Source organism: Fundulus heteroclitus, chromosome 22 (assembly GCF_011125445.2).
Source record: "Fundulus heteroclitus isolate FHET01 chromosome 22, MU-UCD_Fhet_4.1, whole genome shotgun sequence".
NCBI classification, from domain to species: domain Eukaryota; kingdom Metazoa; phylum Chordata; class Actinopteri; order Cyprinodontiformes; family Fundulidae; genus Fundulus; species Fundulus heteroclitus.
In genome coordinates, this window is record NC_046382.1 from 27,862,832 (window position 1) to 28,007,010 (window position 144,179).

Below are 144,179 nucleotides of genomic sequence, written 5' to 3' on the forward strand. Positions count from 1 at the left end.
TTCACTGATCCCTATGAGATAGAGACGGTGATTAACCCGAGCACCGTCCGTTTACGTCTGCCCCCTCACTCCCGAGTACACCCTACTTTTCATGTGTCCCAGATCAAGCCCGTTTTGGACAGCAACTTGTGCCCTCCTTCCGGACCCCCTCCACCCTCCCAGGACAGTCAGAACCCTCGGGTTCTCAGGGTTGTGGATGCCCATCGGCGAGGTAGGGGTCACCAATACCTCGTCGACTGGGAGGGTTGTAGCTCTGAGGAGCGCTCGTGGGTTTCCGCAGCTACTATATTGAATAAGGACTTGATTTCAGATTTTTGGGCTACTCAGCCCAGCACCTCTTCGTCTGGGCCGCCAGGAGGCGGCCGTTGAGGGGGGGGTAGTGTCAGGATTCTCTGTGCTGCTCTACTCTAACTCTATTCCTCAGGTGTGTCTGGTTGGCTGAGGAGGCGTGGCCCACACCTGCAGCTCGTTGCAGGCGGCTTCCTCTGGCTTCTTAAGCAGAGCGCTGACAGATGGAAGACGCCAGAGCCTTAACCAGTCGTGGTACGACGTGGCCTCTGTCCCTACGCTCGGACACCAGCTTGTGAGTTTTTGCTCTTCGTTTTTTGACTAATTTTTGGATCTCTGTTTGCCTCAGATTTTGTGCTTGGATGCACTCACCCGTCTTGACGTCTCGTTCCAAAGAAACAGACCAGCAGAACCGCCTGCTCAGATTTTGCTCTGGCGCTCCCCTCATACTTCCTGGATGTTACCCAGCGAGGCCTGAGTTTCCCCTCTCCCGGTTCCTGCTGGTTCTGCATTCACTCTGGTCAATCCATCTGTCAACCGTTGCCGACGAGGTTCGCTCAGGATCCCTCGCCAGTTACATCAGCCGTCCTCAGCCACCAGCCGCCTAACTCCAGCTGAGTAGAATCATAGAGTACTCCCGACGCTACTTCTTCCCGGTTAGGTCCGCCCGGCTAAATGGTAAGCAGCGCACCTCTAGCAATTCCCCTGGTTCAACTTTCAGAGTTCCTGACTTCCTCTTTCTTACAGACTCGCCAGCCTTGACGTTCTGACCCAGCCGACTCACCCGTAGTTCCGTCCATAGATCTGCCTGTTTCCTAAAATAAACATCTTAAAACTGTGCTTTGCCTCCCGATCGTATCTGCATGTGGGCTCGTCACCTGAAAACCATGACAGAAACTAGACGCAGTTAGCAAGAACACCCCAATAAAGGAGAGGTTCTGCAGGTGGTGACCACAGACCCCTTCTCAGTTCCTCTGCTTTCTGCCTGATGTTTTGGTCACTACTGAATGCTTTCACTCTAGTGGTAGCATGAGAAGGAGTCTACAACCCACACAAGTGGCTCGGGTAGTACAGCTCATCTGTTAGGGATTATGAGATTACAGAGACTGGACTGAAAAATTGGTTACCATGGAAAATACAGATAGACTACAGACTCTGGAGGCGCAGAGTCTGACATACTTAGATTGGACAGAATGGCTAATTAGGGGAAGATGTGTCAGCTAGGACACGTCTACATTACATCCTCTCCACCAATGTGATGAACGGAACACTGATATCATACCGTGCATACCCCTGGATGGGGTATGCATGGTATGTCTATGTGAGGAATATACGGGGCTCTCTCTGATATCTGGAAATCTGCCCATTGCGAAATAACCTCCACCAGGCCACAAATGTGCATATGATCAAAAACAGACTCCATGAGGGTGGTATGAGAGCCCAATGTTCACAAGTGGGAGTTATGGTTACAGCCCAACACCGTGCAGGACGTTTGGCATTTTCTAGAGACCACCAAGATTGTTAAATTCGCCACTGGCACTCTAGGTTCTTCACAGATGAAGGCAGGTTCATACTAAGCACATGTGACCGACATGACAGGGTCTGGAAATGCAGTGGAGAACGTTCTGCTTCTGGCAACATCCTACAGCATGACTGGTTTGGAAGTGGGTCAGTAATAGTGTGGGGTAGCATTTCTTTGGGGGGGCCGCACAACCCTCCATGTGCTCGCCAGAGGTAGTCTGACTGCCATTATGTACAGAGATGAGATCCTTTGACCCATTGTGAGACCATATGGGGGTGTGGTTGGCCCTGGGTTCCTCCTAATGCAAGGCTAGACCTCATGTGGATGGAGTGTGTCAGCAGTTCCTGCAAGACGAAGGTATTGATGCTATGGACTAGCCCGCCCCTTCCCCAGAACTGAATCCTATTGAGCACATCTGGTCTCACTGCATCCACCAACGCCACGTTGCACCACAAACTGTCCAAGAGTTGGTGGATGCATTAGTCTAGGTCTGGGAGGAGATCCCTCAGGAGACCATCCACCACCTCATAAGGAGCATGCCCAGGAGTTGTAGGGAGGTCATACAGGCACGTGGAGGCCACACACGTTTCTGAACCTCATTTTGACTTTTTTTAAGGACATTACATCAAAGCTGGGTCTGACTGTAGTGTCTTTTTCCAAATTAATTTTAATTATTCACTAGAACAGAGAAGGTATTTTCTCCTTCCCCTCAGCCTATATTTTCTCCACAGTGAATTTACAAATATGCGACTTACAAATTCACTTACTTTCAAATATAATTATTTGACCCACCCATGTTGTTTTAGGCACGGCTGAAATGCCATTTTTGGCTATGCCACTGGCTGTTTGTAAGGTTTTAAGCGATGAAGCAAGTCATCAATCTGGCATGGTGACATCCAAAAGTAGCTGCAGAGCATTTGTTCATCCAATGCACAAATACAGACAAAAATTGAAGACACCCATGGAAAAATGAAGAATGTGTACAGAAAAAGAGAAAGATTTATCAGAAGGGGAAATACCATAGAATTATTAATAAACAAGGCATTTACAGATAAAAATTTAATGTTCACATTAAAAAAGAAGAAAAAGATCAGTCGATTTACAGAACTATGTAAAATAATGCAATTTGGATTAATGTAAGTTGAAAGGTATAAATAGTCAATGTAAAGTTTTGGACTTGTCAGCATAAACCATCTTTCCAAAATTAAGGCTGCGTCCCTCGAAGGCCAAATATGAAGGCTGGGTATGTCACAGCGATAAACTAAAGGCTGTCCAAATTCAAAATGTCCTTCAAATGCGGCCCGCAAATTTCAGAATCAGAATCAAGTTTATTGCAAAGTAGGTTTGCACTTACAAAAAATTTGACTTGGTGTTGATGGTGCAGACAAAACAAAATAAAATAGAATAGATATATTTACAGAAGCTATTTACATAGTAGACTGTGCGTTAATGTAACGCAGAAGCTTGTAAGTCCGGGGGAGAGAGACAGTGTCCAGTGTCACGGGCGGCTCTTGGCCTTGTTCATAAGGCTGGAAGCAGATGGGAAAAAACTGTTCTGTGGCGTGAGATTGTGGTCCTGATGGACCGCAGCCTCCTGCCAGAGGGAAGTGTCTGAAATAGTCCATGCGAGGGATCAGCCACAATCTTCCCTGCACGCCTCAGAGTCCTGGAGGCGTACAGGTCCTGGAGAGATGGAAGATTGCAGCCAATCACCTTCTCTGCAGACCGGATGACATGCTGCAGTCTGCCCTTGTCCATAGCGGTGGCATCAGCGTACCAGATGGTGATGGAGGAGGTGAGGATGGACTCAATGATGGAGGAGTAGAACTGCACCATCATTGTCCTTGGCAGGTTGAATTTCTTCAGCTGGCGCTGGATGTACATCCTCTGCTGGGCTTTCTTGGTGTGGGAGTTGATGTTCAGCTCCCACTTTAGGTCCTGGGAGATGATAGTTCCCAGCAAGCGGAAAGACTCCACAGTGTCAATGGTGGAGTCACAGAGGGTGATGGGGGTAGCTGGGGCTGAGTTCTTCCTGAAGTCCACAACCATCTCCACTGTTTTTACAGCGTTGAGCTCCAGGTTGTTCTCCCTGCACCAGGTCACCAGATGGTCAGCATCCCACCTGTAGGCGGACTCGTCACCATCAGAGATGAGTCCGATGAGAGTGGTGTCGTCAGCGAACTTCAGGAGCTTGACAGACTGGTGACTGGAGGTGCAGCTGTTGGTGTACAGGGAGAAGAGAAGAGGAGAAAGAACACAGCTCTGGGGAGAACCAGTGCTGATGAGCTCTGAGTCGGAGACATGTTTTCCCAGCTTCACATGCTGCTTCCTGTCAGACAGGAAGTTTGTGATCCACCTGCAGGTGGAGTCAAGCACACTCAGCTGGGAGAGCTTCTCCTGAAGCAGAGCTGGGATGATTGGGTTGAGGGCAGAGCTAAAATCCACAAACAGGATCCTGGCATAGGTTCCTGCAGAGTCCAGGTGCTGGAGGATGTAGTGAAGGGCCAGGTTGACAGCGTCGTCTGCAGACCTGTTGGCTCTGTAGGCAAACTGTTGGGGGTCCAGGAGGAGGCCAGTGATTTCTTTAAGGTGTGAAAGCACAAGACGCTCAAAGGACTTCATAACCACAGAGGTCAGAGCGACGGGTCTAAAGTTATTAAGTCCTGTGGTCCTTGGCTTCTTGGGAACAGGGATGATAGTGGAGGATTTGAAGCAGGTTGGCATGTGACACCAGTGAGGTGTTAAAATGTCTGTAAACACTGGAGACAGCTGATCAGCACAGTGCTTCAAGATGGATGGAGAGAAAGAATCTGGTCCAGCAGCTCTCCGGGTGGCCTTCTTTTCCTCAGATTTGAAGGAAGGGACTGGTGTATCCTTTGTGGCTAATTATCCCATGATTCATTGCGGTTTGAGGAGGATTGTTTAACCAGGAACAGCAATAATGGAGAGGAGTGAAGAGCTGTGAACAAAGTTGAATAGATTATGCTTTCTGTGACAAAAATTAACTTTTATAAAGTTTTTAGGCGAGAAGTTAGGTGTGGAAACCTGAAATATCTGCTTGGTGTATTGACATATTGCTTCACTTTAAAAGTGCATGGACGCATTCGGACATCCCCGCTCCCGCACAGCCGGCTTGCCTCACTGGCTTGCAGCTGATCAGCCAGGTGGTCGAGACTCGCCATGCCGAGACAGAGCGCCTGCCTCCCGGGACATTGTTTGTTTAATTTCCCGCTGACTTTCAGCCGACTAGGCAGCCTAGACTCGCCATGCTGAGACAGAGCGTCTGTCTCCGGGGACGTTACTTTCAAAATGAGTATGTTCCTCTGCAATGAGTTAAAAGCTGGAGTAATTCAGTCAGGTGTTATCAAATGTTAATGGTTACATAATATTTTTCTCTACAAATAAAATGATACAGGCGTTGTTCAAAAATGAGGGTTAGGATCTAAGTTGTTAATCATATTACTATTTGATGGTATATGTTTATATCTATGAACATATAAATTACATTTAACTATAAATAGCTGATTGATGAATGAGAGTAAAATGAAACAACAAAACTAGATTATTTTAAACAAAACATCAGGAATATGTAAAGGTTAAAATAAGACCCATGTAGGTATTTAGTGGAGACGGTGAGATCAGCCTTTGGGCTCCATTGTTTTGTCTTCACAGCCTTGCTTAAAGCTGTCTCTGTTGCTAGGCAGCAGACATTATGCCGAGGTAAGGTCGGGGACAGCTGGTGAAGGCTAGACCATCCAAATACACAGCCAATCTCTTCCGGTCTTTGGCGAGAGAGTTTCCCTAGCCTCACCTTTTGGCGCCTGTTGGTGAGGAAGTCACTGATCTAAGAGCAGAGGGGTGCAGATGGACCCCCATTGTGAATCTTTAGGGCCAGCATGTCTGGCAGGACATGTTGAAGATGTTGATGGTTGAGATGAAGTCCACTAACATAGGTGTTGGGATGCTGCAGTGGAGTCTGAGCTGTGTGAAGTGCCAATGAGTCAGCATCCTCTGTGGAACGTTTCTCCCTCTAAGTAAACTGCAGGTTGTCTAGGCCAGCAGGGATGGCATCCTTGATGTAGTTCTAGAGGATCCTTTCTAAGCACTTCAATATCGCCACTTTCGCTCTCCTGACATTATTGCTGGCCGTTTGCACAGCATGCAACAGCAATTGCACAGTGGGGGACAAGCCAGGAATACAGCAGTACAATGGTGCTATCTAGTGATGCTTTCACTTACCTGGCTTCCAGCTTCCTCACTCACTTTTTTGCAGGCTTGGTTCTCTCTGGACTTGTCTCAATAGTGATAATTGATTGAGTCATACAACTAAACCCCTAACCTGACCACAGACCGCCACTATCAGCTTTTCTTCCATGTTGAATGAAAACAGCTTTGTCTCTGCCGCAGTCCTTCAGCCCACCTCACAGCCATATCCAGTTCCTGATTCGTTGTCGTGGCAGATCACATCCCTCACAGGTGTGGCGTTGCTCTGGCTTCGCTTTAATCAACAAAATCACACGTTTTGCGTCACTAAAATTGCCTCTGTGGCCTCGCTTAGCATTGCTTTGCAACACGTCACTTCTGTCTGGTACCTGTGCAAAGGGATATCACATATATCTGTTGCTCGGCCTGCCACTTGCGTGCTCAATATGAACACACCTTTAGGCTTCAGGAGCAAGGTGATCGCAGCTTCTGTTGTCCGATGCAGTTTGCTTTTGGCAATCCGTAGGGTCCGTAAAGCCCGGCAATTTCCCCCACTTTAAGCAGTTTAGTATTGGATTAATGCAATACACGACCCGTATCACAAAGACAAACATAAAGAGCAGAGAGCCCCTGGGCATTGCTGTCATCTGAGCCGCCACAATGATGATCTTTTTATCCTTAGTAAAAATATGGCAAATGATCAAATAATAAGATTTACTTATTGGAATAATTTGTTTATTTGCAGACTGTTACTCTAAGGTTAAAAAAGTCAACCTGAGAGTAGGTATGTATGAAGTAGTCAAGATGGAGAGAAACCCAAAGCAAAGATTTTCAAGAATTCAGGGCAGTAAGTTTTACTGGACTAATTTTTTTTTTAAATTAAGGGTTTTCCAAATCCAAATTAGTATTTTTTTTTTAAAACTGCATAAGAACGTTCTTATGCAGTTTTAATTTTGGAAAAGATGGTTTATGCTGACAAGTCCAAAACTTTACATTGACTATTTATACCTTTCAACTTACATTAATCCAAATTGCATTATTTTACATAGTTCTGTAAATCGACTGATCTTTTTCTTCTTTTCTAATGTGAACATTAAATTTTTATCTGTAAATGCCTTGTTTATTAATAATTCTATGGTATTTCCCCTTCTGATAAATCTTTCTCTTTTTCTGTACACATTCTTCATTTTTCCATGGGTGTCTTCAATTTTTGTCTGTATTTGTGCATTGGATGAACAAATGCTCTGCAGCTACTTTTGGATGTCACCATGCCAGATTGATGACTTGCTTCATCGCTTAAAACCTTACATACAGCCAGTGCCATAGCTCATCTTTAATTATGTCTGTGATCAAATCTATGTAACCTTTAAAATTCTACATACTTTACAGGTCTGTAATTTAGGTACCAGATTATTTTTGTACCTGAACAAAAATACTCTAAAATTCTAGCCAACATATTTGGACTTTATGGATTTATAAAAAAAAATGAAAAAATTCTGTAACATCAACAAATCTGGATCATCACAGATTTGAATTCAAAGGACACCTTGCTTGCACCTCATTATTCCAAAGCTTTACCACCAAGCATATATCTTAGCAGCTGTATACATAATTATTAAGGTAGACTAATCCTTCACAAAGTTACACATACAAGTCAAGCAGAAATGCTTTTGCATGCTTTGACTGAAGGCTATTTACAAAATGAAAAATCTGTTCCACCCCCTGTATGTAACATAGCTCCCTTCTGTTTGATAGTGTTGGGGCTAATAGGATTACGCAAGAAGAGGCTGGATGGGATGTAGAGGAGGGGAGAGCTTCGGGATTTACAAGCCTGACAAGAACAATTAGAATGGCATGCTCAGTTGGCTATTACTCAATACAAACAAAATTAAACCTTTGCCTTATATTGACATGATTGCAGCAATGGAGGGAATAAAGGGATAATTTTCATTTGCAACCAGAAATCAAATTAGTATCTGAAATAGTATATTGCTTGCATAACCTGAATTCATAAATGTTGTTAGACCGAAAATGTTTTTTAAAACAGTCTCTGGATTTATTTCTGTTAACTGAACCTAAAATGTATTGTACATTGTGGATAACAATTGATGCCTGACAATATTAGGGAAAAGTACATTTAAATAAAGCTTATTATTAATTAATATTGAAGGAATATATTAATATATACTGCTAGGTATAATAATGTTGACTTAAAAATGAAGTGAACGATCAGCAGATATTCAAGTAAAAACATTGCTTCAGATTATCCTTTATATACATCAAATATAATTTTCTTTATCCAACATGTTTCTATCAGTATGTACTTCCCCGAGTGTCAGAGCAGGTAGATAAATGAAAGTCTACAAACAGGATAGCACAGAAAGCAAGGTAATTAGAGCAGCTGCAGCATTTCTGTGCTGGCCTGATGGGTCACGTGCAAATGCAGCAACGAAGGGATTCCAGCAGCTCTCTCCCTCACATCTGCTAAATAAATGAACAGATCTCTGCAAAAAACACAAACTATGCTGACAACTGATCAGACTCGTAGGGAGAGCATAATGTGTGCACTGTTTGTTCTGTAGTTTGAAAGAGAACAAGAAAACTGATCACAGTGACAACTCGTGTTCTCAAAGAACTGATTAGGAATATGTGTACATATTCATTTTAATCTTACAGAAACCAGAGGAGATAGAGGTCCTAGCAGAATTGATTTTGTTTGATCCCACCCCCACATGCTCATCCAGGATTTTCTATCATTACCTGCTCCCACAAAAAAACATCTTTCAACCTTTCCTTGTTCCCTCTAAGATTATGATCACTCCCACCTTCAAATGTTTCTCTTAAAAATATGTCCCCATCATCCCACAAAGAAGATAAGGAAGTAGCCTTTTTAGACTCACTCTAATCTTCAGAAATAATATTTAAGTTACTATCATGTTCGATAAGTCACCTCTAGAAATAAGCCTTATTACAGATAAAACACAGACTTAAGAAGAAAATCCATATGGTAGGGTGGGGTTGGGGGGGGGGGGTCCATCAAGAGAGGTTGCCAAGCAACCTGCAAGACAGCGAGAACTTGTGGAATACTTACAGAATGCCTATTAAACAAATTAATTAGTGTAATCTATGGGGAAAATACACAAATTCTTTGGCATATTATAAAGTAAATGCATAGCAGAAAATGATTTGGACATGAAATCAGAAGTCAGTGTCATTCCCAATAAGTGTGTGTTTTTTAACAAACCTTTAAGATGCAGACCACAATTTGGCCTTTGGAAAGAAAAAGTATGTTTGCGAGGAATTCATAAAGCAGGGGACTCTAAAGATTGCAATGGTTTTTCATGCGCTATCCTGCTTTATTTCTGCACCTTTTTCACACTTCAGATTGCACTAAAAACATGACCATTAAAACGTCATTAAATCATTCTCATTTGTCACCTGGGATGGACTTATCATTCCCTGTAAACAAATGGTCCCCCCCATCAACAATGTCTTAGTCACGTTTTTTTCTCCTTTTAAACCTAGAGGTACAGTCCGGAACATCTCCAGTTCAGAGTGTAATATGTGTTTATTTCCTGGTTCCTTATATGAGAGTTCCCAGTTCCCAAAACAGAGCAAAGCATTTGATATTATATTTTGGCCAAAGAGTAGTGCCCTTCAAACATGGAAGCCAGTAAGTGAAGCGGAGCAGAAATAGAACACAATACAACATGATATACATATCCTGTGGAAGTAAAAATTCAGTGGTTCTCATCTCCAACAATGAAGAGTCCCACTACAGGGATTAGGTCAACAATCTCACACAGTGGTGCTCCAGGAACATGAGTAAGAACAAGGATGTAACAATAGATTACAGGATGTCCAGGAAGACTGAACAAGCTCCTCTCTGCACACAGGGGGAGGTGGTGGAACAGGTGAACAGCATTTGATTCCTAGCCATTCACATCTCCTCCAACCTCTCTGGTCTGTGAACACCTCCACCCTGGTGAAGAAGGCTAACAACGGGACTTTTTCCTCAGGACACTGAAAATGGCTGGTTATTCCACAAATAACTTCTATAGAGCCATCGTAGAAACTGTGTAATGTATCAGCATAACTGTATAGTATGGGTGCTGCACAGTGCAGGAGGGGAAGGGGATTGTGGGATGTTGTCTGCAGGATTTGGACTCAATTTATGCAGAGTGAGTCCAAAAAAGGGCCAGACGCATCTTCACTGATCCCACCCACACAGGCAATGCTATGTTTGCCCCGCTCCCATCAGGTAAACGCTTCAGAAGTATTAAATCGAAAACAAATCACTTTAGAAACAGGTTCAACACAAAAGCTGTGAAGGCTATCGCCCCGTGATGGGAGACACATTAAAAATCACCCCACTGTTACTACCCCATCATACGTTACAATCACTTTAATGTTATTGCCTATTTTCACACTATTATCTCAGAACATCTAAATGCACATTTCTGTAAATAAAGCCTCCAATCATTGCACAAAAACACCTTATTACCTCATTATCTGTTATCTGTGACTGTTAGTCTGTTAAATTCTATACAAATACTTATGATATTCTTAGGTACTGCACTTTTAGCAATTGTGTTAGTCTCTCAGCATGTATTGTCAGATTTCAGCAACCTTTGGTTCTCCTTAAGCTCTGTTATTTTTTTTTCTTTCAAAAATTGTGCACAAACGTTTCAACCAGTTTCAGAATTCTATGTTATTGTCAAAAATATGCGATATATTGTGCAAGGGTGTATAGTATTGGGTTCTTAAACCTTTAAATATCATTCTCTTCATATAGTTATCTACTAGTATCAAAGTTTTTTCAAACTATGCACAAATTAAAATATTTTAATTACCTACATTTACCTTTTGCAGTTTCATATTTTTGAGACTCAAGGTATACACTTAAGCCACTTTGATCCCCAAAGTGTTGTTATTTAAAACGTGACGTTAGGATGAAGTGCTTTCTGCAAGAAATGCAATTATAGCTGAAACACAACTCCTAACCCTGCTGCTCTGTACTGCTCAGTTAACATCAGTACATAGTCTGAGACTTGATTCTTCCAAGCTGACAAAATCGTGGCACTTTTAAGGCTTACCTGAGTACATTTGAGCAAGAATATGAGTGATTGCATTTATGCTTTTCTAAACTTGTTTCTGGGTATGAATTAAAGCACACAACATTTTCAGTCTTTCTTGTGCATGAACTTGATTCTCTTACATGTAACATATAATGCTATAAAAACAACTACATTCAAATTACACTTTTTGTATAAGTAGGGGAAAAAAAGCAGTCAATGGCTTAAAAACATGTGGCTTTATTGTTTATATAATTGGAACCCACTTGTTCCTTGTGGAATAATAGCCAATTTATTGGTGACAAGGGCTACACAGCTATAATAACCTCTGCCCAATAAAACACAGATCTTTAGCTCAGCCTTCTCCCAGTTAACCTGACTCATGCCAGACGTATGTTGCTCCGCCTAGCTCCACTCACCTACATCTGGGACATCGCCCATAGAAAGTGATTTCTCCAACCAATTTTATGGTCTGGCCAATCAGGACGCAGGGCTGAAATTTCATAGATGTGACGTAGTGGAGACGCGACCATGACGTGAGACTGTTTTGATTGCAATGGCGGCTCGTCGGGGAAGCAAGCGTTAACATTGATGCTGCTATTTCTTCCGTGTTGTCCAATCTACCTAATATTGTTTCATTAAAAGAACATCAGAGAATGGCTCTGAAGGCTTTTGTTGGTGGAAACCATGTTTTCGCCCTTCTCCCAACCGGATTTGGCAAGTTTTGTTTTCTGGGGGAAACAAAACTTGCCAGTTTATTGTTCCCGCCAACAAATATTTCAAATCACATGAATCAGCAGAGAAATCTAGATGTCTTCACTGTCTTGAATGCCAGGAACAAGTGAAACTGGCCATTCATTTTTCTTTTGACCAATAATTTGAATTGAAATCAGCTATCTTTGACCATGACTGTGAGCAAAATTAAAGAATTTGACTTTGGTTACAGTGCTCACAGTATAAAGATATTAGGTAGCAATATAAACATTATGATGTTTTTCTCATCTGCTCTGGATAACATGATGTGCTACAAAGTTAGCAGACAAGACCCTGTAGAACTCAAAGTAGCTGAACCAGACAAGCTGAACCACTACTCTCCACTGGTAGCATACACTTTGCGGGGAAGACCTCTAATCTCACCAACAGCCTTTTTCATACACACATAAGGTATTTCTTTTACTGGTTTATCTACAAGATAATGGGCACTACTTTTGACTCATGTATACAAGGACATCAGAGAAATCTTTTTGGCGGTGATGTATATCAGTTCTGCTGGAGGTTTTCATGACTGTTGAAGGGGAGTTTTCCTCTCCACTGTCGCTTCATGCTTGCTCAGTATGAGGGATTGCAAAGCCATCATCAATGAGGTCGATTGTCCACTGTGGCTCTACACTCTTTTATGAGGAGTGAACGGTGCTTGTCAAGATTTGATGCAAGCCACAGGGTTTCCTTAGATAGGAACATTTTTGATTGAATTTTACTTTGTAAAGTGCCATGAGATCAAGTGGCGCTATATAAATAAAAATGAATTTAATTCATTCTCACACACAAAAAATGTGATACATCCTAAAAGAAACTTGGCTCCTCCTCAGCTACACTCACTGTCAAAGCCTTGTTAAAAACATTTACTGTAATGTACTGGTTTAGCATTTGACACAGATAAGGTTTTAAATATTTTATTAGATCAAGCAGGTGTAGCCGATGAGAGACTTCTGGAACTGGCTCAGGAACCTCTGAAAGGGAGAGGGACATGTTAGTGGCTGTTGTTTCCACAGAGAACTGAACATGAAGTAACAAAGCCACTAACCTTGTTTGGATCCAGAAAGTTTCACGGAAATCCAACAGTGGTCCCAGAAGAAGCTCAGTGCTAGCGCTGTCGTTAAAAGCCGGTTCCCTTCTTCGGCTCGGTGTGGCAGAGGAAATCTAGACACTATCCAGTAGTCTTAATAATCTGAAGCATGGAGTGACATGCACATTTACAGCATCACATACATAAGAGAGGCTCATTAACATGTTTTGTCCTGTTTTTATTACCAAATATACAATAAATTAAATATATTATCAATTTCAACAAAGCCTAGAATAATAGAATTAAAATTATTTAACAGTATCATACAAAACAAAAATCAGTCCACAGCACTTGGTATGTAAACGTGTACTTAATTATAAGCTTGTATTAATGCCATTTACTGCATTGTCTTTTCATAGATTCGCCATGCTACTTTGTATCATCTTAAGTGACAACAACATTTACTGTGGCCCAATTGCCAGATAATGTTGAAGACATCGGCAAATTTCTGAGGACAAAGTTTGGAGTTGATGGGGAGCTTGTGGTCCAGTATCAGGATCCTGAATTTGACATGGAGCTATGTAATCTAACTAGCATGTCAGACCTTCCTCGAGAAAAAGTGACGCTAAAAGTGTCACTTTTAGTGACACTCAGACCTGAGTGACACTGTCTGAACATAGACTGCAAGTCAGAATGTTACCCTACACACAGCAAGCTTCTCATCATCCTGTGAATAGTCTCCCAGTGCTGGTCAAATTCTCCTATTGCTTCATCCTTTTCCTATTCCTACTTTTGCCTATGATGTGGAATTAAGACCAAGAGCGGCCAACAAGTCCTTTAACGATAATGGCAATGTATATGAACCACCAACGGATATGCAAAGAGATATTCTCGACAAGTTAGCTCAAGCCATTTTTTCCTTCAACCCATATACAACTCGGGAGGAGATTAAGGCCATGGCTCAACCACTTGTAATCAAGCATTCTTGTCTGAAAGATCCAGGATCAGCGTTTGGATGGTACTGCTGGAAATTTAGTTTAAGGTTCAAAATTTCAGACAGGAGCTTCGCCAAGCTGGGTGCCCTGAGCTTTCAGTAAATAAGCAGTCCTCTAGTTCAACAAAGTGCAACACAATCAAATCAGCCAAGAAATCAGAGGCAAATTTCTTGCCAGGATTTCCATAAGGGAAAAGTGAGAATGATCTTTAAGTGGAAAGAGTCACCTTGGTCAGTGAAATGAAAAAAAGAAAAATTTACTAGAATCTAGTTCACAATATAATGGGCAATAATTACCCTATGCGGAGGAAGGAGATTGTAAAAAGATGAGCCACTGGTCACAAACAATCAAGAAAGAAGGCCTAGCTTGTTCTTCATTCCTCAAGTGCATTAAATGGATTGTACAGCATTAAGGAATTGTTTAAAATTGTGTTGTGATGAGTTTTCTTTTTTTGTGCCTTAACCCCCTATTTTTTTATGTAAATTGAATCAGAGTTTGCTCGCCTTACACTGGTAAACCTGAAGGAAGCCTTCTTCTCTGGGCTTGACCAGTACATAGACAGGTTCCTAGATCTTTTCAAAGCTAAGAGTTGATTGCCAGAACTCGCCAAGCTTACAAGAATGCTTGATGCAAGTACACCCTAAGTTATAAATATTTTTCTTACTGGGGAAGTTATATATTTATTGACTGGAGAAATGTTTTTACTTTTCAATCTGATTTTTAGAACTCTACTCAAATGAAAAGAAATGTTGCTCTGTTGGGCCTTCCTCATTACCTCAGAGATGATGCCTTGGCCAAGACTGTGGAGGTAAATAAATCAGCACTGTCGGGCATTTTCATATTATACACACATACTGTCATGAAAAATTATTAGACCACCCTTTTTATCAGCTTCTTGTCCATTGTAATGCCTAGTACCACTTACGGGAATATCACGTGATGATCACAATTCCCGGGATACTGTATATCCCCCATATACACTTAGGCTTAAACATGTCAAATATGACATACAGTACTATGGAATCAACTCCATTTTATTTGTAGTGTTTATTATATTATTCAGGTGATATACCTTTAGTGGTACCAGGCATTAAAAGGAACAAGAAAACAAGGGAGGTGTAATCTTTTCTCCACGGATGTACAAGTAGGAGTTGTCTGCTACCACCATGTCATGGGGTGACAGTTTTGGTCGGGATTGTTAATGTGTATCTCCAGTGTAATCAGTGGGATCTTAAAAAATACTACAAGTGGTGAAGTGATTTGTGGACAATTAACACCATAAAAAAGAATTCAGGTTAACACTATTCTTATTCAAATTGCTTAATTTTTTTTAATAAATCTTGCTTTTAAAAAATAGACACACATAAACAGATGCATATGACTATGACTGGCTCAGATGGCGGTTGTGACCTTACCTGGGAGAACTGATGTCAGCTGCTGTGTGCAGTTTTATCATGCTCTGAACACAACCTGGGTGGCACAGAGTGGGCGCGCAAAACAATTTATCTACTATGAATGAGCTTAGTTTTGCAGGCTACTGAAGATGAAAGCTTTTTCTGCAAAGGGGTGACAGTTGGTCTGGTGATGGTGAAAGATGCAGAAGTGATCACTGATGTGTCTGTGGTTTTGGAGGGAGCGGTGATCCTGACTGATCTTAAGGACATCCCAAGTGTTGTTGCCATGCTCATGGGTCTGCTCTACTGTCTGAACATAGACTACCCTAAAGATCAGAAATACATCTTTGAGGTGATAGAGAAGGCGTTTATGAACATTGACGGAGGGCAGTATTCATCCCTTGTTAATGACCTGAGAAACAACTTGCGGAAAACAATGTAAAATCCCAGTTGAGTTGAGTTGGCCGGAAACAAGCGGCTGAAATGAGTTTTCTCCGTAGTGTGTCTGGGCTCTCCCTTAGAGATAGGGTGAGGAGCTCAGTCATCCGGGGAGGACTCAAAGTAGAGCCGCTGCTCCTCCACGTCGAGAGGAGCAAGTTTAGGTGGCTCGGGCATCTGGTTAGGATGCCTCCTGGACACCTCCCTGGTGAGGTGTTACGGGCACGACCCACCAGGAGGAGACCCAGAGGGAGACCCAGGACACGCTGGAGGGACTATGTTTCTCAGCTGGCCAGGGAACGCCTTGGGATTCCCCCGGAGGAGCTGGCCCAAGTGGCTGGGGAGAGGGACATCTGGGCCTCCCCACTAAAGCTGCTACCCCTGCGACCCGACCCCGGATAAGTGAAATAGGATGAATGGATGGATGGATAGAGTTGGGATCATGACCTGGATGACTGAGAATCTTCACCAACATATTGCCATGCACTTTGGGAAGGACACCATAGGAGTAGTGCATGAGTATGAGAAGTTGCTTAGGAAACTGGCAGATTACAGGAACCACCTTCGTTTCAACTTGAGATGCAAACAGCAAAGACTCATCCCCAACAGCTTAAGACTGATTTCCACCATCAAGGGACGCAGGGTAGAAGAGATTCTTTGGAATGCTCAGAGCAAGCTGCTTAGTGAGAGGATAAGACAGATCCACTCTACCATTGAAGTCCTCTCCCACAAGATCAATCAGGTGAGCCAGAAGCTGTCCACTCTTCTCCCTGAAACCTTGCAAGATTTTCCAGCAAGGGCAATGCATCCACCATGCAGCATTGCGCAAGTAATATTTAAGTGTATTTGACTGTTTAAAGCAATTAAAGCAATTTTCTCACACTTTGTCACGGTTTATCTGTTAATATGTGGTAGATGTCAATCTGGTTAATATCAGGGAGAAGAATGTGATGACAGGATAAAATGATATGTGGACTTTCATTTAAGATTTTAGTTGGCTTCTGGGCATTTTTTTAGTTATTTGAAAGGTCATTATGTATAGTTATGTGCCATCAGCGCAACCATGAACAACACTGCGGTTTTGAATGCCTATGATAAATTTGATCTATGATTAAAGTCTGATATGGAGTGCTGGTCTAAGACAAATAATTTAAGGTGCATAGCCACGTTATTGACTTTTCTATTTATACATCAGTTGCTCACTCTGGTTGCTTACAAAGTTTTGATGAAAGATTATCATGTCCTGCTGGTGTATTAGTTGTTATTTTGGTGTTTTATGCTTTGTTTTTGCTCAAAGCATTAGTAAATAAGCCTTTTGTGTTTATGTACAGTTTATTGACAGAAGTAAGTACTGCGCACGCACAGCGGGGGTTAAAGCAAGGAAGCGGCTGAAGGCTATTAGCATCTCCCAGCGAATCAATGAAGAAAGGTCCAAGATCCATTGAAAAAAGTGCAAAAAAAAAATTATTCCAAGAGGGAAAAGACTGGAATGTTGCTGGGAACACAGTATGAACATTAGTTTTCGCTGAAGCGGGTGCTAAACCTGCCAAGGCTCAGATGTGACCAGAGGGTTGATTGACATGAGTAAATGTTCTGATATAAAGGCTGTTAAAGTTTTTGTAGATTGGTTTATGTAATTAATAACAGCTGGTCTTCGATCATGCTGAGCTGCTGCTTTATTGGGAGGCATTGTAGAGGGTCAGGCTTGGCCCAACAATATTCAAAATTGATTTATAAATTAAGGAAACCGGCATTATGATAGTTCTGTGATATGGTCACTAGATGTCGTCGTGTCTTTTTATATTTGTTAATTGCACCCGAGAGTGAACATTTTTTGGCTCAAAAAGGACTATCAATACACTATCAAGATGGAGGAAAACGATGTACACAAGGTTCAGAGCCTATTGTTTTGTGGGTAAATAAGCTTCATAAATGAGGCCCCAGGTCTTGATTCACAGCTACAGATGATCTTATATTAGGTGTCAGTTTAAAGCGAATGGCCATATGGCAAACTGAATATCTTGAATATTTCAGTGTGGTTATCTAAAAAGACTTGTTCCCTTTTCTCTCCTCTAATCAAAGTAGAGCAATGTGAAAAAGTTCTCGGCACACAGATGTTATCCATCCATTATCTATCATGCAGTACGTTCATTATCCATTACATATTACTTTAAGTCAATTTCTTCCCAGATGCCAACATCCGAAACATACTGTAAATGTTCTACCTGCTGTCATGAAAAAAACTGCCTTCAGCAAGTATAAGAAGATGCACAGATGGTCTGTCCCCTTGATCTTGTTAGTCTGTGACTCCATGAAGTGACGGAAGAAACTGTGACAGCATAAATTCACAACTGGTGCATTTTTCAACAAAATCAAAGTCAATTATCTAAAAAAAGGATAGTCACACTAGATTTGGTTCTGTTGTACTGTTCTCGTTTTCATGTTAAATGGTATATAATATCCTTTTCTAAAACTAAAAAATCCTAAAATCTTTCAAGTATGAAACAAAAAGAGGGACTTCCGTGGAACCGCAAGATGGAGTAGTCACATTTTCCGAAGCTACCACATGTAACACTACTACTTTATTATTATTTCACTACGCACCAGTGAAGTTAACAGCTTTCGTGCCGTATCGAAATTGCGACCGTTTGGTGAGACAATGACCAGCAGAATGAAAAAAGAAGAGCAGAAAAAAAAGACTATGGGTGCATTGTGGCTGTGCTAACGGCGACGCCAACAGACCACAAGAAATCCCTCTCAGCTTAGTTCAATGCAGCATTCACAACGCTAGAAACAAAACTAGAGTGCTTTGAATCCACCATCACTACCTGTCACCAGCATATCTCTTAACTGGAAACTGAGTGGCCTTTCCAGGATTAGGTCCTACAATTCACAACCCTTTATGGCTGTTACACCTCTTTTGTACAATGTGCACTTTGTATCTCAGGTAGAAATATATTATCTCTATGCAAATTCTCAGTTATCCGATTCATCGAAACCGCAAATCAACTTATATTGGAGGACATCAGACTTTCACTCGGTTTTAAAAAAAATGTTTCGACACCTGTCCAGGAGTCAGCCACCAGGCTTGACAAAGACTCCTGTTTAGGTGTCAAAAGGGAAAAAAAAGTTGAGGAGCCTTAATTAATATTTTGCAAATAAGATAATATGGAATTATTGCAGTCAACTTCAACTTTAACTTAAAACTGTCAATTTCCCAGAATCTGTGTTGGCTCTGACATCAAGGTGTACTCTACCTCTTCTCTTGTGCATTGGCTGCTTCAGAACCCCACCCCCTGACCCCGAAAAGGATTAGGAGTGTACAGAAAATTGTTGAAGTTCATGAATAAAACTGATTTAATTTGGATAAGTTTTGATTATTTGCTCACTCATGAGGAAACAGCAAAACGATGTCTGATCAACCAAAGCTGCAAAGGTTTTCTGTAAATTCTTGGTTCAGACAAAATGAATCCAAATTTCAGTGGACGATATGATCTTCCTTAGATAGTTGATTTATTAAACATTGGAGCCTTTTGTGTTGGCCAAGATGAAAACCTCTCATTGCAGGACTTATGAAATATAATTGTTTTGTAAATGTGATATGAGCTGAAACATCTGACAGTTTAAAGGTGTGGCTGGAACCCTGCCAATTCAGCACTGCGGCTCAGATATCATTTCTCCCTTTGTGCGTTAATTGCAGTCAGCGTTGTTGTCACTAACTGGGAGCAAATAAAATTTGGGCAATTATTTATTAAATTATGGAAGTAACTCCTTGGAGATCACAAGTATTGCTTATTTGGTTCATAGCAGGAATGCAATAACTTAAAAATAATACATTGTCATATTATTAATGGGAAAATTTTTAGAGCAGTTGTGCATTGTGAGTGAAAACAGTCAATGAAAACAATGATGTTTGCCTGGGTTCTTATACTGGGTTTCTTATGTTCACTTAAAATTATTTGTGCACAAGTCTTCAACAAACAAAATAGCACATACTTATTTTACAACTGAAAATGGGTAGCATCTACATAGATTTTGGCTTGGAAAGCTGTATAGGTGTAATACAACTAACGGTTTGTAGCTAGTTTTCACTTATCTCAAGTTGATTATTAAAACAAATGGAAGATAAAATGTGATAGAAAATATAGCCAGCCTCCTTAGCTTTTCATTGAAGAAACTACAAATGTGTCCAATTCTACAAATGTGTCCAAAGACTATTTGGACACATACATGTATGTCCCTACTATGTTGTGTCTACATTAAAAAAAGCCTTGCTTAAGGTTCTAGGATATTTTTGCGAGACTTGGCTAAATTTGCTGTAATTAAACATTTGGAATTAAACATAGCAGAAAAAAATGTCTATAGTCCTGGAGCCAGTGGAGACTGTCAATTTGTTTGATTTAATATCAGTGACAAAAACTTACAACATGAGATCAGGAGATCTGGACACCGAGAATGGATGGAGTAGACATGGCAGGCAGAACAACGTGGAAGAAACATGCATGGAATCAGAATAACTTAGCAGCGAACAATGAGAAAACAGGAGCTCAAACACCAAGGCATGGGTGGAAAATGACAAAGGAAACAGATGAGCTTTTCATAGGAAATATGGAGCAGCTGTGGCAGAAGGAAAGGAAGTAATCTGAGGGAGCGAGACTAATTAACACAAATGGAGCTGGACTGAGATACAAACCAAGGGGAAAAGATGAATAGAGATCATTGAAAAATATGTTCGATAAGAGAAAATAAAATACAAGAATAAACTGAGAAACTAAACTCAAAGACAATAAATAATATAGAAAAACCTAAAGTAACATACATAAACAGGTAAATACTGAATACATAAACATTTTTTTTTAAAACACCTGGAGATCATTGCAAGAGATGTGCAACCATGTCATGTTATTAGACAAAGACTACTCTGTGTATAAAATGACTCATGTGGTTAAAAAAAAATTAAATAAACTTCATAAAACTTGCTGAGAATGCATCCAGGCATCTGGTAAATATCCATGCAGCAAATGCAAGTGTTACAGAGCATTAGAAATACAGTACCCTTTCCAACCATCTATTCAGTTGCTTCAACACCAATAGCGTAATGCCAAGGATATGGGTGTGCGATAATCTAGCCAAACACAACGAGCGATTTAAAAGGCTTATTAAAGGTGCCATGACATCTCCTTATAAACCATTTCATTTACTATTGTTGATATTGCTGCATGTGTAAATTTTCCATAGAATTTCATTAAAAAATACCATTGTGTTGTTTTGCCAGGTCAAAATGTCCCTCAGTAAAGGGTTGGTTGTGGTAATGATATGCAGCTCTAACAAGTTAAATTCAATCTAATTGGCTACAACCTTATTTGGAAAGCAGGTCAAACGAGCTATGCGTGCTCTGCGGCTTCTGTGGTGACTGCCTCTTGTTCAAGCCGATACAGGGAGGCTGATCTGGAGCTGCTGTCTGCTCGTTCCTCCGCCTTCCTCCTCTCAAGTCAGACATTCTAACGGGAATTACAGCTGGTGCATTAGCTGTTTGCTTGAGGGTGTGCTCTGATTGGAGAATATGAATTATGTAGAAAGACAACCTATGTAGAAAGATAACCCATTTTCTGATCTGACCACTTTTGAGCAAAGCAATAAAGCTGGTTACCCCTGCCTGAGCAGGTCTTGTGGGATTCAGTTTTTTCACTGACATGACCTCATCAGTGTACAACAGAACATATAATACCCCCAAAACCTCAGAAAAATGTAATTTGTTGTTATGGCCGCTTTAAAGCAAATTCACTGGTGGGAAACAGGAAACTGCCAGTAGCACTTACAATAACAACTGTAAAGGAGACTGGTTAGTGGATGTGGGGGTCTCAATGAGAAGTAGAGAACTCCAAATTAAAGCCACTAACCCTCTCAAAGTCCGAAAGGGAGCAATGGAACCAATCAGCTGTTCCAGGGTTTCTGATTAAATCTGGAGAATGACGGTTGAATGGGCGACGGCGTCATAACGAGCAACAATGTCTGCTTTAAGCTTAATCCTGACAGCAGTAAACTCAGTGGAGAGAATGATGGCTGAGGCTTGAGGGAATCTATAAACCAGGTTAAGGATGATGAACAATGAGCCAGACGAGGGCAGAAAGTTCTGTGGGCTGGGTTTGGGGCTTGGTCCGAGAAACAGAGAACTTGGTCGATGTTGAAAAATCAGAAGTCAAAGGAGAAATCCAACAGGGGCAAGGCTAAAAAACAGGTGGACAACCAAAAAAATGCTGGCAAACCTACTTGCTTCTTGTGATAGCTGTCGGTGAAGCCTCAGTGTATGAACCAGGTGTAGGCGGTCTAGCTGATTGCGCTGCTTCAGCAGCAGAGATCAAAGGGAATTTAGCCAATCACATCCACTGTGTGAGAATGCCAAGGAAATATGGACCAAAATCTCGGAAGAACATTTCCAACAGCTCACTAAGACTAAGAAAGTAGAGCACATCACCCCAGTTCTAAAGTCATTACACTGGCTCCCTGTATCTCAGAGAATAGACTTTAAAATACTTCCATTAGTCTATAAATCCATGAATGGTTTAACACCTAAATACATCACAGACTTATTATCAGTGTATCAATCCTCCGGACCACTCAGGTCGTCTGGCTGAAATCTACTCCACACACCTAGAACCAGAACCAAACACGGAGAAGCAGCATTTAATTCCTATGCTCCACTTATCTGGAACAAACTTCCAGAAAACTGTAAAAGTGCGGAAAGTGAGTTCCTTTAAATCAAGATTAAAAACACATTTGTTTAGGACTGCCTTCGACTGCTATAGTTAAATAGTTCTACTGAAACATCAAGTTCAACTTTTTCAGTCCAACTGTTTTTAATGTTCTATTTTTGTTTCTACATTTTATTCCTACTTGCTTTTATTCAGTTTTATTTTCCTATATTTTAGTCATATAAAGCACTTTACATTGTCTCTGTACTGAATTGTGCTATACAAATAAATTTGCCTTGCCTTGCCTAAGCAAGTCGAATGCTTGAACTGGCCGACATGGCAAGGAACTTGGCCCTATTCTTTTTAACTGTTTCAGCCAGTATTTATTTTTGCCACTTAGAGGCATTTATAGACTGTAATGAGTGTATTATAAGAATAGGGAGCAAAATCTCAATGAAATAATTCCTTGTTCCTCTTCTACTATTCAGTAATCCATCAAACTTGCTGCCCTTCCCAATGCCAGCTTAGCTGAGTTTGAATGTGATCTCAGGAGGGCCAGACACACAGTGCATATGCAAATAGATTTACAGGCAACCAATTAAAATGAAACCCCTTCAAACAATAGGGGACCGCAAAGGAGAGACCTGTCACAGCTGGACGGAAAACAGACAGAGAACAGAGACCCAAAGAGTCAGTCACAGTGTGAAGAAGTTTTAATTATAAAGTTTTAGGTCATGTTCTTGTTTAGAGCGGCGCAAGTAGGCTCGCACTCTTCCTGTCAGACAACACTCAGCACAGTTCATCTTTGGGGACCCAGGTGTTCCCCAGTATGGGTAAATTGTTCTCAAATGATGTAAAGATTGAGGATAAGAACATGTGATACATATACAGAGATTCCCTGCTTTGTGGATATGACAGGGTCAGGTTGCAGTTAAAGGGAAATGAGACACTGAAGCTACTGATGTGTGTTTACACACCATGATTAATAGTTCCCCTATAATCATCCACTGCAAACAGGGAAATTACAGGTTATGTAATGTTTACAGGTTGTGTATGACAGATTATTTTTTCTATACTTAGGTTGCTAAATGAAAACAAGTTAAATCACATTAGGGTGGGCTTCTCTGTGGGAGTTTTTTACAGAGTGTTAAGCCAATTTTCCAGACATTAATAATGATTAATGATACAATGTTATTAAAGCTATTTGTGGGATATAAATGAGGGCAGTTGGGTGGAAAGACTTTTGAAATAGAGCAGTCAATGCTTTAAAGACTTGTTATCACCTAGGAAGAACTTTATAATTCTGCCTTATAGCAGGAGAACGACTGTCATTTGTGTTCAGTGGGGTGTCCAGTCCATGATATGCACTGCAAAAACGGAACTTAAGGTAAGTAAGATTTTCATGAAATTAGTGTATTTGTCCTTAATTTGAGCAGGTAAATAAGATTATCTGCCAATTGAATGAGTGTTTTGACCCCTAAAATAATATAAGTAGATATACTGCACTTGAAATAAGATGGTGGAGATGAGTTGTTTTTATTTAAGTGCAAAAATCTTCCATTCTTCCATTCCATTGGCAGATAATCTTATTTACCTTCTCAAATCCAGGACAAATACACTAATATCAAGAACATTTTAGTTACTTTTAGTTCCCTTTTTACAGTGTCTGATCAAGAGCTCTTCTGTCACTTCTTTGAAACCCTTGTCAAAAACAATAGGCTTGTTGGGAATATTTCTACTATCTACTCAGTCATCTCCAGACTGTTCCCAAGATTTGGAGGCATTAAATTATCCAAAATGATTTGGTGTGCTAATAAAATAGAGTTCATCTCACTAGAACTAAGAGGCCAAGCCTAACGTCTGAAAAACACCCCTACACCATAATATTCTGTGTATCAAACATTGCACTTGACACACTACTGTCTGGCAAGTCCTGTTCTTCTGGCATCTGCTGCATCCAGACTCATCCATTGAATTTCCAGACAAAAAGATATTTGCCACTCTAGAGAACAACTCTTCACCCTCCTAGAGTCCAGTGGTGGCAAACTATATATATATATATATATATATATATATATATATATATATATATATATATATGCTTTTTAAACATAATGTCTATTTGTTACATTTGATATTTTGCTGGACTATCTGAAATTAATTAGTAATTCAATCATTGTACTGTAATGTAAGACTTGGATGCAGCGGCTTACCCCTGGAAACCTACACCAGGAATCCCTTTATGCACTGTTCTTCAGCTAATCTGAACGCTAAATGAAGTTTGAAGATCTGTGGCTTGAAATGCCTCTAACAGTTAAAGATATAGTGGACGTTTTTTCTGTAAATGTAGGAAAGAAACCCCCAAGTCACCTTTTGAACAACTGCACTTGTACAAGACCATCCTACCTGCTCTTCCACTCCACAGTGGGATTGTGTGAAAGAATCTTCCAAATACTTTCTGGTCTTATTTCTTTTTTCTGAGACCATCCTCTTTTTTTCTCCTAATCTTGTATGACAGTTTGCTTCTTGTGACTTACAGTCATTTCCAAAGTATACAGTGAGAGCAGTGGAGCTACAATGAATGGCTGAAACTGAAGCTCATTGGATACATAAACACTAGATGTGCACATGTGTAGCAAGAGGAAACTAGCAAGGAGCGTGTACACATATTGGTGTTACATGAGGGCGTCACAATAATTGGCATGTGGGACAACTAATAGATAATCTGATCCCCCCCAGAACTCAAAGCAGAAAGAAGATTGTCCACTATACCTTTAACCAAGAATTTTTAGTAGTGAGGAAATTTAGCATTTTTTTGTTGTTACATTAGCAGCGTCCTGTCACAGAACCACAGTGAAATTCACTAAAGGTCCAGTTCCACTGGGTCATATTAGCTGTGCAACACACATTTCCATCCAAGTGAGAGTTTCAGGCGCAGTTTTTTTTTTGTTCAGGGCCAGCCTAGGTTCCTCTGGGCCGAGTTGACACGAGAGGAGTTTTGAGTGAATTCCAGTGATTGGCCAAGGGGCGGGGCGAAATGTGAAGGTTTTTCTCTGAGGAAGTCCAGACTAACTGAAGAACAACAATATTAATATTAAGGAGCACTATGAACAGCGTGGGTCAAACTGAGATGTAATTTTATTTACAAACCATTAATCCTGCCTAAAGGAAAAAAAAGAAAAGGGACTCTGCAGCTTCATAGACCCAGACCCATACCCAGATTATCAAATCTGTGGAATTATCGAGGCTTTGTCTCATATTATACACTGAAAGCTGTTAAGTTTTTTGTCTCTGAAGTGTCATGCACCTCATGACATACAAAGCAGTGGCTTTCCCTTGAAAGTTCCCACGGCAGAGGGGCTGGAAGCTTATGAGCTAAACGGCTGAGCTCTCTCTCTCTCTCTCTCTCTCTCTCTCTCTCTCTCTCTCTCTCTCTCTCTCTCTCTCTCTCTTTCTCTCTCTCTTTCTCAATAGGAAGGAGCCGAGTCAGGCTAGCCAAAATGCGTAGGGTCAGTGGAAGGGCGCCTTAAACTCCCGTGAGAAACCCATTCTTTCACAGATGTTTGTAGGCGCAGTGTACATGAGTTTATACGCCTGTGGCCAGAGAAGTGATTGGAACATCTGAAGTCAAACATATAAATGGGCGAGCAAATACTTTATGCTTTTTAACACTTCAAGGTGTTTGCTGTTGGGACCCTGTCTCATTAACAGGACCTCACTACATAGTTGTCATATATATACATAGCAGCAAGGCCCAAGGGGACACTTTTCAACGCAATAACCACTTGAAAACTATTACACAATTATGGTTGTAATAAACAATATATTATTTCAGTAGTAGGAGGAATTTTGCTGCTTTTCTTTTTTTAAATAGAAGCAATCATTGTCATATTAAATAAATTATAAAAGTAATGAATACTCGCTCTACACAACATATTCTAATATTCTGGCTGTTGGTGACTTCAATATACATATGGACTCCTATACATGCTGACTTGTCGTTGATTTCAAACATGTATTGGACTGTCTTAATTTTCAACAGCTCGTAAATGGCCCACATATAATAAAGGGCATACTTTGGACCTGGTCATCATGGACTCGCATTCAGTTACTGATCTTGAAGTGTACAATCTCACCCTCTCAGACCTGGCAATCACCCTCAATGTCCCCTCATTACTCACTCTCACCAGACCAAAGTGATACATCACTTTCAGGAACATCAAGAACATTGACTCCACTTCCTTCAGTCAACATATTCAATCTCTCTCCCACACCTCAGAATCTTCAGTTGATAATCTTATGCATTTATATAACACCAGTCTCAGCTCCCTTTCTGACACACATGCTCCACTAACAACCAGAATGTCTGTTTTGCCTGCTCTGCACCCTGGTTCACGGATGAGCTGAGAACAATGAGAAAAGATGTCTGGCCATGTCCTGGAGCATGCTTTCAAAACATCTGGCTTGACATTGTCAAGCTGACCTACTAGGAACATTGCAGGATATATGCAAAGGCACTCTCTACAGCTAGGTCAGAACACTGCTCCACCCTTTTAAAAATAACCCAGGTAACTAAAAAGAAAACTCTTCTCTGCCATAAATCACATTCTTAAACCACAGATCTCCCTTTTCTACAGTCATACAGTAACCAATTGCAACCATTTTCTCAGCTTTTTCAATTCAAAAATAGACAACATCCATTCTTCATTTTCACCTTTCAGTAGCACCACCCTAGACATTGCGTCATGCAAACACCCTAGGCATTGCCTATCATGCAACACTTACCACAGTTCCACCTCACAACGCAAGGGGAGGTTGAGAACATAATCCATAAATCTTAACAATCCATGTGTCCCTATGATTCCATCTGCTCTACTCCAAACTCACAATCATTCCATTAGTCCTCTAATAACTACAATCATAAACCCCACCCTGGATACCAGCAATATCCCAATTACCTTCAATAACACCATCATTAAACCACATCTCAAAAACCCACCCTGGACCCTGAAACCTTTTTAATTTCAAATCTTCCATTCATTTCTAAAATTCTAGAAAAATTTGTCTCCTCCCAACTGCACAATTAATTCAAGTGCAACAGTCTACATGAAAAATCTCAATAAGATTGTCAACAGTCTCACAATGCCAAAACAGCTCTTATCAGAATCACCAATGACCTGCTGATGGCATCTGACTCTGGTTCCACATCCTTCCTCATCCTTCTCGACCTCTCTACTGCATTTGATCACCATATCCTCCTGCATTGTCTCGAGCATTATATTTCTCTTGCACTGCCCTTCACTGGTTTCACTACTACTACTACCTCACAGAACGGACCAAGTGCATGGCCCTGGGGGAGCCAAAATCCAGTCATCACACTGTCACCTGTGGCGTCCCTCAGGGCTCTGTACTCAGTCCTACCCTTTTCACCATATGCATTCTTCCCCTCGGCCATGTCGTCAGCAAGCGTGGAATTAATTTCCACTGCTATGCTGATGACACTCAACTCTACCTCCACATTACTCCCTCCTGTTTCCCCTCTGCTATCCTGACCCATCTCAGCTCTTGCCTGGAGAAGATTAAGGCATGGATCAGTCAAAACTTCCAGCAGCTAAATGGCTCAAAATCAGAAGCCATTCAAACCGCAAAAATATGACCTCAGAGTGAATACTCAACCAGAAAGAAGTTGTCTTGTCTTGCTCAGTGTGAAGTAGCAAATCAGGCATCAGGGTCTCCCTAATTTCGCCCATGAGTTTGATGGGTGAAGATGCCCGTTTAAAGGATTTCACGACACCCTGAAATAGATAAATACAGAGTGAAATAACGAAACATATATTCAGTTGAATTTATTTTATATATTTTTTTTAATGTCATAATTTATTTGAATATAATTCTTTTAATGTCATAATTTAAAAGGCTTAGTTAATCATTTAATGGCACATTTAAATATTATATTTTACATTTAATTGTTAATGATCTATTAAAAAAGAAACAGTGCATTTAATTATTCAATGGAACATTTACTAGTACATTTATTTCATTTTAAAATTTTTTATATTATTTTACATTTCATTATTTGCTGGCATGCTTATTTACTTCATGGTGCAATTAATGATACATTTAATGATATAATTGAACATTTAATGGTGCATTTATTTATTTCATTCAAGATTTCATTATTTTATGGTACATTTATTTATTTATTGGCTTATTTTCATTTATAAATTTCATGATATATTTATTTAATATTGTCCCCTTTAACCCTCCATATTTAATCATTTAAATCTGTTAATTATGATGATTTTCCACTTACAACTAATAAAAACACAGATTAGAATATTACATCAGGCCAATAGCAAAAACAAACATTTTGATATAGAAACGTGGAATTTATAAAAAAAAGTATGTTTAATACCAGTTTAGAGGTTATTTGCAAAAGGTACTTAGTAAATTATATCCACCATCAGGCGGGCACACAGTTATTTTTGTTCAATCGGGGGTCATAATACTGGAATAAACAAGGTTCAAAATGGGGGTCAAGGGAAATAGGGGATAGAAATACAAAACTTCCTGAAAATACTATACATTTTAGTTACATAAACATGAGCGGTTATGAATGTTATGGTTTTATGCAATTTATGAAAATATGTAGCTCCCATGGCAGTAAAACTGATATTCAATAGTATGGTACATAGGTATAACAGCAAGTTGGGTCAAAATGGCAATGTGTGAGTACTATTATGTACTCAATAGCTGGTATAAATATTTACTGTTATTTCTGGTTACAATGAGGATGTCTATAGCAAAAACAGTCCTTTCAGTTGTAAGGGAAATATTTCCTCTAATTCAAAAGCATCTAATGTTGTAAATTAATGGAAGGAATAATCTGGTAACCATGTAAATTTACATCCGAGACAAGGCAAGGCAAGGCAAATTTATTTGTATAGCACATTTCAGTACAAAGACTATGCAAAGTGCTTTACATGATTAAAATATAGGAAAATAAAACAGAATAAAAGCAAGTTGGAATAAAATGTAGAAACGAAATAAAATATGGGAAAATAGAAACTAAAAGCAAATATTAAAAACAGTTGGACTAGAAAGTTGAACTAATTATGTTTCAGTAAAACAGCTTATCAGTTCTCAGCTCTGATGGAGGATAGCTGCGACTGTCTCAGGGCTTGAAATCCGTTGTGTAGAACTTCTACAAAGGCGAGACGGGCATCCAGGCTAGTTAGCTTCTTATCAATGGATTCCAGGACATCGTTGTAGCTCCTATCTGAAGAAAATGTGGAAGCACACAAGATTGTTTCCTTGTGATATATACAAGATAATTGTTAATGTTTAAACCTTACTTTGTTTAATTTTTAATTATTGGCTTGTACTTACCTGGGTGGATCTAATTGAAACTACATGTATACCACCATATTTACTTATGCACAGCTCTCGAGAGATCTCAGCCGCTCATCTCCCTCTGACCTTAACTGAGCCCCCCCCCCCCCCCCCCCCACACACACACACTCACACACACACACCTTGTCCGGGGGCCGGGTATATAGGATGTGTGTGGTAGGTGCGAGTGTGTGTACTGCGTCCTTTTCTTTTTGTAGGAGTGTTTGCATGTGGGGCACTAGGGTGGGAACAAGTGAATGAAACTGTGTATGTAGTTTTCTGTTTGTTTATTTGTCAGGTTGTGTTTGTACTGCCCCCTCTCCCAGGACATCTCAAGACTCCACTAAGTGTGGAGTCCATCCCCCCGTCCTGCTCCCCTCTGCTGGCTGGCGCCTTGGCCCGCTGGTGCATTGGTGGTGCTAGGTGTCCGGGGATGGGTGCCCGGGCGGGTGCCAGCTTGCTCCTGGCGGCTGCTTCGCGAGGCCTGCGCCTCGGGGCTCGGGCAGGGCCACCGCCGGTGGATGGAGCGCCCCTGGGGCCTCGGGTCCCTGGGGCCCACGGTCGAATCTGATCCAGCATAGCTGGCTGCGGGCTCATCTTCGGGCTCATCTTCGCGGCTCCCGGGGCTTGTGGCTGTTGGTGGGTTTCCTTGGGGCAGTCTCACCTTCTCTTGGGTGGGGAAGGCGGATTTCCTGTGTTGGCCCCTCTGGAGCAGCTTTACTCTGAGGTTCCCTTTGGGCATCTGGGGTTTTGGTTCCCCTGGTGTCTGCTTCAGTGCTCTGGGGGGCAGGTCTTTGGCTCTTCACAACCATTACTGAGCATTTTTCTCATGGATAAACCTTACATGCATGGGCGCACTCTCACAAACACCTACAGGTGCTTGGATCAAGGTACTTACAGACTTACTTCCATACAGAAAACTCCTATTATTATCTTCAGCTGTCACTTTATACATGTTGTATTAATTAATGCTGTATATACTTCAGTGATGGTATCAAGGCGTTAATTGATTGTCTCTGTAATACTTTATCGGCTGGCTGTTGTTCTTTTTACATCTGTCTTTGCAGGTGAAGAAGCGGACTGAGGATGCTGTATCATTCTATCCCTTTTATCACCTCAATTTTTTTTTACCTTTTCTCCTTTCTTTTTCTCTCCTACTTCTTCTCTTCTTGTTTTAGTGTCCATATAACATGAAATATTCCCTGTATAAATTATATTAAAGCTAGTTGCATGCATAAATCAAGCGGAGCACTATGGCGAATGCGGTAAGGCTCCGCTTGTGAAAGTAAAATCTCTGTGTTTATTCTCTTGGTCTCTTTTCGGCATTAAGACAACAATTCTTATTGCCACATTGCCAGACAGGACACTATTAAAAAAAGAAAAGTTCAAATACTTTTCAAAAACAAAAATGCCAATCTGCCTTCAGTGCCACATTTAAATGAAGAGTTGCTTGAGTCAATAGGCTTTATCCTTAGGACACATTTTTACAAAGTGCCAGAGCAATTTATTCAACTGTTTCAAAGATATTACTGTCTATATGGAAGTGGTGGACCAACTGTGATATTGCTATCCTATTGGCCACCTCAGTAGCATGACTAAAATTGGCCATCTGCTGTAATGTCATAAGATACAATCAATATGTTCCACATCTTTGAAGCAGAAGTGTATGTTTAGGTAGTTCCGCTTCCTGTGGGCTCTGCACATTATTAACCTGAAAGTTTGATCCTTTTTCCAGCCATGGGAATGGGAGAAAGTCCTTGTTTATTCATGTTTGTGCCTAAATCCAGCTATTGTACTCGTTCTGATCCCAATGTGTTTGCTACATGCATTTGGAAACTCTTCATGAATAATTTAGATAAAAGATCAAAATGTGTGTTTACAGCTTTGGCTGTTTCATATGCTAATGAATAGTTCTTTTTTACCTTGAGATCATGTGTGGATCTGGGAAAGGCATTTGACAGAGCCCATTTTTCTTACCCTTGAGACTTACAAGAACTCAGTGGAAATCCAATATATTACCAGAAGGAAAGGGAGCAATGCTTGTTTCTGAAACCTAACATTTTCCCTCAATTTTTTACATGCAGCATCTGCTGTTTTGTTGTTCACACGTTAACTCCTCAGCTCCATTCCTGTATAGTATGACAACTTTAAAACCCTCTACATTGGCTCAAAGGCTAAAGTTATCCTCAGGGATCCAACTGTAATGAATGACTAAGCTGACAGTCATCGGCAAGTAGTTGTTTTTTTGTTTTTTTTGCTTAAATCTGGATACTCCCCTCACAGCCTTTGGCGGGTCAATAAAAAGCACCATAGAGAAGGGATTGTGGAAAGTGACAGAGAGAGGGAGGATTTTTTTTTACTTAACAAATCAGTGTTTTTCTACTTATTACGCACATAGAGATTAAGCTGGTGTTGGGACTGGGTGTGGTGGTTTGGCAGGTTGGATTTTAATACATGCTGTGGGAGCAGCAAGAAGTTCAGCATCAGTTTGTGAACAGGCAGAGCTGGGAGGAAAACAGACAATTAAATCAATAAGGTTGTAGTCAGCAGATGTCTGTTCCGACAGTGGTTCTCATCCTATTTTTTGAAAGAAAAACAATACATTTTAACTACTCAAGTTGCTTACGATAAATGAAGGAAAACATCTGTGTTTATTCTAAAACTTTCAATAGCATAGAGAGAACTGGAGAAGGATTGTAGCCTTAAATTAAAGGCCTTGTGTATTGTGAAACAGTCCTCAAACATGACACTTTAGCCTGCCAGTTTGTATTTTGTTAGATTCTCCCACTGAATGATTATAAGGCTGACAAGTACTTTACTGATCTGGGTAAGTATGGAAAAAGACAATAGAATAGAAATTTATTTTTTATTTCCAAAATATGTTACCCATGCCCTTGTGTGAATTTTGCATCCACCCATCCATCCATGCAACTATCCAATCATCCATCAGGCTACCAGTCATCCATTATCTATCAATCCATCCAAAAATTCATAAAAACTAAGCAGTACCCTATTACTATATAGTTTTTATGAGTGGAAATGTTTTTGCCCTAAAACCTCAGGATATTTTTAGTTTAGCTGTTCATTTTTTTTGTATTTATCTATATCTTAAACTTGCATCACCTTAAACTATGTGGATTGGACCCCTTTACAAAGGGGCAATATTCTCTGGGTAAAATTCCCAGGGTGGCGTTGCTTAGCTGTGTATTTTTTGGGGTGCAACAACTTCTAAATCACATAATATGAACCCCATTCCACCAGGGCCTGCAAGGAACTTCTTTACTAAGAAAATCCTAAAGATTAGAGGTCTGTACTTACATATCATGTGCAGAACCACAGCTGTATCCAACTAGAACTTATCTTGTAAAATGTCTCAATTCAGCCAAATAAACTACAAAAGCGTAGAAGAAATCTTTCACCAGTTATGTTCCTCCTCCTGCTGATTAAATGTTTTACCCACAGCTTTCTTTAAGAAAGTTTTGCCTGTCATACCATTTGTTTTGACTCAGATTAACACGTCCCTTCTGTCATGTGTTTTTCCCCAGATCCCTATCCTATCAGTAAGATTATTGAAAAAGCTGTGTTTGAACAATTGAACACCTTCTTAACAATGACCAGCCACTTTGATGTTTTCCAATCAGATTTCCGCGCTTACCCCAGTACAGAGACCGTCCTTGTCAAGGTGTTAAACAACATCCATATAAATGCAGCCTGGGTGTAGTAATGGACTCAGACCTGTACCTCCAAAAGCATCTAAAGACGATTACAAAGTCAGCTTTCTATCACCTGAAGAACATTTCCAGGATGTCTCAGCAGGATCTGGAAAAACGAATCCATGCACTTATCTTTAGTAGAATTGATTACGGCAATGGTGTTTTCACATGTCTGCCTAAAAAGTCGATCAGACAACTGCAGCTGATCCAGAACACTGCTGCCCGCATCCTCACCAAGACTAAGAAAGTAGAGCACATCACCCCGGTTCTAAAGTCCTTACACTGGCTCCCCGTATCTCAGAGAATAGACTTTAAAATTGTCATAGCTTGGGTTTTTGTTTTGGTTCTGTTTTGCACTTTGCTTTCTTTACCCAGTTCATCAGCCAGTAATCAGTCAGCTTAGTTCACATCACAGCCACCAGCCACTACCCTATCGGTTTGTCTGTCATTCCCCTGTTGCCAGTCATCAACATATCAGCCTCCGGATATCTGAGCCAGCCTGACCCCTGTATAACCTGTTTTTCCTGCCTGATCGGACTGTCTGCCTGTGTTACTTGACCTGTTATGTCCTCTATTGTGACAAGAAGCTGGGCAGGCAGGACTCAAACGACAACTCAGACTCAGACCCAAGATTCAGATGTTTTAATGAGGGTCCAAAGGTTGGTACACAGGGAGTTAGTCACACAGGCAGAGGTATCCAAAAACACTGGGCAGAGGCAGAGTCGAAGCACAAACAGGTTCAAAAATCACTAGAGAGTAAAAGCTCGGGGAAAAAGGGCTGTAACACTTGCTGGGAGAAGATAAGACATACTGGCAAGAGAGGAAGGGCACAGACTGCCTGGGCACAGGAGGAGATGATTGGGAGCAGGTGTGATTAATCAGGCTGCGGTAGGGCAGGCAGTAGAGGTGGGGCAAAACAAGTTGCCATGTTACAGTACCCCCCTCTTAATGGCCGGCACTGGACAGCCCAGGAAGATCAGGACGCCATCCATCCATCCATCCATCCATCCATCCATCCATCCATCCATCCATCCATCCATCCATCCATCCATCCATCCATCCATTGTCTTCCCTTTATCCGGGGTTGGGTCGCGGGGGTAGTAGCTTCAGTAGGAAGGCCCAGACGTCCCTCTCCTCAGCCACTTGGAACAGCTCCTCCGGGGGAATCCCGAGGAGCTCCCAGGCAAGCCGAGAGACATACGGCCCGTTTACACTACACTTTTTTAACCGAGCCGAGACCAGTCCGAGCTCGGTAACCGAGATAACTCTCAGTCCGAGTAGGTCTCGGACTGTTTTTTTTATCCCAGTTATCTGATAACGAAGAGCGCATGAGCAGACCGCATCATCCGCTTACAGTCAGCTGACTGTCCGCGGTTTTTCCGGCGTGTCTGGCTGTACGTCCCGATTCACACTCCATTCAGACAAATTTCAGACATTCATAAAAATACCAGCCTCCTTACCAGGCCACACTATTTCCAGAGATGATTCTGCTTAGCAGTGTGATGAACCTCAGCGTCTGTCGTTGTTTCCTGCGTCTGTAAATCCTTATTAGACGTTTGTTTGTCTTATCCACGTCCCAAAATCCGACTCTGTCTACCCATAACATCCTGAATGTTACAGGCAGCGCCATTTTGATTTGCTCGGTCCCGCCTTCAATCCCAGAGAGCAGCAGTACCGCAGATCGTCACTATGAGGCGAGGAGCAACCAAGAAACCAGGATAGCGTGGTGTGTAAACGGTCATCTCGGCTTGGTTAACTGATCCAAGCTCGGACTGGTCCCGGCTCGGCTTGGTTTAACAAGGGTAGTGTAAATGGGGCTATAGTCCCTCCAGCGTGTCCTGGGTCTCCCTCTGGGCCTCCTCCCTGTGGGACGTGCCCAGAACACCTCACCAGGTAGGCGTCCAGAAGGCATCCTTACCAGATGCCCGAGCCACCTCAACTGGCTCCTCTCGACGTTGAGGAGCAGCGGCTCTACTCTGAGTCCTCCCCGGATGACTGAGCTCCTCACCCTATCTCTAAGGGAGAGCCCAGACACACTACGGAGAAAACTCATTTTGGCCGCTTGTATCCGGGATCTCGTTCTTTCGGTCACGACCCAAAGCTCGTGACCATAGATGAGGGTAGGAACGTAGATCGACCGGTAAATCAAGAGCTTCGCCTTTTGGCTCAGCTCTCTATTCACCAAAACGGTGACGCCTGTCGATCTCCCGCTCCATCTTCCCCTCATTCATTAAGAAGACCCCAAGATACTTGAACTCCTCTACTAGTGGTAGCACATCCTCCCCAACCTGGAGGAGGCACTCTACCCTTTTCCGGTTCAAGACCATGGTCTCGGATTTGGAGGCACTGATTCTCATCCCGGCCGCTTTGCACTCGGCTGCGAACAGCTCCAATGAGAGCTGTAGATCATGCCCTGATGAAGCCAATAGGACCACGTCATCCGCGAATAGCAGAGACGCAATCCTAAGGCCACCAAAATGGATCCCCTCAATACCTTGGCTGTGCCTAGAAATTCTGTCCATGAAAGTTATGAACAGAATCGGTGAAAAAGGGCAACCTTGGCGGAGTCCAACTCTCACCGGAAACAAGTCCGACTTACTGCCGGCAATGCGGACCAGACGCTTACACTGCTCATACAGAAACCTGACAGCTCTTATTAAAGGGCCCGGTACTCCGTACTCCCAGAGTACCCTCCACAGGATCCCTCGAGGGAGACGGTAGAATGCCTTCTCCAAATCCACAAAGCACGTGTAGACTGGTTGGGCAAACTCACATGCCCCCTCCAGGATCCTGCTGAAGGTGTAGAGCTGATCCAATGTTCCACGGCCAGGACGAAAACCACACTGCTCTTCCTGAATCCAAGATTCGACTATCCGATGGACCCTCCTTTCCAGAACCCTGGAATAGACCTTACCAGGGAGGTTTAAAAGTGTGATTCCTCTGTAGTTGGAACACACCCTCCGGTCCCCCTTTCTAAATAGGGGGACCACCTACCCAGTCTGCCAATCCAGGGGAACTGCCCCCGATGTCCATGCGATGCAGCAGAGCCCCGTTAACCAACACAGCCCCGCAACATCCAGAGCCTTAAGGTACTCTGCAAATCTCATCCACCCCCGGGGCATTGCCACTGAGGAGCTTTTTAACAACCTCGGCAACCTCAGCACCAGAGATGGGAGAACCTGACCCAGAGTCCTCAGGCTCTGCTTCCACAATGGAAGACATGTTGGTGGGATTAAGGAGGTCTTGGAAGTATTCTGCCCACTGACGCACAACGTCCCAAGTCGAGATCAGCAGCACACCACCCCCACTATAAACAGTGTTGGTACTGCACTGCTTCCCCCTACTGAGACGCCGGATAGTGGACCAGAATTGCTTCGAAGCCGTACGGAAGTCTTTCTCCATGACCTCTCCGAACTCTTCCCACGCCCGAGTTTTTGCCTCTGCCACCAGCCAAGCCGCATGCCGCTTTGACTGCCGGCACACATCAGCTGCTTCCGGAGCCCCACAGGCCAATAAAGCCCAATAGGACTCCTTCTTCAGCTTGATGGCTTCCCTCACTGCCGGTGTCCACCAGCGTGTTCGAGGGTTTCCGCCGCACGCTGAGAGAGGGCTGCACCTACTCCTAAGTTAGAAGCATCCACCTGACGGTGAGGATCTGAAAGAGTGAGGACAGAGGCAGATGTAAACAGTTCTTTCAATCTTAGGAAAGATTCTTGTGCTGCTGAGGACAACTCAAACCGTATCTTGATTGATGTTAAGGCATACAAGGGAGCTGTAATGGAGCTAAAGTTGCGGATGAACTTTCTATAAAAATTGGCGAAGCCGAGTAATCTTTGCAGGTGCTCACGGCTAGATGGTGTGGGCCACTCTGTCACAGCACTAACCTTAACTGGATCCATCTTAATCTCACCTTCTGAGCTGATAAAGCCCAGGAATACAAGGCAAGGCAAATTTATTTACATAGCACATTTCAGTACAGAAACAATGCAAAGTGCTTTGCATGATTAAAATGCAAAAGGGGGGGGGGAAGCAAGTATGAACAAAATGTAGAAACAAAATAGAAGATGGAAAAATAGAAACTAAAATCAAACATTAAAAACAGTTGGACTACAAAGTTGGACTAATGATGTTTCAGTAAAACAGTTTAACTAGAACAGTCAAAGGCAATCCTGAACAAATGTGTTTTTAATCTTGATTTAAAGGAACTCAGGCTTTCGGCACTTTTACAGTTTTCTGGAAGTTTGTTCCAGATAAGTGGAGAATATGGAACTAAATGCTGCTTCTCCGTATTTGGTTATGGTTCTAGGTATGCAGAGTAGGCTGGAGCCAGACGACCTTATTGGTCTGGAAGGGTGATACACTGATAACAAGTCTGTGATGTATTTAGGTTCTAAGCCATTTAGGGATTTATAGACTAACAGAAGTATTTTAGTCTATTCTCTGAGATACAGAGAGCCAGTATAAGGACTTTAGAACTGGGGTGATGTGCTCTACTTTCTTAGTGAGGACAATAGCAGCAGTGTTCTGGATCAGCTGCAGCTATCTGATCCACTTTTTAGGCAGACCTGTGAAAACACCGTTGCAGTAATCAATTTGACTAAAAATAAATGCATGGATTAAGAAAGCATCGAACAGAGCTGCATCATTCCAGTTGGTCTCTGCAGCTAATGTGCGGAACTCAATAGCATAGTCAGAGGTGGACCTTCTGCCTTGGTGCAGACCCATGAGGGATCTTGATGCCTCTCTGCCAGGAGCAGTACGTTGAAAAATCTTAGTAAATGTTTCTGAACCGACCGATTACCTGCCAGCCGCCATGAGTAAGCCCTGATCTGACTCTGGATCACATTGGGCTTCACCAGCGACGTCACCTGCCAACAGGAGCCTTCACTCACCTCCCCAGCCTGTTTCTGGATTGTGAGAAGTGATTCATGTCCCAGATGCTGATGATTCATCCTCGACCTGCAGCAGTATGCATCACAACAAACATTTTAAACGTAACTCTGTGTCCGGTTGAATATCGGGTTTACCTGCAGTAAACATTACATTACCTCCCCCACCTGCCCGCTCTTCAGAGATGTTGGGCCGACTTCTGCAGCTGAGCGTCTTGTGCACAATGTATAGACAGAGCCAATTCAAACTTTTTTTCGTATTGTTCCCACCAAGACTACGAGAAAATAACTCTTTGTTCTTATGGCAATTTTGAGAGACACTCAAACTTGTCAGCAGTGAGCTCAGCATTGTCACAGTGCTGGCTGTCATTGGCTATTTATATTAAACAAACCAAATGTGGATTGACTAAATAGCAACCAAGCATCAGATGATTAATTTAAACCAGGGAAAAAAAATATCTCTTCCACCACACCCATCTCAATCTACCATGTGAGCATATCATAAACCTATGTCTGGCTTTCGGTTGTGACATTTTTTCAAAAACATATGTAATATATCTTCGACTCCTATTTTATTAAATTGGAAACATAGATACATTTAGTTCCTCGTTAATGCAACCTGACTAAATGATTCTTGTTTTGTGGTCCTAAAGGTTTAGATTACAGCAGGGCACATTTTAAAAGTTCCTTGTTTTTCTTTCTTAGAAATACTCACTTTTAAAGCACTGAGTATAAATTGTCATTTGAAAAGGGTTGTATAAATAAAATTGATGTGACAATTTCTGAACAAGACATATAAAAAATGTATCTTCTCACTTTGCCATTTTCTGTTTCACCATTCCTTTTATCCCATCTCGACATTTCATTTTCTCTTATGTCTCATATTCTTATTAACACTTCTACCCTGTTGGCTCTTTGTCTTCTGTAGTTCTCCTTTTATGAAGCAGTATAGCCACTCTTTTCCTTTGCTCAATTTTCCCCCTCTCTATCCTTCATCACTTCTAATAAACAACGTGTCAGATGTACTAAAGTAACAGGAGGGCAGAAGACATCCAATTAAAAACACAATGCATTATTATTTCTCAGCTCCCCCTCTCTGCCGTTTCCCAAAGCCCTTCAGATTATATAACAGCTCAGTGTCAAGGGAGCCAGCCTGTGGAGGACAAGTTGGGGGGGTGGGGGGGGGGGGGGGGGTCTTTACCGACGATACGGCTCACCAACTCCGGACTTTCCCCAGCAGCTTGCATACTACCCCTCCCTGCTCCACCTGCTCCTTCCTCCCCTTCCACCCAGCGATGAGCCCACCCCTTTCTTTGCTCCTCCACTCCCCCCCCCCCACACACACACACATACACATATATACACGCACAGAATCTTGAATGCACAGGGATTGCAGCAACAGCAGCAATGTGGGATGGAGATCTCCGCTGCGTGTATGAGTGCCTTTTCCTGGTGAGTGCAGGGACAAGAGCGGTTGAGTGTCAGTGATGCTTGAATAAGGTGTTGTTAGGGAGAATGGAGGGGGGGATTGGAGTAAAAAGGCAAGAGGAAAAGCGGGAATACATCACTGTGGTTTGGAGACAACGTCTGTCTGCTTTTTCCCCTCTCGATAACCTGATTCTTTGCTGGATGTGCGACAACTACTCCAGCTGTCACTGCACTGGCTGCCTCTCTCTCAATACTCCCCTACCCTGTGAGAACTGCTCAAGTGGCTGGACGGCATCCTGGCACATGGTGAATACATGGATGACCAACGGATCTACAGGGTATCTGAGCTTTCTTATCAATTTCACCTCTGATTTGTTTTCCAAGGTAAGATACTTACTTGTTTTCATGGTTATTGGAGTTGCACACATATTCTCATGCATTGCAGTAAGAGTTAATTGCCCTAAAATCATAACTAAATGAAAGTGTGAATAAGTAGCATTCATAACAATTCAACAGATTCCGCTTAAACTCTTTGTGTTCATTGGATTTGATTCATATTTGCATTAAATCTTATTCGAATAGAGAAGAGGGGTGTGTGCAGGAAGACATTTAATGATAAAATAAATACTAAGAAAATAAACAGATTTAGGTTTTTGTCCACTGAGCTGAGATGAGGAAAATGAGTGGTTGTGTCATTTGACATTGATTAGTACTACTCAACATGATACATGTCTTTGTAGCTGCTGATAGATGTGCAGCGCCTAAGTAGTGAGGCAAAGGCTGATTATTGCGATTGCTACACATGTGGATTGCCAGGGCTTGATAGAGAAGAATATTGATGAGAGCTCACTAATAGACTATTGTGTATTCATATGTATCAGAGGATGCACTATAGAAGCCCACATCAAGTTCTGTGAACTACATAAACCCAATTTGTTTTTCAACTCCAATATGATGGCAGCTAATTTCAGACTTATCATGGCCAATATGTTTGATCTGGAGGGCTCTAGGGTATTGCATCACATACAGGGAGGGCTGCACTTGTATTTGGTCTCAGCTGTAGCCTCTACCCAAACCTCTTTATTCTGCAGGTCATGCCTATACTACCAAATATCATGCAAAACATTCAGTTTTAATGTGTAACTGACCTTTTTATATGTTGTGCTTAGTATTTTCTTGTTAAACTTGCCTTCATCCCACTGTATATGATAACTCAAACAATTGTTCCATCCCTTATTTACCTATGACCTCCTGAAGAGTGGTGCTCCAGGGGAAGAAATCCTTTTTCATATCTACATTTTAAGCCTACTCTCCTAAAGGACTTATTTTACAGCACATGCTTCTATGGAGATATAAGCTTCTGAAATCACAGTTCCCCATAATGGACACTGCAACTTGGTAATAAATGTTTAAACCAAATAAAGTCATAAAGCAAACTTTCACAGGAGTAGCTTGTGGCTAGGATAGATACAAATAGCTCTGTGTGACAGCTGGAATAAAGATGATGTGCCTGTCTTCTCTTAAAGCTGGCTGACACTGCTTTTAACACAGCATAGAGTGAAAATGTATTATTGCAACAGGGCACAATCTAATCTCTGCACAAACCCTGCACTGGAGCAACTATACAAAATTACATTCTAATCTTTTTTTACATTTCATGTACAAGAAAAAAAGGCAATATGATGTGCTGTTTCTTGTCATCCTTTAAACGTGCTTCTGGATGTATGGTCAGTGCAATGTCACACTGTAATTAATGGAAGAGCTAAAGATTCCTTGCACAAGAACGATTAATTGCACGACAGGCTGCATATTAGATGATTTGCAAAAGTTATAATGAGGAATATGCATGCTACATTTAAATAAACAGATGTTTAAAAGCGTCTTACTAAGACAATGAACTAAAACACTCAAGACTGATCCATGTCTAGAAGCACTCAGTATGCTGTGAGAATAGCTAAAAGTGTTAGGCCACTATCGTTACTTAACCATTAATGAGGGTGACTAGACAGTGTTATCATATGTAAATATCCTCCTGATGCACTTCAGTATTTATTATGTTTATTCAGCCAGACATGGATGCAAGCTGATGCAAGCAAAGCTGCATCAATTTTCTCTGGTTCGTGATGAGGAAAAAATCATGAGTCAGCACTGTTGCAGGCCTGCTTTTGCATTGAAAATTGATCCAAGCCAACTCTAAATGTCCTCATAAACAGAGATGTTTCTACAGGATTCTGGTCAGGTCACAATAATGGATGAAGTTACTGTAGCCAAAGATGCTTTATAACCCCCCCCCCCACACACACACACACACACACACACACACACACACACACACACATAGCATGCGGTTTGAAGAACTGAGGGGCAATTGGAGCAGACAACATGGTCTGTCAGGGTACATAAGGAGATTTCAGAGGATTACTTTTGCAATTTTAGACTCAATGCATTATTCATAATCCTTTGGATAGCTGGGGCCAAATCAGGGAAGGACCTCAGGTCATTAGCAGAGATCGCTTGCTGTGAGGAGGACGAGAAAAGAAGGCATCGAAGATGAAAAAGTGACATTCTCTTACAAGTTGAAGTATTCCACGTATAATAACAATCTCTCTCTCACTCAGATCTCACTCTCTCTGTATCTGATTTCCAACAAGCAATTAAGTAGGTTTTCTTGGTTTCCTTTTTTGTTTTGTTGGATTGCTGTTTAGCTGCTTTACATGCCTTACATGACTGCTTAAGGAAATCACATGCGCTCAAAGAAGACTTCCTGCATATGTGATTACCTTTTCAGTGGTGTGAGATTGGGGTTTCTGAGTGTGAAATAGCATGATCTCATGTGAAGCGGCCTTGAACAAATTATTTTTTTTTTATCTCTGTAACCACTTCAACAAACAACTTGACAATTCAAACTGCTTAGCAAGCAACCATACTATTGGGCAAAATTCATCTGGTCCATATCACAAAACCACTGTATGTAAATTCAGAATACAGTGTACCATGTTGTTTTGGCATAATGAGAATAAGTCCTATATTTTTGCACAGTTTTTATCATGTGGCTTTAAAGTAATGCAAATATTGAAGAATAGAACTAACAGTTATTGTATTCCATTGCAAACATAATCATATTTCTTTAACTTTTGCTCATTTTGTTAAGTAAGGCTTTTACAATTGTATGTATTCATTGGAATGTCTTGCAACAGAGCAAAATAAAATTGTACATAGTTCCAAAGTTGCTCCTCTAAATCAGTGCTTTGTAAAATCACGCTTTACTGCACGCCTTTTAAGATATGTGCCCACTTACTTTACACGTCTGAAGATTTTTTTCTTCTTTTTTTGGCAGTTCTTTGTAAAATACCTCAAGCTCAGTCAGAGGGATTAGTGAGTGTAAACATCAGTTTCAAAATAATTAGTGGTTGGTAATATGAGCTACAATATAAATAAATGGATTAGATTAGGAAATTGATAGGCCATTCTAACACCTTAATATGCTTTGGTCTAAATCATTCTGTTGCAGCTTTAACTGAACGTTTAGTTAATTTGCTGGAAGGTAAACTCTGAGTAAGTCTCAAGTCTTTTACAGACTCCAACAGGTTTTCTTTGAGGAGTGCTCTGTATTTGCTCAAAACATCTGTAAACCTATCCACTTGTGTCTTCATATCCTGGACCTTGTGCTGATATATGGTGTTGATTGTGCACAAATAACAGTATTTCCTCCTAACCCTGTCTTGTCAGACCAATTTTTAAATCTTTGGGTTTAATTTTACTTAGTGCTCCACCCCTGACAGAGTTATTCTTTATGGTAGGTCATTATCAGACCATGCTGCACATTTTAAAGAATCATATTTTATTTCCTCTCTATCATAAAAACAACAGCACAGGGCAGCAATTTACTTTGTTCCACTTGACAAAATTGACGTCCTTGTTCATAGTGTTACTTCCTCATTACGTGCTGCATTAGCTAATGTAGCATTCGACATTCTTGAAAAAGAACCTCATTATTCATAGAAGGCTGGCTTTCTGGTTTATTCAGATCAGCATACTTTAAAGCACAAAGCTAGGAAATTGAAGAGAAAATGGCACTCCACACACCTAGAAGAGTCTTACTTAATCAGGAAAAATAATCCAGTGTAGTATAAAACACGTTGCCAAACAATAACAGGATGTTTTTCTACATTAATGGAGTAGAATGAGAAAAATACTTTTTTTTTCTTTTTAGTACGGCTGCCAGAGTTTTGTTCAACATTTTGCAAAACACATTTTCTTGCAATTCACAGTTATGCACTGCTTTATATTGGTCCATAACAAAAAATCTCAATAACACATATTAAAGTTTGTGGTGGTAAATTTACTAAATGTAAAAATGTTTGATGGACATGAATGGTCTTGGTATATTCAGTTTCTTGAGAGTTCAGTTTCAGCGTTAAGAGTTTGCATGGGCAGATTATATGGTGTTCTACATAACAGGAGTCCTGCATTAAGTACAACCCCCTGTTTTATGTATCCACTCCTATCTTCTTTTGTGTGTGTTTATGTCTGTATGAGAGGGAGTTTCTGAAGATACTGGCAAAGGTGACTACAAGGCCTACACACTAACACTTCACTGTGGTTTCTTCCCTCTGTCATAGTTAGAGCTGCCATATCAGAAGAAGCAGAAACACCTACACACACACACACACACACACACACACACACACACACACACACACACACGCACACACACACACAAATCCAAAAATAATGCAGTCACAAAGAACAGTTTGAACAGAGTGTGCATTCTTTTAAATTTTCCTTACTAAACAGTACTTGTGTAATTGTCCTACATAATAGAAATTAACATCATAACAATCTCTCCAACTTTTTCTAACTTTTACATTTATGTGAAATAGACAGTAAGGAAAACGTCTTTAAATGTAAATGCCCCACCAGAATAATCACATTAATATATTTACAATGTTGCTGGATGATAGAACATAATTACTTTTGGAAGAACTGTAACACCATGAGTAGCTTGCATTTGTTGGGTTACAAATGATGTATTGGGGTTTATTTATAACATAATGTCTTGTCATATGAAAATGATTAACCGGCTCTCTCAGATGTTTCCTTTCAATATCAGACATCATTTGATTTCCTCATGTTGCCTGATCTATTTCATACTAACAACTGAGTCAGAAAATGTGATTGCTGTTCCGCCATTTTCAGTCATAGATATGGAGTGACAGCAATAACATAAAAGTTTCCATAATTGTCTGATTGGGGCTTTTTTTAGCTGCTTTATCTTAGATAATGACCTACACTAATAAACTATGTGTTGATAGTTTATTAGTGTAGATCAGGTGTTCTCACACTTACTAATTAAAAGTTTAACTGTGCCCTTTAAACGTCGAAAGACGTTTAAAGGGCCAGAAGTATTTCTTAAACTTGCTTGAAATTTACAAAAAGTAAAAATGGCTTTTTACACCAAAATTATAATGTTATGTTTATGTCTAAAAAGCTACTCTAATTTTTTACTTTAATCCATACTTCTATCCCCTCTTTATCAGTCATAACAACCAGGAAAATCAAACTTATCCACAAAGCAACTGTCAGCCATCCAGCATTTTATTTTTGTGCCTAAGCCATTGGTTTAGAAACCCATACAAAATATTTAAACATATACACTACTAAATTAATTAATTAAAAAAACTCAAGAAACTCTTTGAAAACACAAATACATATCTCTATCCATTTAGATGTGGCATGGGTAATTTTTTAGGAGTAAAAGGGATGCCAGGATGGATGGTGTCCTGGGAAATCTCCCTACCAGAGCATCACTGACCTCCTAACCAGTGTAAAGTACAACCTGGTAGTATCAAATGGAACTAAGCAGGATGCCCCAGACTTGTTCTAGTGTATTTAGGTCAGGGGGATGTGGAGGCCAATCAATGGTATTATTTTTTTCCTTTTTTTCAAGGAACTACCAGCACACTCTTACCACATGAGACTGGGAATTATTGTGTGCCAAAAGGAACTCAGGAACCACTGCCCCAGCCAAGGGTCTAAAAATGGCTCTAGGGATTCCATACCTAATGGCAGGCAGGGCGCCATCATTAATCCTGTACAAGTCTGTGGGTTCCTTCGTGGATATGCCTCCCCAGACCAACACTATCCCACCACCAAATCAATCATGCTAAACAATGTTTCAGACAGCATAGCAACCCCCACAGCTTTACCAGACTCTCATGTCTGTAACAAGCTGAGAGTGAACTGGCTCAAAAAAGTTTTGCAAAAGATTTATATTCAGAAAGACGTGAGACAGCTATGTTGTTATGCACGTTGCCATTGCCAATGGCGCAGCCATATACATCACTGACTTGCACTGACTTCCACAGCCATAAAAAGCAATATTCAACTAAAACATTGCAGTTCTGTGCATTTTGATGACATCTCTAGCGAAAAGTATGCATGATATAGGTTTAATCTTCATACAGGGAAGGTTGACAATCGTTCCTTTATTAGTTCTACCAAAGGTTTCAGTGTCACCTGCTCTACCACGAGTAGACTGACTAATTATACAATCAATTTTAACAAACACAAGGTTTCCAAAGTGCTGTACAACAAAATAAAACACACTAAATATATAACACAGTTAAAACACAATAAAAGATGAAGTTGACCATAGAAAGAAAAAAGCAGTAAAACAAAATAAGAAACATGTGCAGTGCCCCACATGATAAAATTATCCATGTATACACATACAAATTAAGACTTTACATGGTATCAAAAGCCAAGGAGAAGAGGTGGGTTTTAAGAAGAGATTTAAAATGAGACAGATAAGAGGCCTATCTAATGTGCAGCAGCAATTTGTTCCAAAGTTTTGGAGCTGCAATGGCAAATGCTCGATCCCCTCTGATCTTAAGCCTAGCTTTAGGCACTGTCAGGAGGAGCTGGTCAGCTGACCTGGGTGTAGGGGTAAAGCAGCTCAGAAAGGTAGGGTGGTGTGAGGCCATTCAAGGCTTTAAAAGCAAATAAAATAGTTTTAAAATGGATGGGCAGTCAGTGGAGAGAAGCTAAAATAGGTGAAATATGCTCATACTTCCTTGTCCCAGTTAAAAGATGTGCTGCAGCATTTTGTAAAAGTTACAGGTGAACCATGGATTACCGAGTAACCCCCATATAAAGTGTGTTACAATAATCCATCCGAGTGGACACAAAGGCATGGATTACTGTCTCAAAGGGCTGTTTTTGACGGACTTGTTCTATTTTTGCAAGCTGCCTTAGCTGGAAAAAGCAAGATTTCACCACAGCTTTTATCTGGCTATCAAATTTAATATAATTTATTTATAGAGGGGAATGCAACATTTAGAGACAGGTTCTGCAATTTATTATATTTTATGACATTTCTAGCAATATTATGCATAATATTTTCATATTGTTCTTTCAGGAAATGTATATATTTCTTTAGTGGTTTTCCTAACCCTAACTCTTAACCCATTTGCTGTTTCAATGAAGGCTGCTATCAATATAGCTGAGTGTCATCAGCATTAATCCCATGCTGTCTGACAATTTTACCAATCATAAGCATATATACACTACTGTTCAAAAGTTTGGGGTCACATTGAAATGTCCTTATTTTTTAAGGAAAAGCACTGTACTTTTCAATGAAGATAACTTTAAACTAGTCTTAACTTTAAAGAAATACACTCTATACATTGCTAATGAGGTAAATGACTATTCTAGCTGCAAATGTCTGGTTTTTGATGTATAGGTGTATAGAGGCCCATTTCCAGCAACTATCATTCCAGTGTTCTAATGGTACAATGTGTTTGCTCATTGGCTCAGAAGGCTAATTGATTATTAGAAAACCCTTGTGCAATCATGTTCACACATCTGAAAACACCTTAGCTTGTTACAGAAGCTACAAAACTGACCTTCCTTTGAGCAGATTGAGTTTCTGGAGCATCATATTTGTGGGGTCAATTAAACGCTCAAAATGGCCAGAAAAAGAGGACTTTCATCTGAAACTCGACAGTCTATTCTTGTTCTTAGAAATGAAGGCTATTCCATGCGAGAAATTGCTAAGAAATTGAAGATTTCCTACAACGGTGTGTACTACTCCCTTCAGAGGACCGCACAAACAGGCTCTAACCAGAGTAGAAAAAGAAGTGGGAGACCGCGTTGCACAACTGAGCAAGAAGATAAGTACATTAGAGTCTCTAGTTTGAGAAACAGATGCCTCACAGGTCCCCAACTGGCATCTTCATTAAATAGTACCCGCAAAACACCAGCGTCAACATCTACAGTGAAGAGGCGGCTGTGGGATTCTGGGCTTCAGGGCTTCAGGGCAGAGTGGCAAAGAAAAAGCCATATCTGAGACTGGCCAATAAAAGAAAAAGATTAAGATGGGCAAAAGAACACAGACATTGGACAAAGGAAGACTGGAAAAAAGTGTTGTAGACGGATGAATCCAAGTTTGAGGTGTTTGGATCACAAAGAAAAATGCTTGTGAGACGCAGAACAAATGAAAAGATGCTGGAAGAATGCCTGACGCCATCTGTTAAGCATGGTGGAGGTAATGTGATGATCTGGAGTTGCTTTGGTGCTGGTAAGGTGGGAGATTTGTACAGGGTAAAAGGGATTCTGAATAACAAAAGGCTATCACTCCATTTTGCAACGCCATGCCATACCCAGTGGACAGTGCTTGATTGGAGCCAATTTCATCCTACAACAGGACAATGACGCTAAACACACCTCCAAATTGTGCAAGAACTATTTAGAGCAGAAGCAGGCAGCTGGTATTCTATCGGTAATGGAGTGACCAGCGCAGTCACCAGGTCTGAACCCCATTGAGCTGTTGTTGGAGCTGCTTGACCGTATGGTACGCAAGAAGTGCCCATCCAACCAATCCAACTTGTGGGAGCTGCTTCTGGAAGCGTGGGGTGCAATTTCTCCAGATTACCTCAACAAATTAACAGCTAGAATGCCAAAGGTCTGCAATGCTGTGATTGCTGCAAATGGAGGATTATTTGACGAATGCAAAGTTTGATGTAAAAAAAATCTTATTTCAAATACGAATTATTATTTCTAACCTTGTCAATGTCTTGACTCTATTTTCTATTCATTTCACAACTTATGGTGGTGAATAAGTGTGACTTGTCATGGAAAACACAAAATTGTTTGGGTGACCCCCAACTCCACAAGTGAGCCTAGAGTTTGAAGAAACTTTATTATTAACATGAACAAACTGGCATCTGTCAGACCAGCCTAATGCATGTATGTTCAAGTCTTTCTATGAGACCATAGTGATAAACTGTATCAAATGCAGCACTTAGATCTAACAGGACAAGTACAGACACAAGTCCATTATCTGAGGTCATGAGAATATCATTAGTGACCTTCACCAGAGCTGTTTCAGTGCCATGATGAGGCCTGAAGCCTGACTGAAACTCTTCAAATAGGTCATTACTTTGTAAGTGTTCACATACTTGATTAGCAACTACTTTCTCAAGAATGTTAACTAGGAAAAAAGATTAGATACAGGTCTGTGACAAAGTGGGCGAGGACACCATTTGCCTCAGTTTATATGTTTTCAGGTAACATTCTTGTTTGCTTGATTTAGCCATATCTTATTTATTCTGTTGTCTGCAAACATATACTATCCTGGGTTTGTTTAGGTTTTGTATTATTTACAGATTATTTACTATAACATCTTGGTTTAAATCAATTCACAATTCCAGATTGTATTTATTGTTCATTTAACTGGTGCATTTTATTTTTGTGAACGTACCTTACTTACCTGTGTTTTAGGAGGAAGTGTTGCCTCACTTCCTGTAATTATAGCTTCCTGTTTAGAGCTGATGGCACAGGAAGGGACAAGGTGAAGAGGGGCAAAGGAGAACTATTTAAATTTGATGCTGTCAAACTTAGGTATTGTTCTGTGTGGCTGTAATTTGATATTGTTATAGTCATACTCAAAAAGATGTTGCTAAAGCGCATTGAAAGCAACATTAGTGAGTTCAAGTGGAAACTGTTTTAGGGATACCTGTTCATGGAAAAATCAATTGAAGGCCATTTTGTCTGCCTGAAAAATCAGGGTATTTAAGCAAAGAAATATGCTGGTGAAGATTCTCAGTCATCCAGGTCATGGTCATTCCAAAGCTACCACCAAGCCACTGGTTTAGATATGTGGATGGCACATTTCTCAAAATCCAGTTAAAAGAAGTGGAAGCTTTCACAAGATACATCAACTCGGTGGACAACAACATCAAGTTTACCAGATAGGATGACAACGACAACAAGCTACCTTTGCTGGACTGTTTGGTGAGTATTGAAGGAGATGGAAACCTCAACAATGAAGTGTTTAGAAAACCCACTCACACAGACCAATATCTTCTTTTTGACTCACACCACCCATTGGAGTACAAACTTTCTGTCATCAGAACCTTACAACACCAGGCCGAGCATGTCCCTACTAAAACAGAAGGGAAGCGCAAAGAACAGCAACACATCAAAAATGCCCTCCAAACCTGTGGGTACCCTAACTGGGCTTTTGTCAAATCAGCAAGAAAATCCAAAAGACATGCTGCAGAACATAATGGTGAGAAGAATAAACACAAAAACATTGTCATCCCATATGTTGCTGGAGTCTCTGAGAAACTCAAGAGGATTTTCTCCAAAAACAAAATCCCAGTACATTTCAAACCAAACAGGACCCTCAGACAGAGGTTGGTGCATCCCATGGACAAAAGCCCCCAAACCTAAGATAAGCGGAGTGGTGTATGCAGTTCAGTGCAGTGAGGAATGTTCTGATCTTTATATTGGACAAACCAAACAACCTCCAAACAGTCGCATGGCTCAACACAGGAGGGCTACCTCTTCAGGACAAGACTCTGCTGTCCACCTACACCTTAAGGACAAAGGACACTCTTTTGAGGACCAAAGAAGACAGATGGTTTGAAAGGGGTGTGAAGGAAGCAATCTATGTTAAGAGAGAAAAAAACAACCATAAACAGAGGAGGAGGCCTTAGGTTCCAACTCTCAAAAACGCATAATACAGCAATAGGGTTAATTCCAGCCAATCATCACCTCAATCCTCACCCTCATACAGGTGATCAAAACATCGTTCCTGTAAATCAGGCCAATAACGACCCTAATGACTCTCTGTTGCGGAGGAGTGGACCAGTTTCGGTTCAATCTGTGGGCATACAATGACTTTAACGACTCCCCATTACTAAGGGGATGGGCCTGTTTTGGTTCAATTTGCATGTTATCTAAGTCATTGCAAGGCCTTCATTGGGCAGTAGTATAAAGTTTGCAACTCCACATTACTCCAGACTTTTTAAATTAAGAAAGATTCCGGGATAGGAAGCGAAACATCTTCAAACTTCGGGAAAAAGTCCAGTTGTTTTGTTTTTTACTTTTTTGGAATTAAGCAAAGAAATTTGAGATGTTCAGGAGGGAAACAAGGGATTAAGGAAAGATGACAGAAGAAGTGGGAAGAGGGTAGAACTGGAAGGTGGCTTTACAGTATTAAAAAAAGTTGGTACAATCAGGAGAACATGAAGAAATACAAAAGAGGAAACCATCATATCCAGATAACATTTTAGTCATACAGGGTTAAATAAATCCAACAGGAAATTATGATTTCTGTTTTCAAGAAGAGACAGTAAAACATGTTTTGTTATTATGTTCTAAATATTCTGTTGAGAGAAGGGAATTAGTATGTAGATAACAAGAAAATAAATTACAGTTAAATATATAACATATTTTGGACAAAATTTCTACTTCTGAATATTTTTGTTATTTAATAAATAACCTCAAGAAAACAAAATTGATAGAAAGTATATAAGATGTATTTTTTTAATTATTATTATTATTAATATTTTACTTTTTTGTGGGAGAATGTATATGTAGCATCCCGATCCACACTCCATTCCAGTAGATGGTGGTAATGCACATCAATAAGTTGATTGACAACCGCCATAAAAAAAATAATAAGAAGAAGATGTTCAGGAGGGAGAAAATAACCAGGTCAGTGTAGCTGAGTGCACTTGACATTCATTTTGGTTGTTTTAAGTTCAGTTATGATCTGTTGAGCCATGTTAACCTCTGAGTAATTTTTGGGGGAATTTTGTAAATATTTTTTACTGCCTTCTTTAGCCACTATGGCCAGGCTATCTCACAAGGTCTTTAATTTATTAAGTCATCTTGATCAAGAGATGGGTTCTTACGTAAAGGTTTAACAACAGTTACTTTAAAAGCCTGTGGTACACATCCATTCATCATGTATAAAATGGGGGCATTAATCAAGGGAAACACCTCCTTAAATAACTTGGCTGGGATTGGGTCTAACATACAAGGTTTAGATGAAATAAAAAATGTACATAGCTCAGAAAGCTTTACTGCATCTACACTGTTCAAACACCGATTAGGTTCTAAAGATTCCTCCAACACTGCCTCATTTACTGAGGACGATTTAATCAAGTTTGGAAGGATGCCAATTGTTTTATTTTAAATGGAATACATTTTATTTATGAACAATCCCATAAAGTCATTACTGCTTGCAGCTGAGAGAATGGATAGATCAACAGAGCTATGACTGGGTAAATTTGGCAAGTGTACTAAAGAGAAACCTAGGATTATTTTTATTCCCCTCTATTAATGAGGAAAAATATGCTCCTCTAGCTCTGCAAATGGTCTTTTTATACAACACTAGACCGTTTTTCCACATTAAGTAGGATTCCTCTAGAAGTGTAGAGCACAATTTTCTCTCCAATTTCTTATTGTTGTGCTTCAAAGAATGCAGCTCGACATTAAACCAGAAAGCCAGCTTCCTATGAATAATCACCATTTTTTATCCCAGGGGGCTTTGTTGTCTAATGCAAAACAAAACAAGGAAGTGACACCATCAGCAATGGCGTCAATTTGTGAATTGGAAGAAACAGCTTTGCTGCGATCTGCTAGGCATTTATGTGACACTGAGGAAATTAAAAGGGGGTCAGAATTATCTGATAAAGATCCACTATAATGAAACCTTCTTTTGGGGGTGGAGAACTCAGTTAAATTGAATTAAAAGGTTATTTAAAATGGTCAGATAGGACGGTTGTGAGGAAATATTGTTAATGCTTCACAATCAATGCCATATATCCGCACAAGGTTTATGCACATTTTGAGCAAAACCAATTGAATCTAGGATAGTTTTAAAGGCTAAATTAAAGTTATCACACTCAGTGTCAACATGAATGGTAAAATCCACCACTATAATAACCTTGTCAGTGTTTAACACTAAATCAGGTAAGAAGTCTGAGAACTAAAAACTGAGAGTAAGGGCCTGGTGGACAATACAAAACAACAAACAGAAGAGGTCCTATTGCTTTGTAGTTTGGATAAGGGAAACTGAGGGTTACATTTTCAAAAGGACTGTAGTTATTAATTGGTCTGAGACAGTTGCTACTCCTCCTCCTCTTCCCGTAGTTCTGGGAATGTGGAACTTTAAATAATTAGAGGGAGTTGACTCATTTATACTAACGTAGTCCTCTTGCAGCCAGGCTTCTGTAAGACAAAATCAATCAATCTGATCATCAGAAATCAATTCATTAACTAACAAGGAGAGACCTTATATTCAATAAACCACATTAAATTGTTTTATTTTTTGGTTCAAGTTTAGTCTTGTTGATTTTTATGAGATTTTTAGGATTTGCTCCTTTTAGATTAGATTTTATTCTGTTTAGTTTTGGTGTGAAAAACTACGGCTCTGCTTCTCGCTCTGGACCCTGGGTTGTCAGCATTTTGGAGGACTAATGAATCCGACCAGATCCGACTAGAAAGAAAAGGCTGCACCATCCAAAGTCATCCAAATTTTCCTCAGAAAATTTGTCAGTTATCATTTTAGCCCACATCGTTTTCAGGACACCACCTAGACAACCAGTGGTTGAATGATGATATCCAGCTAAACAAATAAATGGAAGGCAGGGGACCAGAGAAAATTATGTAGTCCAACATTGTTTTAGCAAACGTACACACTGAAACAACATTAACTTTAGTGACCTCTGATTGGCGTAACCAGGTGTCATTACCGCAAGAGTGAATAACAATCTTACTGTATTTACACTTATCCTTAGCCAGCAGTTTCAGGTAGGATTTGATGTCACCCATTCTGGCCGCTGGCAGGCATTGGAGTATGGTCCCTGGCGTCTCAAGTGCCACGTTTCTGACTATGGAGCTGGCAATTACCAGAGTCGGCTTCTCAGTCGGTGTGTCGCTAAGTGGGGAAAATCTGTTAGAAACACAGACGAGTTGGTGGTGAACCTGGGGCTGGAATCTAGAGCTATGGTTCCTGCATATTGTCACTCATCCGGCCTGGTTACCCGGCTGCTCGGGTGCTGCTGGAGGACCGCTACGTGAAGCTAATCTCTGTGGCTTCGCAGTAGCTAAGGGGTGGCTAGCTGCTGTTTTTTGAACAGCACAGAATCGGGTCTACAATTCTGACACCCTCGCCTCCAAAGCTACAAAAGCACCAAAAAAAAAAAAAAACAGATGGGGGGATCATTTTGTGTTTTATAAATGAACATAACAACAAGGTTATGTGGCCTGCATGCTGTCTGGTTCGAGACAGCATGCAACTTGTCCTGGGCAGTGTTGCCAACTCCTCAGTAAGGAAAGTAGCTATTGGCTGTGCTAAAAGTCGCTAGAAGTTGCTGAATGACGTCATCGCCTAATTTGCTTAATCTGCCACATGATGTGATGTGCATATTATTGACGCTGTGGGAGAAATAACGTTGTTAAAGACAAAAAGTGAGTAAAAACACTCAGAATATATATAGAGCTACTTTTTTCTGTCCATTAATGTTTATTTATTATTATTATTTATTTATTTTATTTTTATTTTTTATCCATGTTTATTTTATTACAATACTAACCCTCCTCCTTTACCCGGGTTTGAGACCGGCACAATGAACCATAAAGAGACACTATGGCGGAGTTACAAAAAAATTAAATTTTTTTTTAACGTTTTCTTTTTTCCCTTGTGGTCCACCAAGGAGTCTACAAATCACAGTAAAATACGCACATGTGGCTGTGTGAAATGCCGTTATTTATTTAGGATAAAATATTTCAAATTCAGTTACTTATGATCAACCTGCGCCGTAAATCCCGGCGCATGCGTGCTTCATTTGCAGTCTGGACGCTGAGGGTAAACATGCTGTGGCTCTGACTGCAGCGCTGAGAGGGACTCCTGCGATAGCGGGAGAACAGGGTTGGGACTGGGGAGGCGCCCCACGGCAGCACCTGCCGCTGGAGGACAAGAGTAGGAACGATACGTGCTTTCACGTGAGAGTCTCCAAAAGTCGCTAGATTTGTCGCTAGTCGCTTTTTTGAAAAAGAGTCGCTGGAAGGGTCTGAAAAGTCGCTAAATATAGCGACAAAGTCGCTGAGTTGGCAACACTGGTCCTGGGTGGGAGGGTTGAGAAATCGGCTGCTGCTGCTTGTCTTGTGACGCTCCCTGCAAATCTTCATCATCCACAAAAAGTTTGTTCTGTAACATTACCATGGCTGTTTGTCACGTCATCTACTCTTGACCTTTTCTGTTGATTTTTCTGGCCGAAATATGACAAAATACTTGTCATATGTGGACGTCCATACTGCCCCACGTTCTCATTCATTACTTGGTTAGCTAGCAGCTGCTCTTTCAGGTAGCTAGCTAGATCCAGTAGGTTAGACTATTGTTTTTAAACTTGCGCAATCTACTGTACTGTCTGGACTCGGGAGTGGGTATTAGTTTACTTCAATCGCTTTGAGCAGAAAACGTATTAATACTCTTTAAAAACAGACAACAAAAAATGTAATTAACAAATGTGAAGGACACAAGACATGTATTTATATTATTATTGCTGTCAAAAGAGACTGTTTAGCAATTGTTTAGTAACTTCAGGTCCTTTGTTTGGCAACGTAATTCAGCCTTAGTTTGTCAAATACAGAGAAAACAAATTAATAAGCATTAAGGTACGGTTTATGGGTTGGGTTTCTGCAATGTTATCAGCATGGTAAAAACTCATCTTCAGAACCAATGTCTGCTCAAAATGGTGATCTGCACCAAGTAATCTACTTTCAACAGTTATCACCGGTTATTGCACCGTAAACTGCAGAGTTGCTCTGTCTACCTTTACTACTGTCAGCTCCTATGGCAGAGGGATATTTCAGCTGGATACACCCAAAGTGTCTAGTGAAGGGAGGTCTCTTAATAACCGCTCTTTCATCACTTATTTTAGAGCCCAAATAAGCGATTTCACTTTCAGAAACGTGCCCAAAAAAAACGCAACCCATGACTCATGAAATTTACAAGTGCCTTTAGAATAAAACAAGCCCAAAGTGGCATGAAATAAACAGTCTGTGCAACAGTGAGCGCGGTTCTGTTTTGCTACAGTCTCTAGCGCTCTTGAAATTACGGAAAGCGAAGAGGATAAAAGAAACACAGTGCGGAGAGCACAGCGGGGGAAAAACATTAGGGAACGTTGTGTGTGTTTTGACGCGCAATTAACGGCGACAAAAAAATAAATGTCGGCGTTTTGGTCTAACAAAGTAAACGCGTTAATAACGCGTTAAAACTGACAGCCCTAATTTATATACATTTTTTAAAATCCATAATATTACTTATTCAGACCACAGGGTAGGGGAGGAATGTATCCCCCCCAGGGATAAAACATGAATGACCAGAGGGGGGGACGTCACAAACAGGGGTGGGGGGGGGGGTAAATCCCCCGCATGCCCCCCAGCAAATCACACCCAGCATGTACCATTATCACTAAAGGAGGCAGAGGAATAACTAAACATCAGACGCAGAGTAGGAGAGAGGGGGAGACTTAGACATAGACGGAAAAAATAATGGAAGGTCAGGTAAGGCAAGGCAAGGCAAGGCAAGGCAAGGCAAGGCAAATTTATTTATATAGCACAATTCAGTACAAGACAATACAAAGTGCTTAACATGATTAAGATATAGCAAAATAATAAAATGTAGATAGAAAATAGAATAAAAGCAAGTAGGGATAGAATGTAGTAACAAAAAAGAACATTAAAAACAGTAAAACTGTTTAACTAGAACAGTCAAAGGCAATTTTAAACAGATGTGTTTTTAATCTTGATTTAAAGGAACTCAGGCTTTCCGCACTTTTACAGTTTTCTGGAAGTTTGTTCCAGATAAGCGGAGCATAGGAACTAAATGCTGCTTCTCCATGTTTGGTTCTGGTTCTAGGTATGCAGAGTAGGCTGGAGCCAGAAGACCTGAGTGGTCTGAAGGGTTGATACACTGATAACAAGTCTGTAATGTATTTAGGTGCTAAGCCATTTAGGGATTTATAGACTAACATAAGTATTTTAAAGTCTATTCTCTGAGATACAGGGAGCCAGTGTAAGGACTTTAGAACTGGGGTTATGTGCTCTACTTTCTTAGTCTTAGTGAGGACGTGGGCAGCAGCGTTCTGGATCAGCTGCAGCTGTCTGATCCACTTTTTAGGCAGACCTGTGAAAACACTGTTGCAGTAATCAATTCGACTAAAAATAAACGCATGGATTAGTTTTTCCAGATCCTGCTGAGACATCAGTCCTTTAATTCTGGAAATGTTCTTCAGGTGATAGAAAGCCGACCTTGTAATTGTCTTTAGATGCTTTTGAAGGTTCAGGTCTGAGTCCATCACTACTCCCAGATTTCGGGCCTGATTAGTGGTTTTTAGCTGAAGCGACTGAAGCTGTGTGCTAACTTTTGATCTTTACTCTATTGGTCCAAATATTATTACTTCAGTTTTGTTTTTATTCAGTTGAAGAAAATTTTGGTACATCCACGTATTGATTTCTTCTAGGCATTTACTCAGTGCTTGAACTTGTCCATAGTCACCTGGTGACATGGTGATGTAGAGCTGTGTGTCGTCTGCATAGTTATGATAGCTGATGTTGTTATTTTTTATTATCTGAGCTAGAGGGAGCATGTAGATATTGAATAGGAGGGGACCCAGGATGGACCCTTGGGGAACCCCACATGTGATTTTTGTCATCTCTGATGTAAAGTTACCTACTGATACAAAAAAGTCCCTGTCCTTTAAGTAGGATTTAAACCAGTTGAGAGCTGTACCAGAGAGGCCGACCCAGTTTTCCAGACGTTCTAACAGAATGGAGTGATCGACAGTATCAAATGCTGCACTGAGGTCCAATAGAACCAGCACGGTGGTTCTTCCACAGTCTGTATTTATATGGATGTCATTAAACACCTTGATAAGGGCGGTCTCTGTACTGTGGTGAGCACGGAAACCTGACTGGAAAACATCAAAGTGGCTGGTCGTAGTTAATAAGGTGTTTAATTGTTGAAATACAACTTTTTCAATGATCTTACTGATAAAGGGGAGGTTTGAGATGGGCCTGTAGTTCTGGAGTAGAAGTTTGTCTAAATTGTTCTTTTTCAGCAGTGGTTTGATAATTGCTGTTTTTAGGGACTGGGGGAAAACACCTGACAGAAGGGACGCGTTTATTATCTGAGTCAAATCAGACGCTATGACAGGTAAAACTTTTTTAAAGAAAGCTGTGGGGAGAACATCAAGGCAGCTTGAGGAGGAACTTAACTGCTGAATTATCTGCTCTAAGCTTTTGGAGTTTATTTGGCTGAATTGGGACATTTGGTCAAAATCAATTCTGGTAGGAGACAACTTTGGTACTGAACTTAGTATGGATGTACAAACAGATCCTCTAATCTTTTGGATTTTTTCAGTAAAGAAGTTTGCAAATTTGTTGCAGGCCCTGGTGGAGTGGAGTTCGGAAGCCACTGACACAGGAGGATTTGTTAACCTGTCGACTGTGGCAAATAAGACACGAGCATTATTAATGTTTTTCTTAATGATCTCAGAGAAGAAAGATTCTCTTGCATTTTTCAGTTGTAAGGTGACAAAGCCATTTTAGGACTAAAGCTAGGCTATGCTAAAGCTAGGCTAATGACCTCTTACCTCACTGAGAAATGCAAACCATGTGAAACACGAGGAGTTCCCAAACATGAAGTGCAGACACAGAGAATGTGTTTTAAATGTGCTGATGTGTTAGAAACAGAGAGATGTCACAGCACAGAGATTAAAGATAAAATCAAGTCTGGAACACCAAACCCCTATATACACCGCAGCAATAAAAAACAGGAAGTGATGCAATATACCTTACCACGCGGCTATGCAAAACCATTGTTACTCAGAATCAGAGATTCTGATGAATAAAATATGATGTGCAGCATCAACTAGCGAGTGTCTAAGTGACATATTTTTTAAAGGAATAAAGCTCACATAACTTGATACATTTATAGCCATGCGGTGGCCAAGGGTTCTATTTCATATATAATGCTATCATGTCCTGTGAACCACACATCAGTCTATCGTTCATGCTGTCCTTGATGGCAAAATCTTATCATTACGTCATCCCTGGCACAAAGCAGTCTAAAGGTCATTTAAATATAGTGTCTAAAAGAAGGGACATAACAGACTGGACTTCTTGAAGAAGCCTTGGACAGTGTCTGTAGCAAAATGCTGCAGATCTTTTCTGTTGTGTTGTGTGTTATCTCTTCTGCCATTATCTGCTGGGGTAGCATCAGATGCAATTGACTTGAAGCATCAGAGTAAACACCAGAGTTTATATATGAGTGTTAAGTTAGACGTAGGGCTCTTCTGACAGGAATTAAATAAATCCGGGTCAAGTATGGGAAAAGGAGGATTTTGGCATATATCTGCTTGCACATTACTCAAAACTGTTAAAAAACTCACCTTAAAAGTCAAGGGGAAAAGGGTAGCATGAGAGTCTAGGTGTCTCGCATGCAAATGGGTCTACAATTTGGCCAAATTCAAAAACTAGACATGCACACACTCATACACACACACACACACACACACACACACACACACACACACACACACACACACACACACACACACACAACTAGACAAACGCTTCCCCCACCCATCTAAGTCATGGGAATTAGATGTGCCAACCATTTTCATGGTCACACTGTATAAAATCAAACACCAGGGACGTAGCCTGTTTCTACTTCTTAGAATTTTCAATAAACGTTTTGAAGGCAAAAACCCTAGCAGCCTCCGTTGGGGGTTGGAGCTACGAAGAAGAGTGTGGACGAAGAACATTACTGTTAATTAAAATAATGTGAGAACATTCCACTCCTCTTTATATGTTTTGAGGTGGCTCATTCACTTGTCCAGAACAAGTAATTGTAACTGCCCCTATCTTTGGTGATGTCTCTGTACTCTCATTTTTAACATCACTGCTCTCTGGCAGGGGGACTCCTGGTGGCCTGCTGGTATCTGGAAGTGTAGGAGCAGCAGGGATTTTCCGTAGATGACTGCAGTTAGCTTTGCAGTTTGTAATATCCTCCATAGGGTGTCACTACAACATATGACCTGGGGGTAGAACAGTTGCCTTGTATCATCCCTGATGTAGTCCATTGTTTCTCATTGTCCAACTTCATCAAGAAGTTGGACTCTGTCTCCAGAGTCCAGCGGTAGTAAATGGTGAACTCCATTTCTCTGATTGTAGTAGAGTGCCTGCTTTCACTTAGCTTCAGCATCTGCAGAGCGCACAATTTCCTTGTCTGGTCAGCTTGGATTCAGATTTGTGGACAGGGTAGGCAGCATGGTCCTAATCGTGCGGCCCATCAGCAGCTCTGCTTGGCTGAACCCTGTGGATGTAGTTGGAGTAGTCTTATAAACTGTGAGAGCAAGGAGTGGATTTTCCATCTGTAGGGTTCCTTTCGCTAACTGCACTGCTCTTTCTGCATGTCCGTTACTTTGAGCATAGTGTGGACCGAATATAGTTTGGACAATATTAAACTCTACAGAAAACCTCTTGAATTCCTCTTAAGTAAACTGAGGTTCATTATCACAAACAAGCTCCTCTTTAACTTCATATCTAGCAAAAGTGTCAGCTTGGTTGTCTATAACCTGCGTAGTTATGGCTGCTGTTAAGTTCAGAATCTCAAGGTAACAGGAGTAGTAATCCAGAGTTATCAAATAGGTTTGCTTGTTGTATTCACAAAAGTCTATACCTATTTTTTGCCATGGACTATCTGGTAGTACTGACAGCATGAGTAGCTCTTTATTCTGTGTGTGCATGTTTATAGTACAAAAATCACACTGTGCATTTCTTGCACTTATGTCTTTTGACAACCCTGGCCACCACACTGACTCTTAGCTCTCTCTAGACTTCACCAAGCCTTGGTGACCATCATGAATCCTTTCTAACATCTTGGATCACAAGGAGGCAAGGAGGCAGATATGACTATTCAGCTGCCCCTTACCACCAACCTCTGCTGACAGCTCCCCTCGCACCTTGTAAAACTCCGTAACAACCCCTGGGACTACTCTTTTCATATTTCATCATACCATCCTGACTGAGTGAGATGTATCATTGACTGTAACTGGGGGGTCCTGTGTGGTATGATCTCTTATCTGCTGTAGTTTCTGGGGGGGTGGGGGGGGGTGGCTGGTAGGTAGCTGATGACTGCTCCAATGTGCACTGTTCCATCCTCCTCAAGTTGATCATTGTCGATGTGCTCCAGTGGACCCCTGGACAGCGCATTAACCAATGTCAAGGTGGGCTCTGCATTAAAATGCATCAGTCTCTTCAGGAGACTCACCTTGGGGTCTGTAAGCAATGTGAAAGTCTCGAGTACTTCTCAAAGTACTCACAGGCCCAGACACACAGCAAGCATTCTTTCCCTATATGTACATACCTGGTTTCCAGATCACAAAGCCTCTCGGAGCAGCAGGCTACAGGCCTCCAATCGTCACCATGCCATTGTAGCAGGACTCCTCCGAGCCCGTAGCTGCTTGCATAAGCTGACACCATTGTGACCCTGTTGGCATCATAGAAGTGGAGCACAGGTGCGGACGCCAGGGCAGACTTCAACGTATGGAAAGAGAGCCTTAACTCGTTCGGGAGTCTGGGGAACTTTTCAATGCCATCCACTTTTGCTGGGTTAGGTATCCTCACATTCTCGTCCAGGATGTGTCCCAGGAACCTGATCTGAGCTTTGCAGCTCTTTTTTTATAACCAGTATGAGCGGAAGTGGTACACATCTGGCTACGTGGACCGTATATGGCTGTGCGTTGTCTTAGAGCAAGATTTTCACAGGCTCAGTCTTCAAGAAGTTGCTGGTTCCAAACACTGTGATAACCTGCATAACATGTTTCTACAATTGACTCTTACTTTAAATACAAATAAGGGCGAGTTATTTTCAAGAACAAAGAGCAATATATTCTCCCACTTCTGTTTCAGAAATAGGCTATGTTTATCTTTCAATGCAAAAAGGAAACTTATAGTAAAAACATTTACACCCATTCTGGATTAGGGTGACCTCATTTATGTGAATGCCCCAACTCAAGAACTGAAACTGCTTGACTCCATTTATCATGCCTCAATGAGGTTTCTCACAAACTGTAAGCCTGGGAAATACCACTGTGAACTTTACACACACGTAGGCTGGCCAACACTGGAGAGTTGTAGACTCACTCATTGGGATATGTTAATTTTTAAGGGTATTATATGTCTACTCCCTCATATCTGTGTGAATATATTCAACCAAAAGTGGCTGGACTGTATTCTTTAAGCTCACAAGATCACGGCTACTGTCTGTACCAAGTGTCAGCACAGAAGCTGGTATGGTATTTCAGTATTCTGACCCCACAACATGAAGCAAAAAGACTGAAAATTAAAGGAACTGGTTCCAATAGGCCAGTTTAAACTCTTGCTCAAAGGTTTGGAAATTAATTCCATGGTGTGTAAATGTTTTAAAATATTATTTGGAAATTGTTATGAAATTGTGGGTAATGTTCTGCATTTTTGTGATCTGTGCCACTGTCTTGGCCAGGACTCCCCTGAAAAAGAGATTAGTAATCTCAATGGGATTTTCCTGGTTAAATTAATCTTAAATAAAATAAATAAAAACCTCTTCTATTCTTTTTTACAAGACCCATCTTAAGTGCTTACCTCCTGCTGAGCAAGCAGCTATTTCCTGTGATCACATACAGAGGAAATTTGAAGCTTTTCCCTTTATATTCTGTGCTGACATCAAACATCTCATAACACTGAAGTGGGCCTCCTGGTCCAGGAAACAGTGTCGTGGTCACTCTTATCGAGTGACCTGAATGTCTTATCTCCAATGACACTAGCATCTGACCCAGTATCTATTTTGCATGTCAGAGGTACATTTGCAATGTCTAATTTGACAGTCCCGTTGTCTGAGTTTGTTGGGCTAGTAACTTCACCTAAGAACTGATAATGAGTAGTTTCCTGGAGTTCATTGACAATTTTAGTACGGCAAACACAAGCCCAATGTCTTTTTTTGTGCCATTTTTGAAAAAGTTTTTAGCAGCTGTGCATTTCTTTTTATCATAGTGCTATGTGCTGCACCTAAACACAGTTTGGGGCCTTTCCTGGGGTGTGCAGTGAGTGCTTTTTGTGTGGAATTTTCCATCATCCATCCGCTGAGACGCTTGCCATATGCAAATCCAGTCAGGCTCCGCTAGCTTGAAGGCTAATCTGCTTGGCTACCTCTTCTGATTGACGTACCTGTTGTATGACATGAGCCAGCGTCAAGTCTCCTGTGAGCTGCAAATTCTGAGACAACTCCTTGTCCCTTATGGCCAAGACAAGTCTATCACAAATGTGTTCGTCCCTTTTGTCTCTGAAACTGCAATTCTCCGCCAGTTCGTACAAGACCCATAAGTATGCTTCTGCCTCTTCCCTTTGCAGGTGATTGTGTTGGTAGAAACATGGCAGTTTGTGAATTATATTCTGTCTGGGTATGAAGTATTCATCAAACTTGATGAGAACTGCATGATTTTTATCATCATCCTCCTCCTCAAACTTGAACGAGGAGAAGATTTTCTCTGCTTTACTGCCCATCACATAGATTAGCGAGCAAACCTGGATCTCTTTGTTCAGCTTTTTAGCTATCCTGTAGCATGCAAATCACTGCTTCCACTCAGGCCATTCTCCTGGCTTCATGAAGTTAAAATTTGACAGAGGGTTAAACTTAGAAGCCTTGACTCTTTATAGCTGTCCTCCGCTTCTGAGACCATGTAATGTCGCCTTGACATAGAACATTAATGACCATCAGGAATCAGTCGATGAACAAGAATGGTTTGTTTCTTTTCCAAAGTATCTAGTCGTACTAGCTTACAAAAACTCAATGCATCATCTCCAGCCTTATGGTGCATTTAAAGACCAACCAAGTGTGGGAAATTACATTCACCATTCATTACAATGTTCTGTTCTCCTCAGGGTGGTAAACCACTCTCTTCTATCTCATCCTGCAATATTTACTTCCTTGTCAACTCCTGGACAGGTCTAACTGTCCCTCTCTGTTCCAAGAGCCAACAAACCATGCACCCAGGATCTCTCCTGTTTCTTGCCCATTTATTATTTAACTCTCAGTAAATAAAGTTCCTTGCCTTTTATTTTCTGAGTATTTTGTATGATTCTGCTCATTTGTCAGGAAATTACCACATAACAGTCCTGTCCTGTGGTAATTTTGGTAAAATGAAACAAGTCAATGTGCTTTGACATTGAAAACAGTTTTTTGCCAGTCACTGCTTATCAGTATTACATGGTTTCCAATAGTGATTGTGCAATTCTTACTAACAATCAGAATAAACTTTATTTGCCAAGTTTGTGGGTACAAACAAGGAATTTAATTTTGGATTCCAACATTTGCTGCCCTTTTACTGGCCCTAAACATGTACAGGTCGTGAAAGGATGGAAGGTCAGTCCTGATGATCCTCTCTGCGGTTTTAATTGTTCATAGCAGTTTGGACCGGTCAAGTTTTGTGGATGAACTGAACCACGCAGAGATGGATGACCATAAAAGTCATCCATATGCATGTTCAGGATGTGTATTCCTTCTTTGATGGAGAATACAATGTTTTGTCTTCCTAGAGCAACTGGACACTAGCGCTTGCTACACACACCATGTGTTGCTTTATCATTTACTTCTGAATGACTTTCTGACTTGGTCTTGGGGTTTTGAGGATATTTTCTAGAAATGGAATTTACTGAAGTGTTGGGCTAATGTTAGCTTGCTATCTCTTTATTTTCACATGACTGCTTGATGATTCTTCGCATAACAGTTTTTTTCATGACTCAGCTTATAATGTGCAGACACAACTTTCACATGGGCTTTACCTTGCTTCATAAACTAGTTTTTTGCTTTGAAGGTCATATTCATTTACAAATGTAGTTTTATCAGCTTGTAGCTGTGTCTTCAGGTCTTTCCCACATGGCTGTTGGATGAGCCTAAACTGACCGCGACATTAAAATCATCTCCTGTTTAATTTGGATTTGGATCAGAGTCTGGACTTTGAGAATAGATTATATAGAATAAGTTTTTGTTGTTGGTTTTGTTAAGGATGAATTTCAACAATGAAAATATTAATTGAATTCCTAGATATAAGTAGAGATAGCCTGCGATAGACTGGCGACCTGTCCAGGGTGTACCCTGCCTCTCACCCATTGACAGCTGGAGATGGGCACCAGCACCCCTCGCGACCCCACAAGGGATAGACGTGTTAGAAGATGGATGGATGAAGTAGGGATAGCTGAAGGTTTTGTATAAACTGAAATTACTTCATCATGAATGATGCACAGTGGTTTAGCTCTTTATCATTCTGCATTCATCAACACACAGGCTTTTACACATTTTACATATTTTTAAATCATAAATAAATTGTTTTTTTGATGCTTTTGCAAGCAGCTCTCTTATTTAAATCATGAAAATCCATTGGAAAACATTAGTTGCTGGCAATTTTATCTGCCCTTTTGACTGAAAAATATATAGCACTGTTTTGAGAAGAAGATTTTTAAAATGTTACTTAATCCATCTAATTGATTTGTAGATTTTCATTTCATTCAACCAGGTCTCCTTAAAATGTGATCACTACGGATTCACTATTCATATTTTGTGTTTAGTTTTTTGACTTCACCACTCTACTCACCACAGCTGAGATCTGGAAAGGGAAGGAAATAAATTTTCCCCTGGGGGACTTTCAGTGCCTACAGGTGGATACAGATGGAGGAGCTCAACACCAGTTATTATTCTAGAGTATAGTGTGTGTGGGCCACAGCTGCTCTGAGGCCATTTCTTCTGCTGCCGGGTACCTCAAACCACAGGAGGAATACATTATATAGTAAACACCTTTAGCTAGGAGCCTAAGCACCAAGTACCCTCTAGCCATTTCCTAGCAAAACATCTCTGACCAATGTGACAAATATACGTTTAATCTTAATCTGAACATAGCACCTCACAAAGTATAAACAGACTATGAAGATTTATTGAAAAGTAGGGTGTTGCAAGAATACAAGATTAGCAGTGCGGCTGATTGAATTGTAGCACAGTGGTGAGAATTTATTTAGTTATGACTGAAATATAAAGAACAGCAAAGGAAAAAGTCTCATAAGCTCATACGTTATGATTTAAATGTTTCTCTAATGTTTTCCCTAATGTAAATTTTATGTGAGGATGTCAATGTCACATTAAATCATTAAAACTTATGTACACTATTACTTCAGCGAGGGTGAATTTAACAGTGATCAAGGAAGCATCTCTAAGAGCCACATCATCTAATGCAGCAGTGACTCAAACATGCAAATGCTGCTGTTTCACTACAGCAATTATTAAGTGACATAAATGTGACAAATTTTCATTTTATTAAAAGGTAAAGTTGTCCACTTTGGCAATTCTATGAATTAGTTATATATTGAAGCAAACATATCTGTATCTGTAAACACTGTATGCTATCTTAACGGGTAAATGTTTAAGAAGTGGATGGGCCTAACTGCAAAAGCTTTTTCTAACCTGAGTTGAGTATGGGAGTCTAAACAAACTTTTTAAAATAATGGCAGAAGCAGCAAGGATGGCTGTGTGGAAGCAATTATTATTCCGGAAAGGTCTCTCGAAGCAAATCATCAAACACTGGGCAAGAAAGCTGCATTGTGAGATGCCACTGCACAGGGAGAGGCTATATGTGTTTGAGTGGAACAGAACAATGACAACTATGAAAAGAAAAGTCTTTTGTCTCTGTTCTGTGCTCCCCTACAAAGTTGTTGAAACTAAAGATAATGTTGCAAATGAAATAAGTTTAAAATGATCGGTCTGACTGGCTTCTTTTCACTATCAATTCTATGAGAGAGACGAACACTACGAACACGTAGTGAACGCTTGTGGAGTTGGAAAAAAAGGATGCATGGTTTTCATAATGCTTTACAAATATACATCTGAAACGTTTAACATGCATAAGTATTTAGCTGTCTTTAGTTTGGTACCATTGAATAAAGTCCAACACAAGCAATTGGCTTTAGAAGATGACAAATTAACAACAAGAATTCAGCTGACTGTAATGTTAATGCAAGAAAATACAGCTGTGCTTTGAACCCATGAAGGTCTTTATTCAGAGTTTATTTGGAGAAAGTTTGTAAACAAGCATCATGAAGACCAAGGATACCAAATAGAGCAGGGGTGAAAATGTGGAGACATTTAAAACAGAGTTCATCAAAAAGTTGAGTAGATCCTCTAGAGGGGTTTTTCTTTCTTGAAACATTTAGTCTCTTCTCTAAGAGACTTCTTCAGTCCATGAAGGTTTAGATAAACTCAGTTTAATATGGAGTACCTTTGAATAGTTGCTTAACAAGTTTAACAGTGAATATCAAAAGTGGTTGTTCACATGCAAAAGAGGACCATCTGCCTAACAGCTGGTGCTTAGTACTCTAAAGCCTGTTCAAAAGCAACATTGTTATAGGTTAGAAAAATAAAAAGTTAACTTCTCATGAAGCAGTGCACTCAATGCAGAGGCCCTCAGATACTCTGGATGAACTTCAAGGATATACAGCTCAAGTGGGAGAATCTGTTGACAGGGCAAACAGTAGTTGTGCACTATAAAAATATGGCCTGGACAAAATAGTGGCAATTGTTGAAGTGCTGATGGAAAGACACAATAAGCCCTCTGTGCAGGAGAGGTGGGCATTGATGTAAAATGGTGGTGACAGGGTAGTACTGAGGGGATACTTTTTATCAGTGTGACAGGGAAGCCGGACACAATTCAAGATAGCTGGATCTCAATACAGGACAATTCTGTAAGATTGCAAAATACTTGAGACTAGTGTGGATGTTTGTCTTCCAGCAGGTCATGTGTTAGAATTGTCTAGTCAAGCTCCAGTCCTAAATCCTTGAGCTGTTTTGCAGAGAACAGGCAAAGACTTTAAAACTCAGATGTTCAAGGCTGGAAGAGAAACACCCCAAATTACAGCTGTATTCATGATTATTATGTACTTGTTGCTTGTTAAGATTCACTCCCTTCTAATAAAATAGTATACCCTAAACTGGAAATGTTCTTCTTATGAGGTAACATCCTAACGCTTAAGCTCTTTTGTTTTCTAATTTCAGGAAATATGGTGAGCAAAGAGGACAACACATGTTTTATTCTGTCAAATTCAGATGAATCAGATTCAGAAGAGAGACCTTCACAAACATCGCACTCTGGACCAGAATCACACAGGCAAGAGGTGAAGAAGAGAAACAAAGCCTTACAAGTGCATTTCAAGGATATCTGTGAAGCTCAAAAAGAGCAGCAAGGAAGACATTCAAGATCAATTTCTTGCAAGGTAACACATAGAAAATACATGACTATGCCTGCCAGGCGCTCTATTCCAAATGTAACCAGGAGCACTGGTGTCCAGACCTCGCCAGACCTCACTAAGAGATACAAAACATTTCCTTTTGAGAGGAAAAAAGGACACACATTTAAACACACAGCTTTGGTGGAAGATTACAGACGGCAAAACAATGGCTTTTTGAGTGATATAAAGACAGGAAGAGACGATGGCGAACCAGTTGGCGAGTCTTCCAAATGTAAGGGTAAGATTGTTGGACAGACAACAGCCCTACTTCATCACATGGACGACAGCAGCGGTACAGAGGATTTGCTGTCAAGTGCCAACTGTATGGATGGATCTTTGTATCCTGATGCCTCACATTTTACAGAAGAGGGACATTCAAGCGAACAGTCTTCTAAAAATGAACCAGAATACCAAGTGTGTGGGAAATGGACTAAACACAAAGGATTATCCAAAGAAGACACAGGTCCTGGTTCATCCTCAAAGCGACAGCTGGGGGACTCTGAGTTCTCAGAAGACAAGCCAAAGGGCACTGGCCCAGTGGCGTGGAACTCTTTGACACAAGCAGAGTTCCTAGGGAGCCCATCTATGAGCTGCAAACGGAAAAAGGGTACACAGCTAAATGAGCAGCAGTCTCAGACTTTTCCTCATAGTGTTAAATGCTCTGTGAAGTCGCAAGGGCAGTGTCGGACAAGGCATGGGTCAGCCTCCTCTAAACTGCAAAGAACTGCAGAAGGGGTTGAGAGCTTTCCACCAGGAGGCACACAAGCTCCAGGCTTGGGGAGCAGCCAGCAGATAATACCCTTATCTGGAGACAAGGATATGAAAGCACAGTTGCAGGCCATGGAGAATCTCATCAGCTCAAGCCAGGAGACCATCAAGGTACTTCTTGGAGTTATTCAGGAGCTGGAGAAAGGGGAAGCACAGAGGGAAGGGTAAGTACAATGCAATTCATGGCACAACATTATATATTTGCAGCTAAATACTTATTGAATAATGTGAATGCAGATTATATGCAATGCACAGAATAGCTTTAATGCACTGTCATACTGTTGTATTACACCTTCAGTCTTTACTTCCTATTTTTTTGGCAATGAAAATGTCATTTCTGGTATCAAAAAACAGAAAAGCATCATTCAAGATTATAACAAGGGCAGAAAACCTGAGCAAGCAACTTAAAAAAATACTCACATTTTATCACTTTGACTCTACTTACTGTTACAACTAACAAAATCTTAAAAAACTAGTTCAAAAGACTGTGTAAAAAACAACAACAAAAAAAAAAACAAGTCATTGACCGAATTGGATCTAAAAAGTAGATAGTTGCCAAAGCGAGTATTTAACTAGAAATTAAGTTATTACTAAGTTTAAAACTCTGGCTTATGGTATTTATGCTTTTGAGATTCATTAATTTGCCTTTCTGAAGCATTTATCTTTATCACAATACCATGTTGACAATGACTATTTGAAATATTGATTGCAATTGATACTGTATTACATTACTGAAATTGTGTCATACGAGTTGATTTTGGGGATTGTAATTGAAATCAGATAAGAAATACCAAAATAGTTGTTGTTTTTTATTTTATTTTATTGTTGCATGTTTTCTTTGAATGATCTGGAATTTAAAATCATAATAATTGTCCAACATATCCCAAAAACATGTATGAACCTTTCAGTTTTTCTTTTGTCAGGATTGTTGCTCTGTGGTGGTTGTGCCTTGATGGTGGCCCAAAGGGTTGCTCCAGGTGTGACTGTGGCTCAACTGGAGATGCTTGTCCTGAGTTGGCTGGTTTGCACTTTACAGTATGATGTTGTTGGAGAACTGCAAGACTTTTTCTCCACTTTGCATATAAGCAGAGACACAAACACATCCTGCGATCATTAAAGCAAGCATAATCCCACAGTTTCTGGGGCACACAAGATGTATGCAGGGGCTTAAACATTTCTTTAGAACAGCTGAAGGTGGGGACACACTATAACACTCTCACATTCTTCCATTACTGTGAAAAGACTTTAGCTTTCACAACAACAGACTTGTTACAGCACCATGTTGCTTTATGACTGAAAGATAATGGATCACACACTGAACAGCTGCACTAAATATAGAATCTCATATTACAGGATTTATTAAAACAACAGAAGCCAACTGAATAGATCAAACTGTCTCATAAATTTATCAGCTAGTGACTGTTTTTGAAATTACTGTTATTAGTTAATGTCAGTACACTTTCAAATATGGCAAGCAATAGTGTGGGAAAATATGACGAGTTTCCAGTAAAAAGTAAATAGATCCTCACTAAACCTGTGTCCAAGCGTCTCTTTCTTCAATGGCTGTGGGCAGGCCAGCTGACAGCTTTGCTGGGGCCTGGGACAACGCAGTCTTTTTGCCCCCCCCCCCCCCCCCCCCCCCCCCCCCTACACCTGCCGCCACCACAGAAACACACACACACACACACACACACACACACACACACACACACACGCACCCAAAAAAAGTCAACTTAACTGTATACTTCATGCCCTGGAAATCTCTGTATTTTATACTGGATATTTTCAACCCATCTATTGAATTTAGTGCACTAGTTGATGTTTTCTTCATAAGAGAACAGCAAGCACTGCAACCAAAATATGGGATTTTTTGACCTGCTGTATATTAGCCAGTCCCTAAGCTTGATGTATCATGAAACTGTTGACCTTTCGGGATTTGTGATTTTTATTTTATTATTACAATTAAATAATAATAGTAATACTACTACTACTAATAATGTTATGTTTAGTGTTTTTCCCTAATCCACCTCTTATATCTTTCAATCCTTATGTAATTTTGTCTGTGTTGTGTGCACCTGCCTGTTGCTTTAATCCTATACATTTCCCTGACGTGGGATAAATAAAGGATTAGCTAATGTTATCTTCTCTTAAATAACACTTTTTAATAGGACATATGTACTGGGTTCTTTCAAGGTCTTAATTACATTTTCTGTGTGGGCTACAGTAACATATGATAGATTATATCTACTTTGAAAGTTAAAATGAACTGCTGCTGAAGATGACTACTCTTATCTACCTGGATGTTCCCTGGAGGACTGAAACGCCTCAGTCAGTGACGTCAGTCTGTGGGTCTGGGTCTGTCGGGGCAATGAGAGAAGTTTCGTCTCCTCTCTCCGTTTCTGTCTCTAGACGTTTTCTTGCTCATGGTTTTTCACGTGCTTAGATAAATTTGTTGTGTTTCCACTGAATTTGACCAGCTTTTTACAAAACATACAGCTTGATTTCATTTACGGTATTACAATAAAACCAAATTGTGCTTCTTTCCCTCATGTTTTTGAGAGAGAGCTGAGTGGGCGGGCCAGGCTGAGCCTGCTTGCTGATTGGCTGGCGCCGCTGAGCCATGTACCAGAGGGGAGGGGGAGCAGCAGAGTGCCGTGACACAGACAGCGCTGACTGACACTCTGACTATTTGTCAGAGTCAGTTTTGCCCCCCCCCCTCACTTTGCACCGACACAAGATTGCATATTTGTTTTTGATCATTTGTATTAATAGGCTAAGTCATTGTGGCAAAGAATTATCAAATCTATCTGAAGAAAATTCAAAATTTTAAACTTGTTTCTGAACTTTGGTAAAGTTGATAATGGCTATCTGTTTTTTTTATTATTTTGTAAGATGTTACAGTATTTTTATGCTATAGTATGAAAGGTTTTCAAAATGCAAAGGGCATCATTGAATTGAACTGACTAGAGGTGGACATGAAACTAACAGGTGGTGTTCTCAGAGGCCCAGTTCAGCAGGAAGGAAGTAGCTGTGGAGTCTATGTCATAAAGATTCTCTAAAATGTTGAAGTTTCTAGGAAGTTTTTGGAAAACTGAAAACATTAGTTGTATTGCTGTGTTGGAAAATTTTCAAGAACATGAAGAATTTTTCTTATGGACCAATGAAATTTTGAAAAACTAAATCAATTTTGAAATAAATAAATAAATCAATGATACAATAAGCTAACATGTTTTTTAAATATATATTTGTTTTATTTCATGGGGATTTTATAATGGGTGAAATCCCCATGAAAAATATCCATGGGGATATATTTCATGGGGATTTATGTAATAGTTAAAACACACACACACACACACACACACACACATATATATATATAGATAGATAGATAGATAGATAGATATATAGATAGATATATAGATAGATAGATAGATAGATAGATAGATAGATAGATAGATAGATAGATAGATAGATAGATAGATAGATAGATATGATTACAGGATTTCTGCTTTTTGGAGCTGGCAGTTACCTGGAGTATCAAGAAATTGTGAACATGTTGGCAGCTGTTTCAGCTCATGTAAAGGCTACCTGATCTATGTGAGGGATTTGTCCACTCCCAGCACTCAGACTGAAATGCTTTGTAAGCAGAACTGCAGGCCAGCTGCAATTTCTGAACTTGCTGGCAGGATGAGAAGGATCTTGGAGAAAGCTGGAAGCTGGACCCTGGGAGAATGACTACAATATTGACTGTTTTGGAATCGCCATTGACATGTACCAGTGAGACTTTAAGGCAGAAAAAAAAACAAGAGTCTGCCTGCCCATAACAAACGCTATTATCCAAACTGGCTCCCCCTGCAATCTTAATTTCTCCTGGATATTATGTAAACAAGACGTCCTGTGACATCTGACATCTATGACCTTGAACAAGAGCACACTGAACTGCCCGATAACATCCCATCACTATCAAAGACTAATGGCAGCAACTGCTGCCTGGGACTGCAGTTGCTGCCACAGACAAACACACACACACACACACACGATTACACTATGTGGGACACACACACCGCCTATACCATGCTTTCTTCCCTTACTATGCTGCTTTCTGTTTTAGCTGTAGTGTCAGAAAGGTCAGATCAGAGACCTCAAGCTGTAGCTTTCTTGGAAATTTTAGTGATGAAGCTTGTTCCAGTGAAACAATCAAACAAAATAAGTTATTCTATTTGTAGCTTTGAAAAGGCTGGACAATATTATTTTAGATCAGAAATCCCAAAGAATATACTTAGATTATTTCTTATTATTAATTGAAAGTCTTTCTGTATGTTTGTTAATTAATGTATGAAAGAATTCTAGGCAAGGATTTATATAGCTTATTCATTTGCTTTTCCTATGTATGTCTGTAATGTTTTTCTGTATAGCACTATAAATTGTCTTGTTAGTGAAAAGTGCTATATAAATAAACTTCCCTTACCATATGGGTTTTCCTGTTTCCATTAGCTAGGGGCCATTTATGTAAAACAGCTGAATGACATGTGGGACGTAGTGATGAAAAAGTGCACTACCACTCCGGTCCAGCGGGTGGCCGCAAGAAAACAGTGATCAAACAGACAAAGGCAGAGAAGTTGCATCAGGTCCGGCCATATTCGCTGTCATTTTTACATCTTGCATCAGGAGCAATGCAGGAAAAGTGGATCTAGTCAACTCCTCTCTCATTTGTAACCGACTAGACATGGAAGTAGAAGTGTTTTCCTTTTGTTAAAAAGTGAAAAAAGAGTGTTGACACTATTATTCAGTTGGTCGGTTAAAATACTAATAAAAGCACAACTCTTCTCCCTTTATTGATTCAACACATCGAGGCTGCATAATATGAGGAGAATCATGTCTGTTTAAACTCCATTCACATTAATACTCAATATCGCTCCTTCTCAACAAGTCAACGGCTCTGATTGTCACTCATCACCTGCTGCAACCAAAACTCCACCTTCCTGAGTCCATTCCTGCTGTCTGCTTTATTCTTGAAAAACATTTTGTTTCTACATATATCCGCATGAATGGATCAAATCAAACCGTCCCCAAATGTACAAATACTCTCTGAATAAAGGTAAGACCAAAATTATTTGTAACGCTGATCGCTCTTCCTGCTGAACTGCAGCAGGAATTACTGATGGCCACAAGCTGTGAAAGATGCTGAAACAGCTCTGCAGAAGGCGGGGTTTAGACTGAGCTCTGAACAAAACAGTCCTGTGAATGAATTCACAGTCCAAATGGCCCATTGTTATTTTTATGTGTGAGAAATGCCACATGTGGTATGTGTGTGTGCGAAGTCAGGGAAATGTGTGTGTCACATGGTCATTGCATGAGAGTTGAGAGCCCTGTACTGCAGTCTAGTTGTCGAGAGGCCAGCGGGTCTCTGCCTTCCCAACAAGTCCAAGCAGAAATAAATTTGGCTCATAATTCTGATAAACCGACTGCACAGAAGAAATTCGGAGGTGTACTTTCTCACTTCAAATCATCTTAAAACAACTTTTTGTGATAAATGAAGGTTATAAAATTGATAGGTTTGTAAAGGGCTGATCTCCTTACTCCACTCTTGTGGTGGACAGTTTTTTTTTACTGCACACAACCCTGCCCATTAAGCAAAGCCCACAGAAAGCAGAGAAATACTTGGTCGGTTGGGGGATCAAAGCCCCGGGAAAGTAAAGCATGGGTAAATTAAATTAGTCGGGTAAATGTGTATCAAAACGCTACCCATGATTTGCAATGCCCCAGGCTTCTCAAAAGCCCCAGGCTTTTGAGTGCCAATGGAAAAGGGGCTAATGATATGACTTCAACTCTGAAGAAGTACTGGATGAGTGTGTCTACAAATAGTTGTGCACAAAATGATAATGGTGTGTTTAAAATAATAGCTTTCATCTCCATACATGCAAATGTATTGGGAGCACTGCACAGGCTATGAAAACATTAAGACAAATGTATGAAACGCGTTATCCCGCTACAGAAAGTGAGGGAAAAGGTTATTCCGGTTAAACTGCATTAAAAAATAGCAGTACCTGCATTATTTCTTTCCAAAATCAAACATTTACTATGTAAAAACAATGCTTGAAGATGTTGCTTTTTGTAAACTAATAGTTTCCTGTGCATGTTTTCTGAACAACACTCCTGACAAACTGTAAAAAATCAACAGGTGTGCGTACATTTGGCACTGTAGTCAAGGCTCTTGTTAGTAATTTGTTCATTGAATGTTTACATTATCTGACTGTTAAAAGTAAGAATTGGTTGGACTGATCATGAGATGAAATCGGCTTAATTCATATGCATATTTCTACTGATGACATGTGAGGAGGCACTATCCCCTTTGGAGTTGTGCGAAATGTTAGGGGGTCTGGCTGAATCTGATAATCATGTCTTTGCCCTCTTTAGATTAAAGTGTTAAAGTCTTACTTCAAGGTTGAGTCATCTTTAGAGGGGGTTTATTTAAAGTTTGTGCATAAAAGGAGGAAAAGAACCAGACTCTAGTGTGTTAGAGCATGGTCTGAGTGTGATCATGAACACTCTCCAAGAGCTACTAGCTTTTAGCCACTTCATCAGCATATGAACAATAAGGTTAAAAACTGAATTTTCTCTGAAAATGGGTGAATTTTGCGCTCGTGTGATAAATTACCTGGGTGTGTAGGGTGTTCTAACACTGCATTAAAACACAGCCGATAGGCATGTAATGAAGCTACCTAAAGAAAGATGATTTAATTCTCTACTCCAGGTATGGTAGAACTTCAAAGAAGCTTATCCAACTGTTCAGTCATGCCAAAGCAGAAAACACAGTCTGTGAGTGTACCAGAGAAGGTATTTTAACAACACTCGCTGACAATGCTCCTACACAGCACAGTGCATATGATATAAACAGGCAGAGTTTTGTAGAGATGAAAGGCAAAGGGTTATGAGGCCACTCTAATTGGGCTTTTTAAACCAAGTGTTACCAGGGTGTTATGTTCTGTAGTGGGTATGGATAATAGTTAAATAAAATTTGCCTTGGATTGCTTTAAATGTTTTTAGATGATGTTTTTTATTTTTATTTTAGAGATTGTTTTTGATAAAACAAACAAGGCCAAAAAATAAAAAGCCAGGCGTTAGGGGCCTTGTTGTGAGATTATTTTTTGGACATTAGTAACCCAATAAATATTTCTTTTAAGTGTCTCTTTTAAGTGTCTCTTCAGTGTCTCTTCATATGTAGGACACATTGAATTAGAGTATTGGAGTGGGACTACAGTCAACTGTTACTGTTTACTTATCCATTACCAGATAAAAATCAGCTTTACTGGTCAAAAAATCAGCTTTACTGGCCAAGTTTGAGCACAGACTTTTTAAATATTAATGTACCAACCAACTTTGTGGGAAATTTGCTAAGCACACATTCAACTGAACAGATCTTTACATTGTTCATGCCGCGCTACAAAAATCTGTACCCTGGCATTTTCTCAGATATAACCAAACTAAGTACATTAATATGCAAACCCACAGTATTCTTTTGTGATAACCTATTTCCAAACAGGATAACTTTTGGACTTGTAAAACATGTTTAGGAATGCCTTGAAGAATATGAAAGAAATATTAGGTGTTCACACAGACTTATGACAAATACACCAGTTGAAGAGAATCTGAAACTAGCCAACCAACAAACTAGCAAAGGGATCCTGCCCCACATTCCATGTTATTTCCTAATTTTCCCTTTCTTGGGTATCATGCCTTTGTCTTTTAGAAACTAAGAAGTATTTTCTTTCAGTTTTGCAACAATGCTTTTGTTTAGTTATTGCTTAATGTAACGTTTCAGTTGGACATCAATGTGTGGTCATCATTTAACTGAGTCTTAGATTGTTGGTTAACAATACATTTACACACATACATATATCTATATCTATATCTATATATATATCTATATATATATATCTATATATATAGATATATATATATATATATATAGATAGAGAGATAGATAGATAGATAGATAGATAGATAGATAGATAGATAGATAGATAGATAGATAGATAGATAGATAGATAGATAGATAGATAGATAGATAGATAGATAGATAGATAGATAGATATACAAACACTGGTCTTAAAGCACAATGACATTCCTGATGCGGTCCGGCAGCCGCTCAAATCCCCGGCCTGGCTGGGCGCCCCCTTCTGTACACCGGTTTGCATTGCATCTGTAACCCCAATCGCCCACAACACACAACACGTTGAACGTACACAACACGTTGAACCTTGAGGCAGATGTGTTACAGCAGCAGAAGATCACACCATGTGCCACTCCTGTCAGCTAAGAACATTAAACTGAGGCTACAATTCGCACAGGCTCACCAAAATTGGACAATTGAAGATTGGAAAGATGTTGCCTTGTTTGATGAGTCTCGGTTTCTGCTGTGTCATTCGGATGGTAGGGTCAGAATTTGGCATCAACAACATAAAAGCATGGATCCATCATGCCTTGTATCAACATTTCAGGCTGGTGGTGGCGGTGCAATGGTGTGGGGGATATTTCCTTGGCACACTTTGGGCCCCTTAGTACCAACTGAGCATTGTGTCAACGCCACAGCCTACCTGAATATTGTTGCTGACCATGTCCATCCCTTTATGACCACACCCATCTTCTGATGGCGACTTCCAGCAGGATAACGCACCATGTCATAAAGCACAAATCATCTCAGACTGGTTTCTTGAACATGACAATGAGTTCACTGTAATCAAAAGGCCTCTACAGACACCAGATCTCAATCCAATAGAGCACCTTTGGCATGTGGTCAAACGGGAGATTCGCATCATGGCTGTGCAGCCGACAAATCTGCAGCATCTGCGTGATGCTATCATGTCAAAATGGATCATATTCTCTGAGGAATGTTTCCAGTACCTTGTTGGACCTATGTTATGAAGGATTAAGGCAGTTCTGAAGGCAAAAGGGGTCCAACCCAGTACAAGCAAGGTGTAACTCATAAAGTGAGTGTGTAAAACTGATTTCCTAGGCACAACACAGTCAAATTTTGTCCTAAAATGTTATTCTGACTTAGTCTATATTTGAAGAAAATTAAGAAAAGGTAAAAGGTGAATTCTGTTTTTTAAAGCCAGTGGCTCGTTCCTTATGACAGCTGCTCCCTAAAAACACTGAGTCAGTATTATCTTCACTCTGTAGCATGTTGCATAAACACACACAGTGGGGCACAAAAACTTTTAGCTGATGAGATGTTTTGGGAGGATGTAAAGGTTTTTCTCCAATAAAACTGACCCACAAGAATTATAAATGAACCAATTAAAAAATTATATTTTTGGTGGCTGCCCATTTAGTCTTCCGTAGCTGCTGCGTCTGATATTTTAGAAGGTAATACAACGTCAGTTTGGCTGGAAGGGACCATAGCTGTTTCCTGAGATATTCAAATATTTTACCTAGAATAAATTGAGGACGATCTGCATGTGGAAATATGTTTTTCATATGCAACATGAAACAAGCTTCATCTGGCTGCATAAAATCCAGATACCGACTCAGGGCACATCCTAACAAGTAAAATCTCATGTAATTGAACATGTCATACTTATGCTATAATGTCATATTATCTGTTGTATCATTTTCTAACTTTATAGAAGGGGATGCAATAAATATTCTAACAGTTATTTACAGGAATCTTACCAGCTGCTATTGTCTACCACAGAGTCATTACAGTGTTCAGACAGAGATTTAAAAATTGTCCATAATTCCTTTAAGAGTTAAATAATTAGCATCCAATCTTCTCTTAAGAGGGGCTCTTCCAGTTAGTCCTGATTTTGTATCAAAATGACTAGAGAAAAAAGCCTCACAAATTTAACAAGTGGTTAATTATTGGGTATGGATTCAAGCTGCTTTTGCTTGATTATGACTAAAATCAGATTGATTGTTTTGGTCATTTCTGAGGGGACGACATAGTACACCATGATTATGCAATGTTTTTTTCTGTTGGGGATTTTATCTGGAAGAACAATTTTTATAGTTTTATATCATACCAAAGATGAAGAACCTTCATAAATCTGTAGTCAAAAGTAAGGCAGTGTTTTTTTGATAACTTAGCCACGTCATGAGGACAATTGTGGTTTTTCCTCAGATCACAGTTTCTGTTGTAGTCAAGGCTAAGAGAGGCCCAGCTTTTGGAAGACTAAGCACTGAAAAATCTCTTACAGAGAACAGAATGTCACACCAAAAGTCTTGACAAATTATATATTTTAGTTGATAATTGAATGAACTATAGAGCAATAAATCACAAAACACAAGTAGTTGGCAAACATTAGATGGTTCATGAAATTGTGTCCTACTCTGTCCTACTCAGTCAATTCTAGAAAGCACTTAGCCTTAGTTATTAGTTATCTCAGGTTTCAATCATGGGGCTGCATTGTGTAGCAACAGTGCTACAAACTGTCCTGGGTTCAACACCTGGGAACTTTCTGTGTGGATTTGCTTGTTCTCCATGTGAATGCATGGATTCTGTCCAAGTACTCCAGCTTACTCCCAGAGTTCAAAAATATTCCTGTAAGGATAATTGGTCTCTCCAAATTGCTCTTGAATGGTTGTTAGTCTTGTGTGTGTGTCTGCATCTGAAATGGAGAGGGACAGTTAGATCTGGCGAGAAGTTCTCAAAAGGGGTAAACATTGTGTCATGCTTTTCAGGTGTCTGACCCACATGCAGGAACACTCAGGAGAACAAGTCAGAGTTCCAACAGTTTATTTCTTAGGGCAAATAATTAATCCGCAGAGATTGGAAAATGCAGGGGCTCGGGAGACGGCTGGGAGCGAAGGAACGTCTGGTTCACAGGAGGCGACGGGGAATCGGACCTCTGGAACGAGAGGAAACAGTTTAATCATAACGATGGGTTTGCGAAGCGAATCCACCGGTGCGCTCTTACCGAGATCAGCTGAGAGACTTAGCCAAGGGGAGTGGTCTACGGGCGTTCAGAGCACAGAGGACGAGAAGGCAGGTTGGGCGACTGGCCTGGGCGAGAGTGGGTCGGGTCCGGCTGACGGGGCTCGGAGGAATCTAGGACCGACTGCTAGCTGTGATCGGAGGGAAGGATCTGGAGCGATCAGGCGACGGGTGATTGAGCTTCGAGAGCGTTTAGGACGGGATCCAGGGCTTGAGGTAACCTGGGACACAGGGAGAACAAAGTTACCGACAGGTAAATGAGCTGTCATCAGACAGTGACCAACTGAGGCTTACACTAGGTTAACACTCTGGCAGTGTTGTGCTGGCATCCATCCGCTTAAATAGTCCAACCCAGCGCCGCTTAAGGCCGAACACCTGCCACAGCACGCCTCCCTGCTCATCAAGGCCACCTGTGAGGGGAGAAGGAGGAAAAGGATAGCACCCTGATTGGGCACGCCCGCAGAACCCTGACACATTGCAGGAGGGAATAATAAAGAGTGACTTAATTTCTTGAGGTGGATGGATGGTGTTGACGGGCAACAGATATCCCAGCATTGAGCTTGGCAATTTATGGTGAGGGTGAATGTCCTTGGAGGAGTTTTGGAAGGTTCGAGCTTGACAGGCTTGAGGTCCTCAGAGTAAAGGGAGTGCTGGAGAGGTCAAACAGGCAAGTAAAGGCTGGAGATGTTGAAGGTGCAGTAGGCAAACTTGAAGAGGACAGATTTCAAAATGGAGACCCATCACAGCTATTCCAGCATTATTGTGGGCTTCTTGGCTACTTCTCTGATTATTGCTTGTCATACCTGGCCTTTCACAGTATGTAGACTGTTATTGTCAGGGTTTAGTTTTGACTTGTCTTTTGTTTACTATTAGTTTTCAGTTTTTCCTCCTTGTTAGGGTTTTAGTTATGATTTGACTTTATTTTCTGTTAGTTTCAGCTCTGCCTTCCCCTCACTTGGCTTTTCCTTCACTCCCTCTGCAGTCAGTCACACATGTTAGTCATTAATCAGTCAGACTCACTTTACCTGCCAGCCTCACTACTTAAGCCTCCCTCTGCTTTCACTCCTCTGCCGGTTCGTCATCACACAACACTTACTCCTCGCCTGTCTGCCTGGTTTGCTCCTACTGACCGTTTATCTCTGCTTGCTTCTGGATTCACCTGTCTCCCCTCTGCATCTCAGGAGGAGCTACTATCTCGTTGTGACTGACTCGACCTGCAAGTATTCACCCTGCTTAGCTGCGATCCTGCTGTGGTTCTGGTCCTCAAGTATCTACCTTGTCCTGCTGCTATCCTGCTGTTACCCTGGCCTACAAGAATTCACTTTCTGCCGTGCTGTGAATTCTACTGCCGTCCTCTGGTTCCCTCTCTGCCTTGCTGTGAAACCTGCTACTGTGTTCTGGCTCGCTAAGGACTCTATCCGGGCCGTCAGCTCCTGCCCTCATCATCACCCCTGTTCCTGTGCAGTCCTGCCTCTCTGGTTACACCGTCCCCCATCCCATCAACCTTTCAATAAAAACTCTCAATTTTAGTCCCGTGTGTGTGGTTCTGGGTTCATCGAAGACAAATTGTGACAGTCATGTTCTGGGGTCTCATTTATAAAGCTTGTTTATGCACTAAATGTGGCCAGAAACCTATGTACATTTTTTTCCACGCAAAAGTTGGGATCTATATTAAGAAAAAAAACTTGATGGGAAAATGTGCAGTCCTCACGGCAACTCTGACCCATTTTGGAGATGGAGAAAACTGCTGATGCAGATGGTAGGGTGGTGAATTGCAGCCAAACTGCACGACGATTCCACTCAAATGTTGAATTTCACTCCATATCAGACTTTAATCATAGATTGGCTTTATCATAAGCATTCAAAACCACAGTGTTATTCATGGTTGCATTGGTGACACATAACTACACACAAGCACTCTTCAAATAAATAAAAGAATGCCTAAGCCATCTGAAATAAAAGTCCGCACAACATTTTATCAGGGTTTCCTACCATTATATTCCTCTCCTCGATGATCATCAGGGTGATATTAATAGATAAATTGGGACAAGGTGTGTGGCACTTATTTTAATTGCTCTAAACAAATACACTCGTGTGTAATGCTGTGCGGTGGATTCATTGGCACTGCTGGAGGACCTTGTAGATAGGAGAATTAAGAGGAAAGCGGTTTCAGTGATCAAAAAGTTTCTAACCAATGATGATAACCGGCTAATATGCCGCTTTAGACTCCGAGCATTGCATTTTGCTTTAACTTACTATAGGGGACAGTGGCTACAACTCCCCAGTTTCTAGGTTCAAACCCCAGAGCACAGACAAGGTGCGTGTTCACAATGCACTGCTTAGTCAAGCATCTCGTCAGCTTCATAAACTTCTTTTTGCAGTTTGTTTGCTTGTCTGTTTTTGTTTTGTTTGTTTGTTTGTTTTTTTTTGGAAGAGGGGGGGGTCTTCATCATCTGGGGAGAAACTTCTTAGTCCTCCCTTCTTTTATTGTCGATCTGAAAGCAAAGCCTTAGAGGAGTTTGCACATGGAGCTTGGTGGGAGGAGTTTAAAACAGTGATCAAGTTTACTTTTTTGTCTTGTATACATGTCTGAGAAATCCTCATGAATTCTGCTCTCTGAGCAGCAGCCCCTCACTGTCCTGGAAAAAGTGGCCATGACATATATACGCAGAGTGGGCATTACCCACCCCACTTCCCCACCCAAACGTCATTTGTTTAAATACATTTTCAGTAACAGTGATATAAATAGTAGGGTTGTGAAAATAACTGATGTTTGAGAGCAAAATAAAAAAAAACAGTAAAGCTCCTGTATGTATGATCGTTTAGTAGTGAACCTCCTGGACAAAAGCTAACACTAGCTGTTATTAGCTTGACAGCCGAATGACCGGGTACTATTGGTTTGAGCTCCCCCTTCGAGCTTTGCAGTGTTGTACCATGCAACGCTCCAGTCTGTGCGCACTCCCCCGGTCTGCGCATACCCCCGATCCCCATAGCCAACTGTGCGCACCTCCCCAATCCATGTAACAACATCCCTCCCACCCCCCATCCATTACTACAACTACCACTAGGATTAGCCAGTTGCTGCAGAGGCTCTAGGTTGACATCATGAAATGGCCGGCACACACAGAGAGAGGCAGGAATAGCAGTGAAGGAAAGGGTTTTTGTTCCGGGTTGGAAAAATAGCACCAGATAAAAAAACTTTTAAAATATTTCATAACAAATGAATACTCTGTTGTTCCAAAGTCAACATTCCAGCATATATATGCCTATAGTTGACTTTGTGAGGCTCAAGAAAACATGACAAAGAACATTTAACTCTAGACCAGCGACACCTGGTGGCACGACACCTAACCAATAACCTACAGCTTCCTACGTTAGCCATAACATTTTATATTATGAAATGTATAATAATAAAGTTGTTCATTTTTGTTTTTTATCATTACAATTTACACACTTTCCATAACATGTGCAATATGTGCATTACTGGTGTTCTTGTTTTATTTACTTATTTTTCTAAAAGAAAGTTTAAGAAAGTCCAAGAAACCTTGATCGATCGGGAGATTTACTTGTGCTTACCATATGTTTCACATCTCCTTAAATTTAATGAAGTCACACCTAGTTGAGACATTTCTGTGACATCACAAGAAAAGAAAGTACAAACCACCCATTTTTTTATTGCAGGTTTCACTTCTGCATTAGGATTTAGCATTTTCCAAAGAATTCTTCTGAAACTTTGGCAAACGTACTGTATGTCAGTTGCAAATTTTTTTGAGACAAATGTGAAGGGGAAAATTAAATCACGTTTTGTAGCTGCTATAACACTTGATTTATTTCTATCAAAAACTGCCAAAATTTATGACTGTACAAAAAGATTGTCTCATGCCTTTGTTTTAAATTGTTGATAACTGGGAAATTTTGTACAAATCTACTCGGTCTACAAACAGTATACACTGCATTGCACTATAAATGAAACATGAAGGGCCACTCAAGACAATGACCTTTGTTCTCACATTATGCAGTGCTCAGGCAAGCAGAGCAGCAGGTACATAGGCAGGGGGTGTGGATAGGGAACCTGAAATATTGAGGGTAAATCGTGTCCTAAGGCAACTGATGTGAACAAACACCTCAGCAGTACATCTCCCACTATAGTTAGATCTAAGAGCAGCTTTCAGATGCTAACATTTGTTGTAAATAACCTTGTGTTTCAATACATTATTACCAGATTGGGTCATGGACATTATATTTTGAACAGGGCAAGGTTGTGTTAAATACATACAGTGATTATAAATTTGCTGTAAATAATAGAGAGAAGCTGTTTAAGAGATATGAACTTCAAGATTAATCCAGGTTGCACTTCTCTGGAGCAGCCTTTGTCTTTGCACTGAGCTCCTGTCCTTGCTCACAGCTGTTGGAGAACACTTCATTTGAGAGCAGGGCAGGGCAGATGAACTTGTCGCCCTTCAGCTCCCATCAGCATTTTCGATCACCACAGAAACAGATTTGTTTCCCCCTCCGATGAGCTCACCTCCCATGCCATCGGGAGCAGGTGGGGTCAACCTCCTCCACATGTCATCCATCAGGATGAAGGGACACTGTGACAGCATGCGATTGCATGTACGGACTGAACATGACCATTCCTGGATAATTCCCATACCACCAGAGACTATTGAATTAAGATACATGGTGCTCCAAGTAACAATCAGCTCACCATCTTAAGTAAATCGACATCCAAGGTTATGAATAATAGAGATGGAGACTGTTAAAGCGACAACAATCATACAATACGTAGGATGTTCTTTTTACAGGGAAGCACACCTAAATTATTGCAGGTGATTTGTAGAGAGCTTTTTGCACAAAGATTGCATTGCTTGAAGAGAGAAATGCATGGTGCGACACAGATTGTGAAGATTTCTATTATGCAAATTGTGCTGCAGAAATAATAACACTCTGTCATAGTAAAGCAAGATAGTTCCATTATGTAAAATCAGCAAATCTACATATGAAGCAAACATAAGAGATCAACAGGATCAAAATGACAGTTTTTTTATTATTATTTCAACTGTAACCAGAGCAAATCTTGTAGCTCATGCCCATAGGTGTTGACATATGCAAATCCAACTTCAAATCATTATTCTGTTTCTCTTCCTATTTTCACAGACTCTCGTACAGAACAGGACAAGACACAGCCAACTGTGATACGTGTCGAAACAGCGCCTGCATCATTTACAGGTTCGGCCTTCCGCACACCCACACATTAATGCTGCATTAAATCTAAATCGTCTCCTGTGTGGTGCATTAAGGTCGTCCCATTCTCATTCGGCTCTCTTGTCCTCTTTGGATAATGGATTTTCTTTAACAAAATCACTCTGAAAACTCTTTTTTTCTGTTTAAAGGATTGTGTTGTACAAAATACAACTGCTCCATTGTGTGTACAATGGCTTTTTAAAGTATTCATTCCCTTGGACTTTTCCTTTTCTTTTTTTTTTCTTTTTGCCATGCTGCAACCACAAGCTTCCATCTGTTTTATTAAGAAAGAGAAAATGATATGAATGACATATGAGTTTTAGTTTCTTACGAATATAAATATAAATATAAAAATAATATAAATTACAGCCCCCCACCCCAGCTCAATAGATGGATGGATCTGGTATTATACATTTGATGAAAGCTTTGTACAGTTTGTACAATAAATAAACTGGAAGGGCAGGATATGTGGGAAGTAAATATACTTTAGCACAAAATGGGAAATACACAAAAGGGTAGCATGCACTTGTTGATTAGGGTAGCAGAGCAAATGTAAAAAAAAAAAAAAGAGCATCGTTAAAGTAAAATTATTTGTATGAACCAGCACATGTTAATCAAATTAAAAAAATAGAACATAAGGAAAAATGGAGAGAATAACTCAGAAAACTAAATGTTCAGCATTACCACTTGCACTGGTTTTACTGCAGTGTATAATGGGGTAGATTAAGATTCCAGTATTTTGGGGACTACACATGTATGGCCTCATGTCATCAAAAAGTAATGTTACGCACCAGTGGGAAGTTATTTAGATAAAGTAGGAAGTTCTGTGACCCAAGCACCGTGTATATGAGGAACCAAAAAATCATCAGATCCTTTAAAGCTGTTTAAACATTTCCAGGTAGATTTGTATAACTCTGTATGATTTGCTTATCAATTCTCTTTTTATCATTTTCAAAGATTTTTTGTTTTTTACTTTGCACAAAAATGATTAATAAAATAGTATGAGTTTTTAAGTGTAAGCTGAAAGTAATTTTCCAAGACAGGTGAAAAAATCTTTAAAACTCATTTTCTGCTTTGCACTACTTCCCTTGGACAACTGGCTCTTTGTAATAACAGCTCTTTAATTTGAGTGCTTTTTGTTACCTATCTACAATATTCTGTCAAGCCCTTGATTATGTCAATAGCCAGTTATGTCAAACTAACCCAGATTGTGGCGAAAGATACTTGTGCAACTTGAAAGCAAAAGCTTTATTTCATCAAGGCTTGATGGGAATGACAAATTGCTGGCTCCCACAGGCGCTATTTCTGAAATAAAAAACTTTTTTTTTTTCTAGTGGGAAGAATGCAGGACATTAGAATAGTTGTAGAAAATGACAGTGTTCTAGGCCTAGGACTATAGGTTAAACATCTTTGCAAATATACACTCATAAATTCGACAAAAACAAACATCACAGTAGATTTTACAGTAATCTATGAAATATCTTGTAAAATAAACAATAGAGTACACAAAACAGCTCTGGGAAGCTGATCACTGGAGAGCAGTAGTATTTTTGTTTTCAAATAGTGTTGCTCAAACCAACTTCAAATTAAAAGTAAATAGTGAAGAAAACTATTCTGTAGAAAACATTTAAATCAAAGTCTATGCAGAGGATATGTAGTGAAGACAATGAAAGGTGAATCAATCCAACAATGTTCTCTCTTAGTACACAAAATCAGCATCCTTCACAGCAGAAGTACGCATGAAGTGCTCTAAAATGTTAGATTGTGGACTTCAAAAACCTAGTAAACTAACACCAGCAGATGGTTTGGCACCCCAAATCACTGAATGTGGAAACTTCTCACTGGACTTTAAAAACGAGGATTCTGTGCCTCTCCATTGTTCCTCTCGACTCTGGGACCTTGATTTAAAAATGAAAGGCAAATTGTACTTCCATCTGGAAGTACTGCTCCATAAGAATACCTCTATTGGGTAAGGACTCTTTAGCCAAAGCAGACATGCGTCAGTGGTCCCCATGATAAGTGCTGTCCAAATAATGCAGTCAGTAAGGAAAGAGGTAGGAAAATGAGACTTTGTGCTTCCTCTCGGAGCCAATTTAGAATAGGCACCTTGCAATGTTTCTCACGGGTGCTAAGGATCTATAAGGAATCCCACAATCCTTTGTGTGACGTAATACAGCACACCTCACAGACATTAACGAAAATGCCTAGAGAGAAGAGAGCACACAGTTTGTAGATCATTTTCGGGAGGCTGTAGGCCCGGATTTTACTTGCATCATCCATATGCATTTTCATCATGTAATAACATCGGAGTTAAAGGCTGTCCAAAATCAGCACAACAGTCCGAAGATCCTTTCCTACCCATGATACAGTTCTTACTGTTGACCCCATGAAAGGTCTCTCCTGTTCCTTGACCATGGAAGGTCAAGGAACAGGAGCTAGGAGCTATAATTAGAGATATTCAGATCGAGCTTAGGACTTTTGGACCACTAGGCATCAGTCCACTGAGCATCAGTCAAGTATTTTTTCTTCTGGTTGAGGAGTGGCTTGGCATGAGGAATGCAACATTTGGATGTTAACGCTGCTTAACCTACGAAAAATACTTACTCTATTTGTTAAAACAAAATTGTCTTTTCCTAAAATCATTACTTAATTTCAGCTCATGTCGTGAACGTAGTATTGTATATCCTTTTGTCTCGTGAGCTAGATGTATCATTAGACCCTTTATCATCAAAATGTAGATACTTGAAATGTACTTAGATGTAAGCAGTGGTTGCATGGGGAAACATTTAGACACAAAAAGTCCTTAGGAGGAGAAAGGAACATTAAGTGCTCAAGTATGAAATCCTTTCTGCTATTTTACTATATTTCACAATGTACACCATGATCTGAGCTGTGTGGTAATCAAGATATTTTTGATATGTACCAGCAGAGACGAGGGATGTGGTTTTAACAAAGATGCACAGCTAAAGACCATTTTATTTTACACTGCTGTTCATGAGCTTTAGTGTGAATTTGGCAGCAACGAAGTGACAAAATGCTGTTCTGCTGATAGCTGGACTATAGTCAATACATTTTTGAAGGAGACTCAAGCCTCCAAAAAATGAGCCTGAGTCATCATGATGAATGTCAGAATGATGTTCAACAGGCACTGACTATAGTTCTAAAAGCAACCTTCTCCTAACTCCAGAGAGATTGTAAGATTGACCCTGAAGTACAATATCCATGTACATGATATAAACATTGTGTTACATCTGTATCTGATTTTCCCATTCCTAACACTGTCACATTATTTGAATCATAGTAACTTGCCTCATGTCTGATTAAAATAAAGCATCAAATTTGTATCTGCCTATCCAGTCGTTAGGGCATTGTACATGTTGAACTAGATAAAGCTCTTAAACAGATGGATTTTCCTAAATTAGATCCGATGGTGAGCGGTTCACCTTGTAGCATAAGGCGATCATCAATCCAGTTGTTCACCCAACTCTTGAAGTCGAAGACAAAAAAGGCCAAAGACGGTAATTAGACTTCTCCCAAACACGCTCTACCTCTGAACCAAAGCCTTCACTGAGCTAGAAAATGGGAGAGGAAATTGAGACAGCACTTCTTATGGATGGCTCCCTCTCGAGCAGTAAATTATATTGGAATCAATTGGTATACCAGAAAATTATGTCACGGTATTCTTTCATGTTGCTTGATTGGATCTGTGCTGTTTTTGACAACAGCATACCTCTGGGAACCTAAGTAAAACTCTGATGATCATCAACATTCACGCAAGAATTGTGTAAGGGTTTGAGTTTACACAGAAATGCATCTGTCCCCTTGTCAAATACACCCTGCTTATACTAAGTCCATTTTGCCTTGATTCTTAATAGCATAGAATGGAAAAGGTGATGTAAATTGATCTCTGAATTTTATGACCCTGTTACCTTGATTATATATTAGGACAATTTTGCGTTATGTTTAGTTTTTACACTCATAGTTCTCCAATGTTTTACTATTGTGGTTTTAGATTCTTAGTTCCTTATTGGATTCTGTCCTTTGTGTATTGGTTTAGACTCTTATTTAATATTAAACTAATGCTTTTGGTTTGTGAAAATCCTTTAGTGTCCCAATATATTCATTTCTGCATTCACTTGCGATTTTTCCCTCAGCTCTGCTGTTCAGGTTCTTACCAAGCTACACTGTGTTCTGCTGAAAACAGTATGAGGTGATTTGAGCTTTGTAACATGATACAATAATCTGCTAGTAGTAGGGTACACTGGGCATACTTATCTGGAACTAGGTTATCAAAATTGTGCCAAGAAAATAGCCTGAACACCATCACAATACCACCACCAGCCTGAACCAGTGATACAAGACAGGATGGATATATAGTTTCATAGTATTAATACCAGGTTATCTATCATCTAAATGTTGCAAATGAGGTTGAGTCTTTTACTGTTCAATTTTGGTGAGCCTGTTTGAAATGTAACCTTAGTTCCTGTTTATAGCTGACAGTAATGGCAACCTGTACAGTTTTCTGTTGATATAGGCTTGAAGTTTTCACACGTTGTGCATTTGGAGATGGTTTTCCAACATACTTTGGGATCAGTTGCTTTTCTATTATCTCGAAGTAGCCTGGCCATTCTTGCCTGACGGCTTACATCAACAAATCATTCTTAATCCACAAATCTGCCTCATATTGGGTGTGTTTTCAGTCTGTTTTCTTTGAACCAAAGAGGTGGCTGGCCAAGAACCTCCCACTATAGAACAGGTCTCTTCTGAAAATGGGAATTTATTGCTCAATGAGAAAAGTTCAAATAAAATAAATATTAGCACTTTTTAAAAATACACAGATCAGGCCTCCTGGTACCAACAGTCATCCCATGTTTGTTCAAAGTCACCTAAGTCCCTCTTCTTCCCCATTCTGATGCTGTGTTTGAACTCTGGCATGTCTTCTTCATCATGTCTAGATGCCTAAATAGGGTACATAAATTTGCTGCAATGTGGTTGTTGATTGACTATATGTGCAAAGTTATTGAGCAGGTGTACTAAAACAGTGTAATATCCTTTTCTAGATTTGACTTTTTGTAAAGCAAGGTTAAATAGCACTGCAAATATCAAGTTATAATGCAATTAAAGTGATGTATGTGTGTTTGTAAGTACCAATGGAATAAAGGTTATTCCCACTCTCAGGTTCATGCAATTCATAAATCCTATCAGAATGCTAGCAGAGCATACCAAATGCTACCAAGGATGGGCAAACAATCAGTACCCCCACTCTTTAGATAACAAACCTTTGTAATGTGTGGGTTTTTCAGCTGACTGGTGGCTCTTAGCTGTAATACTGTGATTAATTTGATTACCTGTACAATAATAGAAATAATTATAGGAGCAAAGCATTGCTGCAAAACAGAGTAAGACTTAATCAAGATGTGCACTGTGACACAGAAGCAGCTTCTGTCAATTTGTGTCTGTGGAATTTGAGTTCTTATTGACCAAACAGGCCTCTTTATTGATTTGTTTCTTAGGAGTTAAGCAATTATTGTAGCTTTCAGGAACAAGGATTTAGTGAGTCTGCCAATGGGAGAACAATCAGAAAAGTGTATTTTGTCCTGAAAAAAATGCCAATGAGGTGTATGATCTGTATCAATATTTTTCTTTCATTTTTATAAGATACAGTGAAGTTTTTTACAAATGTAGATACAGTAAATGGGATAACTAAGGGAATGTGGGTGCCATTTAATGGAGATTTGTTACACCAACATAGAAAAGTAGTCTTATGTAAAGTGTTGGAGCTTCTAATTTTTTTGTTTAACTGATAACGTCATGATAGGACAAAGTGTGGCAGTACTGGTTTTTAGTGAAGCAAATGTGTTTAATTACACTCTGAACTTCCTCCGCCTGGGAAAATGAAAACTAGTTATATAGTATATGGCAATAAATGTATATAAGCTCTCTGCAGAATACTAATAAAGTAGGAGATCATGATTTTGTCTACTCTTTTTATTATTAAATAGTTGTTTAATACAGTTTAACTTAATGACATTTACAGTCACTGAACAAAATGGAGCAATTGCATGATGTGTGGTAATCCATCACAGTTCCATCTAACTCTGCCAAAACGACTGTCACAAGTAGCTAAACCTCACAGAGAGAGCTGTGGAACCCAGCTGCAGAGATTTAATGGTGTGTGTGTGTGTGTGTGGGGGGGGGGTATCTCTATTGTTTTGTCTTTCAGTTTTACTCTGCTTTGCTCTGTTGTTATTAAAGTGAGTGTGTGATCCCATCACTAGAGGCCCTGTTATTAAAGTTTGCTTTACTGGCTCGGTTAAACTGCTGACAGGGCAGCAACCTTGGACAAACTACTCTGTGATACTGATGAGGGGGACTGGCTATTGGTAAGGTGAGCCATATTAAAATCACACCAAAACAGCAAGTTAATAAGAATTGCCGCTCTAGGTTAGACAGTGAATGTGTGTTGTTACTGTAACCAAGTAGGTCAGCCCCCTTTAAAGGATTTGTAGTGAAGTTGTGCATGTAAAATGTCTAATAAAGTCAGGAATCCAGCAGCAGAAGAGCTAAGGCAGTCAATCTGTGGGTTGTCCAGGGTTCAGCTCTCCCCTGACAGCCTCCTCCCTCCTTGTTATTGGGTAGTATCTCATTTATCACTGCAACAAATAGGGCATGCACTTGGCAGGTGAAATAAGGCTAGATAGGATGAGTCAATAGAGGATATATTACTAAAATAACTATTATGACAATGTTCAGTAAAGTGGAGGGAAAGGTCCCACATTACAAACATAATTACTGCTATCTTGTCAAGGAAATTGACAAAATTAAAAACATTTTTTTAGAGATTGTGCCATTTAAGTTTTAAGCTGCTAGAAAGGTTTACTATAAAGTGTTGCATTTAAAACAAGACATGTTTCCAATAGGTAAAAAATAAAGAACACATGCAAGTGAAAGACAATATACAAATGATTTGTGAAAGAAAAAATGTTAATGGCTTTGTGTCATTAAGCTAGTATATGCTTTGAAACTTCCTTCACTAAAGTGCTACTTCAGTTTTTGGTAAATTCTTGCCTGAATGTATTTATTTCCATATAAAAAACTACACGCGTCCTTGTGATCGCCTGCTTGGAGCAGCTCAGCGTATCAAACTCAGTGTCAAATATAAAACAGTTTGATGTCTGGTAGGGACACAATGCACCGTAATGCTCTGAATATCCATTGAGCAGAGCAGCTTTGTTGCTTTCCAAAGTCGTACTTACACATTTTAACAGATTTTTGAGTGCATTATACCCCATAAAATTGGTCAGTAAGCACAATGATAATCATATATAAGGCGCATTGGATAAGGCGCACCATCAATTTTTTAGAAGCTCAGAACGTCACATACAGCAGTGAATTGTGGGTAATATACTTCAGCGAAGCCCGCATCAATATGGATTTCACCAAAGTGTAGATTGAGGGTGCAAAAGGGGCAGGGCGAAATACCACTCTGGAGAATCGGGACACATTACGCAGTCACGTCCTCAGACAGAACGTGCATTTGAGGGGCACAAGGGTGGAAGTGTGAGTGTTGGGACAGGCCCAAGCTCTTCTGAGCTCATAGAGTCAGGTATGCTGAAGCAGAGATGCATCTAAAAGTTGCAGGACAGCAGCTCTTGAGGACTGGAGTTTGAGACCACTGCATTAGAACCATCCTAGAATAAGAGGACAAGGTATAAAGCTGAACAAACCTGGTTAAACCTGAACTGAAATATTTCACACTCGCAGCATGTGCTTTACAAAAGGTTTTGTGATTTATGAAACATTTTGTCTTTAGTGCCATCTTTTTGATGGCACTAAATAGGCATTCTAAGTTTTCTCAAAATGTTGCTAAAGTCTTTCAGCATCGCACATACAAGGACATCATAAGTATTGTTGTCCAGTGACCCAGAGCTTTGCTTTGTCGGTAGTGCAGATTTGATTATACTCTCATAGAAAAGAATATGTTTATTTCCCTCAGTGCAACACACAATAGAGGTTTTTGTATTGGCATGCTCTGTATATGACTCCATCATGACAACCTTTCAGGAAAATCACTGTCATTTTCTGTTCCAGACCACTTATTTTTATTCAATGTGGAGTTTGAACTGTGAATGGCAAAAGGCCCAAGATAATGGGAAGGGAAGAAACTTTAGGTTTAAAGCTTGGATGGAAAATAGTTGATGAGATGTTTTACAAGTAGTCCCAGCAGTAAAATCCCTACCAGGAGCAGCCATTATTGAATGGTGCTCAGCACAATAAAACCATAGGCAAACAAACAGCTCGCCACTGATCGCAGCAAGAGCTACTCACACTGCATAGAAAAGGGGATGATTAATATGGTCTTCTGAATGCCCTAGACAAGTTTCCACCTCCAACTGCTTCAATCTGTCTGCACAGAGATGATCTTAGATATGGGGCTTTTGTTTGCTGAAGAACCTGCTCCCCAGCATCAAATAAACCATGCAGGGCAGCTCTGGGCCGCACACCTAGGAGTCTGTGCTCAGTGTGGAGCAATCGCAATGATTTGCCAAGTGATTAACTGCTCAATAATTCTCGAGCTTGTTCTGCATTGCACCGTGCTGATATTAATCATAACTGCTTACTTTCAAGTCAACATTATATGAATGTTATATGAAATATGCAGAGTTTGTACCACAGAAGGAAACCGAGCTACAAAAGCAAGAGAAGATGGAACACAGCATACTATATGTATTAATAAGAGGTGGGCAAGGCATACTAAAGGAAAGAGTGAGTTAAAAACTCTGAAAATTGAACTTCTCATTTCTGGGGACACACTTCTCAGAACACCTACAAGTATTAGTTTTCATTTGAAGTCAACATCAAAGTGTGGCAGAACGGGTTTCATTTTATTAAACTCAAATGACCTAAAAGGGCTTTGTTTGCATCAGCATTGATGTTGAGGAAAGCAGCAACAAATTGGACTTTATGTATTTTAGTCTTGTTTTTTTTTTTTTTCATTTTACCTAACACACTAAAAAGCAGGTCTCAGCCTGCCAGTACAGCCCTTATTAAGGTCTCTCCTCTGGAGGGTTTAATAGAGCTCTGCTCTTAAAAGACACTTATTGTCGGGGTGAGGACAGTTTCCAGTTTCATTATATCACTTTGAGTCAAGCATATCCTTTAGCAACCTAATTACAGTGCCTATCAAAGTGGTCGCCCTATCAGGGCAATCTTGGCACCTTAATGCCCATTTCTCTGTCTGCAGAGGAGAAGAGGACTGACCTTGCGTTGTCAGATGTCATCATTTTCTTTATTTGATGCTTCAGTTTGTTCATCTTCCTTTAATCCTCACAATGACAGGGATGAGCCCTGTAAGTCCTTATAGACACTTAAATGTGTTATAGAAAGCATTATTCTTAAAGAAAATCCTAATGAAAATAACAACAAATTAAAATACCCCAAATACAAATATGGTTATTGGGAAAACATTATTTACAGTCAATGCTTTATGATACGGCTATTTCTCCATTGTTAGTTTACTTAATTATGCTATATGTAATTTAAGATGTATTATAGTGTAGACAAAGTACAAGAAATCAATGGCAATAAAGAGAGAGGAAATGTTGGACAATAGTGCATTTTTGCCTTGCTTGAATACAGCCAGTTAATCAGGGACTGCTCAGCCTCTCGATAGTTTCATTTGGATGGGATTAAGTACCACATTTCTCCCCACCCTGAGAGATTAAATAGGGAAGATAGTTCACCTATGGCGGAGGAGCAGAATCAGACAATGACCAGACTGGGAATACACTCGCAGATATCGAGGTTTGATGGCAGGAGCAACCAAAACCCTTTCTCTTTTTTGAAATTCTAATATATTCTTTACAGGAAGAGCCCTTTGGCTACAGCCTTGGAGAATGCAGAGAGGATGCAGATAAACTCTGTTACTTCAGAGGAGTTTCTGAAATGTCGATATGTCCTTCAACCGATATGTTCTGCTGGAGTCTGTCAGTTCGTTTGAACCATTTGCCACCATTTAGACATCAGTGGATAAATATCATTACAATAACTCAGAGGTTCTGTCACAAATGTTAATGGTACCAGACACACACATATGCTATTACAGTGAGAGGTTTACATTTACTCATTATAGGAATAATTGTGAGATACCTTCTTTATGTTTTATTCGATCAGTACATTTTTCTGGGTGGAGTGATACATCCTCAATTTGGAATGATACAGTTTCAATTTAGTGTTGATTTTTTTTTTTTTTTTTTTTTTTGTAATGGATTTAGGATATAAATTATACAAACAGGCTCAAAGTCAGTACATAAACACAACCTCATTGATATTTGGTTAAAAGATACACATTAAACATGTGTTACTTGTAGTCGTAAATAAGGTTTTGGCTCGATATCTGAACCATTTTCTTTGCAGAAAAGCTTTTAAACATAGCCCACAATTTTTGTTGCATACTTAGGCTTGAGTTTTCCAAAAGCCTATTGTTACCCTGCTTGTTTTGGAGAGTGTATGAGAAATTATTGTCACAACAGTTTCCAAGCTTCAACCATCTGTTGCTTTGAAAAGAAATCAAATGATTATGGATTAGTCCCTTGCCTTTATTAGGCAACTTACTTTAGTACATAGTGAATCAGTACCATTGGCAGAAAAACATCCCCACAGCCTAATTCTTCTGATTTCATGCTGGTTGGTAGAATGCTCTTAGGTTTGAAATTCTCACTTTGTCTTAACTGACCATAAAACTTTTGAGCAGAATTTCCATCAAACTTGAAAGTATTGATTTTAGCACTGTGACTGCTTCGTTCATGGTGATGTGAAATGCACTTCACATTGGACAGTGACACTGGTGTTTGGTTAGTTCCCAGTTCATAGCAGTTTATGTTGAGTAAACTCAACATAAACTGCTATGTTTATGTTTCAAAGGGGGAGCTTGTAAGCTACAGGGAACACCATCTCAATGTTGAAGTATATAAAGTTGACAGCATCATGTGTCTGTGTTTTGCTCCAGGAGGGACTGTTGTTGTGTCTCACAAAGTAGATTGCATCATGAGGAAAAACTGTGTGAACATATTGAAGCAACATTTAGTATATAACCCAGGAAGTTAAGACTTGAGCACAATTGCTCTACTAATCATTCCTCCAGAATATTTGCATTATGGCTTAAGGGTAACAAAGTAAAATTTTAGAGTGACCCCGTCTTAGCCCTGACTTCAGCCGCATAGACGATTTGTGGCCAAGATGAAAAGGTATACAAAGGCAAAGCTGCCTACACATCTGACTTAGTTACACCAGTTCTGTCAAGAGAAATGGGACAAAATGCCAGCAAACTATTGTGAGAAGCTTGCAGAAAGATAACCAAATCATTTGAACTAAGTCATACAGTTTAAAAAGTAATTCTATCAAATATTACGGAAATACATGCTGTATATGTAAACGTCTGAATCAGAAAAAAGTAAAATAAAAATGATCTTTAAAAATTCATTATTTTGGCATTTTGCTAATATTTTTTCTTTTTGATCATTCTAAATGAGCTAAAACAGGAACGGTTCAGTCTAAGATCAGACACTGAGAAAAATACGATGGAGTACAGATAGTGTACATATCTGGTACGAAGTGTAATTGTACACTTTGACCTGCAACATTACTTACTTTTAAAATCATAAAATGCACATTTATTATGTTAAGTTCCAAAACCAGCATTAATAAATGAAATATGCTTGACCTTTCAACATTCTATGTCTTATGCTTGTTTTGCAGTGTTGAGCTGGACTTTAAACTGCAGGAGGATAAGCTGCAGCCCTTGATGAAGAGACTTTGCCCCATGGACAGCCGACAGTGCCCTGCTCTGCCTTATTCCAATGAAGTGTTCACTTCCACCCCCAAACGCAAGTCCAAGTCAGAGTCCAAGAAGCACGCTCGCTGGAAACTTTGGTTCCTTTGAATAGAACATGAAGCCTTTTGGAAAAAAAGCAATCTCATTGGGAACATCTACAATCCCAGTTACTCTTGGAGCGGTTAAAGGAATATGCAGATGGGGGACCAACAACCAGACACCAGTTGATATGAGGCTTTGAACTGAGACTGCCAGGTCATCTGGGGGACAGCAGAGACATAAAATATTTAAAATTCAGTCTTATCTTTTCTGGCACATTTGCTGGACAGGATCGGCACCTTCAAACTCTAGGTATGCAGTGGCACATTTTTTTATGTTCTTTACTGTAACGATGAGGTTATTCATGCTACAAAACTTTTTGGATTTTTTTTTTTATTGAAATCTTCCAGTCAATGCTATGAACTTTTCTTCTTTTCCCCTCAGAGCACATTGTTTGGCATCAAGTGGTGGAGCCATGCAGAGGGTCATGTCTGAAGAAAGCTGTAATCTTTGAATGGACATCAGCCCCACTTCCAGTAAAGCACAAATATTTGAAAAAGGAGAGATATTTGAAAAGACTGCGTCAGTACAGTATTCACCAGTATGTCAGCACTGTTATTGTAACCCTGTACTATCCTGTCCCTTTCTGCCATATTTGTTGACATGCTGCTCACTTTTTCTCCCTGACTGAACGTCTGCTCAACAAGGTTGATACACAGTCACCTTCATCTCGTTTTTGTCTCCAATGCCTCTACAGTAGCTTAACGTGCCGGCAACGTGCCAACCAGCCTCACCCATCCAGTTGTCATTACTGATCCACAATGTTCTGGATCTACATAAAAAAAAAAAAAACGTGTAAAACAAAGTACTGTGAACTTGGAAATCTCTTGAATAAGCAGGTATAATATTTTAAAGTAGAAAACAAGTATTCTCAGTTTGATCTTATTTTTTATCAAGATGGACGATGTTTTACTATTTATGCAGTATTTTATATTAAAAAAGTATAAATAATGGTATTATTTATGTTAATTTTGTAATTTAAAAGTAAAAATTGTTTGCCATTTCTCTCTGAGTCCACTAGGAGTTTGCCTTGCTTCTGTCACTTGAAATGTTGCAGTAAAGATCTGATGTAAAGTAGCAAAACTAGCCCCATTAAACAACTCTGCTTATTTGGGAAGTACCCAAAACTACTTTGCACTGAACTTGCAGCAAAAGCAGAAGGGCTATATATACAGAGCTAAAGAAATATAATAGTGATCCATGAGAAAAAAAAATCTTTGCAGCCACTAGCTTTGGTCACATACATGAAAAAATGAAATATTATGTAGCAATGATGCAGAGCTTGTTACAAAGGAGGTATTTGCTGATGTGTTATACTAATTTTGCGACTGTAGCTCTTGCGTGTGTATTTTTAGATGTACATGAAATGTCCGAAGGGCACACTTGCCTACGATGACCTCTCACACTGTCCACATTTATTAGCACCCCAGATAAAAATGTGCAAAAAGCCTTAAAAATGCCAGTTTTACGGTAGCATAATCTCCCCCTAAAAAAGTTATGCCCATTTTCTAAAAAGTTTGCTTTGAAATTTTCTTTTTACCTCCCTTACTTGCAAATGAACCTCTCACTGCTGAAGAGACAAAACATCCTAGAGTCTTAATTTTAGCTTGTTTGTCGCACATCCTGTTGGTTTAAACTTTAATATTTTCACACTGAATGCACAAATTGGCAAGTCTAGGTGAGAGGTTATAATTTTATAAACTAGTTTGTGATCATTGAAGAGCAACACATTTTTGAGTAGTTTATTTTATATACATTCCATGTTTTCTTGTATATTTAAGAGTGGTTAAGAGAGAATATCTTTGCATTAGATTTATGTTAGAGGACAACCAGATCTCAATTCTTTAATAATTTAAAAAAAAATCAAAGTATAAATTAATTAAAAAATATTCCAGTTGCATTTATTTTATAGGATTTCTTTTTTTTTTTAACTGCTTCTGACACTTTTGATTTTGTTAGAGAGAAGCAATTCCTCCTTTTGTGAAACTCTTGATTTTTCCAAAACTTACAACACTAGATTATGCTGCTGAAATTAAATAATTGAAAGATTTTTGACATATTGTCTGGAGGTAAAAATAAATGTGCAGGACCCTGCAATTAAGAATGGGCACTTTGATGCAGGCAGCCACCAACATAGCTTCTAGTCGTGTAGTTCCCACATGTCAAACTAGCATAATTTGATGTATTTTGAAAGGCATTTTGAACCTTTCAAAATGCCTTTCACTAAAATGATTACCTCTGATACAGCTTTGCTTTAGCCTTTTGAAATGGTGGGCTTTTTTCAAAGACAGGTTCTTCCTAAACTCCTCCCTGAACGATCTGGAAATGCAGCAATGTAGTAAAGAATTGCAAAACTTGTGGCATGTGGGTTGCTACCTGCAACAGAGAGCTCATTCATCGACCAGGATCATAGTAAATACCTGTACAATGAGAGTACAATATAATGGATATAATGGATTTTTCTACTTTTTCTAAAAAACAATTAAAGCATTTCATCAGGAAATTGTTGCAGTGTGCTGCTATCACTACTGAATGCAAGTCGTTTACCCAAATCAGTGCTGTGAGTCCTTCTTCAGCTCATAGTTCCAGGTAGCAATGTCTGGCTTATCAATGACAAATTCCAAGTATGTACTGGCTTCCCAGACAAAATACAGGTTCCCTGTCAGTATACACCAAGACACAATATATTTTAATGGCTTAACAGCCTAGTGAACCAAAAAGGGCACTTTTTGCTCCTCTGGTCAATTGCTCAATTCACTAAGATCTGAAAAGCAAGGCTACTTTAAGACAGCTATGAGAAAGTAGACAGATTTTTTTAAACAGTGATAAAACAAAGGCACCCTAACCCCCTAACAGTGCTGTAAAAAGCACCAATATTTTTTTCAGTAACACACAAATGCTAATTCATGCAGCTCCAAAACTAAACATGATGGGTGATCTAATAATGTGACAATATGACTGAACGAGCCCCATGAAAAGCTTTTAGATCAAATGACCCTGAAAGTGTTTCATTGCAGAGAATGTCCCCTCATTCTGTTAGCACCGACACAGCAACATACCAGGGCAACATTCATGTTGCTCACTTGTTCTCTGGATAGGTAATTATACACCACCTTTTTGCATGAGCTAAAATTAGTAGCAATCTGACTTCAAAAGCATAACATAAAAGAAGATCTTCCTCTAACATTGCGTTATAACAAATTAGCTTTCCTTCTGCTAATGATTTTCCAAATTCCTGAGTCTAAACTGTGTTTTCACAAAAGTGTTACCTTACCAACAGAATACCTGTATTACCTTCAACTCACCAACAAAGTGAGTGGGGTGACACAGGAAATCGTTGCTCTCGCACATGGGACTCAGCAGCACAAGGACAAAAGTCACGTGACTTGCCATGACCACCTGTCTTAAATGGGCAGCTTCTGTTTGTTTACATGACAGCATTTGCTCCAAGTGTCCCGTGCAGCCATAAAAAGGTGCATCATGGCACTGACACCAAAGGATACGCTGTGCATATTTTACACCACAAACTTTGATGAAATGGCGCTACTTGACCTCTAATGTTGATAGATTGTAAAGACTGTGGTTGGCTTTTGCGGTGCATAATTAAAATGCTGCATATTTCATAATGCCTTGCAAAAGTCTTCATTGTCCCGCAACTGTTTTCACATTTTATCACATGAAAATGGATTATGTGCAGTGCATGGTAAAAAGGCAGAAGGAAATTAACTTGTGGTTTTCCAAATGTTTAACAAATTAAAATATTTTTTTCAGTTTGGTATGATGTATTCAGTCTGGTGGAAGAATCTGTCAAAAGAACAAATATAAATGGAGGGAATTTATATAGCGCTCTTATTGTCATACGGACCATTCAAAGCCCTCTACAATAGAGCCACATTTACCCCATTGCACTCACAAACACACACACATTGATATAGATATGTGCAGCTTCATATGCAGATCTGTAGGTAACTTGGGGTTAAGTGCCTTGCCCAGGGGCACATCAACATCTGTGACGGTAGGAAACTGGAATCACACTCACAATCTTCCAACAGAAAGATAACCACTCTATCCACTGAGTCACAGCCTCCCATTGTTCAAAGCATCTGCCCTATATGGGAAAGTCTAATGTAACGTTTTTCACGAGCCTAATAAGGGACAAAGCAACTAACAGGGTAGGCAAAGGGAGCATTAATCAGATAAGCAGCCAAGAGTTCTGTAGTAACCCTGGAGGAACTGCAGAGATCAGCAGCTCAGTTTGGAGAACTTGTTGACGGGACAAGTCAACAAGTTTCCAGACAGACAATTTCTTTCCCCCGTGATGTTTTTATTATTTTTTCAACCTTAATCATTTTAAAATGTGTAAGAAAGTACTCTAGTTAAATGACCCTAAAATTAAACTTTTTGACCCATAACCAATATGCTGTGTTTGGAGGAATACCAACACTGCATATGATCCTGAACACATCTTCCTCACCATGAAGTATGGAGGTGGCATATCAGCTTACTAAGGGCATGCTTTTCATCAGCAAGGAAAATATGCTGATGGGAAGATAGGTGTAGCTAAAAAGGTTGATTGTGGAATAATCCTTCTTTTTCTTTACTTGGGAATCGTCTGTGTGCTTCTGCCAGTCTTAACCGGGTCTCTCTTGAAAAAGAGACTTTTAATCTCAATGAGATCTACCTGGCTAAATAAAGGTTACAAACATACATACAATACATTTGGGGATGCTGTTGTGTACCTTGACTGAGTTTGAGCTGTTTCACAAAGGATAATGGACACACAAATACACACATAAACACGCACACATAAAAACTGCTATCTCACCCACCCCTCATACTCCTGAGCAGAGTGGATGGCTCTCCATTTCTTAAGCTCAGGTCCTCTACCAGAGGCCTGAGAGCTTTAGGGTACTTCTTAGGATGTTAGCTGTTCCTAAGATTGTGCTCTTCTGGACTGAGATGAATGATGTTTCTCCAGGTGTCTGTTGGAGCCATTTCTCCAGAGTGGGGGTTACTGCCCCGAGTGCTCTGATGACCACGGGTACCACTGTTGTCTTCACCTTCCAGGCTCTTTCTAGCTCTTCCCCGAGCCCTTGGTATTTCTCCAGTTTCTTATGCTCTTTTTTCCAGACGTTTCAATCACTCGGGATGGCCACATAGATCACAACAGCCGTCCTCTGCTGCTTGTCAATGATCACAATGGTCTGTTGGCCATTACCATCTTATTTGTTTGTATCTGGAAGTCCCACAGGAGCTTTGCTCTGTCAGTCTTGACCACCTAGGTGGTAACCTGGGGGTCTCCAGTTGGTATTCTGAACAGATGTTTCTGTATACTATACCAGCCAGTTTGTTATGGCATTCCATGAATTCCTTCCCTGCTAATATTTTAGACCCTGCTGAATAGTTTCTGGGGCCTCTATGCATAGCCTGCATCTGGGATCTTGCCTGGTATGGTAGATCTGGGCCTCTAGTGCTCTAGTGCTCAAGGCCTGCTCCTGTGCTGCCATGATCATTGCTTCAGTGCTGTCCTTCAGTCCAGCCCTCTCTAGCCATTGGTAAGAGTTGTTTATATCAGGCTCTTTAGCTATCTGTCGGTGGTACATCCCATGCAGGGGTTTTTCCTTCCATGATGGTTCCTCCAGTTCATATATATATATATATATATATATATATATATATATATATATATATATATATATATATATATATATATATGCCCATGCAACAACTCTAACCCTAAGCTATATTCGCATTTTCAGTCTTTTGTGCTTTAAGTGAAATGGAGCTGGACCATGACAGGAGCTTAGCAGTCGTGCTCGCTCTTTGCTCTCTTCAAATGTGATTAGTCTTCAATAGAGAAAAGAGACACAACCTTCAAGTCTTGGAGGGGAACTGCAGTCCCAGTCCATCAAACTGAGTGACCTCATCCAGCATCTGTCTGTTGCTAACCCTTATCACACCTGCTGTGTCTCACTTTCATTCCCCGCAGGATATTGCTTTAGCTTTTGTTTTAAAAGTGTCTTCTTTCATTTTCCAACTTTTCCCACTGTGCTCTTTTAAAACCATTGGTTCTATCATCATTTCACTTTCTTCCTAATAATTTACATGTATTTTATCCTTCCATGACCAAGAAGGTAAATGAGTCCTTGGATTGGTTGAAGACTAACTAATCAGATGCACGCCATCTTGCTTTGGAGTTTAAAATTACTTAAAGTAAATATTGTCATGTCATTGCAATACAACATTAGGAGACTACATTTTTACAAGACACTATTGTTACATGACCCTGCTGACTGCATTGATCCTCCAGATATCCTGTGAGTCATTAGTGCACTTTAGCCTGCAGACAACTTTTGTACTGTATTTTGTATTTGTTGTGAGAAACATCAAATATTGTATTTTCCCACTCTTTTCTGGTCTGATAGTTGTTTGAAAATGGTCCCCACAGATTCATGACCCAAATCCGTGGATGAGACTGAGTCTCATTAGCTTGTTAGCCTCCATCATTCAGAAGATTTAATTAGTTTTTCAAAAGGCTCATAGTGATATCTTTCTACCACAGATAAAGGAACTATTAAGGATGATAATGATAAAAATGTCTCAAAATCAAAAAATCTGAAGCAACTATTTTAAGGGGACAATTATACTCTACAATTTCAGTGAAAAATAAAATGCAATAAACCCCTTTGATAAAAGAGCAAACCCTTAAAGGAGACATATCATGCAAAATCCCCTTTTTTGGCCTTTAGATACATTTTATTGTGCAGTTGGTGTCTCCAGAAAAGCAGAAAATTTTAATATAGCCTGTCAAGAAGCTGCATACATATATTTATATTCTGGTTGGGTCATATCTTTCAGAGCCATTTAGTTTTTTTCTGTTTTTTGTTATGTTTTGTTGAACAATTATGCCACAGCATTTGCTGCAGAGCTGCTAAACAATTTTATGGACCTTTTGCTCACCAATTTCGTGACTCAACTTTTTTTTTTTTTTTTTTTTTTTTTTTTGCTGCAATTTTGTGGTCCAAGCTCAAATATGCGAAGCTAAAAATGTTCAGCTGTCGGGTGTTTAAACCCACACAATTCATTACACCAGCTGATATATACCACAAAATTGACTGATTGTGGTTGAGTTGGATGCTATGCAACCTGGAAGGGTGGGGGAGGAGGGGGAGGTGGGAGTGGGGAGTGGGGGGCTTGGGTGTGAAGTGCCTCCTTTGCATTTAAAGAGAGACCCCACTAAAACGAGTTGCTCTCAGACACACCTCAGAATAGGGGTAAAAGATGGACTATGGAGAAGCAATAATGAGGAATTCAGACCAAAGCATTGCAGTTCCATTTTATATAGACCACATGTAGACCACAACTGAATGATTTATATGTGAAAAGGAAGGCATTAAAAGTCATGATATGTTCCCATTAAACAAATACTTTGTGGAAAGGTTCTGCCTCCTTGAGTTCACCCCTGCTATGAATTATGTAGGATCTGTAAATTTCAGCTGTCCTAGTATTGCAATGTTGGCTAGTTCTTTATTTGCAAACTTTAGGTAAAGTTATAGTTTGAGAGGCTAGAATGGATCAACATGTTATAGAAAGGTGTCAGTCAGCAGAAGGATACAACTATTTACAGCACTGTATTTACAACATGGCACAGTGAAGACATAAACCAATGCCATAACAAAATATGGGAACTTACAACTGTCCATTTCTCCTAAATTGATGAAAAGAGAAGACTGGAACTGGTCAGGGAGGGTGCAAACAGGCCAACAGCAACAGTGCGGGAGGTTCGGGTATTTATAAGAAGTACTCGTGTGTTATGTGGGATGGCAGTCTGTTGTGTTCACCATATGTCTGGGCTAAGGAGTTGGGGGTGCAAAACAAATGAAAGCTAAAATCTTCCCATATGTAGTGGGAGAATGTGTTATGGAGAGATGAAAAAAAAAACAACCTTTGGACCATAAATCCAAAGTGTATGCTTGACACAAAAAAACAACACGGCACATTCCCAAAGCAACACTTCACTGTTGGTGGCAGCATCATGCTCTGGGGTTACTTTTCTTCAGATGGAAAGGATGCATTGAATTTCTATGGTAGAAAAAAATCTTCATCATTGTCCCATTTCTTGCAGCATCTCTTTTTTGCATCATAAAACCGTGGCATTTTAATAATGAGTTGTGAAATTGTAACTGTTTCTGCACACAAAAATCCACCCCATGATATCAACAAATCTGAAGGAGGTAGAAACATTTGCGTCAAAAATCAAACAAGAATAAATCAATGCCTACAGCAAAAAGTTACTTTTTGAATGTCTGTTCTGTCACATCACTTGATCATAAATATTATTTTTCAGGTTAACTGCAGAACACATAAACAGACTTTTAGAACATTTATTTAGAAGAGAGTAGAAATCTGCTTTCAAATCAGTATTCAGTCAATGAGTGTTTTTGAAGTTTATATTATGCATGTTGGAGTGGGATTATCTTGAAAAACATAGCAACGGCTAAAGTCAAGCACAAACAGTGAGTTTAAATGCTGGCACCCTGTTTCACCCTACCCTCCACGCTGATGACATGATGTAACCAACTGTCTGTCAAACTTGTGGTTGCTAAATGAGAAGTTCAGCTGTTTAGTTCCTCTTACAGAACCTCACAGTTATTACAGTTTACTCTTACGTTCACAACGTCCTTCTGTCTTGCAGCGCATGATGAGTTTGCTGATGCAAGAATTGACACATTTAACTGAAGTATTTTAAAAATCCCGCAGGTAATTGTAAATACATGTTTGTTCAACATTTTATAAATACAGTCTATAAAAAATACTTTGTATTGTCTGCACAACACACTACAATATAAATACTCAATTTATGTTTCTCTTGAAGTCGTGGGCCTTTCTAGGATTAGTGCTCTCTGAGTAGTGTTACGAACACTCTTGAGGAAGACCATGAGATCAGAGCCACCAGTTCCAGTGGTGTTGAGGGCTGTGCCCACCCCTCTGAGAGGGCAGCCCATGGATATGGCACGGTTACCCGGCACAAGGACATACTTGGCCACAGTATTGAGATGATAGCTCCGCAAATCCACCAGCGCAGAGACGCAGGAGTTGTAGGCCTGGCAGAGGTCAGAGCTGGAGCAAGTCGTAATGAAATCTCGCAGCGATGGACAGACAGACAGAGTTTCAATCAGCTGACGGTGGGCAGGGGGCATGTAATCTCGCATGCGTGTCAGGAAGGCTCCTAGATAGGACGAATCAATGGAAACAACAGAAAGGAAACAGAAAGAATAAAAATAACGGCATCTCCTGAAGACATTCCTAAGCTGGGAGATCTACTGGCATCACAAAAGGTAATATTCATTCATGAAAGGAATCTAAGCAAGTTAAAGGTGGATGAAATGCATCTTTACCTGTCTCACCCTCATGCTGAATGCATAGCAAAGCGTCAAAGCATTGAATGGCTGAGCTCTGAGCTGCACTTCCACCTGACAGCAAAATAGGCTCATTGCTAACGCCTTCGTACAGCAGCCCTCTTGGAAGCATGGGGTTGTCTCGCCACCTAGAAAGTTTTTACATTTTTTAAAAGGTGCTGTCAATATCCATCTTATTCAAGCTGGAATTTCAGGAGTTCTTTTTCATTGTGTCCTTTTTTAAAAGACACAGTGAAGAAATTGAGAACAGCACATCTGCAGAACTGAATTAAAAGGCAATATTTTATTAGATCAGTACCAGATGAGGAAAGAAAATGAAAATCATTAATACACTGAGTATTTGGGACATTGGGACAGCTACAAAACTCACCCTGAGACAAAAATTCTCAATGTTCCATGAAATGCGTTTGGCTCCACGTGATCTGGATCAAGCACAAATCAAGTTATCTTAATTAGCCTCAATTTTGCCACCTTCATAAAAGGCAAAGCACATTGAATTATTGAATTCATATTGAGGTAGCTTTAACAGGAAATTACTGTGCATGAGTTGGAAGGTTTCCTTCATCTTCCTCAAAGACTGTGTCACTTTGATTAGACCTTTCTGTATGCCGATTAGGTCTGAGATTTTCATGGCGTGCATCACCTCGAGGGCCCCCTGGTTAAAGTTGAAAGTTTAGAAATCAGCTGTTAAGCTCCAAGAGAAAATAACACAAGGGCTGCAAAGGAAGAAAATGGGAGAAATAAAAGAGGAAACTGAAGCCAGAATCTACATACACTGTATACAGAAGCCTTTTGTTCTACATACATAATAAACATATCCTCTTTTAGGTCCATTGGGATTTCCAAATTAACTTCTCTTTACAAAAGCATTTTTTTTAGTTCTTTGTTCAAAGTCAAAAGTTTCCATGGACTAAAATTGGTATGCTATTAAATCATTTGGGAAAGCCCAGATTATTATGTTATGGCTTTAGAAGTTGCTGGCAAATTAGATCAAATGTGGCTTAAGCAGAACAAGGTCAATATTTTGCAGTGGCCAACACACAGCGCTGGTCTCATATAGGAAAAAAGGAAAATATAGGAAAAAAGCTGAAGAGTTCAAAAGGTGTATCTGAGGACCAGTTAAACCAGTTCTGTCAAGAGAAATGGAAATACATTCCAGCAAACTATTATGAGAGGCTGGTGGAAGAATGCCCAATAAGTCTTTAACCAGTCACACAGTTTAAAAATGCTACCAAATAGAAAGGAAATTAAAGCCAACTTCTGAATTTGAAGGAGCTAGAAAAGTATCTAAAAGATTCTCAACATTTTGGCTCTTAGCAAATAGAAATAATTTTGGTAATCCTAACTAACCTAAAGGTAGAAAAGATTATTTGGATTTAAAGTCAGATAATAAGAAACAATTTGACTTTTTTTTTATACAGTGTATGGAAATATGTTGTTTTTTTACTACAGATGAGTCAGGCTAAGTTTCTAAAAGCTCTTATTGAAAAAAAAGGAAGTGTGATAGGAAAACACTGACCGTTATGCCTGAACTTCCAGCCATCTCCACAAGCAATGACACCATAAAAAATCCCCTGCAACTCTCCCCTCCAGGAAAAGAAAATATCAAGTCCATGTTCCTGTTTAAACAAAAATTATGACTCAAAATACCACATCAAATGATCAGCAAACAAAAATCACGAGTGCAACGTGAAACCAAGAACTTGAGTTAGACTTACCCAATTTCCATATCCCTAAAACAAAAGTGAAAGGCCGTTGGAACATTTTTATTTAGATGGACATTAACTATTGTACCAAAGATTATTGGGGATGTCCCAACATGATCCCAACTATTGGCTCCAAGGCACTATCAAGGCATTTCTAAAGGATCAGTTTCAACCTCTGCCTATTTTCATGTACAGAGCTTACAAACACACAATCATAGTTCCTGCACATTATTTTTCTGATCAGATCTGGGTTTTCTGCTTAGCCCTTTACTCCCTTTACAAGAACATTCAGAGAAAGGGAAAGAGAGAAAGGCTAAAGTGACTTTCTGACATCTGTGTCATGTGACCAGCCCTGCCTGCTGCGCTGAAATATCCACAGACGGCTGTCATTGTAGGCGTGCGATACAGTATTTATGTTTATTATTATGTGTTTCTGAAGCAGGAGAACAACCTTTTCTGTAAATTAAAAATTGTTACACGCTTAATTATAAAGTAATAGTGAAACCCTTGTGAGGGAATGGGTTGCTCTCAGGAGCTGATTAAATTCCAGCGTCGCACTTTTTAGTATGATAATTTTCCAGTCGTCAAAATGTCCTTGCTACTATACGTATATTTAAATGTTAGTGGTATCATAAAGTGGAGGTGACTGGACACAAGAGCAATCCAATAGACGAGTCTTGGGTAGGCAGTTGTCAGGACAACAACACCTAGTTGACTGGGTGGAGTCAAGTGCTACGTTTGGTCCAAAGGGGATTACAGTGTGTGGTTGTAATTCTAAAGTTTAAGAATGCGATGTCACTTGAGTTTGTATGTTTTTGAGAGTAGGTTGAGCTTCTGGCAAGTGCATCTGCTACTGTCAAGAAAAACTTAATAAAAGGAACAAGAAAGATTGTGTATCTGTAACATCAGTGGTAAGTGATGAGTTTAATACTGCTGATCCTAATCTTAATTGACTTTGACTGGTTTGGCGGATAAAAAAAAAATCATAGTTGGGAATTCCCTGATTATTATAATAAATACTCTAAGAGCAAAAATGTGACATGTAGAAAACAATATTACTCACCCTGTTGGATCCTTTAATTTCCAGTTGGCTAAGACTGAATCTGCATAGGTCAGGATGGGTGGCAGACCAAGCCTGCGAGATATTAGCCAGTAAGGCCAGGCTAGGGCTTTGGGGAGAATCTGGCAAAAAATATATATATACTAAAGATCAGTCAAAAAGCAAACTTAAAAAAATGCATGCTTCTTAGGATCCTAATGAGTTATTTTTGGTTTATTCACAACCAATCCTTACAAAGATAGACAATCAGCAATATGGGCTGTTCCCACAGGGTTACTCTGACCCTGATGACTCCTTTGATTTATTTTGATTTTTTTCTCACTAACTATGACCTGGTTGGCATTTTGACTTTTACTCCTAAATATTACACATTTAACCACAATATTTACACAAAGGCTGACATTTATCTTTTCTTTTTTTGTTGTGCCTCTTTTGTGATGAAATCCTCATGTCAAATTAAGTGTATCCCTATGTTCATATTTATAACTTGTTGTGCCTTTCACTTTGTTCAAATATATTTTTGGGATTTAAAAAAAAGTTAAAATAATACAGCATGCCTTCAAGAAAACACACCCATACAATAATGAACACTGTAGGCAACGGTACGTTTTCATAGCCCAGAATTTAGCATTTTCACTTTAGTATTTACCTTAAGGAAATTCTGTTCATATGCCTCACAATGATTTTAGCTGGGATATAATTGTATGGCTATTAGCCATGTTTCACCCTCCCATGAATTGCAGCATTTCCACTATCTTTCTTAAGCGCAGTGGTGCTTTACCTGTGCAGGCTCATGTTGTCCCTCCTGCCATACATATCCCATGCAGATGAACCCCAAGGCAAGGTGGGCCAGCCTGAGCTCCCGATGGTTACTTAAAAGATGGGGACTCAAAACCGGCATCTGAACGGAGATCATATTTACCTACTGTATATTGTGTTTTTTGACAACAGTAAACACTGTATTTATTTGTTTGTTCACCAAGACAGTACAAGTTCCTAACTTAAAGTAAAGCTTTCTTTGCCGTTACCTTATGAACAAGATCTCGTAGTTTACGTGACTCAATCAGATGTGCCAGGTTATTTGCCAGGTCCATCCACACTCGATAATAATCTGGAAGGTGAGTCTGGAACATAGGAATAAAACAAGTTGCTCATTAATGTTATTTTCTTTGTGACTGTGTGCGTTTGGAGATGTTCCAGATTATAATCAGTGATATCATATGTTCATGCTTGCCATAGTGTCAGACCTCCTCATCAAGAAATAATTGGTCCTATCAATTAGAGACAGAAAGCAGTTTAACAGCAGTAGAAAAAATATGTTTTGAAAAAAAAAATCTGAGACAGAGGGATGTCCGCTGAGTACAACTCTGTAATAAATGGTAAGGCTTTTACATGGTCTTTGGGAATAAAAAATATTAACCAGAGTTTTTTGTTGTTTCTTTTTTATGTGTAATGCAATGGCATTTCAGGCCTGCCATACTTAACATATGGTTACATACATGTGCCAGGACAGTTTCACTTTGCAAACAGGATATCTCAAAACAGTACCCTAATTGCATAAATAACTTTATCAGATCCAGATTCAATCCAGCATTAAATTATGTAGACCACAATAATGTTATAGTATCATTTTTTATATGTACTTCAACCATTTGGAGAGATTATGTTTTGGTGTGTGCATTCGTGTGTGCCATGTGTGGATAGGTGAGGATATGTGTAGAAATAAATGTTTGTATTAATGTGAGTGTGAGTTTGAAACCTGTGGAGAGAGCTGTAAAAAGCATGCCATCCACAGTTCCCAATAACAACAAATGGCAGGCAGACCCAACCACAGAAGGCTGCAGCAGTTTCAGGCTGCCAGACACAAAGCATCACCTCCAGAAAGCCATACGTCCCACACAGAGGTAGGCCACCAGCGAGTCACAGGAGGGTACCAAATCCCCCAACCCAGCACACTGCCAACCATTAACTGTGCAGCCGAAGGCCGGGAACTGATACCCCGGCAGTCAAGGGCCCACCACAACCCCCGGCAATGAGACCGCCTGACACCAAGCAGGGGGAACCACCTCAGAGCCCCCAGCATGCCAGGCAGACACTGGTTCACAGCGGCAGAAGGAACTTGAAAGGACTAAGCAAAGAGGGGCACCATGTATTTCCTCCGGGAGGGCAGAAGTCCCTGAGAAGTCAATCAACCATTTTAACTATGTACAGTGCCTTGCCTTGCAAAAGTAAGTGTACCCATGTGACTTTTTATGATTTATATGTATTTTACCTGGATTTTATTCTGATTGTAACAAATAGGTCATCATTACTGGCACCATTTTTACTGTAGTAACCAGTACAGCACTTTAAGAGCATCTTTGCACTGTATTTAAATCACTTTATTTAGCACTGCACTTTAGGCATAGATTTGCACATCAATAACCATTTGCACACAAGAAATGTTAATTATTAATTGAATATGTATTTAATATTTTAATAATTTGCATGTAGCCTTTTGTTCCAGACCCTTTACAGCTGCTCTTTATTAAGAAATGTGGTGGTTGCCTGTGAAGTGAAAAGAGTTGTTACTTGGAACAAATGAGGTCTACTGTTTAGTAAAATGAAGTCAAATGTTTGTATAAAATTCTGAAGGTAGAAGTGTGCGTGTGAAAAAGTTGCTTGTTGAGATTTGATTACTCACTTGTCTTCTCTGGGGGGGGGGGGGGGATTCTATATATGGGTTTTCATTTGCTGTTTTCATAATGGTGTTGAGTTGTAAGGTTAAAAATATAAAATGTATGTCTTTAATGATTCATATTTAATGGTAAAATGTACATATTTGTTGTTATTAAAATGTATGTTTATATAGATGGATGGTCGAATTCATCAGCGAGTAAATAATGGTTTAGTCCTAAAGCAGTTGAGAGCCATCTTGTTGCATGTAAGAAGGCTTTTATGTATTAATTGTCCATCAAAGTCGTGCCAAAGGGGATAAATAAACAATCACTACTACCACCAAACCTCATCTCAGCCTTCATTGTAACTCTAAATGCAGCCCCATCAGGTTGCCTTGTTGAAGCAACAGACCAGCATAACACCACACATAATTGTGAAACACAAGGTAATAAAATATCTGAAAAGTGATATGTGCACATATATTTATCCCTCTGGAGTAAAAATCTCAACAGCAACTCTTTCATGTATGTCTCTACCAGCTTTGAGATGGAATTTTTCTCCCATTTCTCATTGCTGGATAACTTAGACTCAGTTTCATTGGATGGATAGCCTCTATGACCAACAGTTTTCCAATATTCCCACAAGTTTCCAATTGTATTTTTGTCTGGACTTTGTGTGTTAGAAGGGTCTAGTCAAACATACTTAGGTTCTATGCTTAGCGTCATACTGGAAGCAGTCTCAAGTATTTTGTAGCCTGTGACAAGTTTTTCTTCACGATCATCCCTTATTTGGTACCATGTTCCCAATAACTCTCACCAGATTCCCTCTTCCTGCAGAAGAAAAGCCTGAATAAACACCATAATCCTGCCACCACATCAATGGGAAGGGTGTCTTCCTGGTGGTGAGCAGTGTCAGTTTTTCACTGACTCATTGTCAGTTTGGTCAATAAGATCAATTTTCCACATGTGATTTTAACAGTAGACAGCTTCCGACAAATTATAAAGGGGACTTATTGACTTCATTGATTTTTGCATTCTTTGCCAGTTAGTTTAGTAGGACAAACAGAAACATATATTGAAAAAATGTTTGTTAATTTCCTTTCACTTTACAATTATACACTACTTGGTGTTGGTCTATATAAAATTCTAACAAGATATTCTTAGGTTTGTGGTTGTAACAAAACATGGAAAAGTTCAAAGGTCATGAGTGCATTGTTGGGGCATACCCACTACTTATGAGACATAGGTAGAAACAAGAAAGTCTAGATTTGACAATTTTAATACGTAAATCTGTGCACATTACTGGACCGGCCCAGTCATGTGAAAGGTTCAACAGAGGCTAGAAGAAATGAGCTTCCATCAGATCAATAACCTCCTTTAACATTTCACAAGAACAGGCAAACTTATCTTTTTCCGTCTGCAGGGATTATATGTGTGACTAACACTTAAACTAAGGTGACAGAGGAGTATTTAGGCTAAAGTTTAAGAAAAATAACCCTGCTTTGGTACAATGGATAATATTGTTATTCTTAGAGCATTTGTCGAATGTCTGGCATTTCAGAAAATAAAAAATGACAAGGAATCTTACCAGTGGCTCTTCAAGGATAAATCCGAGCTCTTCAGATATATCAAATGCATCAAAGTCCGCCTGCAGTGTTTCTCTGTAGTTTGTCTCCATATGCTCTGCCCTGTACTCTACTGAAGCAGTTTGGCTTTGAAGGAAAAATCCCTCCGTGTGTCTGACTCAGAGATATCAATTGTTAAACCTGCTCTGAGGTTGCTTTCACTACCTTTGTCACATCCCTTTTTATCACACTGTCACTAGCGCAAATAGCCAATCAGATCTCTTGTGCAGTAATGTCAGTTCAAAGAGCAAAAAGCAGAAACTCCCAGTTTTGTGTTGTCGGCAGAATACTTTCCGATTCCGTGGCAGCTGATGGAGAAATGATACAAACTGTGAAAAAGCAGAAATTGTTAATATTTTAAACATTTGCACACACAAAAAAGTGTCACATGTATTTGTGATTGGTGATTAACTTTTACCAGTACAACAACCTTTTTACTAATGTCTTTGTGGTGGCTTCATTTACAGCCACATAGATGTGGTGACAAATATGACTTATGCAATTTAGTTTATTTTTCATATAGTGTTTCATATACAGAGCCATTTCATTATTTGGAATTTATTTATCACCATTACACTCTATTTCAAAATTAGTGTGCACATTTTTGTTTACCCTGTTTTGTTATGACTCTGTTTAACTTATACTCTGTTTGAGTGTTTCAGTTGCTCTAGTCCCTTGGCTGAGGAACCAGCAGGTGGCCAAGGGGCTGATCTGATTTGGGCCATACCACATCAGTGCTATGGGGGGAAACGGGGTTTTGCTTCATTTGGTTTAGTTAGGTTTGTGTATGTTTTGCCCCATGTGTTTCTTTTGTGGACTGATCAGCCACTATTTAAGTTCCTCTTGGTCTCATTTAGGCAGTTCAGTTTGCTTGAGTTAGTTCTGTTACTAGTTATGTTGAGTAGTTTTGTTCCTTTGACCTCTTTTCTGTATCAATTTTGTATTTGCTACTTTTTTTGGGCTAAATAAAAGAACCCTGTTTTTTGAAAATACACCTGTGCCTGACTGTCCTTACTGCTCGGTCCATCACAATCTTCCCACTCCAAAATTAGCGTTGGACTGACTGCTCTGCAATTTCTCAGTTTTTATAAATTTTTACTCATTACTTAGCATCAGATTAACTCATAATTTGGTTATGTATAGAAGTCAAAATTCAGTTAAAAGGTTTAAAAATGAGTTCCAAGGTAACCTTTTAGATCAATTACATTTGACAGTCTTGACAAGCAGCATTTACTCCTCATGAAAGAGCATAGAGCCACAGTGGACAGTCGTCTGCATTGCCAATGGCTTTGTAGCAATCCCTCATACTCAGCATGCATGAAGTGACAGTGGAGAGGAAAACTCCCTTTTAAAAAGGAGGAAAACCTCCAGCAGAACCAGGCTCAGGGTCACCGGCCATCTGCCTCGACCGACTGGGAGTTAGACTAGACAGAGCAGAGCCCCAAACGCACAGAAGCACACATTGATCTAGGAATCTTTTCTACGTTAGAGGGTGATCACAGATCCCCTGGATGGTGTGGCAGCTAACAGAAAATCAGACCAGGTGTACCTACTGTGAATAGAAAAATGACACAAAAATGACAAGAGGCTCCAGCAGCCTAAACCTAGAGCAGCATTACTACAGAAATAGCTCAGGTTAACCTAAGCCACTCTAACTATAAGCTTTTGTCAAAAAATAAAGTTTTAAGCTTAGTCTTAAAAGTAGACAGGGTGTCTGCCTCACAGACCAAATCTGGGAGTTGGTTCCCCAGGAGAGGAGCCTGATAGCTAAAGGATCTGCCTCCCATTCTACTTTTACAGACTCTAGTAGACCAGCAGTCTGAGAGCAAAGTGCTCTGTTAGGAACATTTAGGGTAATCAGGTATCTTATATATGATGGAGCTTGATTATTAAGGGCTTTATACGTAAGCCAATGAAGGGAAGTTAAAATAGGACAAATATGATCCCTCATGTCAATTTTCATCAGAACACTTGCTGCTTCATTTTGGATTAGCTGAAGGCTTCAAACTGCATTTTGTGGACTTCCTGATCATTACAATAGCCCAGACTCGAAGTAACAAATGCATGTACTAGTTTTTCAGCATCACTCCTGGATAAAACATTTTAAATTTAGGCAATATTCTGGAGGTGAAAAAAGGAAACCCTGAAAACCTGTTTAATATGGAATTTAAAAGAGGTCTTGGTCAAAAATAACACTAAGGTGTTTTTCATTACCAGAAACCAATTTAATGCAATCCAGATTAAGTGATTGATTAAGAAATTTATTTTTTGAGGAGTCTGGTCCAAAATATAATAGAACTTCTATTCCAAAGTATTTTTTGGATTGAGCTGTAGTCATTTTGCATTTCGGGAGTTTTTTAAATTTCACAAATTCTGAATGTACATTGTAATCTTTTACCTAATACTGTCCTACAGAACACATGGGTCCTGTAGGTACTAGGATAAACTGTTTATTGCTTATTAAACAGGAATGTCACAGATTTTGCAGTGCATATAAGCAGTGTATTTTAACTTCTAAATTCATGGTATAAAGTTCAGATAGCTACCAGAAGCATTTGCTAATATTCTAGTACAAAAGTTAAACTCAAAACCATAATGTTAATAAACATTTTACTTTTTATAGGATGTAACAACTTTGTGAGATAAAGACATAGAATTAAGGTAAAACTGTATATTTAACTTTCTAGAATTTAGTATAATGCAATTCTTTTAACTGTAGCATTTTTAAGTACCGTAACTCTGGAAGAGAACAACTATAGCACCTACTCGGACAAACAAATAGTAGTTGGATTCAGAGCACCTTAAAGTTTTGCAGTTGTTTTCTCTCTCTTTACCTCGAACTACCAAAGCAGAATTGTCCAATTCCAGTAGTTAGTAGCTGGTTTCTTGCATGTCCAGATGAACCTTTTATCAGGTGTCTATAAGCTAGGTAACATCTAAAACGTGCAAGCCCTAAAGGAGTGTAACTGGAGACTACTGTCCAAGGTATGCAATAAAAAACTCCTTTATATTACCAAAAAGATTCCACTCACCCATCAGAATCATGAAACACAGGTGTCATCTACAAATGGATGAAATCTAACAACCATACGTACATACTGCTTCTACAAACATTTATGAGGAATAGGTTGCTCTCAGGAGCGCAATATTCAAAATTTAATGGTTAGTGGTACATATAGTAACAAACTAGACGTGAATGGAAGCACATAAACCACAATTACAACAAGGTAGTCACATAAAATAATGGTGCAGGGTGAGATGATGCTAAGGCATATACTGTGGAGAGGTCATATCCGTATAAAGGACATCTGTATAAATGCAGACTGTGGAAGAACCACAGTGCCGGTCTTGTTGGACCTTAGTGCAACATTCGACACAGCTGATCACTCCATTCTGTTAAAGCACCAAAAAAACTGAATCAGCCTTTTTGGTACAGCACTTGACTGGTTTAAATCTGTCGCTCCATCTCCATTCATTTCCTACGGAGCTTGTGTGATGAGTAGGCTATAGGGCTCCTCTATAGCCCTATAGCCATTTATCTGGATCAGCCCTTAGTTGCGCCCTTAAAATGATGATATTCTCCAGGCTGTTTCCTTTTCTGTAATATAGGATGAACCCAGTTGTATTTTTCTTTTGTAGAGTAGACATAAATGCAAGATTTCGGACTCTTCATCCTTGTCAGTGACGTACTGCTTTGATCAAAAGCCCCCCAATTTCATAACCACTACAATTTCTGGGAAAGAAGCGATTCAGCATTGCGATCTGAAATGCTGCCGCCACTGTCCCGTCCCGCAGTGGCAATGCAAGCCATTTGTCGCTGTTGTTTTTTGCTTCATGTGTGTGAAGCCCATAAAAAACTAGAGCACATCACCTCAGTTCTAAAGTCCTTACACTGGCTCCCTGTATTTCAGAAAATAGATGTTAAATACTTCTGTTAGTCTGTAAATCACTGAATGGCTTAGCACCAAATTACAATACAGATTTCATATCAGTCGAGGATCAGAACGCCAAGGTCCCCGCCCTCGACTGCCACCCATTATACAATGCACCCGACCCCTTTGGCCCCTCCGACAGGTGGTGAGCCCATTGGAAGTGTGACCCATGTTTCCTCTTTGGGCTGTGCCGGCCTGGCTCTATGGGTAAAAGCCCGGCCACCAGGTGCTCGCCATCTTGCTCCACCTCCAGGCCTGGCTCCAGAGTGGGGCCCCGGTGACCCACATCCAGGCAAGGGAACACTACGTCCATTTGTTGTAAATGGTAAATGGTAAATGGACTGAACTTATATAGCGCTTTTCCGGTCATGCTGACCACCCAAAGCGCTGACTCATCATAATCTTCGTTCTGATCCTCGGCTGAAGAAGCTGGCTCTTGGAACGTGGAATGTCACCTCTCTGGTGGGAAAGGAGCCTGAGCTAGTGCGTGAGGAAGAGAGGTTCCGGCTAGAGATGGTCTGACTTACCTCGACGCATGGCTCTGGCTCTGGAACCAGTCTCCTTGAAAGGGGCTGGACATTCTTTCACTCTGGAGTTGCCCCTGGCGAGAGGCGCCGAGCAGGAGTGGGCACACTTGTTGCCCCGAATCTCGGTGCCTGTACGTTGGGGTTTACCCTGGTGAAAGAGAGGGTGGCCTCCCTCCACATACGTGTGGGGGGCCGGGTTCCAACTGTTGTTTGTGCTTATGCGCCAAACAGCAGTTCAGATTACCCACCCTTTTTGGAGCCCTTAGAGGGGATACTGGAGAGTGCCCCTCCTTGGTAAGGCCCCGGGGGTGAATGAGATTCGCCTTGAGTACTTTAAGACTCTGGATGTTGTAGGGCTGTGTTGGTTTATGCAACTCTGCAACATTGCGTGGACATCGTGGGCAGTTCCCTGCTCCCTGGTAAGGTCTATTCTAGGGTTCTGGAAAGGAGGGTCCCTCGAACACCAGTGGTGAGGGAAGCTGTCAAGCTGAAGAAGGACTCCTATTGGGCTTTATTGGCCTGTTAACTCCGGAAGCAACTGAAGTGTACCGGCAGTCAAAGGGGCAGGTGGCTCGGCTGGTTGCTGAGGCAGAAACTTGGGCATTGGAAGAGTTCAGAGAGGCCAAAGAGAAAGACTTCTGTACAGCTTTGAGGTGATTCTGGTCCACCATCTGGCGTCTCAGGAGGGGGAAGCAGTGCAGTACCAACACTGTTTATAGTGGGGGAGGGGGGGTGCTGCTGACCTCGACTTGGGACGTCGTGTGTCGGTGGTCGGAATACTACGAAGACCTCCTTAATCCCACCAACACGTCTTCCATTGCAGAAGCAGAGCCTTGGGACTCTGGGTCGGGTTCCCCATCTCTGGTGCTGAGGTCACAGAGGTGGTTAAAAAGTTCCTCAGTGAGGCCCTGGGGATGGATGAGATTTGCCCTGAGTACTTTAAGGATCTGGATGTTGTGGGGCTGTGTTGGTTAATGTAACTCTGCAACATTGCGTGGACATCGTGGGCAGTTCCCCTGGATTGGCAGACTGGGGTGGTGGTCCCCCATTTAGAAAGGAGGACCGGAGTGTGTGTTCCAACTACAGAGGAATCACACTCTTAAGCCTCCCTGGTATGGTCTATTCTGGGGTTCTGGAAAGGAGGGTCCATCGGATAGTCGAATCTTGGATTCAAGAAGAGCAGTGTGGTTTTTATATACTGTTGGACTCCACCAAGCTTGCCCTTTGTCACCGATTCTGTTCATAACTTTTATGGACAGAATTTCTAGGCTCAGCCAAAGTGTTGAGGGGATCCATTTTGGTGGCCTTAGGATCGCGTCTTTGCTATTCGTGGATGTTGTGGTTTATTGGCTTCATCAGGGCATGATCTACAGCTCTCACTGGAGTGGTTCGCAGCCGAGTGTGAAGTGGCCAGGATGAGGGTCAGTGCCTCCAAATCTGAGACTATGGTCTTGAGCCGGAAAAGGGTAGAGTGCCTTCTCCAGGTTGGGGAGGATGTAGTGCCCCTAGTGGGGGAGTTTAAGTACTTGGGGTCTTGTTCACAAATGAGGGGAAGATGGAGTGGGAGACCGACAGGCGGATTGGTGCGGCGTCCGCTGTAAAGCAGGCGCTGTACCGGTCTGTTGTGGTAAAGAGAGAGCTGAGCCAAAAGATAAAGCGCCCGATTTACCAGTCGATCTACGTTCCTACCCTCATCTATGGTCATGAGCTTTGGGTCATGACCGAAAGAACGAGATCCCGGATACAAGCGACCGAAATTAGTTTTCTCCGTAGTGTGTCTGGGCTCTCCCTTGGAGATAGGGTGAGAAGCTCAGAGAAGCTCCACGTCGAGAGAAGCCAGTTGAGGTGGCTCGGGCATCTGGTTAGGATGCCTCCTGGACGCCTCCTTGGTTAGGTGTTCAGGCACGTCCAACCAGGAGAAGACCCAGGACACGCTGGAGGGACTATGTTTCTCGGCTGGCTTGGGAATGCCTTGGGATTCCCCTGGAGGAGCTGGCCCAAGTGGCTGGGGAGAGGGACGTCTGGGCCTTCCTACTGAAGCTGCTACCCCTGCGACCCGACCCCAGATAAGTGCAAGAGGAAGGAAGGAAGGATGGATGGATGGATGGATGGATGGATGGATGGATGGACAACAAGAGAAAGGTGCTATACACCCTTGATTTGTTATTGGTCCATTAAAAGGCTATTATATAGTGACACACAAGCCAGGCAAACATGGATACCCTTACATACAGTTTAGAACTGCCAGGTAACCTAATATGCATGTTTCAGGACTGAGCAATGAACCCAGTGTACTCAGAGAAAGTTTCACACATTTGCAGAGAGAGAACATGCTAACTCTATAGATGAATCCTTCTATTCAGAATCAGACCTATGTCCTATAGCAAAAGTGCAAATCACCACGCCAGCATGTAGTCCTATTAGACAAACAAGTAAAAACATGGATGTGATTCACCATGTTTACATGGTCCACCTGATCCAGTTTTCTTTTTGTACTTCCAGAACAAGAGTTGTTAGTTTATTACTGTCAGGGTTCAGTTTTCCTGTCTCACCCTGGACAGTTCTAGAACTTTCCACCTCTCATCCAGCCCTGTTGCCTCTGTTCTCCTCTCACCCGCTGATCATTTACACCTGTCATGACTAATCAAGCCGGGACTTACTGAACTTGCCAACACCTCTACTTAAACCTCCCTCAGTCTGCTCTGCCCCGCTGGATCATCATCATCCTTCAGACGAACCTCATCCCAGCCTTGCCTCACGTCAACCTGCCTGTTCCCTTCGTCTGGCAAGCCTCTACTCCCTGCTTCTGCCAGCTTCAGCTCCACCACCCTGCTCCATCTTCATCGTCCCTCCGCTGCTGTCTGGTACAATCTTCCGGCCTCTATCTCCACAACTCCTCATCTTCAATAAAAGTTCTTAAAAGTGGCCCTGTGTGTGGCTGAATTCGGGCTCAACAACCGACTCCTGACAATTACCACGTGAACATCATTTATAAATTCATATAATGTACAGGAACACAACAGATTTTCTTTTTATATGCAAAAGCTGCTTCTTTCAAGGTTAGTTCTTTGCTGTACAATTTGGATTTAGTCATAATGACTACTAAACAATTTCCTATTCCACCTAATTGGTCCCTGACATATGTCATTTTGCTAACTGAATCATTGCTATAAATGCTCATTAACGTATATTTGTGACTGGATTTGTGTTTTCCGCATTTTGGTATTTGTCACTCTTTTCTTTCCTTACTCAGTTCATTTCCTTAGTTATAAGATGGCTCACTTTTGTGTTCTGTGCTCTGTAGATCTTAGTCTCTATTTTATTGTGAAACCGGTCCAGGAGCTCTAATGATTTTAATTTACGTTTCCTGTTTGTTTTTAATTTTGATTGATTCTTATGTTTGGTAAATGCCCTGTTTCTGTGTTGTTCTGCTTGCTGTGTCTTTGCTGCTCTGGTTTCCTCTGTCCTCTATTCTCTTTCTACCATTTTCTCAGTTCAACTTCAGTTACTTGCCTTCCCTCACAGCTGGACCCTGTCTGTAATCAACCACCTGCTCCTTGTGCAGCAATCACACTCCCCAGTATTATTCCATTATTTCATTATATTATTGGCCCCATCCACATGGAGACGAGATTAGGTGTATCCACAAAGGTATTTTGTTGTTTAGGCTTTGTGTCCACATGGATGCAGCATTTTGGGAGACCGTAATTGATATTTTTTAAACCAGGTTCCAGAGTGGATAGATTTTGAAATACTGCTTTAATTTTTGTGTGTGTGCATCTTCTCTTGAATGACGAAGCCGTAGCTTAGCTGCTTTCTGTAATCTGCATGCGCCTTACTGTCACAAAAAACAACAAAAATGCTGTCCAGTATTGCGGCTTTGTTATGGCTGTTAGTAGCGTCCTTTGATGCTTCCTTTCTAACCAGCCCTTTCTAACCCCTGTGTCTGATCCTCAGCCATGGGGCTACGTTTACTTCACATGAGTTGTCTGCGCATGCCTGGTGTTTTTTGCATGTTTCTTTGGCAGTGTCACAGCACCACCAATGGCTCCTGCATTCCTACTAAAGCCTGTTCAGTCATGCTGCATTCTCCCGTGTGGATGCAAATTTCTCTGTAATCGTTCATGAAAATATACCCCCCGTGTTCGTCTCTGTGTAGACAAGGCCTCAGTTTCTGTCTTACTCAGCTGTCTCCGTCTCTATTGCCCTTGTTCCTGTTTAATTTTCTGGTGTGCTGTAAGTTGTTCCAATTTTTTTCCATTAAACCTATTCTGAAACAGGTTTTAAGGGACCGAATACCGGAACAATGAGACCCTAAGGTTATTGGACATGACACCAGACACAGAGCACTAAATGCCGGGTCACACAGTCCTACGAGCAGTATGTGTCATTCATCGTTTCATTATTATGTATTATTATCAATATTATTATTATTACTATTATTTTACTATTTTTATTACTACATCATTACATTGTCATTCATTTCAACATGCTCCGGTTCAAAGTGAGGAGGTTCAACGTTGCTCTTTGCTGTTTTGGCTGGACAGAGCTAACACTACAGGACCTGGCATATGTAAATTTCCCAGAATGCATTTCAGTGTAAACAACATGGCGACATCCATGTAACAATATTTTATTTAAAGAGACAGTGTGTAACTAATTTGGCTTTTAATCAGCAAAAATGAAGTATTACTTTTATAAATACATATTATGGCAAAGTCTAAGAACCTGACATGAAAAATTAAAGTGTGCACCCACTGGAAGGCGCTTTGCTTGGTCACCATTTTTGATTTCAAGAGCCAAAAGGGGACGAACTCGTCATCAATACACGTTTTGCCTATCTGTCTCCTATATGAAGACGTGTTGTTGGTGGAGGAGGAATGTAAATATAGCGGGACAGAAAGAGGCTGAACAAGTTGATGAGGAAGGCCACTTTTGTCCTGGGCTGCTCTCTGGACTCTGTGGAGGAAGTAGCTGAGAGGAGGGTGTTGTCCAAGTTCACATCCATCATGGACAACACCTTCCACCCCCTGCACCAGACTGTAGAGGAGCTGAGCAGCTGCTTTAGTGCAAGACGTAGACATCCTGTCTGTAAAAAGGAGCGCTACCTCAGGTCATTCATTCCTGCTGCTATCAGATTTTACAATGCTGCACTGTAACTGTGACCATAACTGTAATAAGTAATGTCCAATAACTAATGTGCAATAATCTAATTAATACACTGGGCCACAATCCGTGCAATAATCCTGATGTAGTGACTTCTGCTGCTATCAACACCTGAACATATGTCAGTACACATGTATGTATGTATGTACAAATGTATACAATGTATATGCACACATATACGCGTAGGTACGTATGTATGTAGGCGCATATATATATATATATATATATATATATATATATATATAGACCACTATGAATGTAAATAAGACACCATATGCCCATTCCTATTTCCTTAGTTTTTTTGTATTTTTTGGTATTCTCTTTGATCCATTGTATATATGAAGATTCACTGTATATAACTAAATGCACCTTTCCTACTCTGCACCTTCTTGTATGAGCCGATGTGACAAGTGAATTTCTCCATTGTGAGATCAATAAAGACTATCTTATCTCTTAAACAAGCAAAGATAAGCATCATTCATTCTATCTGCCATTTTCTGTTGAAATGGAGGACCATTAATACCCTTTGCCCAGCAAGAGGGAAGAGAAATTAACCAAGAAAAGAAAAAGGAGTGATAACTGAGAGAAAATGAGAGTCTATATTGGCTTTTATTACCAGGAGGAGAAACTTTTTGAGGGAGAGGGGATTAAAAATGGATACGGAGGTTGCAGGCTTTCTGCTAGACAGGTAAGTTAATTCAATATAACTGAAGTTTATTTTGGCTTTATGTTAGAAACTGAGCGGCGTGATCCAGCAACTACTCTGTCCTCCCGGGTGTTAGGATTCTGTGCATGGTTCTTTGTGTGAGTGAGAGTTCCTGTTTTTAGAGAAGATCTCTGCTGGTGAGCTCCTGCCAGCTCTGGGTTCGGCACACCTGGAGCAAATCCCCTGATCAGGCTGACTGGGGTTTAAAAGAGGCAGCAGGATCTTCACTCCTTGCCGGATGATTACAGATGATGGTATTTCCAGCCAACTCTAGTGAAGTTAATTTAGTTGACAGTATTGTGCTGTGGTTTTTCTGCTCTAGCTCTCAAGGCTATTTTGTCCCTGTGTTTCCAGACCTTTTGGATGATCCTTCACCATTGGCAATTTTGGTTTGAAGACTTGTGTGCTGTCTGAAGATCCTGAGTCAACTAACTTGCCTGCTCGCTCTCCAGTGTGTCGCTCTCACCTCAGGAAAAGCAACCTAACAGGAACTCCCTCTGGACTCTGAACCCTAACACCCTTCCCTGCCCTCACCTGCCTCTGAAGAGTAAGTCACTCCTCCTGTGATTTAGACTCCTGCCTTTCTGACCGACAAGTAACTCATCTCTCTTCCCTGTAGAGCACCTCACAGTGGACTCAGCTGCCAAGCTGACTTCAGTGGACTTTTGAACTAATTTTTGTTGTAAATAAACCTTTTTCACTATTCTGTGTTCTGAGTGATTCTGCATGTGGGTCAGGAAACTGCCTCAAATCATGACACCGGGAGAGACATGCTTATTTTTGCTTATAGAGCCCAAATATGTGACTACACGTTCAGAAACGAGCCCAACAAACCGCAACTCACAGAATTTACAAGTTACTTTAGAAAAAAAGTGGACTTGGCAACAGTGCCAAAAACATTTCACATGATCACCGTAGCTATTAGCAGGCAACTACATTGAGGACATGTTTAGATTGTCACATATATGACTCCATGGTTTCTGTTGTAGTTATTTTGCGCTTAATGGCGAGGTCGTTTGTAATTCATTTAGCGAACCACTAGATTGTGCACCAGAGTGAAAATCTTGCACACTTGGGCTTTAAATGTATAAAAATTAAACAGCTTGTAAGCTGTTTAATTTTTGCTGCATTGTTTTTTACATCTAAAATAGATATTTCTCAAATAAAGTCTATTGTTACAACTAATTGATGATCCCTTTAAAAGTTATGTATATAAAATTATGTTGTTTTTTTCCAATGCACCTTAATGGTCTATCATCAGTTTGTTCTTAAAGATTTGTTTTTCTCTCATGGAAATCCTAATTCCCAATCCAAAGTGAAGAACCACATAAAAATTCAACAAATTTAGCTAGAACTGACATACTTTGAGTCAGAGTGGCCTTTCTGTTAAAACAGGCATTTGGGAGGTGAGAAGACTTTGCCATCAGTTAGGTGTAGAGATAGCACCATCTTACACCTGGGTGATTGATGTTAGGTATTGGAGTTCAGAATTCTTTCTTTAAAATTCAAAAATATCAATCCACTTTTTAAAATTAATCCAGTTATAAATCAGTGAGAACTTTGAAAATTCAATTCCTTTGGTCTTTTATCCCCACTTTGTTAAATCATTTATTAATGGCTTTAATAAATAAAAAATGCTGGTTTGTCTTATAATCTCCTCTGTTTTAACAGAAGTGTAAGAATATGTCATGATCTAAAGAGCTATGCCAACGGCGTCATATTACTGTAATGCCCACAGCTTTTGCTGTGATTTTGTGTCTCTGTTGCTGGCTTTTACGTCATTCCCTGCTCCCAGTGCTGCTCTAGCAATTATCCCCTGATTGCTTGCACCTGTGACTGCTCTGATTACTGGCACTGCTACACCTGTGAGGAGCACTATATATACCTGGCTCCTCCTGTTTACAGGTGCCAGATTCTTTAAAAACAATTAGTGTGAGTAGACCTTCCAGCAGTCCTTGAGTGCCTTCCTGTGTGTGTGACTCAGATTGTTTGCAGATGCCTGCCTGTTTGCATCGCCCCTGTCGGACTCTCTCGTTTGGTCTTCAGATTCTGGACAAGGACCTGTGCGAGTACCTGACTCTGCCTCTCTGCCTATCCCTCTCTGTTACCTCTGCCTCTTCATGTATTGTGGAACAAGACTTTGGCCTGGATTCCAGATTAATCTTTTTGGATTGCTCCTCTGTTACCTCAGCCTTCCTCCAAACCACTGTGTATGACCCTGGACTGTCCCCGTACTATTCCACCCACATTAATTTGTGTTTTGGATTCTGCTTCGGCTAACAAGGATACATCATGTTCGGCTAACAAGGATACACCACGTTGTCTCTCCACTTGGATAGTGTGGTCACTAACCTGGTCCTTATGTCCAGTGTGGATCCAGAACAAGAGTTGAAGTAGCAGAGTCGAAGATCGGTGGACAGGCAGAGGGTCGGAACCAGGAGGTCAGAGAGCTGGTGAAGTGCCAAAGGATAATCCAAATCATAGTCAGGTCGCAGTTCAGGGTTTGGTACACGGTCGGGCAAGGAACAGGCAGAAACTCAGGTTGGTCGGGTGTCAAAAGACATGTCGGGTACACGGATCAGGTGGGGCTAGGCTAATTCAGAAGTCGGAGGACAGAACAGGTCACGATCAGGTAGTCAGGAAACAGAATGCTGGAATAAGTCGATCAAAGCTGACGAAATAAACTGGCACTGTTGTCTGGTCTTAGAGCTGGTTATATACTAGTGGAAGCAGGTGGAACAGATCTGTGGTAATGAGAAATAGGCGAAGCTAAGCAGGTGTATAATAGAGAATTAAGTCCAGACAACAGTGCCGAAATCATGACATGTAATGTGAGAGGAAATAGAAGGTGTCAATAGTTTGTGAAAGGCACACTGTTTCCACTAATGAGTACACTTTTTGTGGGGGTTGAGGTATTTTTTTAATTTTCTTTTTTATGGGTGGGGGGGTTGCTATATCTGATTTATGGAGGTAACTTTATTCTTTGTTAGCAGAACAAGGGTCTGCCCCATGTCTTCAGTTTCTAACTGCCATTGTCAGCACAATTTACTCCAGCTGCCTGTAATCTTTCTAAGCATTTAACTCCAAAACCATGTGAAAAACCAGCAGGTGAGGTAGAAAAAAGGTATGAAAGCTGGGGTGTCCAAATTAATTTCAAGACCGCTTATCAAGTCATCAGGTGAAGCGAGATCAACGAGACAGTAAATTTACACAGGCAAGGAGGGAAGTAGATAAATTGGCAAAGGGGACTTGAAATCTGAAACAATGTGCACTTTTTCGGGGGGGGTTGGCTGAAGGTGCAGAAAAGGTTTGTTAATTTGTACAAGGCTTAAGTCACAAATCCCTCTTGCTTCCATCTTTAATTTCTTGTTTAATGTTCACTGTCTGACACCCCCCAATTGGATTATTTTCTCTCCCACACTGAGATTGTCTGAAGGCAAAAGACTGGTGTCCAACTGGCACATGTACAAATGTAAAGATAATTGCTCAGAGAAATGCTTCAGTGTTCCAGCGAGTGCTATTTGTGGTTCCGTTTGTTTAGGAATGAGATCATCATCTTTTGGAAAGTATTTAACATTTTCTAAAGATGATGCCCTTAGCCAAAACACAGAGCATATAAACCCCTCTCTAATCCTGTTTTGTTTTTTATGCATATTTACAGCGCTTCAGATATAAAGAACAATTTTCATGTTTTGTTCATTTGTGAAGACGTAGCAATTTTCTGAGCAACAACTAAAACCCCTTTTAAGCAGAACAATCCATGTATCTGTGATTTAAAATAAGCTATGATCAAGCAATTATTTCGCATTCCTGTTTTTTTCTAGCAAGGTCAACAATAAGGTATTTAGTCTTCATCCCTTGTGTCATGAGTTTTGCAAGTGGCAATGTTATAATTCATTTAGACTTGTTTCTCATGCATAGTCTAGCTCTGGGCAAGATATAAAAAATATTAGAAAATTGTCCAAATGTTCTCTGAAACATATGCAATAATGCACAATCAATTGTCAGACAGAAGTTTGTTCATGTCTGACAGTCTCTTCCTCCAAGGGTTTTTTTTTCTCCCCCATTTCTCCACCAGCCGTCACTCTGCTAATAATGAAGTCAATTTAACAGCAAATAACTCTCACATGCTTCCCTCACATTAAATCACAGTCTTGCTTGTGAAAGGATATTGCATTTTTTTTGGTCTACACATGAAAATAGAATTGTGACCATTGTTACTTTAAAGGACAAAGAAGTGTGCCTGTTAGAAACCAAACTTAGGATGATGCTGCCCCATCTAAAATAATTGGCCAAGTTCGGGGGGGTCTTTCTGTTGAGAAGACTCAAGGGCTGTCAAGCATTAGTTTTAGTGTTCTGTTTTAATGATTATTAGAGATTAAAAGGTCACCAAGATTATGTTCTTTAAAGGGTTGTTGTTTAAAATCTTTAATTGCCAATCATTGCATTACTTTATACTGAGGAGCATCCAAATAAAATAATAGATCTGTTGCAGCTCAGCTGTCATTTAATTTTTCAATTTTGTGTAGTTACAGTCCCAAATTCTGAGATACCAGCAACAACAATAATACAAAAGAATAATCTGCGGTTGTTTACTTTATCATTGCCTTTGATCATTGTATGGTGCCAGTTAAGAGGAGAACCTTTCTTTCAGCAGAATGAAATGTCTAAGTAGAGACAAGCCTGATCTAGTGTCAAGTATTGGATCTGATACTGGTGTTGATCTTGGATTTGATATCTAACTGAGGCCACCTGCCCATCCATCGATCCAGGTTGAGTGATCCTGAGTTGATGGTGTTTGTACTCTGACTGATTTGACTCTAAAATGGTAAAGGTAATACTGTATGTTGCACACTTAAATAATAAAGTATACCTAAGAAAAGTCCAGAAGCTGTTCAAAGGCTGCAAAAACGCATGTTACACAATAACTGCTAGGCTAACTGGTTGCACTAAATTGTCCATAGGAGTGAATGTGGCCATACACAATTATCTGTCCTTTGTCTTTTTGTTGCCTTGAGACAAACTGGCAACCTGTCTAGGGTCTTCCAGCCTTTTCCCCCGATGACCACTGGAGATGGGTATCAGTTCCCCAACCTTTCCCTCTGACCCTGCATGAATAAGTTGGTCTAGACAGTGAATGGTGGTTCCAAATTTATGAATAAATGTACTTTGTAGATCTGGCACATTACTTTCAGTTGAAACATACAGGTAACACTTATGCAAGTTGGCGATCAGTCAGCACTCTGTTACGTTGCGTCACCACTGCTTTATAAACTCCTTTGTCCCTGCAGTCATAAAATTTCTGATCTTTTAAAATGACCCAATATGATGTTGTTTGTATTTTTATCCATGGGTTCTCTCATATGTACAATGCTGCACATAATCTGCCCTCTTGGAAATAATAAAAGTGATTGATTGACCTTCAGGGAGATGTGAGTAATGAAAACCAAAATTTAAAAAATGCATAGTGTTGTCTTCAATGCAATATTAAGGGTTTTTGGAAATGATGTTGAATTGTAAATGTATTTATTTTATTCATGTGTTTATTTATTTTATTCATATATTTATTCTTACTTTCAACCACTATCTGCCATTGAGCATAATGTATTTGGAAATGTTGGAAAAGTTTCCTATAAATCTGAAGTGTTTACTAGAAAATTGCAAGAAAACTGTTACAGTTAGCTATGTGTTAACAGGGCGATGTCTTTAGTTTTGAAAATACATTGAAAATGTTCACCATCACTTGTCTCATTAAAAAAGTACATTACTATTTTATTGAGCTATTTGGTGTTAATCTTCCCTGAATCTATCTTGTGCACAGAAGGTGTAATGTTGTATCAGCTTAATGAATAATTAATGACCACTCAAGGAGGAGATGCTCCTTATACTGTTACTTAATCATTTTGTCGTGGAATGTGGTGTCTTTCCTAACCATTTTACTAATGTTTTTCAGCTTTGTAAAGCCACAGAGTTGACATTAGAAACTATTCAATTTAAAACTACTAATATATTCTGACTTTAAAAGCCTAATTCTGAGGCTAGATAGACAGACAGTACAGGTAGCTGCACTTCTATTACTTAGTGTGCAAAACTTTGCTGATAATCTCAAAATGTAGAAAAAAAGCAAAAAATATTCAATTACAGTGCTGCCATTAAATATGAAACGCTACTAAACATAAGACCTGGGTAGTCACAGCGGCAGATGCTTTCCCTTGTCTCCCATGCAAGTGCACAACACTGATGTCATTTCAACTTGTCACCAGAGCGGACAGAGACATCTGCAATAATCCTGAAACTTACACCATGCTTCTTTAAATAACAGAGAGCTAAGTGGGAAGGAAAAAGATTAATCTTTCATAAATCCTTTTTTATGAGTTATGCATCAGGCTGATCAACAATGTAAATAATTTAAAGTAGCTTAGTATTAGTTAATTTTAATAAATAACAATAAACCAGAAATACTAGCAGATGTTAACAAGTAAAGTACAGCTACAAGGGCAAACCCTCTCATCTGTATCAGAATCAGAAATACTTTAATAATCCCAGAGGGAAATTGCTTTTTCAGTACAACCGGCATCACAAACATCACAAGCATTTCAGGGGGAGACGATTTACCGAGGCCTTGCTGCCAAGGACACTGCCATACATGGTGCCCACAGGGCGCTGCCATTACTCTGTGGAAAAAATAGAGGCCACAAAAAAGAAGGTGGGAGGGAAAAAAAACATACCTCAAAGACAAGACACATATAGCAGAAGGTAAACATTTGAGACTAATTGTGTGTAAGTTCATCTGTTTTTTTGAGCATCAGTTATGTGTGTCTGTTTGGGTGAAAGTGTTTATATTTCCGTGAACACTCTCCAGAGGCCATTGTCCTTGATGTTATCAGCCGGCCAACAGTTCAGAAAGCATCTGCAGGTGTCAGTGGGGGAGGAGGGAGCAGGGAAGAGTTCTGAGCTCTGTCGACATAACAAACCAGGAGTGATTAGATAGGTATGCTGGCTCCAAATGGCGAAATCCAATTTTCCAAATTGTTGGGCTTTTTCACGTTTCACTTCCAGATTTTATCCCATCTCCCCTTGAGTTCAACCACCGAAGCCAGTCTGCGTTCCAGCACAGCCAGCTTTTCAGCTCTGCTCCTCCATCATCCAGATCTGTCCGTTTACCGCCTTAGTGAGCGCGTCATATGCAGCCAGCAGCCGGATCAAGGCCAAATGGCTACCGACATCCGCTGTATTTGCTGATACATCAAAAATCCACCAAATCCAATAAGTAGAAATCCAAGTATCCTGAAACCAAACATGCAAACGTTTCAAACGTCCAGGAATGACAAAGTCGAAAGACACACCGTTTTCCATCCAGGAATGTAGGGTGTATCCCACAAAATAAGTTAAAACGGGACCGGACGGGTCCCCCTTTCGTTGCCTACCTGTCGAAAAAATCTGATCAATAGCATTGAGGAACCAGCTTATCAGATCCATGTTTTTCAGAGTTTGGGTGATATGAAGAAAGTGCTCAGAAAGACAAGACATAGCAGCAGGAGAGGAGGAGGGGGGGGTGAAAGCTGGTAGAGGAGAGAAAAAAACGACCAACCTCGAAGAGAGACAGAACAGAAATCAACTGTCTCCAATTCTTGGAAGAACAACCTAAGCTGAAAGTTGCTCCTCGGACCCATACATTTGTTCACACATTCTGAACTGAAGCTAAGCTGCAAACAGCCATTTAGCTCAAAGGTATTGTGGAAACGTCTTGCCTGGGGAGTAAACTGTCTAAGGTTTCTCAACTGTCTTTGTTTTTAATTTCAGAACAAATTAGACATATGAAGTATTGTGAGAAACTCTGTCTTTTAGTGTATGACTGTTAGTGTGGGTCTGTTTGGCCTGCTGATATTGTGGAACAGTCGTTTTAACTTTATAATAGAAGAGTGGAAATATCCCCTTGAAAACAAGGCGTGACGTCTGAAAAATACTGTCCAGCAAATTGATTTCTTTTTTGTTTTAAACATTAACAAAACAGAAAACCATTTTAACACGTGTAATCTGATTTATGTATTAGTGGTTTATTGCCAAGCAACACAAAAAATGGATGTGAAACTGTGCTTAGATGCAAAACATTTTGCACAGCATTTTATAACGTAAATTGAAAACTGTGTGTGCATACAGCTATGTAACAGTGCTGTCTTGTGTCTTTTTACACACAGACTTTTCTCACAGACATCAAAAGTGATGTTTACGCATAGCAAATGGTGCAATGAAATGTATACGAATGATGGCCCCCTCAGGCCATGAATAAATCATACACCTTCACAGTCAGAGAGTCTATCTAAACTGTTCTCCCTCTCTGTGATGATATACACGGTGGGTGTGCAAATTGTCATGTGTTCACAGCATTGGTAGGTGTATGCGTATGCACCCAGATTAGACTGCTTTGTTGTTCCAGCTCCTGCTAATTGATTTAGGTAGGTTTAAACCCCAGCTCCTGTTCCAACCCTCTTCCCAACACCAATTATCATGCAGCAGCATGTTGGCTGCTGCTCTCTGACACGTGGGCTGCAGATGGCTGTCCTGTCGAACGGTGCCAGGACAGGGGCAAGTGTTTCCCTGTGAATTATTGTCACAGTTTGCCACATGACATGCTCACTATAATAAGTCTCGCTCAGTTGGAACACGAGCTCTCCTGAAGAAAGACCAATAGTGTTGCGCATACACAAGAGGGATTTTCCACACTCCTGCACAGAAAACATTGAAGCCTCTGCCAACCAGCACAACAGTTGTGCTGAGGTGGAATTTAACATGAGGCTGTGGCAAAACTCTAAATGTTGCAATTGTTTTGGAGGGAAAGCTTTTATGCTCACTCTACAGAATATTTCTATAAAAACATATTGAGCCAAGGGGATGTTTACCTGTCATAAACAGGGTGTCATTCAATTGCTGTTTTACATTCAATCAACCCTTTATAGTGCAGTTGTAATGCAACTGCAAGCCATATGGACGGATGGTCCTTTAATGCATGTTTGTCATGTTAGACTGCACATTCAGCCTTCTGTTGATTTGTACATGTTCTCTTGATGTGCTCCATATCATTGTTTAAGCAATTGTGATTAGTAGAGTCCTATCATATCTGTATTAAAACAGTGTTTTACAGTTTTGAGAGATAAACAGGAGACAAAAGGGTTGTTAATATAACGTTGTCACTGAGGACACGGCAACCGTGTATTTTAAGCTGTAACCATATATAAGTAGGGGTGTAATAATAGATATTGATTCGGAGACAAGATGATAGACAATTTAGGATTCATGAGAATGAGACTTTACCAGTATTTTGTTTTCACAGAGTGACAGTTTGATAAAATACAATCTGTAATCAGTGTAGGATATTATTCCACATTTAACTTGTCCATTTATTCTGGTTTCAATGCTTGTCTAATATCTGTGCTGGGCAGATTTCTTACAATGATGTTGTTTGGTCATGGAAGTCAGCAGAGGATAGTAAGGTGTATAATTGTAATATGTGAAATTTCAAAAGCTTTTATATTTTACTTAGTTGTAGTTTTTCTGCAAATTTGAGCTTTCAATTTGTCCATGTTGCAGGATGAATTACGTTAAGCCTGCTCTCATTGAGAAATCATTGCCGCTCTAAATCTGATGGCCTATTGCCAGCAGGGCTGCTGTATATAAGGGGCATTTGTCACCTGCCACCACAGTTCCTGGAGTATGTTGTCGCGCGCTGCCTGGTCAACTGCAGTCCAGGTCCACTGTTGAGGTGTGTGCATTCTTCCCCTTGTACATAAGCTGTGAATGTCTGTCTGCTTAATCCAACTTGTTTGTGCACTTAGAAACCTCTTATTTGTACGTCTCCAGTTTGTGCTGGGTGTGAAGCTTACCACTAGTGATGGCGAGGTGAAGCACCGAAGGTTTCCATCGGCACATGAGCCCAAGCTTCATGATGCTTCATTTGCTCTACTGTGCCATCAAGTGGACAACACATGTAAAACATGAAAAGTGTCATGGTTTAAGTTTTGTCTGGCTTCTTTGTTATTTTGTAGTTCACTTAGCTCTCCCTTGATCAGCTTTAGTCACTCCTCTGGACACTAATTAGTTTTCATTCCCATCACCTGTCAGGCAGCAATTACCCCTGATCTGTTGCCACCTGTGTTCACCTCTTTATAAGACTCACCTCATTCTGTTCTCGTCGACGGTCCATAGCGTTCACTCCCGCTCAGTCTCTGCCAGAATCCTTGTCAGCTCAGTTTTTTGTTACAGTCAGCCTGAAGACTTACTTCAACTTTGTTTTTTTATTACAGTCAGCCTATAGACTTTCCGTCAGCTTTGTTTTGTTCCAGTCTCAGCCTAGTTCCAGCTCAGCTCTGTTCCCACTCCTGTTCTCATCTCCTGGTGAGCTGTTCCGGCCTCCAGTCCATGGCTCAGAAGTTCTGGTCTCAAGTCCACAACTCAGATGTTCTGCTCTCCAGTCCACGGCTCAGAAGTTCTGGTCTCAAGTCCACGGCTCAGATGTTCTGCTCTCAAGTCCACGGCTCAGATGTTCTGCTCTCAAGTCCACGGCTTGGATGTTCTGGTCTCCAGTCCACGGCTCAGATGTTCTGGTCTCCAGTCCACGGCTCAGATGTTCTGCTCTCAAGTCCACGGCTCTGATGTTCTGGTCTCCAAGTCCTCAGCTCAGATGCTCCGTTCTGGTCTCGAGCCTTCGGCTCCAGAGTTCCTCCCGGTCAGTCTCTCCACACGCCTCCTGCCGGCCAGCTTCTGCACCCTGCACCTCCGTCTGTTGAAAGACTCTGGGTTCATCATCATCCATCTTCCACACCATTTAATAAAACTCACTCCTAAGAACTAGCTCTGTGTGTGCGTGCTGTGTCCGGGTTCATCCTGGACAAATATCATAACAAAAAGTAATAATGATATGACTTTATGTGTGAAGCTTTAAATTGAGTAAATAAATGAATGATGTTTGTGATGTCAATAGACAAACTATGAATGTGGTCTGAAAAGGATCATAATCTGTCTTTATGACTCAATGGCTGGGGCAAAAGGGAAAGTGGAAACAAACTGGGAAGAGGGTTGTGATGGGAATTGTCTTGTTACTTTCTAACCATGCTTGTGCTACTATGGACAGCATTTAATTAATGTTTATTTAAAATAGCATTTCCACTGTGCTGAGCCTCAGGCAGTTTCTTTTTTTGAGAAGCTGTTGCCTGCTTTAGAAAATACCCTTTGACAGGGCGCAGATGACGTGGGAGTAGCCGGAAAAAACCACTGCAAGTTTAAGCAACAAGGAACATTTTTCTGTCCTTCACAAAACTCTAGGAGATTCTCAAATCTTCCAATTTTTGGTTAATTCAGGTACATTTGGACCCTCCCTGTTGAACCCAGTGGCATTTTGAGTCCTTTGGACACCACAGGACTGTGGTGTCCAAGTGATGCCATAATTTGCTACCTAGCATAAACTGACTAAATACAAAAAACTAATTATATTGTACAATGTGCTGAGAAGGCTGAGAAGCTGGTGATGGTGCTGTTGAGGAGTTAAAAAAAACAGCATATTCAGAATTAAGCATCTTCTTGCTATCTGCCACTGCCACTTTGCAAAAGAAGCCTAAGGTTTTAAAGCTAGGATCACACAGTGCTGCCATTAACATTATGCTCATTGACTGCAAAGTATGTAACTTCTCCCTTAACAATCTACTCAGACTCTCACTCATTGCTGTGCTCTCTGGGGTTATGAAAATTCCCATTTCCTCATGCACCTCCGGTGCAGGGTGTAACATTAATAACAGGGGAATGACTTTTGATCCTGAAACTCTCTTTTTCTCTGACAGCTCAATTGTGGCATCGTTAAATGGGGACAGCACGTTTAAACATTGTGCAATTATTTCATTCTGTTGCGATAAGAGCCCGCTAATGTCAGTGCGTAGGCCTGCCAAAGCTGCTTCTAAAGGTACCCTGAAGTCAAACATGTTGGAGCATTAGGCACGTGCTGTTCCAACGTGTATCCACCTCTTGAATTTGCTTTGGTGCAGGCCAGACCATTTACTCTTGCACCCCTATTAGCCTCTCATTGTAAAATTAGCCAACAAAGATTTAAGTGTCACTGCAGCACAAGCTTAAACACACAATATAATTTAGAATATTGCAATGAAATAAAGGAACCAAACTTTGGAGTGATACCGCTCTTGAAATAGTCCAATATCTTCCTATAGTTTTTCTTTATTCTTAATACGGATCCCTATTAGCTCCCACACAGTGGTTGCTAGTCTCCCAGGGATCTTCAAAAAGTTTAAAATTAAAACGAAAAACTAGAAGTCATTTGGCGAGTCACATAGATGTGACAAAACTCACACTAAATAACAGTTTATTAATCGAAAATTAAGCTCTTTGTTGACCAGAATTTTTTGCATAAACATTAAAAAGCTTGCTTGTAATTTTGCCTCTACTGTTAACCACGTCATCTTATTGTGCATCACATGCACATTTATTTTAAAAGGACATAGAAGTACAATTCTAGCTGTTCTACTATGATCGATTTGAGGTTTCTGTAAATGCTTCTGTGCTGTATTGGACCACACAACAGAACAGTTCTGAAGGTGGAAGCATGTTGCTCTGAACAACCACCTAAATGTCTGATTTCACAGTGTTTTGATCAAAAGCCTTTTTTATAGAATATATTTAAAGTGTGTGCCACACACTATGTGCGCTCCTTGGCACAAGCACCCATATTTGATGCGCCATCAGTCACAAGACAAGTAACTAAGCTTGTAATTGCCCATTCTGACATAGGGCTGCTATTACTTGTGCCACATTTTCAGCAGTATGTGCATCAGGGAAATACAGCACCCCTAAACAACCAAATACAGAGAAGTGCTTGCATCCATAAAATGGCATGTCATAGCTAGATATGCATCAGTAATGATACAGGTCCACAAATCTGATGTCAATCTAACTGCAGATCAGTGACAGCTTACCAATAGAGGGCGCTTGGGCGCCAACCCCATTAAAAATTCGGTGAAAAAGTGTAGCCATAGAAAAGATAATGATCATTTCAATTCTATTTTGAGTTTTTTAAGTTATTTTTTGTTTTATTTTTTAACAGGAAGCCAGATAAATTAGCATGTATGTATCCTCTAAAATGTTTGGCTTCCATGTGACCTCATGTCGGTTACTTAAAGATTCTCCGAATGGTACACCTTTCTACACCCACAGCCAATCAGCACTTTCTGTGTCACTCTCTATTCAATCAGGTTAATTCATGATACCTGTTATTTAAAGTCAGTTAAACTCCATTTTGTTTATATAGCACCTTTAAGTGATCTGATACGACCGACTGGGGATTAGAGAGAAAGAGCAGAGACACAAAAGAGCACAGAAGCACACATTGATCCAGGAATCCTTCCTATGTTCGAGAGGGTAATGGCATATGATCTGCCCCTCAGGATGGTGTCACCGCCAAACAGAAGGGGAGACCAGATTTACCTTCTCTATGAAGAGAAAAAAAAGACAGAGAACATACACTTAAGAATTCAAATAAATATTGCAAAACAACAGTAGAATAACTCAGCAGAGTGACAGAAATAGACCTTGATGTCCTCCAGAAGCCTAAGCCTATAGCAGCATAACTACAGAGATAGCTCAGTATAACCCAAGCTACTATAACTATAAGCTTTGTTACAAAGGAAAGTTTATAGCCTAGTCTAAGAGTCGACAGGGTGTCAGCCTCATGGACTAAAACTGGGTGTTTGTTCCACAGGAGAGGTAACCTTGCCTGTGAGAAGTATCCTTGCGGTATTTGTGCGAGAATCCATCTTGTACCACTCTGGCTTCAACTGTTTGTGTCCGGACCAAAGATGGTTTGGGGCAATCACGTTTCAGTATTAAAGTTTAAGGCAGTGCAATGAAAGCAAGAGCTGACAAGCCCACAGCCGAACCAACATAAACATCGCAGCGCAGGAGGACGCACACGAATCTGTTGCCATTACATCTGTTTTGTAATAATCCATGACTTCCTCTTTGAAAGAACAGCAAGAAGTGCCTTGACTGGCTTACCTTCTGTGGTAAGCCAGTCAAGGCACTTCGCATGACAGTGCTGCTCATGTTTTAATTTGATACCGTAATTGACTAAAACCAACCTTTATTAGGCGGATTCTAGGTGTCATTTCACCCGAACAGCTTGGAGAATTCTGCTACTTTTCTCAAACAGATTTGATGAGAGCAGTCCCAGATTTAAACTGTGCAGAACGGAAAGTGTGCTGCACATTATCAATCTGGCTGGCCAGGTTACAGGAGAGGAGCCTGATGACTAAAAGATCTGCCTCCCATTCTACTTTTAGAGATTCTAGAAACCACCAGTAGACCTGCAGTCTAAGAGTGAAGTTAGGAACATATGGAGCTTAAATATTAAGGACTTTATATGTGAGAAGGAGAATTTTAAATTGTAGTCTTGATTAAACTAATCAAGCTAAAATAGGAGAAATATGATCTCTCTTTTTAATTTTCATCAGAACTCTTGTTGCAGCATTTTGGATCAGCTGAAGGCTTTGAACTGCAGTTTGTGGACATGCTGATAGTAAGCTACCCTGCTGTAACTGCTAGGCGCTTCTCTACTTTTTTTGTGCTGCTCCAGATATTTTTCGTTTATTAGTTATTGTTTAAGTTAGTTGTACTCTGTACCGCAGTGCCACTTGAGCAGTGACCATATTTGATTCCTTAATTGGGGGAAGGATCCAAGACGACAGAGTGAGCAGTTACACTTTGCAGGCTTTGGTGTAAATAGTTTTACTGTTAGTCCCTGATTACAATTCCGTGTGCATTTTGGAACCCTTAGCAAATTAATTGTAAGTCTTTAAAATGTTTGGTAAATTTTTGAGAAGTAATTTCAACTCCCAAGGCTTTTTGTCAACTTTTTTATGTAAAAGCCTATATTCGTCAGTCGCTAGATTGAAATGGGTGCAGAGAGAAAGCGGAAGGACATGCAACAAATGTCTCCAGGTGGGGAGACCTTTCTTTCGAACGTGGAAACAGCTGGGTTGAGGCCTCCAAACATGGGTCATGTGCTATACCCCAACACCACCCCCGGCTTGTGTAAATTTTACCAAACAGGGAAGATAATATTGGATGACCACGATTATGGCATGGCCCTTCTCCATAGAGCAAACGATGATGGAGAAGCGAAGTTGAACATTGAAATAGACAAACAGATGTCTAAGGCTGAGAAAATCCACAAGGTACACCATCAACTTAAATCTTCGCACCAGAAAGAGTTAAAGAAAGGCAACAAAAACTTCAAGACAAGTGTATGGACAAGACATTTCTATTGGTGGTGAACTCACTGATGAAGAAGATGGATACTCGGAGTGAACTTTTGCTCAAGTTGGAGAAAAGGATTTCAGCAAATACTGCTGCAATTACTGAGAATAAACAAAACATTGAGGGGCTGCAGAAAAGAATCAGTGAGCTTCAAGCGGAAAACAAATGGCTTAAGAATTGTGACAGAGCAAGCTTCACACAAAAGGAGATGGAATCTGAGGATAAACGGCCTGGCTGAAAAAGATGGAGGATATAAGAGAGGTTGTTATCAGCATTTTAACAAAAGAGTTGTGCCCATTTTGGTGGAGTAGCTTCGCCAGTCAACACTGTGCATTGCTTAATAAGAGGGATCCTGCCACGTCAAACAATGCTACATGGTCAATAATAATCCATTTTGTGATGAGGTTGGTTGGAGACGATGTTTGGAAAAGATCCAGAGATGCCAGGCAATTCTTATTGAATTTAAGGGAGATTTTGCAAAAAAACAATAAACAAAAGGGAAGTTTTCAAAACATTGTGGCCACTGGTCTGGGAAGTCAGAAAGGGAGGGCAGAGCCTTCCTGAAGGAATATTAGCTGATCAATAATTAAAGAGTAAACCCTTTAAAAACAGGGCTCTTAATTTTGAATATTAGTTGTTCTGATTTACCTGGTGAGTTTGAAGGGAAATATATACCTACCCCTAATCATAGTATCTTATAATTTAGCCTGCTAGTAAAAACCTTTAAGGTATATATTTTATTTCTTTAAATGCTGAGTAACTAAAATACTATATGAAGTGAAATGCTGTATTTCTCTTTTTTGTGAGGAGCAAAACACATTTTTCTTTTTTTCTTTTTAAAAAGGAGGTAAATCTGCTGAATATGATGTGAAAGTATTGAAGTTAGAGTTGGGCCGTTCCATTTTTTTCATTCTCAGAACATCCTGGTCAGCTGGATTTATGACTGAGTAACAGATTTTCTGATAAAATTATAAGTTATACTAGTGATACAAATGGGCATTGTGATAACATAAGTTAATGATGTAAACCTCATTTTTGTGTGTGTCTACAGCTACAACAAAAGAGGTAAAGAAAGGAGATAAATTTCTGACTTATGTAAAAGAATAACTTCCTGCAGTCTGTCTGTGTTTACTCCTTTAGTATTTTTTATCTATAGATCCTTATTTCTGTCATGAGTTTTCTTTTCTTACCTTATATATCAGTCTGTTAGATTTGGTTCCCGTCTTAGGCTACATTCACACTGCAGGGAAATGCAACCCATATCCGTGTTATTCACAGCATTTGGGAATGACCCAATTCTGATCTTTTCACACACCACAAAAAAAAAAAAAAAAAAAAAAAAAATTGCCCCCTTCATATGTGGTATTAATTTGGATACGTATCACATTTTATCCATCTTTTCACATTCTGTTCTCCTCCTGCCTCTGTCAGATCAGTAGCTATGTTTACATGCACAAACATTTCATGATTGGATTAAAATGTATTTGGATTAAATAATCGGACTGTGCCATTTATATGGGCACACAATCAATTAATCCGATAATAATGTGCGTGTATATGTACCTGGCTTTATTCAGAATAGAACCACTATGGCATGTACAGTTCTCAAATTCCCCTAAAAAAATACAAAAGTACTTCTGTCTTTGCTAAACAACAAAAACAGCAAACAAAAATATTATACCAGTTAGTTTGTCTTCCAAGTGCCCAAGCTAGACTTACACGATGTTCTAATTATGGTTAAATAAGAAACAATTGTGAGCTCTTGTAGTTTTTTCAAACAGAGAGGTTGTATCGGGAGCCCCGAGAGTTTTATTTCCCGGCATATTTTCGCCACTCACCAACACGGAATACATCACGTCTACACCGGGCGCATATTCATACTCAGGTCAGTTTGCCACATTCAGAATAACTTGAGTCTGATAAGTGTTTATATGCATGTTGGTCGGATTATCAGTCGGCATAAACCACCCCTCTCAATTTTATTCCAATTGATCTTAATCCAATCATCATATTCCGATTGGCTTGTTTATATGACACATTTCTATTTTGATCAGTCCTTTATTCCGATTACTTTTGGCCATATAAACGTAGCTACTGTCCTCCCTCTCTTTCTGTCTAATTGCCTTCACTCTCCTCATCTGTGTTAATAATAATAATAATAATAATAATAATAATAATAATAATAATAATAAAAATAATAATAATAATAATAATATTTACCACCTGTTGTTCCTTCCGTCTCCTCCTCCCTATATTAGCAGCCGGTTCAGTCTCACTCATTGTTAGGTCCTCCATTATTCTACCGTGTTCTGGTCTCATACTTGCCATGTTCCTGGTTCCTGTCACTCTTACCATCTTGTAAGCTTTCATTACCTTAATAAATTACTCATTACTCAACAGCTTCCCAGCTCTTGTCTGCGCTTTGGTCCTGATCAAAACTGCACAAACCTGACAATAACATAATATGGATTCTTGTAGAACTGATAAAGTTATAGTTGGGGCGGGGTGATTTTAACCTGATGCTACGTCGTTAGTTAGACAGAAATCCAGCAAGGTCAAATGACATAAATATTATGAAATGATTGTTCAATTGATAAATAGCACAAATTAGATTCATAATTGGATGGTAACAAATCCTGTGACTTCAAAGTTTTCCTTGTTTAATGCGTACAGTAATGGATTCAAGTTCTAGAATTGACTACTGGCTCTTTTCTTCCTTGTTACATTTTATTAGTAAGTGTGATATCTCTGCTTCAGTTTTAACTGATCATTGTGTTATTTCTATATCTCTTCTGTTTTCAAGGCTAGATCCTGGTCTTAGTCCTATTTGGAAATTCAATAAAACTCTTTTGAAAACATCTAGTTTCTGTAAAGATATCGGACTACTGGTAGTGGAGATCGATGCCTCAGAAATGTAATCTGTAAGCAAATCAGAATGGCTTTAAGACAGTAGAACTGGCACTTTTACTCATATGAGTAAAACATTGTCTAAATATATGCTTTGTTCTATTATGGTCAAATGTTTCTTTGCGGATACAGTATTTGGCTCCGTGTGGATGTAACCTAAGACTGTCTTCACATTGCACGTCTTAATGCACAATTCCGATTTTCTGCTGAAATCTGATTTTTTTCAGGTTACTGTTCATACTGAATGCGGCCACCATCAGACTTCTGTCTGAATGGTTCAAGACTGCAAAGTGACCCGAATGTGCAGATAACAGAGGGAAATGTCACACAGCAGTGCACTGTTTGCGGAAGTAACTGTGAATGTAACTATTTCTAGAAGTGTTCAATAAAGTTTGAAAAATAAGGTTTGAAAAACGAAAAAGAAACGTGGATAACGGCTGGCATCTAACCTTGTTATTAGAAAGCTGTTGAGCAATGAGAGCCAACAATATGAAGACCACATCAGAGCAGCACAGCTATTAACAATGGTCTTTTATGGAGCGCTAACTGCTATTACTCTGTGTGGATGTGTAGTGAGAGACAGAAGAGTGAGATGAAAGACTGTTCACAAGTTCCTGAGGTTATCCATTACTTTTATTTATTTGTTTGTCTTTTCCTTGTTTTGACTGTTTTCTCCTTGCTGGTAAGCCTCAATCCTGAATATCCCTTCCCTGTATGATTGAATTAGTATTTTTTTTTAATATGTCTGTTTAAAATTTAAAATAATGAATTTAAACTTTTGAATTGTGGAACCGTGTCTCCTGCTTCATTTTTCATTGAACAAACCTGTGTACCTTACTGGTGTTGTTACTCATTTCATTAGGTAAAATTCCCAAGGTGGCATTCTAGACAGCTTCTGACCAACCTCTTTAGGTTGTTTAAGGGGAGTTTAAGGGGCAAGGCACCAAAACTATTGCATATGTTTTGCCACATCTGATGTTTATATTTACAGATATGTATGTCTTTACGGTCTGACGAGTTGTATAGTACAAGGTTACTGTTTTTTACAGTATAGATTATTGTATAAGCTTGTTGGGCATAGAAAAGGAGTGTGCCCAGGGCACCATTCATCCTGGGACCACCCCTGACTGCCACAAAATGTGAAACCGGTGGAGGCTTTTTTGATGCTTTTATAAATAAGAGTAAAGCTAGATGCTTTACATGTATAATCCTTACAACAGGGGCAAATACACAATGATAATCTCAAGCATAGATAAAACAGAGTGTGAAATTTAAAGCACAAACTTTCAGACATGGGGCTTATTACTATAGCATACACTTCACCAGATGAGACAGACTTTACTTTACAAATACTGGGGCTTTTTAATATCTCTTAAATAAACTATGACTCCTGGTTATTACCTGAAATACATAAATTTTCAATTTCAATGTAACCTAAATATCCTGATACATCTCAATAATCCAGGGAGAAAAAAAGTAAATTGACCAGGTCCTCTGGACAGGTTCTTCTTTCAACAAAGAGGAACCTGTCTAGAGGACCTAGTCAATTTATTTTATTTTGTAACCTAAATAATTTACAACTGGCTAAATGTGCAGCCAATCTTTAACTGCGGTGATCTCTAGAAACACGTGCTGGCTGATCTGAGGAATTGACTGGCTTGGTGATTTATTTAAATGTTCATCAGCTACATCAATTTCAAGTAGATTATTTCTTCCCAGCAGGAGTGAGATCTTATTAAGGCTGACAAACTGATTCTGAGCCTCTCTGCCTCAATTATACCTCTGGTATAATTACT

The 144,179-nt window shown here is 40.1% G+C and overlaps 2 protein-coding genes across 6 annotated transcripts; one reads left to right on the top strand and one right to left on the bottom strand.

Annotated features, from left to right (window-relative positions):
* The first annotated feature begins 39,775 nt into the window (after nucleotides 1-39,775).
* Nucleotides 39,776-101,033, top strand: insyn2ab (inhibitory synaptic factor 2Ab). 2 transcript variants are annotated; one of them, XM_012863948.3, is made up of 5 exons: nucleotides 39,776-40,199; nucleotides 68,254-69,418; nucleotides 85,348-85,419; nucleotides 97,192-97,618; nucleotides 97,751-101,026. In XM_012863948.3, exons 2-4 carry the CDS (start codon nucleotides 68,259-68,261, stop codon nucleotides 97,373-97,375), a joined length of 1,416 nt encoding a protein of 471 aa, XP_012719402.1. In that variant the 5' UTR covers nucleotides 39,776-40,199; nucleotides 68,254-68,258; the 3' UTR covers nucleotides 97,376-97,618; nucleotides 97,751-101,026. The 2 variants fall into 2 exon arrangements, with proteins under 2 accessions (XP_012719402.1, XP_035982660.1); XM_036126767.1 differs by lacking the exon at nucleotides 85,348-85,419 and having other exon boundaries at nucleotides 97,751-101,033.
* Nucleotides 101,034-104,879: 3,846 nt separating this feature from the next.
* LOC105927283 (indoleamine 2,3-dioxygenase 2) lies at nucleotides 104,880-114,702 on the bottom strand. 4 transcript variants are annotated; one of them, XM_036126800.1, is made up of 10 exons: nucleotides 113,797-114,701; nucleotides 110,580-110,675; nucleotides 110,333-110,452; nucleotides 109,555-109,673; nucleotides 108,504-108,518; nucleotides 108,305-108,404; nucleotides 107,323-107,440; nucleotides 107,156-107,207; nucleotides 106,765-106,913; nucleotides 104,880-106,595 (listed from the first exon to the last, which is right to left on the bottom strand). In XM_036126800.1, the coding sequence occupies exons 1-10, from the start codon at nucleotides 113,884-113,886 to the stop codon at nucleotides 106,225-106,227; spliced, it is 1,230 nt and encodes a 409-aa protein (XP_035982693.1). In that variant the 5' UTR covers nucleotides 113,887-114,701; the 3' UTR covers nucleotides 104,880-106,224. The 4 variants fall into 4 exon arrangements, with proteins under 4 accessions (XP_035982693.1, XP_035982694.1, XP_035982695.1 ...); XM_036126801.1 differs by lacking the exon at nucleotides 108,504-108,518 and having other exon boundaries at nucleotides 113,797-114,702; XM_036126802.1 differs by lacking the exon at nucleotides 110,333-110,452.
* Between the last annotated feature and the right edge of the window lie 29,477 nt (nucleotides 114,703-144,179).

Excerpts from the sequence above, each read along its gene's own strand:
- insyn2ab (XM_012863948.3), top strand. The coding sequence starts at position 68,259 with ATGGTGAGCAAAGAGGACAACACATGTTTTATTCTGTCAAATTCAGAT. Across the intron at positions 69,419-85,347 it reads GGGGAAGCACAGAGGGAAGG|ACTCTCGTACAGAACAGGAC; the intron begins GTAAGTACAATG and ends CTATTTTCACAG. Across the intron at positions 85,420-97,191 it reads AGCGCCTGCATCATTTACAG|TGTTGAGCTGGACTTTAAAC; the intron begins GTTCGGCCTTCC and ends CTTGTTTTGCAG.
- LOC105927283 (XM_036126800.1), bottom strand. The coding sequence starts at position 113,886 with ATGGAGACAAACTACAGAGAAACACTGCAGGCGGACTTTGATGCATTT. Across the intron at positions 110,676-113,796 it reads TTATCCTTGAAGAGCCACTG|ACTCACCTTCCAGATTATTA; the intron begins GTAAGATTCCTT and ends CCTATGTTCCAG. Across the intron at positions 109,674-110,332 it reads GACAACATGAGCCTGCACAG|ATTCTCCCCAAAGCCCTAGC; the intron begins GTAAAGCACCAC and ends ATTTTTTGCCAG.